Source organism: Phodopus roborovskii, unplaced genomic scaffold (assembly GCF_943737965.1).
Source record: "Phodopus roborovskii unplaced genomic scaffold, PHOROB, whole genome shotgun sequence".
Taxonomy (NCBI): Eukaryota; Metazoa; Chordata; class Mammalia; order Rodentia; family Cricetidae; genus Phodopus; species Phodopus roborovskii.
This window is the reverse complement of record NW_026126485.1, coordinates 11,292,828-11,437,006: the sequence shown is the minus strand read 5'-3', so window position 1 is coordinate 11,437,006 and position 144,179 is coordinate 11,292,828. Positions and strand designations below refer to the sequence as shown.

At 40.0% G+C, this 144,179-nt stretch overlaps 3 protein-coding genes across 7 annotated transcripts; 2 read left to right on the top strand and 1 right to left on the bottom strand.

The window, feature by feature from the left end:
* The first annotated feature begins 30,544 nt into the window (after positions 1-30,544).
* On the top strand, positions 30,545-58,760 carry Gdi2 (GDP dissociation inhibitor 2). The gene is made up of 11 exons (XM_051194813.1): positions 30,545-30,777; positions 43,861-43,968; positions 46,077-46,176; positions 48,830-48,964; positions 49,635-49,833; positions 50,241-50,372; positions 53,249-53,348; positions 55,172-55,343; positions 57,336-57,480; positions 57,673-57,727; positions 57,814-58,760. The coding sequence occupies exons 1-11, from the start codon at positions 30,733-30,735 to the stop codon at positions 57,958-57,960; spliced, it is 1,338 nt and encodes a 445-aa protein (XP_051050770.1). The 5' UTR covers positions 30,545-30,732; the 3' UTR covers positions 57,961-58,760.
* A 248-nt stretch (positions 58,761-59,008) lies between these two features.
* On the bottom strand, positions 59,009-98,184 carry Tasor2 (transcription activation suppressor family member 2). Of its 5 annotated transcripts, XM_051194811.1 has the most exons (21): positions 97,887-98,175; positions 89,216-89,352; positions 88,955-89,074; positions 88,855-88,874; positions 88,663-88,762; positions 86,153-86,253; positions 84,490-84,593; positions 83,715-83,787; positions 83,557-83,619; positions 79,371-80,087; positions 77,047-77,289; positions 74,325-75,198; positions 72,269-72,424; positions 72,004-72,124; positions 67,623-71,387; positions 64,666-64,791; positions 63,804-63,957; positions 62,907-63,012; positions 60,367-60,548; positions 59,831-59,945; positions 59,009-59,676 (listed from the first exon to the last, which is right to left on the bottom strand). In XM_051194811.1, the coding sequence occupies exons 3-21, from the start codon at positions 88,978-88,980 to the stop codon at positions 59,673-59,675; spliced, it is 7,050 nt and encodes a 2,349-aa protein (XP_051050768.1). In that variant the 5' UTR covers positions 88,981-89,074; positions 89,216-89,352; positions 97,887-98,175; the 3' UTR covers positions 59,009-59,672. The 5 variants fall into 5 exon arrangements, with proteins under 5 accessions (XP_051050768.1, XP_051050766.1, XP_051050764.1 ...); XM_051194809.1 differs by having other exon boundaries at positions 72,004-72,424; positions 98,061-98,184; XM_051194807.1 differs by having other exon boundaries at positions 72,004-72,424.
* A 13,751-nt stretch (positions 98,185-111,935) lies between these two features.
* On the top strand, positions 111,936-133,562 carry Asb13 (ankyrin repeat and SOCS box containing 13). The gene is made up of 6 exons (XM_051194801.1): positions 111,936-112,040; positions 122,892-123,079; positions 124,185-124,335; positions 126,179-126,313; positions 131,244-131,435; positions 132,502-133,562. Exons 1-6 carry the CDS (start codon positions 111,998-112,000, stop codon positions 132,627-132,629), a joined length of 837 nt encoding a protein of 278 aa, XP_051050758.1. The 5' UTR covers positions 111,936-111,997; the 3' UTR covers positions 132,630-133,562.
* Positions 133,563-144,179: the final 10,617 nt, after the last annotated feature.

Here is a 144,179-nt window from a genome sequence, read left to right as displayed (position 1 = left end):
GATCTTTATCACTCACTGGAGGGTCAGTGCTGGCTGATTTTTAATCAGACCAAGGAAGGTAAGCACTTGAAAATGAGTTCCAGGTAGCTGGAGATTATCCAGTCAAGTGCTTGAAATTTGTCTGCTTTTAAAATCCTTACCTACTGGGCTATTGCTGACAATCATGTCAGTGTCTCAGAGGAAAGTCATGCATTGTCTCAGCTGGTACCTGGGAAGCCTGTTCCCATTCTTTCTTCCTAGGCTACCTTTAGTATCCTTGATGTGTGCCAGCTTTGGTATCAGTGCTCATCTCTGTTACAAGTAGTTTTCCCACAGCCTGGTCCCACAGCCACATCAGCCCCAAATAACACACAGAGATGCTGTATCAGATATAAAGCTGTTGGCCTATTACTAGCATTTCTTATTGGCTAGCTCTGTCTTAAATGTTAACCCATTTCTAAGTATTTCCACATGGTATTATCTTACTGGGAGAGAGCCAGGTGTTCTATTCTCTTCATCCTTCATATTGAATCTCCTCCTACCTCTCCCCGAATCCTCCTTGTCTCCTAGCCCTGCCTATCTTGCTTTCCTATTTGCCAACAGTGCTTTATTCATTAACCACTAAGAGAAACATATTTACAGAATGACATCTCCCATCAATCCTCCTCACTGTTTCTCAATTCCTCCCTTTCTCCCTTCCTCTTTCTCCTACCTCCCCGCTCCCCCATGCTCACAATTTACTCAGGAGATCTTGTCCTTTTCCTCTTCTTGGGATCTATGTATGTCTGTCTTAGGGTCCTCCTTGATGAATCTTATTCTTTCATGAGGAAAAATGTTAATGTTAAGATATTAAATTGTTTCTATATAAGGTACATAACCTTTACTTATAAACTTAAAAGATATTAAACATAATTGTAATGTTTATTAAAATGTTTATAAAGCCAGGTATGGTGGTATACATCTTTAATCCCAGCACTCAGGAGGCAGAGGTAGTTGGCCAGCTTGGTCATACAGAATGAGTTCCAAGACAGCCAGGGCTACACAATGAAATCCTGTCTCAAAATACAAAAACAAAACAACAAAAAGAGAAAGTCTAAGAAAGCATTAAAATATTTGACATCAGTCAAAATTCAAGTTGTTAAATTTAATATGAATGAAGAGGAATTATAGCAGGGGTATAGGGCATGTATGAAACTTTGAAAAATTATTTACTATTTAAATTTTTTTAGTGTGTGTATGAGTGGACATGCATAGAGTCTGTTCTGTCCTTCCACCATGTGCATTCTGGGAAAGGAACTCAGGTCCTCAGGCTTAGCGGCAAGCACCGCCCTTTACCCACTGAGCCATCTTGCCAACCCTATTATTATCTTAAGCTTTTGCATTTTTATTACATTTTGTTTTTTATTGGGGGGCACAGGTGTGTCACAGCACGTGTGTGGAAGTGAGAGGACAACCCATAGGAGTTGGTTCTCTTTCTCCTTTATGTGGGATTGAAATCAGATTATCAGGCTTTGTGACAAGCACCTTCATCTACAGAGCCATCTCACCAGCCCTGACATTTTATTATTGTATGATGTGTGCATGCATCCCAAAGAAAGCATGTGGACGTCAGCGACAACTCTGTGGAGTTGTTCCCTCTTCTACCTTTACACTGTTTTGGGGGTGGAGCATGGCCTATGAGGCTTGTGAAGCAGCTCTTTGCTGGCTGAGCCATCTTGTCAACCCCACACTTCCATTTAATAACATCTTGATTAAGATGTAACTCATCTGTCACACAGAAGAATGAAATTGAGCTGGGTGAGCTAGTTTGTGCTTGTAAATCCAGCACAGGGGAGGTGAGTGGGTTCTAGACCAGTCTAGAAAATCCCAGGCCCACATGGCCTACCTAGTGAGGCCTTGTCTCAGAAAACAAAACAGAGCAGTCCATAAAGATACAATTCAGTGATTATTTTTAGTACATTCACAGATATTTGCAATCTTCTTCAAATCAATTTTACATTTTCTTCACTTCAAAGAACATTCACGTTCTTGTAGTTACCCTCCCCCCCCACACACACACCCACCCAGTACCTCCCTCTTTGCCTAGCTATGATTTGTATTTTGTGCTTAGATTTGCATATCCTAAGCATTTCATATAATTAGGCTTAAAACATGATCTTTGAGCCTGGTCTGTTTGAATTGAGCGTATTTTCAAGATTGACCCAGTCACTGCCTTATTCTTTTTATTCTACTTATTGACAAACAAATGATAATCTATTTTATGGATGCATTGTGTTTTGTTTATTCATCCATCAGCTGACTGCATATGGGATTTGTTTTAAGATAGGGTCTTGCTAAGTAGCCCTGGCTGGCCTGAATTTACTATGTAAACCAAAATAGCCTGACATTTAAAAGCAATTTCTCTGCCTCTACTTCTCAAGCACTGAGATTATAGGCATATACTAGGATATATGGCAGGAGCTGTTTCTGTTTTTTATTTTGTTGTTAAAATATTTTTAACCTTTATTTTTACGTGTATGGGTGTTTTGCCTGCATATGTGTCTATGCACCATGAATATTCAATGCCTGTAGGGGTCAGAAGAGGGTGGCTCATCCACCTGGCACTGGAGTTATAGACCATTGTGAGCCATCATAGGGTGCTGGGGCTTGAACTGGGGTCCTCTGGAAGCCAGCAGTTAGTGCTCTTAAACACTAAGCCATGTCAGGTCTTGCTATGTAGCCCAAGTAGCCTTTAATTCACAATCCTCCTGCCTTAGCCTCCTAAGCTCTGGAACTGTACACCATTACTCCTGACTTGCTTTTGGCTGTTGCTTCTACTGTTAAACATTCTTTCAGGTGCTTGTTTAATCATTTAAGAATCTGCCAGGCTGTTTTCCAAAGTGATTGCACCATTTTCCATTTCTGCCGATACCCACAGTATGTAAGGGATCCAGTTTATCCACAGCCTCTCCACCCTAATCTAACTTGTGTAACTAGCTTCTTAGTAACTGTGAAGCAGCAGTCCATGTAGGCTTCACTGCTGTTTCTGTAGAGATGACGCTTAGGGCTCACTTGCATGTAATGTTGGAGTCTTTGCCCAGGTTCTAGCTTGTTATCATTTTATTACTTAGTTGTATGCCTTCTGTTATAATTCCTTCCCTCTGCTTCCACATATCCACTCTCTTTGTTTTTTGTTTTTCCAGACATGGTTTCTTTGTGTAGCTCTGGATGTCATAGAACTCTCTCTGTAGACCAGGCTATCTGCAAGCACAGAGCTCCTCACTGCCTCTGCCTCCTGAGTGCTGTTACTAAAGGTGGCACCACCACTGCCCAGCCACTTTTTCTTTCTTCACATTTCTATTTCTTTATTTTGTGTGTGTGTGTGTGCGCGCGCGCGCGTGCGTGTGTGTTTTGTGTGTGTAGGTACACACACCACAGCATGTGTGTGATAGTCAGAAGATAACTTTCCTAAGTGGCTTACACCACTGCTTACCACAAACTCACTGACCTGCAAACTTCTAGTGGATTCTCCTGTCTCTATTTTGATCTTACCACAAGAGTGTGAGCCATCTTCCCTGACTGAAAGAGCCCTGGAGAAAATAATATATCACTTACTTTTGCAAAGCTGTGAGCAAAATACCCAAGAGAACTAAAGGGGGGAAAGAGTTTCCTTTGTTCACCATTGCAGAGCCTCAGGTAGACAGGCTTGTATAGCAAGCCCCTTTACCTCCTGTGCTATCCCCATAGCTCCTAAGGGCTGTTTACCCTGGCCATATCTCAATCTCTCTGAGTCAGTTTCCTTTAGGTAGTAATTATTAGGATTAAATAAAGCAACAAGTGTCAGATACCTATCTAGGGCTTGCCTAAAATAGTGGGAATTTGTGCTAGAGAACTTTATCCAAAAACAACTCTGGACTATGAACCATGTGACACTGTATTAATGAAGAATGCTGCTAGGGAAAGCTGGTGTTTATTAAAGGACTTAAGAATGGGGGTGGGGCTTCCAGAAAGTGAGCAATGACAGAAGTAAAAGGAGGGTTTGAGGGCTTCATAAGCCTGGGTGGCTCCCAATTGGGGATAGTCATTAGCTGGCCCCTCACTGGGCTAAGGTCTTGTCAAGCCAACTGCTATGAGCAAGATTTTCTGGGGACTCATGGCACTGCCTCTGGGAAGACCACATTCTATCATGCCTTGTCTTATTCTCTCTTCCAGTCACCAAAGAGTTTCCAGGAGAGTGTTTGGGGTAAGGCTTGTATTAATTGGATAAGCCTATTGAAGACCCTTGAGCCTCCCCATCTCCCTGCTTTCTGTACCAAGCAGCCTTTGACTTGAGTGAGCACTGTTGCCCACAGACCCCACTTAAGTGCTCTGAAGGATGAAAATAAATTGTTCTGCCTCATAGTGCCAGCAAAGAAAAAAATCTGCTTTCTAACTGCTTGGTGCGCACAACAATGGTACCTTTGTTCCCCATCAGTAAACTTGTAGCCTCCAGGGATGCTGTGCAGGCCTGCAGTGATCAGGCAGAGAACATGCAGTCCTTTGATAATAGCTCTTTATGCCAGTATCTAAATCAAAGTAACAAGCATGCTGATGATGACTCCAGCAAGCACAACCCATACTTTGAGGTCTGACCCTGAAATGAAGACCCACCTCCGGGGGAGAAGCACGTGCCATCTTGGTGCACTCAGAGAAACAGGAGCTTTGAGTCCCATGCACAGCTGTACTTGCCTGAAGAGCTGAGACAAAATCTGTTGCCAGGGGAAATGTGGGCTATGCAGACAGTTTTTCATAACTCCCATAGAAAGTGATAAGCACTCATTCTCTGGTCTGCCTTTGTCCAGGCTTTACATAGCTCAACAACTTCCTAAGCTTTTTTGTTTTTTATTGGAGTGCAATTCACATAACAAAAATAATAATCTAAATGAAACATTCAGTGGCATGATGGAAAGCTGACTGAGGAGGGATGAAGGAAAGTTGTCATTCATGCAGGGGTGAGTTTTCAGTGATACTGCTGTCTTGGGGAAGGGTCAGCCATGCTTCCCTAAGTCACCAGTGCTCCTGTAAACAAACCCAATAATGTCATGATCAGTTCACCACACTAGACTCGGGAGGGATTGTTCTTTGCTCCATGGTTGATGCCATGTCTGGGATGAATAGACATATGTTCATGTCTGTCCAGGAAACAGTCACACATAAGTTCCTTACCCCAGCATAGAATCCCGTGTGTCTTACCTATCCTCCTCCACTCTCATCCCTGTCAGCCCTCATAAAAACCAATCTACTGGATAGTTCCTTTTAATGGAATCACATTATATGTGAGCTTTGTCCTAGCTTCATTCATTTGTTAATATACCATTACATGTTATAGCCTTATCAAGATCCATTCCCTTTTATGCTGAATAGGTGTGTGTGTGTGTGTGTGTGTGTGTGTGTTAGAGAGAGGGGGGAGGGAGAGAGAGACAGAGAGAGAGAAAGAGAATATGTGTGGTGTGTTTTTACATGGGGGACGAATGTGCTAATGCATGGAAGCCAGAGGAAGATGGTATGGGTGTCCTGTTATGTCACACTCCACCTTATTTCTTTGAGACAGAGTCTGTCGTGGGCTGGATGTATCTCTTCTCCTCCCTCACATTGCTGGAATTACAGGCATGGGCAGCCACACCTTGCTTTTTTACATGGGTGCTGGAGACTTGGACTCCAGTTTTCACACTTGTACAGCAAGTACTCTTAACCACTGAGAATCTCTCAAGCCCCAACTTTCAATTTCTTACATTGTCCTTCTCTGTTAGATATACTGCCCCTTGTGAACAGGGACTATATACTAAAAATAAGAGCCTCAGTTCCAGGACCCAGAACAGTGCCTGGATGTGGGTAGTTTAGTTAATCTGCATGAGAGATGAGCAAATAGCAGTTGTTAGATGGGCTTATGAAAATGGGATTCATTCTTAGCATCCACCATATTCCCTCTCGTGTGCACAAGTAATTAGATACTTTGAGTTCTGGGGAGTAGCAGAGCAGACATACCAGAAAGGGAGTGTGATATGCTGTATAATGGCTCACAGCCATTGTGGGCTTGTTCATTGGCCTGCTCAACTTTCCTTCCCCTTCTAGAGATAGGAGCCCTTTTCCTTGAACAGACCTAATTCTTTGAGATGTGGGTGGGGGTGCTACTGCTGCCCACCATTCACAGGACAGGTCTGTGTGAACTGAAGTTTCTGAAGACATATCTATGTCAATCCTGCATCCTGGTTGACTGAGTAGAACTTCATGATTATGGGAAGATGGAATATTATAGATCAAGACCCAAAAAATTATGTTAAGCTATCTTCAGTGGCTATGATAACCATTGACTACCAACCTCTAAATCTGATCTAAGAACCTCATGACTCCTAGGCAAAACTTTTGAAATCCACTGTTAATATTAGAAGACCACTAGCTAAAAATGTTACAATATCTGAAACCTATAGAGGATATTTCCTAACTCTACTGAAACGTAAATATGCAATGCCTCACCAATGTGTTTTGTTTCTCCATCAATTTGGGCTTTCTTATATTCTACTACTGTAAAAATTCATGTAACCTTTTCCATGGTAGATCATTTCATTCAAGAATTGATGCTCCCAGCCACAGCCACTCTTGTTTAATTCAGATGGACTTCTCTTACTCCTTTGGAAGTAAGAATTATGTTGTTGTTGTTGTTGTGTGTGTGTGTGTGTTTTGTCCCCCCCCCCACTTTGGTTTTCAAGACATGGTTTCTCTGTGTAGCAGCCCTAGCTATCCTGGAATTCACTCTGTAGACCAGGCTGGCCTCGAACTCAGAGATCTGCCTGCCAAGTACTGGGATTAAAAGCCTGTTATTGAATGTAAGAAGGACAATTTTATACCATAATTGAAGCTTAGGGTTGCTGAGAAAGTTTCTGCTAATGTTTATTCACCAAAATTTACCTCCTACGGGCTCTATAACCATAACAAAAGAAGATAAGCCTGATTAACAATTAGCCATTAAGGCCACTCTCATATCAAAGAACATGACTCTAAGGGGCAGCTTAAGTGGGCAGTGCAGAGTGACAGCCATCATTAATTCCTGGGCTGCCACTAAGTCTCTGTGCTTTTCTCAAGAAAAGCAGAATTCTGCCAGGTGGGCAAGGTGAGCCTGGGTAACAAGCATCCAAAAAAGAACAGCACAGGTGTTCTAAAGATATAATTCTGACAATACATTTGTGCTGTGAATCTCCCTTGTGTCTAAATGGCTAGACTTGCAGTATCCTGTCTTTGTTTAAATTGTTCAAAGTGTGACCTTGGGCCAGGACCTAAGATACGAGAATGACACTGTATGTGGAAAGTATAAGCCTAAGGTGTATGTAAATTAGTGAAAGCTACTATCAGCTCTTCTTTGGGAATTAGCCAGAGCTAGCTACACCTGTGCTATATTAAAGTGCTTTTTCATTTATGAATTATTCATCTCTTAAGTGTGTGGAGTGACTTATCGGTGGGAAGGCATATTAAGGCTGTAACAATATAATCCAAACAAGAGCAATGAAAGCCTTTACCAGTTTCCCTTGGAAGAAACTTTGTAGTGGGAGAAGTAGCCTGCTCAGAAGCTGTGGTGATCATACGAGTGTCACCCCAAGAGGCTGTCCAGTATTTGAAGAGGACATAGAGAGTCTCAGCACTAATATTTCAGCTGTTGGATTTAGCCATGCATAGTGAGTAAACACCTGAATGAAGTTCTGAGCCCCTGAACTTCCTAGTAAGATGGTCTTACCAGGTGGTGGTGGCACACACCTTTAATGCAACACCCAGGAGGCAGAGGCAGGTGGATCTTTGTGAGTCCGAGGCTGGTTTGGTCTACAGAGTGAGTTCTAGGACAGGCTCCAAAAGCTACAGAGAAATCCTATCTAGAAAAACAAAACAAACAAACAACAACAAAAAGATGTTCTGAGTTGGATTTCTGTAAAGAAAACATTGACTTCGGGACAGAGCCCCCACCATATAGATGTGACTGACCTTGAACTGGCTGTGTATTTAGGCTATCACTTATGATTCTCCTGCCTCTGCATCCCAAGTGCTGAGATTATAGGCATGTATCACAAAACCTAAGCAATTTTTAAAGTAAATTTTGACAAAAATAGAAAAGAACTCATATTTTGGTGTCAAACAGACCCTTGTATCCCAGCTCTGCCACTTACTGGTAGTATGGCCTTGGGTGAGGTCATCTAACACCCACAAGTTCCAGTTTCTTCATCTCTAGAATAGAGATGAAGTCCATCTATATCAGAGCATCATAGATAGTCAAGGCATCCATTGAAGCTATTAGTGTGACCCCTCTCCTCTCCTGTGACATGCTTTCCTCTCTTCTCTCCTCCCCTTCTGTCCTCCCTGCCTTCTTTCTCTCCTTTCTCTTCCTCTCCCATCTCCTTCTCCCAGTCTCCTCCTTTCCTTATCCTTCTCCTTTTCCCTCTTCCCCCCTCTCCCCTCCCCTCCCATCCCCTCTTCTCTTCCCTCCTCTTCTGCCTTTTCACACCCTACTCCTGTCCTGTGGAACAAGGGTCCCATTTCTTCTTGTCTATGATGCTAGACCCTCATAAGAACAAGAACTACATACAATAGCCATGTTCACTGCTCTGCGGCCTATCCTTATCACAACATCTGGTATGTTGTTGATTTGTAGTATCTATTGAATGATTAACTTTTTTCATTAGTTGATTGAATGAGCATAGAAAATTACTTTCTTCCACTTGAATCAAATTCTCTGATGAAACCATATGCCTATAAGGGTATCTTATAGTGTCTAAAATGTAATTATCTATTTTTTTTCCTGCATCTTGACACCATAAACATTTACCAGCTAATATTGCAGTTCTGCAATAGTCATGATTTCCCCAAAATTTTCCTGGAAGAATGAAAAAAATGTCATTTGCATTTTAGATGTGCATAATGTCTACATTTTCGCTCCTAGAGCATCTCCTGAAGAGACTCTCAAGGGTTGCTGACCTATTATCTAGTTACCGCCCATATAGCTAGGTACTCACAGTGGAGCCATACAGGGACTGGAGAGGGAGGCTATATATGTAAGTGACCTCCAAACTCAGAGCTCAGCCATACATTTTGCAGATACTCAATGCAGATTGTCACCCTTTAGTCTTCAGTGGAGGTTGCCTCTAGGATAAAGGCAGGTCCCTCAGGTTTCTAGAGTATTTGCCAAGTGCAGTCCCTGCAGAAGTCTGGAATGCTTTCCTTAGAATTTAATCTCTTAGATTTAAGGCATTGATCTCTATCAAGATGCCAACGCCCAAGAAAATGTTTGCCTCTCTGTCAGTCATGTATATTCAAATACTCAAGGAGGATTCTTTTTGGATACTGGCTGGAGGGCACTATTAACTTTCATCTGATTCCATCCAGACAAAACATATGGGGACAAATCACTCAGGGAAATCAGGTTCTGCACACCCAGGTTTATGGACATCAGTCCCAGAGACCCATGCTGCCTTGCCAGCAGTGCCTCTTCTCTCTGTGTACCTGTGCTCTTGGCCCCTGAACTTCCAGTTAAACCCAGCCATGACACTGCTACTCACCCATCTGAGCACCTGCTGAATCACCGACCACCTTGGAGATTTGATTCCAAATTTGCTTGCTTTTTGTGGGTCAAGCTCTTGGTCCTGGCTCATGATACAGGACAGTGAGACAATGAGGGCAGTGGACGATGACCCAGGAATTCAGGAGGCATCTGCCCTGTCCACATGTACATGACTTTCTGGTCAGGAGGCTGGTCAGGAGAGGGGAGGAAGCAACATCTAGATCTCCTTTGATAGTCTTTTGGCATTATGAATTTGATTTGATTCTTTTGTTTTTGTCTTTCATTTGTTTGTTTTGTTTTTGAGACAGGATCTCACTGTGTGGACTTGGCTAGCCTAGAACTTGCTATGTAGATCAGGTTGGCTCCTAACCAATAAAGACTTTCTTACCTCTGTCTCCCAAGTGCTGGGAATTGAAGAACTGTGCCGCCATTCTGCCCAGCTGATTTTGTTGTTGTTGTTGTTTTTCAAGACAAGGTTTCTCTGTGTAACAGCTCTGGCTGTCCTGGAACTAGCTCTGTAGACAAAGCTGGCCTCAAACTCACAAAGATCCACCTTCCTCTGTCTCTTTGGTGCTGGGATTAAAGTCGTGTACCACTACCACTCATATATGAGTCTTATAATGTTACAGGTTTTTAAATTTGCCTCAGTCTGAACTGGGAGGCTGGGTTAGTTTTTTTGTTTTGTTTTAGTTTGGTTTTTGATGCAGAGTCTCGTATATCCTGATCTTCCTATCTCTAGGTGTATGTTGCCCATGTCTGCTTTATGGAGTTCAAGAGATAGAACTCCAGGCTTTATCCATGTTAGGCAAACACTTGACCAACTGGACTGTATCTGTAACCTTGGAAATCCCTGGAAGTCCTCTAGGAGCCTCTTCATTCATTAGTTCATCAACCAACACTGTATCTACCTTTGACCCAGTGTGGGATGCAGTTTACAGTGTATAGACACTGACCTCAAGGAGCTTCATCTCTGTGAGGAATCAGATGTCAGTACTACCTGCAGCAAAGTCTTTAGACTCTTCTGTTTATCCCTGGAGGCCTTAGGTGAGGCTCTAGAGGAATGAGCTATCTGAATAAAAATGGAAAGAGTTGAAGAAAAGAGTGTCAGGCAGCTCACAGACCCAGGCACCCTGTATCTCTGCACTCTCTCCTGCTTCATGTTGACTAGTTGTAATCCCTCCAGCTTTCAAACAAATGGCCACTGGATGGTATGAACAGTGGTTACTCCATGATCTGGAGCTAGGTCAGACCCAAACTAGGCCAATCGGAGCTCTTCTTAGCATAATGCCCTGGGCACAGAGACAGAGTGAGGTCTGGTTTCTCTGGTGGTGGAGGCCATGACCTTCAGTATAAGACAGCTCAGGGTAGGCCTTCTGACTCAGAGCTCCCGAGGCTGACTGTGTCATTGTCTTGGTTATAGAATCCAGTGGATCCTGTATGAGGACAAGAATAGCCATTGGCACTAACAGGTTAAATCAACTTTGTTGGCTAGGGTTTTGTTGTTGTTTTCCTGAGACAGGGTTTCTTTGTGTACCCTTGGCTATCTTGGAACTCTGTAGACTAGGTTGGCCTCAAACTCACTGAGATCTGCCTGCCCTTGTCTCCTGAGTGCTGGGACTAAAGGCATGCACCACCTTGCCCAGCTGCTGGCTTGTTTTTATGTTAACTTGACACAGGAGTCATCTGAGATGGGGGAACCTCAATTGGGAAATTGCCTTCATAAGACTAGGCTGTAGAAGAGCCTGTAGGGCATTTTCTCAACTAGTGGCTGATGTGGGAGGGTTCAGCCCATTGTGGGTGGCACTACCTCCCACTTCTGGGAGGTGTTTCTGGCTCCCACTTCTGCCTCTAGGCTCCCACCTAGTTTGAGTTACTGTCTTGGTTTCCCTCAGTGGACCGTGATTCAGGATATTTAAGCCAAATAAACTCTTTCCTCCTCAGATTGCTTTTGGTCATGGCATTTCATCTCAGCATTAGTAACCCTAATTAAAACAGACACCACCAGTATTAGCCTGGCCAGTCCTGTGGGAGATTTATCAGAGCACAAGATTCCTGAGCGAGCAGTGGGAGCAAGAACATTGGCTCTGTGCTCTGTGGCTATCAGTCTTTAGAGCTATCAGTCACTGCACACAGCCCATGGGAAGGACATGGCCTTGGGCAAATGCCTTTCTTTAGCTGTGTATCTGTGAGCATTTAGGTAAAAAGTTTCTTATTAACAGAGGGAGATCTGGGTGGTGTACATCCATCATACCTTTCCTTTTCCTAAGCTATTCTGTTTGGCATAGTGGTAACAAAAGGGTCCTAGCCCCTTTAGAATCTCTACATGTATCTAAGGTTCAATGTAGTTCTCCATTTTGAAAAAGTTAATAATTTTGTCAGCTTGAGGGTTTCGTTACTAACCTCTTTCACTCTTGTTCTCTCTGGTGGAGATTGAGTTTGCATGCTAGGCAAGGGCTCTACTACTGAAGTTGACCTTTGTCTTCTGCAAAAGTATACAGTATACAGTGTTCTTAACCAATGAGCAATCTCTCCAGCCCCGCCACCTTTTACATTAGTATTTATATATATACACTATAACCCCAAATGTTTTTAATATGTACTGTAGTCGTAGTTGCTACGCAGCTGTTAAAGAATAAGATCTTACACTTTTGATTATAAGCCTAGCCTTTAATGGCTGAATGTGATCTTAAAGGCTAAACTTACAACCAAAAATACTGAAGGAATGAGATCTACATGAAATGATCTATCAAATATATTAAGTGAAAAAGGATAAAGTTATTCCACTCATTAAGTTAATATATATGTATATGTGTACATATGTGTATATGTGTATACACATATGTACACATATATGTATATATACACATAAACTTTGCTAGTGTATGTATAGTATATTTCTGAAATGACACAAGAAACCATAAAATTAGTAGCAAGGAGAAGGACTAGAGTCCTCACTATAAGGAATAAACACATCTTATTTCTCTCTTTGGGTCTGTTATAATTTGATCGTAAAATGATCCCCACCCCCAGGCTTGTATGTTTCAACACTTGGTCTCCGGGTGGTTGTGTTGTTTGGAGGTTGTGGAACCTTTGGGCCCTGAGGCCTAGCTAGCAGGTGTAGGGCAGATGTATGGTTATGGCCTTAGTTCTTCCTGACTATGCAGGTGGTCCCAACAATGCCCTCATTATTCCCTCTGTCACAGTCGTGAACTGCTCTTGACACTGTGCTTTCCTACCTGATGTAGTATATCCTCCTATAGCATGGGATCCCAGGTACTTTCTACAGAACAATGAACGCAAAGTGACCCAGATATGCAAATCGAGCTGGTCAGGCAAGATTCTGCTCTTCACTACAGTGTTCCCAGGTAGCACTGGGATATTGAGTTGAATGAAGGCTTGACTTCTATATAGGAAGGCGAGCCTCTCAAAGCACATCCTGGGACTCTTTTACTCATACACTGATCAGATCAGTTAGCACCAGGGTATGCAAACCAATTGGAATAAGGGTTATGAGAAACCCACCACTTGATGAACAGCAGGAACACAGAGCTGTATCAACTGAAGGCCAGGCAGCTGATGGCACACCAAGCAAGCGGAAGGTTGGCTCTTCATCTTCCAAACCAATGCCTTCTCATTCCAGCAGGTTAGGAAGCACCAAAGACAACTCAGTTGATAGGGCCCATGGGAAAATGACCTAAGACCTAAGTAAAACTTTCTAGGACTGACAGAAGTGGGAGGAGGAGAAGGGGAGAGTGCAGAGGTGTGTATGAAAATACACTACTGTATCAAGCTGGGTGTGCTGGCACAAGCCTTTAGCCTCAACACTCAGGCTGGCCTCGAACTCACAGAGCTCTGCCTGCCTCTGCCTCCCAAGTGCTTGGATTAAAGGCATGAGCTGCCACCACCACCTGGCTTTCTTTTTTAGTTGTAATATAAAATCAACCAAGACAAATAGTGACCTGTGGGCCTGTTGGACATTTCTCCTTCCAGTTACTGCCACTTAAACACTTAGGTGAGAAGTGAAAATTGACCTAAAAGGAGAGAATTGCAGGTCCTGTGTGTAGCCAAGTGACCCTTGGCCAGCATACTTGAGTCGCTGGGCTTGAGCCCCAGCACCAAAACCATCCAAACAAAAGCTATTGCATGGAAGTACATTCTTGTTTTTAAGATAAAGCCTCCATACTGTAGGTAGCCCAGGCTGGCCATTATTCATGATGATCTTCCCATGCTGAACTTCCCAATGCTATGCTGGGACTATAGGCATGCACCACCACACCCAGCTTAGAACCGAAACTTTAATGCCCATATTTAACTTCTGTCTTCTTACTGTGTCAACCAGTAAGACAAGGAAGCACACCAGCTAGTCACGCCTGTCAGTCTAGCCTGGCCGCCCTCACACAAACAAAGCCCAAGGACAGCTTTTCAGTGTCAATAGTTTCTTTGAAGCGATAGGACTCAAAATTGAAGAATTCTCCTGACCTAGATTGCAGCCTTTAAAGCACAGCCAGCGTACTCTGTCTCCCAGCTGGCCTGCCACACCCTCCCCTAAGTGATAGAATGATACCCCTAGAGAGCTCTCCTGGCCAGTCAAATTGTTTAGATCAAAAAGTGTCAGACATTTTTTTACTAACTATGGATTTTACACTCAATCTCAAACCTATAGATCCATTGTGTTTTATGAGTCCAGTTGACTTTCTGTACATTCATACAACTATTGCCCTGGTAGTGATCCAAACTGTCATCTTTCCAGAACTCTCTGGTCAGTTCATGCTTATGTGCATTAGTCTCCATACTGTGTCCAGAGGGCACAGTCTCTATCCCCCCCCCCTTACAACAAATACAAGGACTTTAACAAAAGCCTGAAATAGTCTTCATTTACATGCCCTAGATATGTCTCAAGTCCAGGCACTGGGATGTAGCTCAGTTGGTAGAGTGCTCATCTGACATTCAAGAGGCCCTTGGTTTTATCCCCAGCACCACATAAATGAGGCATGATGGTGCATGTCTATAATCAGTTCTGCAGAAATAGTGACAGAAAAGGCAGGAGTTCAAGTTCAGGACCAACCTGAACGATGTCAGATCCTGCCCTTAAGTCCATCTTTTGCCATTCTATGTTTTTGCCACTCTTTTTAGAACATGTAAGAACATTTCTATGATGCCTGGCATGCTGGCATGTTGGAACTTGGTCCAAAATGGAGTCATTTGAGGAGACTTCTGAGTGCTTGTGAGAAAACTCCAAGAAACCAAGGCAAGAGTCTTATGACAGTTTCTTCAAAAACATGGAATTTTTCTTAGATTATGCTTTCATTCTTCTTCCAGGTGTAATGGATAGAAGTGCGTTTTCTTCAGGTTATTCTTTATGACTGGTTATTGTTATTTGTTTATGTGTCTCCATGGGAGTATGTTGTTTTTCATCCAATTCAGTGGCTACCCCTAAAGCAAGGACCACAGCTGATGGGAATTCTGTCACTCATGCACCGGCTCTCTCCAAGCCACCAAGGGAAATTTTATCTAGATCTCTATCCCTCTACAGAACTTAGGATTCAGATGTTGAGGTGAAATTCTTCTCATTCAGAGGGGCTGAATAGCAAGTAGCTAACCTTCCCCGCTTTCTCCTGTCTTCCCCAAACCCCCAAGACCTTCCACCCAGCTCCCACTTGAGAATGCTCTCTATACCTGGGTCCTCCCTACTAATTACTGTCGGCTAGTTGATGACCCAACCTCCAGACCACAGGTTAATTTTATTTAATCAAACAAATGGAACATGTTTTTTCATTGTAAACAAAAGCAGTAGGAAGAAATGTAACACCCCTTAAAATAATATTCCATATCAGAAAAACGTGTTTCTGCTGTGATCAGCTTGTCTGCCATGTTCTGCTTGCCCTTGTGATTGTACACTTTATAAATGTGACTCCTCTTAACCCTCAGAGTATAAACTGTCTGATTCTCTGAATAAAGTTGGCTATTGTATGAGACTTTAGTTCACCTCATTTCTAGGCTTCATTCTCTTAAGTCCCACTGGCCTCTAGAGCAGTGATGGTGGCACATGCTTTTATGCCAGCACTGGGGAGCAGAGGCAGGAAGATCTCTGTGAGTTTGAGGCCAGCCCTGGTCTACATTTGGAGTTCCAGAACTATGTAGAGGGACCTTATCTCAAACAAAGAAAGAAAAATAACATTTATACTAATATGAATTTTAGTTTTCTAAAATTCCTTATTACTTTTTGGAGCCTTTTAAAAATTAAAAAAAATTAGCATAAAATCAAGCTTCCCCAAACCATACATTTGGACAGGATTCCAACAAAAAAGCAATTTAAATATCATTGACTGAGAGAAAAGAGTTAATGACAGGAGTTATTTAAAACTTTCTTAGCTATGGGTTTCCTCCCCCACAAACAAGAAGAGCCTGTAGGATCTGTTTTTACAGAACCCAATTATCCTGGCTCCCCAAGATACAGTCTGACACCTGGCAAAGAGGAGGACAATCAATCAGTAAACGAAGAAGAAGCCAGGTGGTAATGGCACACATCTTTAATCCCAGCATTCGGGAGGCAGAGGCAGGCAGATCTCTGAGTTCGAGGCCAGCCTGGTCTACAGAGCAAGTGTCAGTACAGGCTCCAAAGCTACAGAGAAACAGAGAAACCCTGTCTCAAAAAGCCAAAAAAACAAAACAAAAAAGCAGAAGAAATAAAATTAAAACTCAGATATTTTATATAAAACCATTGTAATGAAGATCTGGGGTCCATTTTTTGTTTTCATTTTTTTTGAGGTGCCAGGAATTAAATCAGCATGCCAGGCAAATGCTTTACCATTGAGCTTCCCCAGCTTTTGATTTAAAAAAAAAAAAAAAAGATATGAAGATAGCTTAAATCTATCTCTGGAAATTGTGTACCCAAGAGTCAGGACACACAAAGTTGGGCTTGAAAACCTAATGTCTGTGATTAAGGAAATCAGCCACCGCTCTCTTTGAGGAACTGGCTTATCCTCCCACAGGTGTAGACTACTGGTAGCCATATCTCTGCCATGTGATCCTATCTCCTGGTCAAAGTAGGCAATCTAAATACTCTTCTGGAAAACTGATAAAGAATTTGAAATGCTAGTTTGAGAGTTTGAAATGCCAGTGAGTCTCAACGGAGGTGAATTTTGCCTGAAGGGACACCGGCAGAATCTGTAAACATTGGGGTTTGTTTTTGTTTTTTGAGACATGGTTTCTATGTGTAATGTCTCTGGCTGTCCTATAACTTCTTTGTAGATCAAGCTGGCCTCAAACTCACAAAAATCCACCTGTCTCTGCCTCCAGAGTGCTAGGATTAAAGCCATGTACCACCACGCCAAGCATCTGTAGATATTTTGTTAAAAGTCAGTGGGGTCATAGGGGTGGCTGGTACAGACATCCAGCATAGGCCCACAGCAGAGAATGATCTTATCTAATGCATCACTAGGTTTTGATAATGTTAATCCAGTTGGTGGGAATTCCTGGCCCTCATCACACATGCAGGAGAGGCAGGCAAAGTCAACCACAGAGAAGTTAAGATGTGTAGAGAGGAGCTGAACTTAGACAATGTTCTGATTCCTCCTGCTTTTTCTCCATCAGGGAATTCAATCTAGAGCCTCGAGCATATCAAGGGAACACTCTACTATTGAGCCACTGTCCCAGCAAGTTTTTTTAAGTCCCAACTTCAAGTTTTTCTGCATGTTTTTTCTTTTTTCCCTATCAATAATGAACAATGCAGCATTCTACTCTTGCTGTGAAGAGATACCACTACAATGGTAACTCTTCTAAAGAAAACATTTCATTGAGGACAGCTTGCTTATAGTTTCAGAGGTTCAGTTCATTATGATCATGAAGGGGCACAAGTATGGCAGTATACAGGCAGATGTGGTGCTGGAGTGAGACTGCTACATCTTGCAGGCAGCAGCAAGTTGACTGATTGTTACACTGAGGGAAGCTTGAGCAAAAGAGACCTCAGAGTCCACCCCCACAACAAGAGTCCTCTACCAAGCCACACCTCCTAACAGCGCCACTCTCTTTGGGGGTCATTTTCTTTCAAACCACCACAAATATGGAGCAGAAAAACCCAGTTAGAAGCCAGGGTGTATCAGTCATGGCACACCTGTAGTTCCAGCACTTGGAAAGTGGAGATAGGGAGTTGAGAATTCAAGTCCAGACTCAGCTCCAGAGAAAGTTTGAGGCTAACTTGGGATACATGAGAGACCCTCTCTAAAAATAAAGCAAAACAATAAGCCAAACCAGGGTGATGAGTACTAAGAGAAGGATAGTACAGAGTATTTGAGACCCCAGGATAATGGAATTTCACTGAGCTGGGAGAGGTAAGGAAAGAGCCCTACAAGATGTGACATCTATACTGAGAACTCAAGCAAGAAGGAGGAAAGCATTGCCAAGTAGGAAGCCAAGTATGTGAGTATTCATTTAGACAGAAGAACAAATGTCCATAAGGGACACAGAATGGCAAGGGGCTGGGATGCAAAAATGTTTGGTGTAGCAGTGCCAGTAGTCTGTCTGTTGGCTCTCAACTGCAGTTCTGCTTTTCTCTGCATTGCAGGGTATAAAAAGCCAACAAGTTACATTTCCCTGATCTCTTTGCCAAGTGGCTATTGGCCAGGTTCTGCCATGGAAAGCAGTGGAGGAAGATGGCGATGGGTGTTTTGTGTGTGTAGGCTGTGTTCTTCCACATTGCTGGCATCTCTACTAGTGGCAGCAGCAGCAGCCAGTGAGTGAATCCCCCTGGGTTCACCAGCAACCATGGCAGGGTCACTACATCAGCTTCACTGGCAGTGGTGGTATTGATGGCAGATGCTTCTGCATTCTGTTCAATAGCACAACAATTTTCACACTTCTCCAGCCTAGGTTCATGCAGCTCTAAATCTCTGGGGGAGCATATCGTTTTATTCTTCTAATTAAAAAAAAAACACTTCCATTTATCACATTGTCTGTGTTTAAAATACCTCCTGACTGGACCCTAAAATAGCAGCTGAGTCAGAAAATAAGATAGGGTGGAGGAGGGCTGTGGTGAGGGATTTGGTTCAATAGGTAATTCAACAGCAGGTGGTTCATGCTGTGTTAGGAAATGATCAGACAATGGGGCTTTATCTTTAAAGCAGTGGAGACCCACAGAAGACTTAAATACATACTAAAGATTGAACATGGGGTCTTCCCCATGCTTGTACACACAAATGCTGGATCACTGAACTACACACTCAGTGCAAGGGTTTAAATAGATATATACTTTATAAATCCTTATCTTCAAGATCTTGTGAAATAGTATTTTAGTATCCTTTTTTTTTAAGAAAACAAAACAAACAAGCACAACACCTACATTTCAAAACCCCCAGAAGAGCTGTGAGTAAATTCGTCCCTCCCTTCCTCCATCTCTCCCTCCCTCCCTCCTTTCTTTCTTTCTTCTTTTCCAAGATAGAGTTTCTTTGTGTAGCCCTGGGTGTCCTGGAACTTGCTCTGTAGACCAGGCTGGCCTCGAACTTACAGAGATCACCTGTCTTGACCTCTTGTGTGCTAGAATTAGAGGCATGCGCCACCACCACCACTTGGTTTGTTTTTGTTTTTGAGACAGGGTCTCACTATATATAGTCTAGGCTGGCCTCAGACTCATAGAGAATCCCCTGTCCTTTGCTTCCTGAGTGCTGGGATTAGAGACACACACCAATATTCCTTCTGTTCTCTTCTTCCTTCCTTTTTTTCAGTATTAGGGATTAAATGCAGGGTGCACTTCACTACTGAACTATATCCTCACCGCCTTATTCTGTTGCATTCAGTCCTAGCTGGTCATGGCAGCATGCCCAAGTATCCTGTTTGTTCATCAAGTATTTGATGACTTCTCTTGTGCTCAGCTCTTTTCAGCATGTTGGAAGCATAGTTGTAGACAAGGCAGATAATACCCTTACCTTCTTGGACTTTGACATTTTAGTTGGCAGGCAAAGAACAAGTGAAGAAGATAATTTGCAAACTGATAAAACAATTAAGCAGAATACTGATAGAATATTGGTTGAGGGGAAGTGGGGAGGGCTAGCTGTGTGAAAATGCTCAGGGAGGAAGTGGAGGTTGAACATTGTGGAACCAAGAAGGGTACAAAAGTGTAAGTGGTTAAAGGCCAGATTCTAGGACTTGAAAAATGAATGCATTTGGATTGTACCAATCAAGAAGCAAAGGCCCAGCACAATACAACTTGGAGGGCCTGCAGAGGCTAGATGAAGCAATCTCCTGGGAGCTATAACCAGCCTGGCGTTTTTTCCTAAACACAAAATATATGCAGAGCCATGGACATGATCAGATTTGGTTTTTAGAAGACAATGGATAGAACACAGAAGGTAAGACTGTCGGGAAAGCCCATTGAGAAATCCATCACATTGGCCCAGAAGGGAGAAAACTAGCTTGGAGTAAGGCTCACTCACGCTTCTTCCTTCAACTCAGTTTCCTCCTTTTTAGAGTGAGGATAGAGGCTTAGTAATAACAAATCATCAAACACTTGTTCCCAGGCACTGAGATATAAAAAAGACTCCAATGTGCTGTAATGTGTCAAGACTTCAAATACATTTAAGATTGATGCACTTTCTACCATTCTCTACCAACCAACCTACTTCCTCTTTCTGATGTTTCACTCCAGCAGGAACTAAGAACAGCTGTGGCCTTGTAACTCACTGAACCAAGTAGTGGCTTTAAAGTCACTTCACTGTGGATAGTTTTTGTTGCTGAACTAACTTTATCAACTGGGATAGGTAGTGATGCAAGAACCAAGAATGGCTGCAGAGTTGTGGTTGGGCTCAGTCTGGAAGGGTTTGCTCAGTTCAGGTGTTTGGTTTTGCTTCTTGTCCTTCCTGCAGGGCTATCGGACCTATACTGCCAACGATAAACTTCAGTGTAAAGGGTCCTCGCTAGCCTTAAATTCAGTTCTTGTGTCCCAGTGCCTTTATGCCTCTTGATAACTGTATCATTTTCATTCAAAATAACATGGTATAATTCAGCTGATAAACTTAAAAGCTTCTTTAATATCTGTACTGGCTTGACACAGGCTACAGTCATCAGGGAGGAAAGAGTCTCAGTTGAGGAAATGCCTCCAAGAGATCCAGCATTTCTCAATTAGTTATCAATGGGGGGTATCACCCATGGTAGGTGATACCCAGGCTGGTATTTTATGCATTTTACGAGAAAGCAGGCTGAGGGAGCCAGGGGAAGCAATCCAGGAAGCAGTACCCCTCTCTAGACTCTGCATCAGCTCCTGCCTCTAGGATCCTGCCCTGTTTGAAATTTTGTCCTTGACTTCGTTCAGTGATGAACAGCAATGTTGTAAGCCATATAAACCTTTTCCTCCCCAACTTGCTCTTTGGTTATAGTGCTTTGTCACAACAATGGAAACCATAAGACAAGTTGGTACCAGCATAGTGGGGTATTGTGACAGACCTGACTATGCTTTAGGGAAGCTTGCGGAAGGACTTTGGAACTTGGGGCTATAACAGACATTGGGTGTTAAGAGCTCAGTGGGATGTTCTTTAGGAGCTTGGAAGATAATGTTGAGAGCAGGCTGGACAGTGGTGATGCACACCTTTAATCTCACCACTTGGGAACAGAGGCAGGCAGATCTCCGTGAGTTTGAGGTCAACCTCATCTACAGAGTGAGTCCAAGGACAACCAAGGCTACACAGAGAAACCCTGTCTTAAAAGAACAAACAAACAAAAATGTTGAAAGCAGTGCAGAGTATGGAGTTTTGGGTTGTGAAGTTTCAGAGGGAAGTTTAAAGACTTTGTCAGGGCCATTTGTTATCTTGAATTAAGATTCTGTGGTTCTGGTTAGCTGAGGCTGAACGAACAATCAGCTGTGATTAACAAGATACCAGAACTACTAAAGCAAAACCCGATTTGCTGGAATACTTGATGTTGGTTGGTTGGAGCTAAGAAATTGGTGGTGATTAAGAGGAGACCAGCACCACTGAGGTAAAATCTGGGAAGTGCTTCCTGAAAGCACAGACAAGCTGTGTTCTAGAGGTAGCCAAGGTTGTATCTCCTGCTGGAGTCACCATGGTGGTATTGGTTTTGAAAACATGAAGGGGTCATGGACAGCACCTAAGGCTTGACACTGTGAGAGGTCAGGAAAGCCCATCAATGAAGGTGCAACCTCAATGACAATTGAAGGCCCAGGATTGGGCCATGCAAAGAAGTTGAAGCTTGGCACCATGAAGAGACCTCTTGGGAGAGAGACTATTGTTGAAAGTGCAACCCAGTTGCAGCGGAAGACCCTATGTTTTGCAGGTGTCAGTACCATAGGATGCAGTGGAGTTGGTGCCAGCTAGAAGACAAGCTCTGGTGACGCAGAGGGAGGAGTCAAAAGAGACACACATGCCCATTGGAGGAGTCGGGAAGATTGTGAGGGGATCCCAGGCCATTGGAAAGTTGGGATTTGGTTTTGCTTTGATTGTCAATGTGCTCTGATTTTTTTTTTCCTCTTGAAGTGAGAAAGAAACTCTAAGACAATATCCAAAGACTGGTGGCAACTACAAATAAAGCTCTTTATTTATATTATTATTCTTCACTTTAAAACTGGCTATTACATTTCAGTTCAAAAATGAATTCATCATGGCCCTGATGCCTACAAAACAGTATGTACTTAAGGCATCAGCTGTTTTGCCAAGAAAAGGTCAGTTATGTTCACCGTTAAACAGTTAGTTCAGAATCTCTTTTTTGTTGTTGTTTTGAGACAGGATTTCTCTGTGTAGCTATCCAAAACTTGCTCTGTAGGCCAGGCTGGCTTAGAACTCACAGAAATTTGCCTGCTTCTGCCTTCTGAGTGCTGGGATTAAAGGTGTGGACCACCACTGCCTGGCCAGAATCTCATAATTTTGCATTTCTTATAAGAATTCATTTGGCCTTGAACATGTATATCAACTTAAGATTCTATGTGGTTTTATTTACTTAAACATACTCTTATGTGTATATGTATGTGCATTCTCCTTGTTCTATGAGAAAGAGTCTCTCCCTGTCCTGGGACTTACAAAGTATACTAGACTTGCCCAGCCCAGGGATAGAATCTTCTGCTGTCATCTGTTTAGTATTGGATAACAAGTGTGAGTCACCATTTCTGGCCTTTTCACATGGGTTCTGAGGATCAAACTTGGCAATTACTTTACCAACTGAACTATTACCCTACTGTTGTATATAGTTTTAAATTGCTATCTTCTCCCCTCCCAGAAAGGTCTGCTGTTCAAAATCATACTTCCTTTGTGGGGTGAGGAAATGTAAAAAGTAAATAAGTGAAATAAAGCTCACAATTGTTACAGTTTCTGGATAGTTTCCTGTGCTTGAAATTCTAGCCTTTGGAAGGTTGAGGCTGGAAGATAGACACCTGAAGGCCAACCGGGACTTTGTAGCATGATCCTGATTCAAAAAATTCATAAAAGGATACATTCTTTAATCTCAATTATTATAATACCTATGAGGAAAGAAATTTTTACCAAGATTTGCTTTGAGTAGCTACTGTCCAGCTATATTTGAGAGTAAAACTTGAGTGAAATAATAAAGATTTATCAATTCTATTGGCTTCGCAACTCACATGCAGGAAGCACCAGTTCTTAAGCAGCCAATGACCATAAGAAAAACATGTATTTAGGCCACAGTGTCTTAAACTATGGGTTGTGACTCCATGTGGGGTTGCGTAACCAAATGTAGCAGTTGTAGGCAATTTGGCAAAAGTAAAAAATTCCTGAATACAAAATGATCAAAAATCAATTTAAAATCATGCACACAGTATGATGAATGGAGGTGTTTCAGGCAGTCTTGCCCCTAGAATTATGTAGCATCAATGCAGCCTTGTTTTTGGAGACAGACAAGGTCTCTCTATGTAGTCCTGGCTGTCTAGGAACTTACTATGTAGACAAGGTTGGCCTCAAACTCACATATGCTGGGATTAAAACATGCACCACTATGCACAGCCAGCCTTGTTTGTTTGAACATAGTATGTTCATTCTTCCTGGTACATGCCAAACGAGTACTGTCCAAACACTTTGGTTCAGACTGAGGACTACTGAGGACTACTGTGTGTTACAAACTGCAGCGTCTTAACTGTGCACACCAAATTAACTGCTGTTGTAAAAATCATGCTTTAATTATGGAAAACAGACTCAACATCCTTTTCACAATTCATCATTAAGTATCAAGTTAGTGTATCTTTGGACTGTATTGTTAGAATGTTTGATTTGAAAATTTAGGAACTAAGCCACTCCTGAGGCAGAGACAGGGGGATATTTGTGAGTTCTAGGCCATCCTGGTCTACAATGTGAGTTCCAGGACAGTGTGGGCTACACAGAGAAACCCTGACTCAGAAATCTAAACAAACAAAATTTTAGGGACTGAGTTATAGATTTGAATTTAATTACCAAACGTTGAGTGGACTTTAACATGGATTAGGACAGAATTTCCAACAATTTTGGAATAGTCTGATATACATCTACCATTTAATATATGGGAGGCAATGCTGTCAGCAATGTTGATTATAAAATAAAAAATATCAAATCAACTCTGAAAAACATTGAAGATGCTCTAAATACTGTAATTTTAAAATCTAGCATGTCAGTGTCATTAGTATGCAGATTTATTTTAATCATTTAATAAATGGTGTTTTAGGTGTTCTATTGCTGTGAAAAGACTCCATGACCATGACAACTCTTATAAAGGGAAACATTTAATTGGCAGCTGGCTTACAGTTCAGAGGTTTAGTCCATTGACATCAGAAGAGGAAGCAATGTGGCATGCAGACAGACATGGTGCTAGAGAAATAACTAAGAGTTCTTACAATTGGATCCAAAGGCAGGAAAGGTGAGCCACTGGGCCAGGCTTGAGCTTCTGAATCCTCAAAGCCCACACACTTCTTCCAACAAGGCCACACCCACTCCAACAAGACCACACCTCCTAATAATGCCAATCCCTATGAATCTATAGGGGCCATTTTTCTTTTGTTCAAGCCACCATAAATGGCAAAATTACACGTATACCAAAAATCGTTATAAAATAATCATCTACAAATGATTTTTACACCTATTTTATATACTTTTATACCTACAGTTGTATAAAACTTTATCAGATTAAAAGAAGGGCTACTACTTGCTAATCTCAGCATTCAGGAGGCAGAGACACGTGGATCTCTCTGAGTTTGAGGCCAGCCTGATCTACAAAGCAAGTTCCAGGACATCTGGGGCTGTTCCACAGAGAAACACTGCCTATGAATGAATGAATGAATGAATGAACGAATGAACGAATGAATGAATGAATGGTTACTAGTGGGGGAAATTTAAAAAGCCCTGGTCTAGCCAGGTCTGGTAGTATCTGGTGGTAGAACGGTAGAACTCTGTAAACTTGTGGCCAGCCTGGTCTATAAAGCCAGTTCCAGGCCAGCCGGGGCTACAAGGTGAGACATTGCCTCAAAAAACAAAGAACTCCCCCCCCCCCCCCCGCCAAAGCCAGAAGCAATCTTTCTCAAGGCCCACCCCCTTAGATTGACAGGTTTACATGTCTTTTCAGGAAAAGAGATTCTAGGAACAGTGAAAGAAAAGGGGGCTTGGCAGGAAGGAGTGGTGAGCACCAAGGAGTCTCCTTGCTCCAGGTTTAACCCTTTTCATCCACTAATCAGTTGTCATGTTTGTACCTGATTAGTTATATATGTCTCAGCAGGTAAAGATCTGCTTCCAAACTGAATGTGGTCTTCTGGTTTACTTACACTCCAGGTAAACTTTTCACAGTAAAAGGTGATCTGCATGTATCATGTCTGAGACCAGCACCATCAGGTGTATCCTTCACTCTCAGAAACTTCAGGACTAGGCTGGGACCCCCACCTCCATTCAAATTGTATCATTCTTCAAGTTTGAATGTGATACATTGTTTGGGGTTGCTGTTGATTCATTTGCAACAATAAGTAACCCAAAATAAGTCCTGAAGACATTTAAGGCATCTGTGACATCAATGGAAAGATCCTAGCTTAAAGATTTCTTCCAATTTGCTGCCATTTATCCTATTATGAGCTGGCTCAACCAACTGTCACGTGTTAGACCACTTTATGGAATACAAACTCCCAGTCTCAGAGGAAGGGTTGATTGAGCAGATGCAGGTGGTCCCTAGCTATGCCCAAAGGACTAGTACTGTTTCAGACAATGGCCTGGGTGCTACAATTTCCCTTTATTCTGTTCCCAGTGAAATTTCTGCCTTCCTGAAAGCTTTAAAAATGACAGATTAAGTAACAGTAGTGTGCAATCCAATAGTCTGTGGTTCCAGAATTATGCCTTTGAAGGCTACAATTGTATAGGATTATTCTCTGAGCCAAACAGACACCATCTCCCGGAGTTCAGCTGTGCTCACTTGCCAGAAATCATCCTAACTGGGTTTGTTGGCTGTGTACATACACTACAGAGGAGTCACTGAGCCCTTGTCTTATCCAGCCACTTTCAAAACCCTGTTGCACATGGCCTAAGGGAGGGGCTAGAGAATAGACCAGGGAAGATTGGGGAGAGGGCCTCTATCTGTACAGCTATGGAAAAGCACCATTCCTGCTAAGTAAAGACTTTCTGGTGTGGCCTTTTGGGGCAGGAGCCCTCGAACCCTATAGGTAACCCTTCACCTATGCCCAGTAAACTCATTGGCTCCCCAGAGTGAATGTTGGTGAACTCATGCCCCAGTTTGTTGTTGGGACCTTAGTGGGAGGGGTAAATGTTATATGTCTCCCCTGGGAAGGAATTTTAGCACCAGCTACTGCAAGCAACTGAATGAAAAGAACACCCTCCAAACCTTAATGTTTTTGTCTTCCTGGGGGACACTGGGGACAAGTTTAGCATTTTCTGTGGTTGCCATTGCATCAATTGGTGTGGGTAATTGGCATGGGTCCAAGCAATTAACTGAAAAAGTGGTTTGTGAGTGTTTGCTTTGCCAAACCTATAGTCCCCTAAAAGGGAAGGTGATAGAAACTGTTGGTGATACATCCCATCTGATGAACCCTTGGTACACTTAGAGATGTGCAGTTTTAACCTTAAATAGGTTCCAGTGTGCACTTGTAAGTTTGTATGTTTTCAGGATGGAAGCTTTCTCAGGTAGGAAAATGATTAGCTTAAAAATTCTATAAAATGTTTAAATCAGGTACTATGAGCATCATCATTGCCATTTTCCCTGTCACTGAATTCTTCTGGGCTATTCAAGATGAATGAGATTTTGAAATTGGAACCTGAAAGGGAGGCTGAAGCAAGAGGATTGAAAATCTTAGGCTAGTCTTGACACCATAATGAGTTTGGGATCAAGCTTAGACTCAGATATGTATGTGTGTTTCTAAATAATAAAATTGAAATTGGCAGTTAGCTGAATGAATTTATGGTGTTGATATTACTGTTGTTTTGAATGGCAAGCAGATTAGCATCCACTGTAAACAGTTTGATCTCTGATAGTTTGGGAATGTCCATACCTTTAATAGAGTCTCATGCATTTCCCACTCTCCCAAATTCTGATATAAAAGCATTTAAGTTTTTTTCCTAATTTACTGATTTTTATTTCATGTGCATTCATGTTTTGACTGCATGTATGTATGTCTGTGTGAATATGTCAGATTTCCTGAAACTGGAGTTACAGGCAGAAGCTGCCATGTAGGTTCTGGGAATTGAACCAGGGTCCTCAGGGAGAGCAGTCAGTGCTCTTAACTGCTAAGCCATCTCTCCAGCCTTGCATTATGAGGTTTTAATGCATTATGCCAGAATCTGTTTTCATCAGGTAAAACTATTTTAGAATCTGATGTCAGGAAAAGACATCAGAGAAAGGCTACATTTCTATCTGATTGGGAAAGAACCTGCCAAGTTCTTTTCAAAGACAGGGTCTCATGTAGCCCATGCTGGCCTGGATCTTGCTATATAGCAAAGACATTTAACTCCTAATCTTCATGCCTCAACCTACAAAGTGCTAGGACAGGTGTGAACCACCACAGACAGCCTGATTCCAAGTTCTTGTGTATGTATGTATTTATGTATCTGGCTGCATACACAGCAGGTACCATGGAAGCCGGAGTTCAAACTGCAAGTGCCATTCCTCAGGAGCAATCTATCTTATTCTCCAAGACACAGTCTAACTGGGACCAGGGGATTATGAATTAGTAGACAGACTAGCCAGCAAACCTCAGGGACCTCCCTGTCTCCACCTCCCCAGTCCTAGAATTATACTCCTAAAATACAAAATATGGCTTTTGATGCAAGTTCTGGGGATTAACTCACTTTACTGATTGAATCATCTCCTCAGTCCTGAACACTACTTATGATTTGCATTGCAGCTGTCTCAAAGCCTCAAATTTTGTGCTCAAATCTTTCAACTCACAAGGGCCCCTCAAGACACTTAGAACAATACCCTGCTGAAGACTTTAAGTTAAGGCTAAAACAATCCTTCAGAAGCAGACAGGATCTAAATGACTGTATAGAACCATCCTGCAAGCTAAACTGCCACTATCTTCAGGGGTTTAGCTGGGCCTGCTTGCCAAAAATCACTGGTGTGCTTATTGACTGCTGGCACTTTCTCTTGGAGGGAGGAGGTGGGGAGGGCCATAGGACCCTTCCCAACCAGATGTATGCAAGTCTATGTAATTGCACATAATGGGGGTGGGGTGGGGGTGTGTTGTGTGTCTTCTGGGAAGGACTAGAGTATATAGGTGGGGAAGGGACTCCATTTACACAGCTAAAGTGTGGGGGTTTGTGATCTTCATGAGTGCTGGGTGTAGACATTTCATTATTCCCCAAACCCCTCACCCACTGTTCTGTGGGTTAGCCTAATAAACACAATGATTCACCAGGGCAAACTATAGTGGAAGTATACTTTGGTTTGTCCTTAGGGCTATGTGAGTGGATAGAAGGTGTTTACACCTCCTCATGGGAAGGGATTTTAGCAACACTCAGTAAATGTTTGAAGGTATTCTCTTAGATTTTGAAATTCTCCTGGATGACTGAGCGCTCCACCTCATAGCACAGAAAAAAAGCTGTTACGCATGTAGGGTTAGTTGGTGAGAGGTTTTATTGTGTAAGGGAGAAGATAGCTGCCTGTTGGTAGAAACAGAGTATGCAGATAAAGTTAAAGTACAGTCCTGAGTCTGCTGCTCAGACGTTTGTCTTTCCAAAGAAAATTTTAAGGAAGCAACTTTCGATTCTTCTTTCAATATGCACTTGTTACTATTGTAAGCACATGTGTATGACACTGCATGTGTGGTATGTGTGGAGGCCACAGAATAACTCAGTTCTTTCCTTCCACCTTGGTGGGTTCTGGGGAGTAAAGTCGGAATGTCACACTTTTGTAACAAGCACTTTTACACACCTTATCTGCTCACATGTTCTGACTCTTTTAGATCCTTAGACATCCTAATTGAAAATATAACCTATTGCTTAGGCAGGGAACTTAAAAAAATTCTTTTTTTGTGATGCTAGCCATGAAACTGGCATTCAAACCAGCCGGGCTAGGCCTTGTGCATGCTGGGCAGCCACTTTCCTAAGATACATCCCTCTCATTTCCCAGGTTTGTTGACTTTGTTTTCTTTTCAAGTATGTCTTGAAAACAGTTCTCTCCAACCCAAAACCTTTCCCATTGTGGCAACTGCATTTCCAAGCAGTTTGTTTAGATTACACATATTTTGGGCTCATGACTTTAATATATGAACTTTAGTTGGAGTTCCAGAAAGTAAAGTCCTGGACTTCTTGAACTGGAAAGAGCTTTTGTAAAATAATGATCTCTTCTCAAATAAAGAGTTTAAAATAATATCTGCTCAAGGCCGTTAAATTGATTCAGTCCTCTCTTAACTGTACCAATGTGACTCTTAACATAGTTCTGATTCTAACCCACCCAGTCAGCAGATGAGACCACTTAACTGACCCAGTTTAGTAAAATGTGGGGGTAAGGGAAAGATGATAAAAGTTGGTAAAAGTTGGGTGAGAATAAGTATGTTGAGTTTATAGCCAGTGGAACTTGAGATCCAAGGAGCCTGCATATGTTGCTTTAATGGGTACTGGGGATTAGGGATTACTGGAAGGTCTAGTTTAGATCCTGACATCTCTGCCTGTCAAAAAAAAAAAAAAAAAAAAAAAAAAAAAAAAAAAAAAAAAAAACCTGAAATTATAAATTTAACAAAGTTTTACAAAGAACAGGGTCTAGAACCAGGTAGCATCCCAAAGATGGTTCAGAACGTGCATCTCTATTGTGATTAACTGTACTTAGAGGTAGAAACACAGAAAACATACAAAATTACCTCAATGGTGCAATTCGGGATTTGCCTTTTATGGGTATACTTTGGCAGCCTTCAGTCTGGGACTGGCTGAGGTCATCTGCTTAGTTACCAGAGTATATACTTCGTAACCCGCTTTGCATCTCAAGCTAGAATGCAGACCATTATACAGGAAGGCCACTCTGCACCAAATTTTACCTACAGTATGGCAACCAGATTAGAACACATTTGTTCGAACAGAACCGTAGAAGCTTAAAACAGGGTACACAAGAATTCTAAGCTCTTCCCAGCCCCGCGGGCAGGGGCAGGAGCCAAGCTGCAGAGGCAACGAGGTTGCCAGCCTTCCGAGAGGGTGTTCTCACGGCTCGGCCCCTCAGGGCACCAGGCGGTGCACACCCCACTCAGAGTCCCGAGGGCCGAGTTCGGGCTCCCGGGACCGAGGACTGGCGAGCTCCCGCTCACGCCACACCGCGGGAGTCAGGCACATGGTGGCCTCGCCGCAGTTTCCGCCCCGTCCCTCCTATTCAACTACAGCCAAGGCCTCGCGTGTCGCCGCCTAAGCCGCTGTGCCACAAGACGGGTGGGAAAACCGGAAGCCAAGATGGCAGCTTCCCGCCCTTCTCTCGCGATAGGAGCGAAGACGGGAAGGTCGGGCGAACAGGAAATGCACCAATGAGGGGACAGGACATACGTGACTGACGGCTCCGGCGGCCTCTCGCACGCCCCGCCCTGGCTGCGGCGCTCGTTCTCCGCTCCCGGCGCTCTCCCCGCCTCCCCTTCCCTCCCCGCCCGGCTCTTCTCTTCCCGTTGAGGTGGCTGCCCGCCTCGCCTCCTAGTCAGCTCGGCTTTTCATCTCCTCGGGTCTTCCCTTTTTCCTGGAGCCGAGAGCGGCCGGACTTCTCGCTTCTTTCTCTACGGTGGCCCCAGAGCCCTTGCGTGCGCTCCTTCTGCCGCCATGAATGAGGAATACGATGTGATCGTGCTGGGCACCGGCCTGACGGTGAGCTGCGGTGGACGGCGGCGGAGAGGGGTCGGTCCGGCCTCTCCCCGGCCCGGGGGGCGAGGGCGGGTCACTTGGCTGTACACTGAGCTCGCCCCGCCCGCGCCCAACAGCCGGTGTCTGCACTCCCTTGGGGACCGTCCACCCTCGTCCGTGTTGGGTCTAGGGAGGGAGATCGTGGCTTGTTGGGATGCACTGATTTGAAGGCGCCCCAGTGTTAAGGAAAACCAGGATGTGGAACTTGGGCCGGGTGTCTGGGAAGCTAGCCCATTGGGAAGTTGAGGACGGAATCGCCCAGCAGCTGGAGATGAACAGCTTCGTCCTTCTGCAGGAAGGAAGAAGAAAGGGAAAACAGCTTGTGCTCCTTCCACTTCCCCTTTGGGTGGATGACCTCTCCCGATTGGAAGCAGGCAAGCCCTGAACAGAGCAGGAGGGAGTCGCTGCTGGCGCTTGCATTTCCTAAGTGGCGAGCAGCAGCGGTTGCTTAGCTAGTCAGTTGGCTGGGAAAGCCAGGCAGAACAATAATCGCTGATGGGTAATTGTCCTAGAGTTTGGCTAGCAGAAGTTTCTAGAGAAAATAATGAAATGGGTTCTTTAAAAACAAAAAACCAACCAAACAAAAACTCTTCTCTTTTCTAATAAGCCTTAAGCATTCCTTTACCTTTATCATCCTCTCACTTAGAATGGGAAATTAATTGTCTATTAAATACTTTAACCCCTGGCCCTTGCTATGTTTCCCTTTTGTTTGGTTTATTGCATGCCACCACTGTTTCTTAGTGTTTTCCCTTAAGAAATGGATTGAGGAGGGGAGGCTAATTTCTCTGTACTACACTTCAGGTAGGTTAGAAAATAAATGTGCAGCATGAGTGTACTGGTAATATATAAATATAAGGCGGTACTTAATGCTGTGGTACATTTATTGTCGTGGGTATCTATCTGCATAGAGAAGTTTAGATGATCTGCAAAAAATATAGACGAGTTTTTATATTTATTTCCTGGCTTGTTTAAGAAAAGAGCTGATAATTTGCCCAAGAAATTGGAGAGAGAACCAATCATTTTGACTATCTATTTGGGTGTGTGTATGAAATTATGACTGCATTATTTCATCAGGAACATTGATGTATGCATCCCATACAGTATCACTTCAAATGCCCGAGTCATTTAATATAAGCCATGGCTTTCTAATTTGTTGAAATGCATTAATCTTTTGATCAAATTAATAATATTCTTTTAAATAAAATATTCTGAAATAGCTGTTTTAGAGAAAAGCTTCAAGATTTTTATATCACTGCTTTTTAAATTTAGGAAAAGCTTATTTTTCTCTTTACAGTGATTAGTGATGATTGCTAAAGAAGATATTTTATTTTGTCATGGTCTCACTAGCCTTGGTTGACTGGAACTCAGAGCTCTGCCTATCCCTGCCTGTCCCTGCCTCCTGGGTTCTGCTCAAGGTTCAATAGACATGTGACTGACTGCCCAGAGAGTGGACTGTCAAATAGACTCCATTTCTTATCTGGAGAGCCATTTACTTATTTCTGCCTCCATATATTCCTGCACACCAGAAGAGGGCCATCTTGTGGTTGATGGGAATCAAACTCAGGACCTATAGAAGAGCAGCCAGTGCTCTTAACCTCTGAGCCATCTCTCCAGCCCCCACTTAATTCCATTTATTTATTTATTCTTATTTTACATATCGATCCCAGTTCCCTCTCCCTCCGAAGTCCCCTGGTCCCCCCTCCTGTCTTTACCATTCCCCCGCCACTCCACAGGGAGGGTGATGCCTTCCAGGAAGGATCATCAAAATCTGTCAAACATTTGGAGTAGGGTCTAGGCCCTCCCTCCTGTCACTAGATTAAGGGAGTATCCATCCATGGGGAATGTGCTCCCAAAGTCTTTTCGTGGGATACATCCTGTTCCACTGTCAGAGGTCCCTTAGACTGCCCAGGCCTTCTAACTGAGATCCATGTTCAGGGAGTCTGAGTTGGTCTAATGCTAGTTTCCCAGCTATTAGTCTGGTGGTCCATGAGATTCCCCCTTGTTCAGGTCAGCTGTCTCAATTCCTTTTTGTGATGCAAGGTATTTCTGTGTTGTCTTGGCTGTCCTGGAACTCCCTATGTAGATCAGGCTAGCTCTAACTCAAAGAGATCTTACCCCCTCTGCCTTCCCAGTGCTGGGATTAAAAGATAGGCACCATCACACCCAATGATTGAATTTTTTTGGTTGTGAGTTGGGAAGATTTGGATGCCAAAGTGAATCACTACCCAGAGGAGGCCACAGGTTCTGATCTTTTTCAAGTGTCTAATTGGGGCTTCAAGTAGTTTGTGGTAGACTTTGCTCTCTCAGTGGGTCCTGTGACTGCCAATATATTCCAAGAGCCAGTTACTTCCATTTTGTATTGTCATTGCTATTATTTCATATTTGCCCCTTGATAAGGTCAGTTGACTATAGATAATGGAGTGCAGAGCCATCCTGCAAGTTTCCACATGTCTTTTTCAGAAGCATCACTATATCAAAGATAGCACAACCTGTTTAGCAAAATAACACCCTTTATTTAAATTTTCATTTGAATTGTGAATTTCTTGATGAATAGTAGATACTGGGTCTTACAGCTATGCTAACTTTCTTTCTCAGTGGGCCGTAAAGACGTATACCAGGAGATGTTCTTTTAGAATTGTATCAGCACAGGGTGGTAACTTTAGGACCATTATTGATAGAAGCAATAATAGCGGGATGATGTTGACAATAAGAAATAAGATTAGAGCCAGGTGGTGGTGGCCTTTACCCAGCACTCAGGAGGCAGAGGCAGGCAGATCTTTGAGTTTGAAGCCAGCCTGGTCTACAAAGGGAGTTCCCAGACTATCAGGACTGTTACACAGAGAAACCCTGTTTTGAAAAACAACAACAATAAAAAAGAAATGAAATTAGTAGGACTTAGGTGAAATATTGAATTAGGTTAAATCTTGAAGAAACCTTCAGTCAATGTTAAAAAACTCAAATTAGAAGTAGTAGCTTTAATATCTGAGTGGACATAACATTTGATGTTCTTAATCTTTGGTTTTGGATATTTAGTGATGAAGATTTAAGAACCTAATTAAAGAATGGGTACCAAATGCTGTATAATATTGGTGTGTCAAGGAATTTGCAGGGAACTTGTTACTTTTAAATAAGTATTGAGTTTTCTGTGTCCCTTGGTGTTGGCAGTGTTTTCTTTTGGTTACACTGATACTAATCCACAAGTATTAAAAATAACTTTAGTAAAGACATTTAATTCTGTCTGAGAAATGGCAGATTCTGTATAACTCTCTAACACTGAAAGTTGTCATTTTTAAAGAACTGTAATTTGGTTGCCCTACTGTGGCACATACCTCTAATCCTAGCATCATAGGTGTGTGTGGGTATGGGTGTGTGTGTGTGTGTGTGTCTGTCTGTCTGTCTGTTTGTCTGCATGTGTTTGTGTGAGTTCGTAAAGGCCATCTCTGAGTTAGAGACCAGCTTGGTCTGCAGAGTTCCAGGATAACGGGCTAAACAGAAAACCCTTGTCTTGGGAGAAAAAAAAAACCAATTTTCTTGGTAACTAGTATTTTAAAAGAACTAATTTTTGTGCTGGAACATAATGAAGGCATTAAGATCTAGCAAGCTGTATGGGGGAGGGGAGCTTAGACCCCCTTTAATTAGTCTCAGGCTACTTTGCCTTTTGAATTATTCCGTCTCATTTTTGCCTCCCACTCCTTTGTTGGTTGGCTGGCAACTTCTGCATTTCTATGCTTTGAGCATGTGTAAGCAGACTTTGATCACATAATTGGCACACAACTCATATGGGCTTGGTGATAAATCAATGAGCTGTGCTAGAATTAGTTTATTTGAAAAGACAAGCCAGATCCATGTGTGCTTTCCAAAGGCTTTTTTATTTATACACAGTAAGTCTAGAAATTATGAATAGAAACATAACATGTGCTTTGATATTTAAATAAAACAACTCATTCTCAGCATTATTTGTTTTAAAATTATTTTATATCCCAGAACACTCCCCCTACCATTTCTCTTTATTAAAACATGATTATCAAATATGGGCTTTTGCACTTGATTTGAAAATCCTAAACTAATTTAAATTTACTCAGACTTAAGATTTGATCTTGAGAACCTCTACCATAGTTGTGAGAGTTTTGTGAACAAAAGACTTTGTATTCCCTGTAGTAGTGGTCATAGGATCAATGTTTTCAAATGCTTTTTTTTTTTTTGAGTTGAATATTCCTAGCTTAAAATGTTTAATTTGGCTGGGCAGTGGCAGTGCTTGCCTTTAATATTGGCACTTGGGAGGCAGAGGCAGGTGGATCTCTGTGAGTTTGAGGCCCCTCTGGTCTTCAAAGCCAGTTCCAGGATAGCCAAGGCTTTTAAATAGAGAATCCCTATCTGGAAAAACAAAAACAAAACAAAAAGTTAGAGGTGCCTTGTGAATCTTTTGGAGCTCCAATGCAATACCACAAATGGAAAATTCCATCCTTGATATCATGTAGTTGGGTGGTTGTCAAGATGTAGATTCACAAAAATTACTGTATTAAGATATTTTCAGGCCATATATAATCTTAGCATAAGTAAAATTTATATTTAGGTTTGTATCCCATTCCCAAGAAACCTTGTTAAGGCTTGGTGACACTTGCTTTTAATCCTAGCATTTGGCCTATTGAGGAGGCTAAATGAGACAGATCTGAATTTGAAACCATTTTGGTCTACCTAGAGAGTTCTAGGCCAGCCAAGGTAACATAGTGAGACCTTGTCTCAAAAAAATTAAAGCAACAAAAACTTATATATGCAAATATTCTAAGTTGGGAGAAAGGCAGAAATTTGAAAAACCTGTTCCCAGGTATTTCCAATCAGGTTTTACAGCTTGCGTTAGCCTTAGAAGACATGAGCATTTCGAGCACTCTGTGTTTTACATTTATATACTGTAAAGTCAGGCGTTTGTCTGATTTGTCTCATTTCATGTCACTTTTGATTGGAAAGGCTACTCTGGGTTAATGTTTTAACTTACATACACAATAAGCTGCCATTATCTCTCTCCTTGTACCTGATTGAAGACTCAAATTAAGGATAACTTTTTGTCCTGTTCAGTTACTTAAACTATCTGTGACTAATGCAATCTGTTATGAGAAGTGAAAAGGAAAACTTAGAAGCTTCCTGTATTTTAAGTAAGTAGTTTATTTTCCTATGGAGGAGTAACTATAAAAAGAATAAATGTAGGAGCTTAGTGGTCTGGTCGATGCATATAATCTCAGTACTGAGGAGCCAGAGGCAGGAGATTTGAGTTTGAAGCTATTTGGGCTACATAGTGAGACCTTGTCTGAATAAAAAAAGAAAAAGGAAGCATGAGAAGTTCAGATAGACTCCCCCCAAACAAATAAATGTATTAAGAAAAAAAAATTCCCAGAAACTTCTTAAAAGGTTAACTGATTTTAAAAAGTATTGGTAAGCCTGGTATGACAGTACATTTCTTAATCCTCCAAGCACTGGGGAGTTCAAGGCCAACCTGGTCTACATAGTGAATTCTAGGATAGCCAGGACTACATAGAGAGACCCTATCTCAAAACAAACTAATAAAAAGTATTGGTAAGCTTTGAGTCGCAGGAGGGATTTATAAAAAGAATGAGATGTTAGTGGTTAAAATGGCTTAGTGAGTAAAGGCTTGTTGACAAGCCTTATGACTTGAGCAGTGTGATCTTGGGACCCACAGGTGTGGGAGTCAGTTCTGTGCTTTCAAGTTTTCCTCTGACTTCCACATTTGCCCCATGGTGTATATGTGCACACATACATAAGTGTCAAGAATAAAAACGTGTGCAGGGCTATGGAAATACTTGTGTAAAAAATGAGGTCCTGGTTCCATCTCCAGAACCCACATTAAGAAACAAAACAAAGCAACAAACAAGCAAACAAACCAAGGTATAGAGGTATTTGTTCTAAATGATACCCTGAAGGCAATTACACATTTTGCTGTTTGACACATTTTTAAATTATTAGGCCCTTTATTTTGGTTCTCAGCCTTTATGCTTTAGGGTCATGGTCCAATGAGCCATGCTTATTGTAGAAGTATGAAAAGTTAGGTGTAGAAGTTATACAGCCAAGTTTGCTGTTATTTTGTCTTATAAATTGAACTCTGAGGGCTACTTTCATTAAGTGAAAAAAATGAATTTTTTGGTTATTCTCTATTTTTTATTCAAGAACATGATAAATGTTACTCTATTTTCAAATACTGTGTTGAACAATATATTCTAATGTGTTACTAAAAGAAACAAGGGGAGCTGAACATAGTGATGTACTCCTTTAATTCCAGCCCTTGGAGGCAGAGGCAGGCAGATATCTGAGTTAGAGGCCAGCCTGGTCTACATGATGAATTCCAGGGCAGCCAGAGCTACATAGTAAGTAAGGCCCTGTCTCTTAAAAATTTAAAAGTGAGAGAGGAAGAAATAAAGGAATTGCTTTTAAACAATATTAGAACTGGGTTTTGTATTTATAAAATACTTCCAGTTCTGTTTATCAAGGTAACATTACAAAAGTGAAGAGGTAGTTACAGAATGGAAAATGTTTTGCAGTACATGTAACCTGTAGAGGACTTCACATCTCTAAAATTATAAAGCCCTTTTATAAAGTGGTACAAAAAAGACACAACATCCCATTTAAGAAAATGAGTCAGGGCTTGGCAGGTGGGTCAGCAGTTAAGAGCACTTGTTACTCTTGTAGATGACCTAGGTTTGATTCCCAGTACCCACATTGTGGCTCACAACTATCTGTAATCCCAGTTGCTGGGATGCATATACATACATGCCAGCAAAACACTCAAAAAATTTAAAATAGAAAATGAGACAGTGACTCTGGAGCAGTGGTTCAGACATCGAGCGCTCGCTGTTCTTGTTGGGGACCAGGTTTTGGTTCCTAGCTTTATAGTCACTTACCTGTCTAGCTACTGGGGAGCTGATGCTCTCTTCCTGTCTCTAGGCATGTGCACATATCTACACACAGACATGCATAAATGCACAATTAAGACTTAAATATTTCAAACAAGAAAAAAAGGCTAAACATTTGAGCTAATTCTTTCTGACAGGTGATACCATCATTAATTAATTATAACATGTTCTCAGCCTCATTTCATCAGGAAGCCCTGATAAAACAACATCTTGCTCAGAGTACTAAAGGGCTTGCAACAAGGATGTTCATTTACCATTGAAGCAAGTGAGTTACAGTTATAATGGAAAGCAGTTAAGCACAGTTGCTTTTCATGATGCAGCTGTAACAAATGGCGTGCCAGAAAGACCCATGTGAAAGTGGCCACAGCAATACTTAACTAATCAAGACCCAAGAGGAAATTGGATATGTAAAATTTGACATATCCCCTTGGTGTATTAATTCAGTGGAGCCCTCTGTTGTTTTGTTATTGGAAGCACAGCTCTATAGACTAGGTGCTGAGAGCTTAGTAGAAACATTAAACACTCAGTCCCTCAGGCAGATATATGAATCTACATTTTCACATGAGCCCCACTTGAGAAATACTATTTGAATAACTGTTCTTCAGAAATCAGTTCTGGGCCAGCTTTATCACAGTCATCTAGGAACTTGTTAGAAATGCAGATTTTCATTTCCCTCCCTTCTCAAGCAGCCTAAAAGATAGGGCACAGTTGTTTTGTTTTATCAAACCTTTAGGAGCTGTGGTTTCAACTTGAGTTTCTGGAGCCTGTTTAGAATGTATATTTCCTGGCAAGGTGACGGATTATGGTGAACTGGAAAACATGCCTTGAGATCTTCCACTTGCAGGATTAGGCAGACTTTCAGGTAGGAAGCAATATTGTAGGTTTTGCAGGTCATGTGGGCTCTGTCACAATTGCTCTGTTACTGAGAAAATAGCTGTCTATATACAAACAAGCATTGTGATATACCTGTAAAATGGTTTACAAAATGAGCCTGTAAGGTAGATTTGACCATGTACCTTAGGAGCCCCTGCTCCAAAGCAAGGAGAGTAGATAAGTGATGTCTTGTAAGACCACACACAAGCAGCATGAACCTTTGACATGAGCACTTGGGAAAAAGATGGAGGTGTATCTCTGAGTTCCATGACAACCAGTCTACATACTGAGTTCAGGCCAGCTAGGGACATACAGTGAGACACTGTTAAGAGACAGAACAACAGAAAACATGAACAAATCTTATTTTGGGGGCATGTACTCACACTGTCAATCCTTAAGCACTGTCCACCTGTTTGGAGATAGGGTCTCTCACTGGCCTGGAACTCACTGAGTATATTAGTTTGGGTAACTGCTGAGGCCCAGACTCACCAGCACTGGGATTACAAGTGTGTGCCACTATGCCTGACTTTTTTTTTCTATGGGTTTAGTACTCTAACTCATGTCCCTGTGCTTGGAAGGATTATGAACCAAGTTGTCTCCTCAGCTCACCTTTTAAACACAGTTATGTTAGACTTAACACAGCTGACAAACTACACAAGGAGTAATTTATTTTGGTTCATCCTTTCACAGGCTCTAATGAAGCAGAGAAGCCCACATGCCGGCAGACAGGAAGCAGAGAGAAAGAATACTTGCACTGGTTGGCTTTCTTCTTTCCTCCCTTTATTTCATATGCACACACCATCCTTCATTGTGATGAAGCTGCCACATGCAGGGCAGGTCTTCCCCCATAATTATTCACCCTCATGATACACCTCGAGGTGTGTTTTGTCAGTACTAAAGGTACTTGTTTTGTTTTTGAGATAGTTTCTCCATGTAGCCCTGGTCATCCTAGAACTTTCTCTGTAGTCGAGCCTGATCTCAAACCCACAAGAGATCCTGTCTCTGCTTCCTGAGTGCTGAGATTAAAGGCATGGGCCACCACTGCCTGCCTCTAGGTGTTTGTTTGTTTGCTTGTTTGTTTGTTTTAATGTGTATTGGTGTTTTCCTGTGTGTATGTATGTGTGGTGTTTTTGAATGCCCTAGAACTGGAGTTACAGACAGTTGTAACTGCCATGTGGGAGTTGAAACCCAGGTCCTTTGGTAGAACAGTCAGTGTTCCTAACTACCGAGCCATATCTCCAGCTCCTATAGGTGATTTTTAATTCAATCAAGTTGACCTTCAAGAAAAACATAATAATGTTGAATAAAATATACCAGATTGAAAACTTTAAACAGATGGACTATTTACAAAGTTCACAAACCATATATACTGTTTGATTGAGAGTGAACCAGAAAGGTGCTCATGACAGGAATGGAACTTGACAGGTATTCTGGAATATCATGTTTTGTTTCTTGAGCTAATAAAATGCAGCCCATTCTTTAGTAAAGTTTGTACCTTATGGCAAGTAATTTAAATCATTTAAGTATGTTAATAATAAATTACAGAGGTAATATTGAAACTTATTTGAGTTGGAAAAAAAAGGAAATGTCAGTTAAAACTGTGAAGGAGATTTAGTTGTGATGTTCAGCTCACTAGGGACTTGTGGATAAACTTGATGAACACTAACAATTGGTACAGGTTTGTGAAATTCCCTTTGTTTTAACTATAAACTGTATATGACTATAACAACCCTAGCATAAGAATATGAATGAGTGTATATCTCATCTGTTTCTTACTGCATTCTTGAATTTTTTTTCTTTTTCCATCTTAATTTGGTGTGTGCGTGTATATTCGTGTGTGTGTGTGTGTGTGTGTGTAGGTTAGGGTTAGTTTAGGGTTGGGGTTAGGGCATATATATTTACCTGAGAGTGATCATTTATAACTTTTCCGTTTATTGAGGTGAGGATTATCTTAGATGCCTCCTCATTTAGGTCTGGTCTTGGGATTTTTTTTATCCCCTTAAAGTTTTTATTTATGTGTGTGCCTGTATATGTCATGGAAGTGCAGTTCATCAAGAAGTTGGAAGAGGGCGCTCTTTAGAATTGGAGTTAGAGGCAATTGTACCACATGGTGCACGGAGCCAGATTTCTTGGAGAGCAGCAGTTCTTAACTGCTGAGCCATCTCCACCCCTTCTTGGGATTTTACAAAATACCCTCTCCCCTCTCCTCTTTAACAACAGTAGGAATTGACCCAGTATATCATCATTCATGCTAAGTGAGCATTTTACATTGGCAACCTCATACTTTAACTATTGTAGAGATGACTCAATGGGACTTGTTCAATCCCCAACACCGATGTAAAAGGCTGAATGTGTGGGTGGGGTCATAGGGAGGGCTATTATCAGGGATCTTGAGGCTTGCTTCCAGGCTGTATAGCTGAATCAAAAACTTTCTCAAAAATTAAGGTAGATAGCAATTGAGGAAGAAACCCAACATAATCTCTGATTTCCATATACACACAGGTGATTGATATATTCCAGTACACTCCTAAAACATTCATATGTAATGCGCGCACACACACACACCCCTGAGGATACCAAATATCTGTTGTTTGTGAAGGTTATAGCTACCAGGCCAGCCTGGTCTATGGAGAAACCCTGTCTCAAAAAGAAAGAAAAAAGGAAAAAAAAAAAATCAACTTAAATAAGGCTAGGAATGAACTCGGTAACAGTGCTTGCCCAGTGTCATAAAGCCCTGGCTGGGTTCCTTCTGCAAACTCTACTAAGAAAAGAAGTTAAGAAAAATCAGCAGAAATAAAAAATATTTATCATATCTTCAAACAAGTACATTATATTTTATCATGAATGGTAACTGTATTAAGTAGACTATATATCATATGTAATTTCTGAAATGAAATTTATAGGGAAAGAATCTTTGTTTTACATTTTTTGCAAATTTCTTTAATGTCTGCCTTGGAAATCAGATTCCTTCTGTCTATGTTCTTGTCTTTGTTTTAGCTGAAGTTTGAATAGAAAAATCAGGTCTCTTACAATTGTGTATTTGGAAAGGGAAAGAGTATTTTAATTGCCTTTCAGATTTTTGGGGTGTGTGTGTAGCAATTTCTTTCATTTACACAAAACTTAAGTCTTTCTTTTTTTTTTTTTTTTTGAGATAGTCTTAGCTGTCTTGGAATTACTTTGTAGACCAGGCTGCCCTCAAACTCACAGAGATTCTCCTCCCTCTGCTTCCCAGGCATTAGGACTAAAGGTGTGTGTCACCACTGCCTTGGCTTAAGTGACAATTTTAAAAAGATTAATTATAATATGAAACCCACACTGTATCTATATTTCTTATTCTGGCCTATTAAAAGCCTTTGCTTTAGGGTTGGAAAAATGGCCTCGTGGCTAAGAGCACTGGCTGCTTGCTCCCCCAGAGGACTCAGGTTCAATTACCAGCACTTATATGGCTGCTCACAACTGTAACTCCAGTTCCAGGGAATCTGAAACCCTCAGACAGATATGCATGTAGGCAAAACATCAATGCGTATAAAATAAATCATTAAAAAAGGTTTTAAAAAATGAAATAAAAATCCTTTGATTCTTTGCTCTTGCTTGTACTTAGAATTCTTCTTTTGTGATTTATAGCATTGTTCTCTAGCCACTTAGGAATGCCTAGCTTACTCTAAGCAATATGGATCTTTGGAGTTTTGGATGTTTCATTTGATGATATGAAAAGTCTAGACTGTCTTGTGGTATTGTGTGTTGGAACATGCCAGCACTGCTGGGTGGGAAGATAGGAGGATCACTAGTTTGCTAGTTCTTGGCTAGCCTGGTATACTACATTGGAGCAAGAACCAATCTTAACATAAAAGAATGAGAAAGAATCAGTTGTTTCTAATAACACTCTAAAAAATCCTGTAAGTATTGGGCCCTGTGATGGTGATGAGTATTCCAAAATTATTTTGCATTCATAAATTGTACTTTATTGATAACAAATGACAGTTTGTCTTTTTATTTTTATTTTTTTTAATGTTTATGGTCTTTTGCTTCTATGTATGTTTGTGTACTGTGTCCTTGCTACTACCCATGGAGGCTAGAAAAATGCAGCCATATTCCTTGAAACTAAAAGTTACAGATGATTGTGAGCTGCCTTGTGAGTGCTGGGGACCAAACCCTGGTCCTCTGGAAAAGCATCTAGTGTTTTTAACCTCTGCACCATCTCTCCAGTCCCCAACTGCTGCATCCTTGTAAGGATGCAGGGATGGATCTGAGTTGGATGGCAAAGGAATGAAGAAAAGACAAATACAGACAAGTGGACTGGGCTTTCTGCTGAAGATGCTTCAGCATCCAGGAAGCTCAGTGTGTGTATTACATAGAGTTGAACAGAGATGGGTTTATTGCATACATCTGAACAGGGATGCTCTTGGTTTTTACATTCAGGAAAACAAGGATGCAGCATTTTCAGTATATTGCCAGACTAAGGAGACAGGTTTAGGAAAGCTTGGCAGTCTCTGTTGGGAAGCAGTGGGTGGTGGTCCTGAAAGCTGTGGTGGACATTTTCTGTACACACTGTACATTTACACTTGGACAAGGAGGGAAGGCCTTGCCATTTCCCTTGTCTGTCTGAGAGAAGTCTGCCATTTTCCAGGAGCATGGCCATGTCAATAATACACTCCCACCGACTCAGGATTCACTCAGGGCTCCCTCCTTTTCCATATTCAACATGAATCAACTTTTAAAAGGTTTGTTTTTGAAATTTTTTTTTATCAAATCTGAGTAATCATAGTCAGTTCTCTCAGATAAAAATGATGACTCATAGAGCACAGTGTCTACATACAGCCTGTAAATGAGTGGCACTAAGGATTTTCCTTGAGCTGGAAGTGCTATCTGGCAGTTCTGTTTTGTCACATGCAGTGTAAAAAAAAAGGTGGGTATTTCAGATGTGCCTTTATTAAGTTAAATTTCAGTGCTTCATTAACGACCTTAATGAATGGTAGAAGACAATAGAGTGGTAGGGTATAGTTGAACGCCTCTGTCTTTGTTCTGTTTGCCTGTGATTTGACATTGCTATAAATGACAGCCCAGTAAAACAGTGATGAATTTTCACCTGGGAACTCACAAGAGCCCAAGAGAGGCTTTAAGCCTGCTGGTTTTGTCATGGTGAGCGAGTGTTTTATTAGCTATGAGACTGCTAGTATGCTTACTTTTAAATAAAGAACCATTTTAACATGTTATATATTTGGATTTTCTTCTAAAAATACATGTTTATCTTTAGGAGTGTATCCTGTCGGGGATAATGTCAGTGAACGGAAAGAAGGTTCTTCACATGGATCAGAACCCGTACTATGGAGGAGAAAGTGCATCGATAACACCACTGGAAGATGTAAGTCTCTGTGATCAGTCTATCTTTATGTGCAGGAATTACTTGTGAGTCTCCACTTTAGTTTTTTGAGATGGTCTCAATTTTGGCTCATTATTACTATTCGGGAGGGGGGGGGATGAACCAGGCTCTCTTTTTCTCTAGCTATCTTGGAACTCATTGTATACACCAGGCTGGCTTCAAGCATACAGAGCTCCTTCCACTGCCTCCACTTCTGAGTACTGGGATTAAGGGTATGGAACACCACACCTGACAGTTCTGGTTTATTAAATATTCGCTTAATAAGTTTTTAGCTTTGTTATTCTTAGGTGCTTCTTGTTTGGGGATTGTAGAGAGTGGGCTAGAATTGGGGGGGGGGGTACCCAGTATGCCAGCAGAGTGCCATCACTTGCCACCTGGCCTTATTTATTGCCTCAGTCTTTTTGTTTGTTTTGCTTTGTGTTTTTGAGACAGGGTTTCTTTGTATAGCCTTGGCTATACGGAAAAAACTCCCTTTGTAGACCAGGCTGGCCTCCGTAGTCTTTTAAAGTCTTGTATACTTTATCCCTGTTTTCCAGATTACAAACTTGTGTTTATAGGGTTAAAAAAATCATAGCTGTGGGCTGGAGAGATGGCTCAGAGCTTAAGACCCAGGTTCAATTCCCAGTACTCACATGGCAGCTCACAACTCTGTAACTCAGTTACAGGGGATCATTCAGACAAAATACCAATGCAAATGAAATAAAAATAAATAAGTATTTTATAAAATCATAGCAGTAATTCCAATCATAATGCTGTTTGCGCCACTATCCTTTTCCCTTTATTTTGGGGATGGGGCAGGGCACATGATTTATTTTGTGAGTTTTTAAAAATCCATTTCTTCATCTGAAACTTGTAAATATTTGCATTTATGAGGATTAACACTTTATGCAATAATGTATGTGTCTTCCATGAGTATTAAAATCACTGCCTAAATATATTGAATATCTATACCAAGAAGTTATTCTTGTGTTTAAGAACACAGAATAATTGAAAGAGTGTTTTATTGCAATGTAGCAAAACTTCCCATCTGAATCCAGTAGTTAACATCTTGTTGTGTTTGATTGGATTTTTGTTATTGACACTGTGTTTTTTTTTTCTTTAAATTTGACAAGGTTTTGTTATGTAGCCCTAGCTGGCCTTGAACTCAAGATTCTCCCCCTTCCCCTGCTCACTTCAGCTTCCAGGGTGCTGGATTATAGGCTTTTTTTTTTTTTTATGGCTTTGAAAAGTTGAAAGTAAAAAAGACATTGTGGTACTTGACCTAAATATTTTGGCTTCCATCTATTAAGGATGACGTTTTCTACACCATCATAATGCCACTACATTTATGAAGATGAACAATATTTAGACTATATTCAGATTTCCTGTAACTCAGAGAGTGATATTTAGCTCTTCAGTAGACTTCTGTTTTTAAAACCAGGATTAACTAAAGATTTGAGCATTGTATGTTCTCTTAATCTACAAGTCCTGGCACCTTTCCCCTTTCTTTTTTTTTTTCTTTGGAAACGTACAGGCTACTAGTTTGAAAGAAATTGTTGATTACATCATACTGTATCATGCTGGGAAACACTCATGGGAGGTAAATGTGTGCTTAGTTTTCTTTGGTGTGAGCTTATGTTCACACTTATCAAAGTGTTTACTTTGTGTATTCAGTTTTTTATACATCAGTTGTATTTCAGTAAAGCCTAAACCCTGCAAGCTAACAAGAACTAGCTTTTACTGTCTTTTCTAGATTTGAAGTCAATAACTTTTTTTTTTTAACTTGTGTAGCTAGAGAAACAAAATTGGGTGGGGGGCGGAGATGAATTTAAATGATTGAACAATAAGTGGGAAAGACTCTTGCAATGCTTATTTATCTTAGCATTCATGGATTACATACTGTATTTAATTACATAATATATTGAGATCTGAAAGTCTGACCTGACTAATAAAAGTTTACTTGACAGATGAAAGTTTTATCTGACTAAAATCGATTTGTACTTTACCTCTTATAGTTATATTATACCTCAGCTTCTTAATCCAAAAATTACTGAAGTTGAAGTAAAAATTACATCTTGTTACATTACTGATATATTTTTTTCTACTTTTAGTTATACAAAAGATTTAAGTTACCAGGACAACCACCAGCATCAATGGGGAGAGGAAGAGACTGGAATGTTGACTTAATTCCCAAGTTCCTTATGGCCAATGGTAAAGAATTCTAATATTATTTATGAAGTGTATGGAATCTGGTTTGGAAGTAGAGAACATTATCCCAGGTCTGAGGCCCTGGGGAATGTTAATGTCAACAGTATGTTTAGTAATGTGTTTCATTAAAAGTATCTGGAGTCAAATTAAGAATAGAGGGAAGGGGTGATAGAAAATAGCTCTGGAAAGAAACAAAACTGTGATGTTGCACATGCATACTAAAATGGGAGATTTTGCAATATATATTAAAGATGTATGTGTAAATTTTGTAAGAAACTATAGACATTTCACACAGAAACGTTTGTTGCAAATCTGGTGTGATGTAGTACAAACCAAAATTCTAAATATAATAACATTGTAAGTGCCTGTGAGAGACTTTCTTCTTAATGCATAGGTGATGACCTAGATGAACCTGAACTTTTATTTATTTGGTTTTGTTTTTTGAGACAGGATTTCTCTGTAGATTTGGAGTTTGTCCTGAAACTCACTCTGTAGACCAGGCTAGCCTTTAGCTCCACCTACCTCCGCCTCGTGAGTGCTGGGATTAAAGGCCTGAGCCACCACCCCTTTTACACCTGAGTCTTAAATGGTCTTTTAAAGATCTTCTAGTGTGTAAGCTGTTGAGATCATCTAATTTCTCAGTATTTTAGAGGACTGATCTATCGTTTAAAATTTCTGTGGTATCTCTATTTTTTATCTAAGATGGTATTCAAAAATGAGCCAAGTGCAGTGGTGTACTGATGGGGAATGTCCTTCTGGATATATTTTTCTTTTATTGGTTGATGAATAAAACTGTTTGGCCAGTTGCTAGGTAGGGAGAATAGGTGGACCTACCAGACCAGGAGAGGGCTGGGGAGAGGAAAGAGAAAAGGGCAGGAGAGACGCCAGCCTGCCCAAGAGTAGTATGCCGATTATGAGTAAGCCACAGCCTGTGGCAATACGTAGATTAGTAGAAATGTGTTAATAATTAAGACAGAGCTAGCCAATAAGAAGTCCTAGCCATCGGCCAACAGTTTCATAATTAATATAGCGTCTGTGTGTTTATTTGAGGCAAAGTGGCTGTGGGACCAGGCAGGACAGAAGCCTCCGTCTTCAATGTACACCTGTAATCCCAGCACTCAAAAAATTGAGGCAGGAGGATTGCTAATAATGTGAGGCCATGTCTGGAAGAATAGAAACTAAAGGAAAAACTAAATTTTTGTTACAAATTTGTTTCCAATAAAATATAGTATGTGTTATTCTTTTGCTTTTTTTTGAGTTATGTTTTATGGTTTGTATTATATTTGTTTAAACGTTCTTTTAAATTTAAATAATTGAATTCTTGTGGGGTAAATTATCAACAAGTTTGTATAGTCTAGGTAACACTAACAGTAAGCAGAAAGGAAATAAAATTTGCATAGTCAGAATCCCACTGTCTGGATTTTCTCTTTGTAGTGCTAGGGATAAAATCACCACTTAGATTTAATTATGCTCAATATTTTGATGTTCAGGATACACATATGTGTATGTGTGTACAGTCCCAGATAAGTAGTTTTCAGCTTGTGTATTAATATGTGTGTTGGGGGTGTAATAAAGAGGGAGGAAAGAGGTATGTGTGAGTTGATGACATAGCATTGTATACTTTTAGGAGAGAATTATGGGTCTTTTTCTAAAGACTTTCTCTGTTTATCAACACATGTGGCTTTTGCCTTTCCCAGTACCTTTATCAGCCAGCCCTTGATAGTATTCATTTTTGTTCTGTCATTGTAAGGTGAAATTTGAATTGATGACATAAATCTATCTTTTAAAGGGTGGCCTGAGTTTTATTTACCAGCTTTCTTGTTTATTGATGACTTGGCATTATTTTCTGTTAAGTTGTGTTCTCCTTGCAATAAACTCCTTACAGATATCACCTTTCTGAAGACATGGGGGCAGCCTTTGTAGACAGGGACTTTGCCGCACAAGTCTATTGCTTGTGTTTTTCTTTATAAAATATTTGTTGGTTTTTTTTTTTTTTTTTTTAAGGTCATGAGCCTTATATTGGGACCAGTTAATAGAATTATTCAGTGTACTTTAATCTCTGCTGCATGCATATCTCTTTATACTTTATTCCTCTAATTTTTTTTTTTTTTTTTGTTCTGGAGTTTGAATACAGGATCTCACATATGCTAAACAAATGTTTAGCCACTTAAGTTATATCCCCCATCCAGCTCTAACTTAAAAAAAGATGTGATTACCCTGTTGTAATTATCCTTTCAAATCAGCTTTAAAATGGTTTGGTCTCACAAAAATTTTATTTGATTTGGACACATGAACCTCCTTGGGCTTATAGGCGGATGGTATTCCTAATTGTAGTCCTTAATCTATTTGATGTTGATATTCTCTAATAAATATAAGTTGGCTTAGAAATTGAAATATTTGAAATTGTCTGTTACCTAGATTCACTACTAGTACATATTTCATGGCCTTTGTTAGTCTACAAGTTGTAATATTAATCTTAAACATATGCTTAAGGTGTGTATTTCTAGTTGCACCATTGAAAATATGGCTTTGGAGGCTTCTTGGTAAGAATTGCTATACAATGTTAGGAAAATTTTGGGAGGTTTAATAACAATATCTGCTAAGTTTAATTGGTAGTAAGGTTTGAGTGACAGCTTGCATTCTGTGACTTTTCTAGGTCAATTGGTGAAGATGCTGCTTTACACAGAGGTTACTCGCTATATGGATTTCAAAGTGATTGAAGGGAGCTTTGTCTACAAGGGGGGGAAAATCTACAAGGTTCCTTCCACTGAAGCAGAAGCCCTGGCATCTAGTAAGTAATTCTCATTTATCAGAATAATGAGATTTTATGGTGAAAAGAAGTCTCAGAAACCCATTTATTTAGTCAACAGATAGTTATTTCCAGTTGTGTGCTAGACACGATTTCAGGCCCTTCGTCATGTAACAGTTAACTTTAATGTTCTGTTCTGTTTAGGAGAGGAGGGGAAAGGATGTAAGCCTTGCTTACAGCTTTTTTTTTTTTTTTTAAGTGTGTAGAGCAGCACACTGATTGTTTAAGATTTCATTAAAGTAAGTGACCCACAGTGTGGTCAGCTTCTAAAGGTAGTTGCTGTTAATTCTTCCTGGTATCTTCCCATTCGGTTTAAGAATGTGCCTTACAGCCAGAAGAGGGGAAAGGAGCAGCATTCATAATTTTGGGAACTGGCAGAGTTACAGTTGTGCATTGTTAGAGGAAAAATAACAGTATAGATGCTTTTGGAACAATGTTTTCAAAGTTTCAACTTCTCCGTAGCTGAATTTGTGTGGTAAAATTGAAGACTTTGAGTGATCTATTTTGTTGTGCCCCTGGAAACCACTTTGTGTAGATCCCATGTTACATGAATTACATTTGTTGAGTCAAGATATTGATGTTTAAAGTGTCTTCTCATTTTTTTCTTCTCATTGTCCTATTGTGAGTATGTGCTTTTTGAAATATTTTTCAGGCTTAATGGGACTGTTTGAAAAACGCCGCTTCAGGAAGTTCCTAGTTTATGTTGCCAACTTTGATGAAAAAGATCCTAGAACTTTTGAGGGAGTTGACCCTAAGAAGACCTCAATGAGAGATGTGTATAAGAAGTTTGATTTGGGTCAAGATGTTATAGACTTTACTGGCCATTCTCTTGCACTGTACAGAACAGATGAGTAAGTAGAGTAATGAATGTCATTGGTGTCTTTGCAAAAGCTGTGAAATGTTTGCCACAGTTGGATTTAGGCAACTTTGCAGTTCCTATCCCATATCATAGACAGTTCCAAACGCCTCATTTTCTAATCAATTTATTTGAAGAGAGCATGAACAACAGAGTGAGGATTCCAGTTAGAAACTTTTGGTTTTGAGATTTAGAGTTTTCTTTAAATGTTCAACTGAATTTCTGATTTTCCAAATGGGAGACTTAGGGCTTATATGCTATTGTGTGGCCCCATGAAGGAGGTGATAGGGCCTTTTAAGAGAAATAAGAGGGTAGTATTTTGAAGTCATTTCAGAAAAAGAGTTTAAAATAAACAAGAAAGAAGAAGTAGTCTTTTTCTAATGTTGTTTTAATTTTCCCCAGCTATTTAGATCAGCCGTGTTGTGATACCATTAATAGAATTAAACTTTACAGCGAATCTTTGGCAAGGTATGGTAAAAGCCCATACCTTTATCCTCTCTATGGCCTTGGAGAATTGCCACAAGGATTTGCAAGGTAAGCGTCTGTTTAACCCATTAGCTGTAGCCCTGCTGATCTTAGACTTCATCCTGACTACTGAAAATGAAAAATGTCTCTGAACAATGAGATGCTATTTGTTTGTTTTATGTTTTTTATATTAATATCATCATTATTGCAATTATTTGGTTTTTTGACACAGGGTTTCTCTGTAGCACTGGCTCTGTAGGAACTTGCTCTATAGACTAGGTTGACGTCCCAAGTGCTGGGATTAAGTAATAGCATGTGCCATCACTGCTGAACTGCTGATGAGATTATTTTACTCATATATATATATATATATATATGAGTATATATATATTTTTTTTTGTTTGTTTGTTTGTTTTTTTCGAGACAGGGCTTTAATCCCTGCACCTGGGAGGTAGAAGCAGGTGGACCTAAGTAAGTTTAAGGCCAGCCTGGTCTACAAAGTGAGTTCCAGGACAGTTAGGACTATTTACACAGAGAAACTGCTCGAAAAGGGGGGTGGGGCGGGTTCCTGGATAGATGGCACAGAGGTTAAGAACACTCACTATCTGCTCTTCAGCAACTGCATGATGGCTCACAACCATCTGTAATGAGATATGGTGCCCTCTTCTGGCCTGCAGGCAGAACATTGTATACATAATCTTTTTAAAAAAGAAGTTTTGCATTTTGATAAAGTTTAGTATATCAAACTTATTTTATATCTGTTGAGTGCATTTTAAGTACTATGAAATATTTGCTTAGCTTAAAGGCCAGAGAAGCTTACAGTTTTGTCTTTATGTAACTGCTATAATTCATCTTGAAAGAATATTGGTTCCTAAGTGAGGTATGGTTTGAGCTTCTGCCCCCTAATCTGTGGTATTTACTTGTTCCATCTGCTTTTACTGTGTGTGTGTGTGTGTGTGTGTGTGTGTGTGTGTGTGTGTGTGTGTGTGCGCGCGCACGCGCGCGCTGTTTGATTTCCCAGTGGTCTTGTAGTGATAGGTCTAGTTTGGAAGCTGTTTTGAATTTGTTTTTCCTATGCCTTTACCACATTTGTCCTGCTTAATAATTCTGCAGATAGGTCTTAAAAGTCAAGTGATGTAACTCTTCCCTATATATCTTCAAAATTTATTTTGGCTATTGTAGGTTCTTTACTGCCTTTTAGAATCAGGCTGTCAGTTTCTAGAAAAACTGACTAGGTTTTTACTGGAAATGGATTGTCTGTACATCAATTTGTGACAATTTCCCAATTGTCTTCTAACCCACACCTGTGTTTAGGTTTGTCGTAGTTTTACATAGAAACTATTTGGAAGTGTTTTATCTTGATACTAATGTTAATTCTTTATTTTGTTGTTCTTTGATGCTAATGTATATAATGTCTAATTAATTTTTCTGTATTAACTTTGCTGTGCTCCTTTTACTAGTTCAGTTATTCTGATAGACTTATTAGAATTTTCCATGTACATAGCTATGCCAGCTATGAGTACAGAGACACTAGATTTTTCTCTTAAAATATGAACGCATTATGTCACCTTTCCACCCTTGCTATTTTTGTACTGGCTAGGACTAGAAAAATGTTGAATTGGCAAGAACAAACATTCTTGTCTTGTTCCCAGTCTTAGAAAAAAAATATTAAATATTTTCTGTTAATTGTTTTATGTTTTTGTTTTTTTTTTAAAGTAGTTTTTTGATGGATTGTTTTGTGAAATTAAATTCTCATCATAGTTTGGGCAACTTTTTATTGTGAGTGGGTTGACATTGAGATAATGGTTCAGCTTGTCTGTATATGCTCTTAATATACTGAATTACATAAAGTCAAATTTTGGTGGCACATGATTGTGCTACATCTCCAGGTTCACTGATGCTTATTTGAAAATATTTTACCTTTTTGAAGGACTTTGTTGGATGTTGTAGCACACTGGAAAAAGCTTTCCCCATGGCTGGCTGGTTTTGGCTTGAATGAGAAAGTGGCTGTCCCTGAGTTCTTTTTTCTGGTATTTTTGAGTTTTTCTCTTTCTGCCGGTGATCTAGGTTTCAGGATTTTCTTCAGTTTTTGACACTCTTGCGTTTTTGAATATTTAGATTACTTTTAAAAGAACCAAATTCAGAATTTTAGGTCATTATTTATCCAGCTATTTGATCACATTTTCCTTCTCTTTTGGAGCACCAGTCTCTTATGTGTTATCCTTGGCATTACACCATTCCCTGTGTTGATGAAATTCTGTTCATCTGTCTGTCTTCTGTAATTTTTTTCTGTGTAGTACTGGGGATTGATATCAGAACTTTACTGTATGTTAAGCAATACTTCTACCATTATGTGTGTGTATGCGCACATGCATGCATGCATGTGTATTTAAATCTTTATTTTTCATATGAAAGAAAAAATGAGGTATTTTACTCTTTTGTCTCCCGTTAATTTCCCTTGTTCTTTGCTTGCCCTTTCAGTCCTCTTCCTCCACATAGACCGACCCCCTTCTACTTTGCCATACATGCATGTGTATATATGTATATATTACATTATATATTATTATATATAATAGTGAATATATTATATATTATATTCACTATATATAATACATATCATATAGTGAATGTTTAGGGAAATATTCAGATCTAAGTTGTGTATTCGAGGGAAAAATGTGATTTGTTTTTTAAGTCTTTGACTAACATGATTTCCGGATCTATTCATTTTTTTTTTTTATAATTGACATAATTTTTATTTTTCTTTTTCCTTTATTCATCCCCTGTTGTGTTCTTTTTATGCCCCTCTCAAACCCTTTCATCCGAACACTTCTCCCTCACACTTTCATGTCTTTTTGTTTGTTTATGTCCCAATACCTTTAATTAGTAGGTACTATAATTCATTTATATTTAAGAAATTATGAATTATAATTGATAATTTTTTTTAGGTTAAGTGCTATATATGGAGGTACCTACATGTTGAATAAACCAATTGAAGAAATCATTGTGCAAAATGGAAAAGTGGTTGGTGTAAAGTCTGAAGGAGAGGTAACTATTCTTTTGAATAAAATGTACTGTCTGCTAAATAATGGTGTGGACATTGATATTACATCCTGGGGAACAAACATCCCCACCCCATTTCATATTGTTTAAAGTTAATAGTTTTTCTTTTTTGTTTGTTTGTTTTCTTAAATCTTCACACAGCTGTGTTCTCAGGAAGCTTCATGGTGTTGATAGGAAACAGAACTGGTTGTGATACATTTGCCATCTTTCCAGTGTTATGCCATATACTGATTATTTACTTTTTACTAGCAACAATAATCTCTTGAGATTAAGAGATTTTAATTACTTCTGAATATCTTGCAACTGCACAAGGAAAACTTACATTGGTTATTGGCAAAACTAGCTTAAATGGTTACCAGTAGTTTAGTAATTCTGAACTTATTAAGTTATGAAGATAATAGATTCAAGAGAATACTTTAAATATAGATGGTAGTGGCTTGGAGATGTTTATTTATTTATTGGTTGTGCTTGGGATGGAATCTAGGACCTTAGACTTTGTAGGCTCATCCCAGTACACTGTTAAAAAACAACAATAAAACTGTAAACACTGAATATTAAATTATAAATCACCTTTTCCCAAATACTTATTTTGAGTGATGCTCTCATGAGGACTGGTATACAAAATAACTATCAGTTCCTTGGTAATACCAAGAGGGTGAAGTGCAGGATTAAGTAGTAATTTTTTTTTTTGGAGAAATTGCCATACTGTGACAGCAGCCATATTGTGTTTCATTCTCATGAGGATTGCACATATCCTGATATCACTTTCTGTTTTGGTGGTCACCATCCTAATAGGGGTCTTGTGGTTTTGATTTGCATATCACTGGTGCTTGGTGATAAATGGTACTTAGCCATTTGTAGAACTCTGGAGAAATCTCTGTTCAAATTCTTTACATACTCTTGTTTTCAAGAGGGTTTCTCTGTAGCCCTAGCTGTCCTGAACCTCTCTGTAGACCAGGCTGGCCTCGAACTCAGAGATCCATCTGCTTCTGCCTCCCGTGTGCTGCCACTGCCTATTTTTTTAAATCAGTCTTTTTGTAAATCGTTGAATTCTAGCAGTTCTTGATATACTTTGGATATCAATTCCCTATCAGATATATTTCTTCTCAGTGTTTCCTTTTGCTTTAAACATTTAATACCTACTGATACAAATTTTAAATTTTCATGAAGTCCATTTTGTGAGTCTTTGGTGGGTTAAAACAAGTTATTACAATAAATGAAGTTTTCTCCTTTACATTTGCATCCTTAAGAATTTTTGTATTTCAGGTCTCAATCTCTAATCTCTTATGTATGGTTTTAGGTAAGTTTTAGCTTTTTAGCCTTTTTTCTTCCATTCTTTTTTTTCAGGTGGGTAGTTTTTAACAATACACTGGCTTGTTTTGAGTCTCATGCAGGTAGCCCTCACTGACCTAAACTATATAGAACAGGTTGGCCTCAAACTTGTGGTCCTATACCTGTATTTCAGTGCTAAGATTACAACAAGTTTTTAAGATATTTCCTTATTCTATAATTGTTTATCAAACTCACTTCAAAGTGTGAAAGTTTATTTCTGGCTTCTCTTCTGTTCCTTTGGCCTCTGTGACTGTCTTTGTGCTAGTACCCGGTACCAGTCTATATTGAGTGCTGTAGTGTTTTAATGGAGTCTGCCGTCTGTATTCTTTTACTTGTTGTTTATTAATGAGTTCACCTTCAAGATTCAGTATTACATTTAGGATTGATTTAGAGAGCTTAGCCTTCTAATACATGAATGAGGGACATGGCCATGTTCCTGTCTTCTGTATAATGTCCCTTTAAATGTTTTGCTACAGATTGCTCGCTGTAAGCAGCTCATCTGTGACCCCAGCTATGTAAAAGATCGGGTTGAAAAAGTGGGCCAGGTAATCAGAGTGATCTGTATCCTTAGCCACCCTATCAAGAACACCAATGATGCCAATTCCTGCCAGATCATCATTCCACAGAACCAAGTCAACCGTAAGTCAGGTGAGTGTTGGAGAACAACCAGTAAGTGAAGGCTTTACTCAATACTAGAGTAAAGAGTCTTTAATATGGGAAGCAGACCTAGGAAGCCAGATGTCCTTGTAGCAGCAGTTCACGGAAGTGGTGTTAGCCTTGTATCATTACATTGATCTTAGCTTCGTATCTAGAATGAATGACTCCACGGATGAACTCTTGCAGGCTTCCAACTTTCATTTATTAAACTGGCGTCACTGTGTTTAAACTGATTGTGTCATTGTGATTTTAATGATTGTATTTGTTTTAGCAACATGCTAGAAAAAGTGTTCATTTCTGTGATTCAAGTCAGGACTTGGTCTAAAATTTCAATTCCAATTTTGATATAACCAGTGGTTTTCAATTGTATTTTGGCTAGAAGCCCCACATCTCAGATTTTACTCATGAGTTTTCGTATTATTTTTTCCCTCTTCCACATAAGAAACTACACCATAGAACATTTTCACTGGAACAAAAAGATAGACACAGTTTTGGTTTTTTGAGAACAAGGTTTCTCTGTATAGCCTTGGCTGTCCTGAAACTCACTCTGTAGGTCAGTCTGTCCTTGAACTCACAGAGATCTGCCTGCCTCTGCCTCCTAGGCATGCGCCATAAATACTTGGCATTAGGCACGTTTTTACCAAGCAGATTCTTAGACTTGTGAAAAACTTAAAAAATTATTTCTATATTTAGAGTAGTGGTTAGTTATAGCAATCTATAAGTATTACTTTTCCAGTAGTAAATGAGGAAATCAGTACTTAATAAAGCCTTTTAACTATTCAAAACCTTTCTAAATGCAGGGTGTAAAAGTAGGAGAAAATCCCTTAAGTTTTTTGTTTGTTTGGAGACAGAGTCTTACTGTCTGCCTTTGAACTTGACATGTATAACACCCCATCCACCTATTAAGAGTTTTATATTTGGTCTTAGCCAAATCTAAAATTTGGTCTGGGGCAGAGTTCATCTCTAGGTTTAGCAGTTCATTCATATACATCCTCAGTCTCTTGAGGTTTTAGTGAGCTTTTCCATGGGTCAAACCACCCTTCTATCTGAGGAAAGATTTATTTTGGCTCATGTTTTCAGTGTGGTCAGCTGACTAGTTGTGTTGAGGGCAAGGCAGAGTATTATGACAATGGGAGGATATGGCAGCAAAATCTCCTTATCTCATAGGAACTAGGAAAGCAGACAGCAAGCAAGAAGGGTCTTGGGCACAAGATAATACACTTTCAGAAAATGCCCAGTGACCAATTTCTTTCTGCTAGAGTGGTTCTCAACCTATGGGTCACAACTGGTCTACCCTTTCAACAAGGATCACATATCAGATATTTACATTACGATTCATAACTAGCCAAATTGTAGTTACGAAGTAGCACAGAAAATTATAGGATACACACATTTAATCCCAACACTCTGGAGGCAGTCAGATTTCTGAGTTCAAGGCCAGCTGGTCTACAAAACAAGTTCCAGGATAGTCAGGACTGTTACAAAGAGACCCTGTATTGGACAAAACCAAAACCAAACCCTCAAAAAACTCAAAACATAATAAATAATAAAAATTTATGGTTGGGGTTCACCACAGTATGTAACTGTATTAAAGGGTCATAGCATTAGAAGGTTAAGAATCACTGTGCTAGATCCTGTTTCCTAATAGCCCATTCAGTTCTGAACTCATCAATGGATTGATGGGACTGGCACTTTCATCTGTTATGATTACCACCAGCATAGAACCAATTCTTTAGAGTATGAATCTATTTTGTGTGACATTTTAAATCCAGACAAACCATAAAATGTGGTTATGAGGAATTTCAGTTAGTAAATATATGTAGCCTACCAAGACTGTTTTTATCTCCATACATAACAAGTTTAGACAACATTGCCTGTTCCAAGTAATTTTAATTTATAATGAAGTGAAACCATGTGATATTTGAGTGCACTTTTTGCCTAAGGTTTATAAACGTCAGGGTGTATGGTGTTACTTGCTTCCAGATATCTATGTTTGCATGATCTCCTTTGCACACAATGTGGCAGCACAGGGCAAATATATTGCCATTGTAAGTACAACTGTGGAGACCAAGGAACCAGAGAAGGAAATCAGACCAGCTTTGGAGCTCTTGGAACCAATTGAACAGAAGTGAGTATTGCTCATTCATGTCAACTAAAACCAAGGTGTTGGTGTCTGCTGCATGGTTGGATAATTCTGAGAGTAAGACAGGCTAGCCTTTGGCTGCTGTGAATCCTTAGAATGCTGTGCCCTGTCAGTCTTATGTTTTTGGCTTAGAAATTAAGTCAAAGCAGTGATGCTGATTTGTTTCTCCCCATATAGATTTGTCAGCATCAGTGACCTCTTTGTACCTAAAGATTTGGGAACAGAGAGCCAGGTGAGTGTGATGATCTGAAAAAGATGTTACTAGTCTTTATTGGGGAGTATCTCTAAATAGTCTGAAATCTGTAATTCTAATTCCAGATCTTTATTTCCCGTGCCTATGATGCAACCACTCACTTTGAGACAACCTGTGATGACATTAAAGATATCTATAAGAGAATGACAGGATCTGAGTTTGACTTTGAAGAAATGAAGCGCAAGAAGAATGACATTTATGGAGAAGACTAATAGCAGTACATATTATGTAATTAGGACAAACTTAAAATTTGGCAAATAATGTATATTGTATGAAATCAATATTGCAAGCCTGCTTTTGTGATCAAAATGGAGATTGAAGAGTGCTATACCAGTGAATACTCCTTCCCTTCACTTTTCTAATATCATGTATGTATTAACTTGTTTTCATGGAATGGCTAGTCAGAGTTGGTTGTTTCTGTTTAGTTTAACCAGACTGCCTTTTTTTTGTTTGTTTTGTTTGTTTTTTTTTTTTTTTTTTTAGTGAAGGAGCTGTTCTAAACAAATATTGATACTGATAGAGAACTTGATACAGTACTTGTATCTTTTAATCAGTGTAGCCTTTGCGATTGTGTTGCCTCTGCTCAAGAGCTAGATCTATACAATTTGTGCCATCCTGTTATTGGGACTCTAAATTGAATCCTTTGGTTTGGGAAACCATTCAAAGTTTTCTCTATTTTGTTATGTCAAGTATTAAAGCAGGGCCCAAATAGTAGCCACATATTTTGTTTATGTGGGTGTAAACTTCTAGCCAAATTTTAGACTTAGGGGGTTGTTTGGAGGAAGCCAGTATGTGGTATTTTAACCTACAACAATTGCTGAGAAGGGGAAAGGAACCTTATGGTAAGCAGATAAAGTTATAGAAGCACCTTTTATCCCAGGTATGGCTTCTTCAATGGACCAAGCTGCAATGCAGTATTGATTTGACAGAGCCTTGATTTCAATGATGTCTGTCTCAAAATGGCTCCAAATGATTTCTGTACTGCAAAAATAAAGCCAAACTCTGGAAAGCACAGTTCTCCATATTGTCTCTCCATGTCCTGCTTGTGAAGACCACACGACTGCTGTGCACTGCCTTCAGGAGAGCTTACCTAATAGATATGGATGGGAGCCATTTCCTGGCTTCTTTATGACTAGTTACATTTTATTCTTAATGTAGTTACCAGGCTGATTGTAGTGGGATTCTTATTAAAGTCATCCTGGTGAGTGGCTTAAACCTGGCTAAGACATTGCACACAGACTGACTCACAGCACAAACAACTGCATTTTAATTGTCTTTATTTAAAAAACAAAAAACAAAAACCCAACCCCAAACTAGGTATAAAAGCCTTTGTTCCAAATAGATAGTATACAAATGGTTTTTTTCTTGTATTTCAAAGACTTTAAGAAAGTTCTAATTATCATAAATAATTTCTTCCCCAGGTTGATTTTTGTAGTGCAGCATAAAAAAAACCAAGTGGAAAAGTATATAAATTTGTCATTTACGGAAAAAAATGTTTCTTTGTAGTGTTTTTTATGCAACAACAAACAAAACCATTACAGATTATACTTTTTTACAATGGTAAAACCCCTAAAACATGCACTTCATAAGCCTCTGACCACACAGAAAAACAGCTATTTGTTAAAATAGACTTTACTTCAGCTACGTAAACATGTGAAGGTCTCAATTTTAATAGTAAGCTTAATAGTTTTGAAGGCATTATGTTTAGATGGAAAATATAACAATATTCAACTTTGGAACCCAGAGCTAATAGCAACTATGATCCATGATGAAATATGACATTCTAACAAAGTATGAAAGATGAAACATGGATTTTTTTTAGATGAGGATTGACTGCTTGTATTTAAGTTTTTCAGACACAGGAAAATACTAATATATTCTTGGTGTCCTTCATGTCTAGTCTCAACTCCAAACTGTAGTTTAATTACCTGTAAGAATACAAAATTGTTAAGACAGAAATAACAAAGAAATATAATCAAAGATCTTACAGTGTATTCCACTTGAATATAAAGAGCATTTTTTGAACAGCTTTCTTTCCCTCAGTGATTCCAGCTTACACGGAGTTTTACAAAAAGTTCTTACCAATAGCTACTCCTAAACGGAGCTGCTATCTTTTGTATATTTTCAGTGAAGTTGTTTACATCAGTAACAAGGATTCCATTATTTTCAAAGACTTCTGTGGACACTGTAGGCTTGTCTGTAAAGAAGAAAAACTGTGAAAAAAAAAGCTAGCATTTCCTACTTTTTCAAGGTAGCAGAATTCATTAGAATAAGAAGAAAAACACAGCAGCATGGGGGAGGGAAGGGACATATTGGTAACAGTATTGGCTTCAGTAAGCCAGGCAGCCCAGCAAAGGCTCACAGAAAATGTGGCAAGAGTAGAAAAATGTACTTGTAGGACCTCACAATGTTAATTAGAAGACTATTAAATAAAGAAACTCAGCACTCCTAGGCAAACCTCCTCAAGACTTACTGGGTATTTGTCAAAATACATGCTGCACAACCAGCTATGGGTAAAAGCCACATATAGCTAAGGCATTTAGTAACTACTTAGGAAGGATATTTCTAGAGCTGTCCTATGTTAGCATTAATGAAGATTAGACTCAGATTAAATTTACCTGTTAGGAAGACAGCAAACCTGGCACTGATATGTTGAACCTGCAGGTTTAGCAAGCATTTCAAAATTTCAGCTTTTGTTGATGATGGAGAGTCACAGTTGTGATAATGAAGCAATTCGATGATATTTACACTCTGATATGATTTCAAAATTAAATTCTTTTTATGTGCAATCGAATCTACCCTGGAAAATAGAAAGAAATTTTAGTTGCTTTTCTTGCTTTCATTAAAAAGAAAAAGAATTTAGATTGTGTATCTATGTGAAAAAAAGTGCATGTTAGTGCAGGTGCCCTCAAAGTCCAGAAGAGAAGGTATCTGATCCCTTGGATCTAGACAGGCAGTTGTAAGCTACCTAATGTAGGTGCTGAGAACTGAACTTGGGTCCTCTCCCAATTACCAAGCCATCTCTCTAGCTCTCTTTGCTTTCATTTTAACTAGTTAAAACACTTGATCAAAGAGCCTGTCCTTTTTTTTTCTTGTTCTTTTTCATGGCATAATGACCATCATGTATGCACTGTCCCTATTAATTGCCTCTAAGCTTTACAACAATGACTCTTTTGAAAATACAGACTAATCTTGGGCCTTATTCTAAGACAGAGACTTAACCCATGTAATTACTACCACTTCAACCACATATGTTGGCAACTAAAAACTAAAGGTCCTACAAAGTTCTCAGGCAGTCACAATTACAACTATGCTTTTTCACTGATCTTAGTAGACTTTTGACTTTTGCACTATGTAAGCCAACAAATCTTTTGTAGGGGTCTTGCTTCATAGTTCAATAATAAAATTACTGGAGCCCAAAGATTTCCCTCTGTTCCTTCCCTTAGTGCTGTTGGATTATATTGTGTGCTACCATGCCTGACAGCAATAGGTCTAACTTATGTCTTGTGGTCAGATTATCAACCTCAGTGAAACTAAGCAGAAGACAGAATTTTATTAATTTCTCATGTCTGTAACCATCTTATTGCTTTTCCTTTTTCATCTCCTATAGGAAAATCTCAAATTCTTTAAATTTATTTACTTATTGGTGTGTACTTAACAGTTTTAATAATACATGGTTATTACTGATGTTAAGCTTTTCCTCTAAAATGCGGGTAGCTGGGGATGTCGAGGTGTCTTAGATGTTAAGAGCATTGGTTTGATCCAGCACAAAAATGGTGGCTAACAACTTTTTGAGGGAATCTGATGCCCTTTTCTGGTTTCTGGGGGCACTGCATGCATGTGGTACATACATGCAGGCAAAAAAAACACCCATACATTTTTTTTAAAAAAGCTGGTAAGATCCTCTGAGTTTCTGGCCACATCCTCCAGTCTGCTTTGCTTCATTCACTATCTCTACCTTGTTGGTGAACCTTCTTTTCTTGGGTAGCTCCTGCACGAAGGAAAACCCGGAAATTTTGTCTTCAAATGTATGTGACTGTGCATCAGTTAAGTGTATGTGTACATGGATATGCAGGTACCCAGAGCCAGACCAGGGCCCAGCCTTACAGATGCTTGTGAGTTACCCAACACAGGCTCTAACCTCCAAACTCTTGATGGAGCAGCATGTGCTGTTAATATCTTTCTCACTCTACTTAAGTTCCTTTCCTACAGTTCCCAGAGAACTTGGGGTCACACTTTGAATGGGCAGAAACTCTCATAGCTCTCTTCAGACAAATAAAAGCAATTTTCTTAAGGAAAAAAAAAATAAGCAAATGAAACTCTGCTGCAGATATGGTGTAGTCAGTAAAGTACTTGCTGGGTAAGTATGAAGACCTGAGTTTAGCCCCCCCCCCCCCCCCGCCCCAAGCATCCACATAAAAAGCCAGGTGTTCTGGTACACATCTGTAAGGCTAACACTAGGGGTGAGGACAGTCTCACTGGCCAACCAACTGTCCTAGTCCAGTCAATGAGTTCCAAATTCAGTGAGACCTCTTAAAAAATAAGGTAGGCAGTGATAGAAGACACCTGACATAGATTGCCAGGCTCCGTGCATACACGTGTGTAACCTATATAAATACATACATATACCACACATGCAAATAATTGCTTTAACTTGATATGCACAGCTGCCTCATATACATAGGAGGCCTGCACTTTTCTGAAGAAAAAGGAGGGGGAGAATGTTAAGGGGGGGGGGAATGAGAGGAGAGGAGGGAAAGTGATTGGGCTTCAAAAAAATTAGTAAGAAAATTAAAACAATAATCACTGCTTTAGATTTAAGGTGACTTGTCTGCTAATTTAAATCCAATACCCTGGCAACTCAAAATATGAATCAGTATCCCAAAAAGCAAGCTCACACTTCACCATATTTCTGTACATGGCAGAACCTGACTTAACTGTGCATGTTTTTAAGCCTGGCACAAAATGTTTCTGTAAATACACTTTTCATTGGATGCCCTACTATAAAAGTCCCCCAAAGCTAACCAGCAGACTTAAATCTTATGAAGGTGATGTCCATTCTGACACTATTCTCGTGGCTGTGGTGCTTGAGTCACACTGGTCTAAAGCACATGGAAAACTGGGACTTGGGGATTTGCACCTTTCTCCACATGTGTACCTGACATGTTCCTTGAAATTTTTATTTTCTCTGTAGTGAAGTAGCCACTTCCATCTTCCATTTTCATTTAGTTTTTCCAGGATTTTGACAATTTCCTTCAGTTGAACTGTAGAATAAGTTCAGCAAGGAAAAAAAAAAAAAAAGTCTTAGTTTCTCTTGTTAGTTCAAGGTCCATTAATTGTAACAGACCCAGTGTCTTCACCCCTTCCATGTCTGGGCAATGTCTAGTCTCATAAATGCATAACCTGTGACTCCTCAAACCAGTTCTACCTAGTCATACTATAATGGGAAATAACTGTAGGTGCAAAAGTTTGACAGTCTCCTGCAGCTAAAGCTCCGAACCAGCCACATGACAGCAGAAGCAAGAGCTCAGTGCAGTAGAAAAGTTACACAAATATTTTTATTAACCTACTTTCATGAAGATGTTGATGTAGGTATACTAATTGAGAAATGATATTCAAATTGATCTGATGTGATCAGAGTTAAAGCAGGTTTAGATTATACCTTATTAAAAAAAAAAAAAAAACAAACACAAAAAACCTGCCAATAGAAGTAAATTCTCATTGCAGTGTTAAAGGTATTAACCAGGATGACTTTTAGAAGCCACTTTTAAAAGAATATTTTTGTTAAGGATTTTAAGTCTTGTGCCATCAGAAATGGAGAACTAACTCATTCTTAAAAAAAAAAAAAAAAAAAAAAAAACTTAAAATGTTGCTGACTTGCCAAGTGTTAAAAATGATTTAGTAAAAGCATTTAGTGCAGCAATTGACACAAAGTAAGCCCTCAATATGTGGTAATCGATTTCTTTAGAGTTGATTTCTTTTTGATTAAACAATATTTGTGTCACTGGGTAAGTAGAAATTGACCTGACGGGAGATTTCAAAGTAAAAGACCAACCTAAAGTTAAACTTTCTAGTATCTCATTATCTGATACCACAAAGCCACCGGAGCGAAAGAGCTCTTGGTAGGTGTCATTCAGAATGTCTTCAGGGCTGTCCACCCCAGCAAAGACGACACTGGGGAAATGCTTTAGCTTCAGCAGGGAAGGAATCTGTTAGACATAAAAGGACTCACATGAAGAAAGGTACATGTAAGCATTATTTAACATTCTCATAGGTTCTAAAGACCATGAGCAGCTGAAAATATCTTCAACCGGGACTATTGACAATTTGCCATACATAAAGAGCAGTTCTTATCTTATTATGAATAGCCATTAGCTCATCAAAATTCATTAAATAGAGGACTCTAGAAACAGTTCATGAAAGAAGAACATGTCTGAAATTCAGGAACCTATAGATAGTTTAAAGTCATACAATCTCATGTTTCCAACACACCTGGTGGTACCAACTCCACTGAGACCTTGTCACTAGCTTGTGTCTACAAGTTGTTCCTTGGGACAAGTAATTATTTCCTATCAGCTAGCAGGTAATATAAGTCCCTTTAAAGCATGATTTTCTTAATAGATATCAAGTAATAAAAAAATTCTTTAAAGTGGGAATATTTAGTACTGGTTCACATTTTTCCATAGTTTCTCCTCAGTTAACATAACAACCTAACGTACAGACAGACCCCTGGGGATTCCAGAGTATATCACACTGTACCCTCCTCCCCCCAGTATCTTCCTACTAAAGATCCAATGGAAATATGTCAGTTATTCCCCTACACAGAATGCACAGAATAGCAGGGATGGGTCACAATACTGCAGAACAATTTCAGGACCTAAAATCTATTTCTTTTTACTGTGAGATCCCAAACTTACTTGATGTAAATGTGATATTATGTCTTCATTTTTGATGATAATTAACAGTGTCTCATTCTCCCTCTGAAAAGCTTGACAGAAATCCAGAAGTTCAATTTCTGAATGGCCTCCTTTCTTTAGAATGCTCTGAAAGATTTACAAACAGCCATTACTAAAAAGGGATACTTGTACAGAACCTTTTTTTTTTTTTTTTTTTTTAATTAAAGACAAGCTTTAAGAGCTCTGGCTGTCCTGGAATGCACTATGTACACCAAGCTGGCCTCAAATTCACAGAAATCCAGCTGTCTCTGCTTCTCAAGTACTGGGATTAAAGGTATATGCCACCATACCTAGGTACAACTTTTATATTAACAAGCTGGATATGGTGGTGCATCCATTCTTGGCATTTGGGAGACTAATGAAGGATCATGAGTTCTAGGCCAGTCTCAGCTATTCAGCAACACATGTTAATATGAAACAAAAGCATGTAACAATACATCAAAAAAGCAAATTCTAATTTACTAGGTGACATAAATAGCTACTGGTCTTATTACTAAATAAATACAAACTACTATGAACCTAATTTAAGTTTTTAGTTATAAAATTGTTAGTGTATATGTATGTAAGTGGGTGCACACACACGCCATGAACTGTATGTGGAGGTCAGGGAATAACTTTCAGGATTTGGTTCTCTGCTACCATGTGGGTCCTGGGTATCAAACTCAGGTTGTCAGACTTGGTGGCAGATGCATTCTCTTACTGACCCATCTCAAGAGCCCAAGAAGTTTATTTTAAAGATAAAGCAGTTTATATCTACAAAATACCAAACAAATTCACATAAATGAAGTTTCACTTTCAAGGGAGTGAAACAGAACAGGGTTGCTGGGTGTTTACATAATTCCATTACTTTTAATATATAGCCAGAACTTTATCAACATACCAGTGAGTTCCTTTACCACTAATGGGAACCAATTTGAAGAATTAATTGTTCCTTGGTGGTCCATATCTGAATAAAAGGGTAACAAACTACTTATTTCTGACTTTGCCTCAGAGTGGCTCCTTGTGAAACCTCACTGGGAAGGTAAATGTGCAGCATTATGAAAGAACTTCCTCAATCCCACCTCTCTTATGACTCTTTGTTTCTTGAGAGTTCCTTTGTATAGCCCTGGCTGTCCTGGAACTCCTCTGCAGATCAGGCTGGCCTTGAACACAGAGAGTTGCCTACCAGTGCCTGCCAAGTGTTGGGATTAAAGGTATGTGCCACCACTGTTGGTCCCTTATGACTCTTTTATGTTTTTTTTTTTTTTTTTTCACTTAGGATTATGGCTTGCCACTATAAACCCCAATTACACCCCAGTCAGTCAGAACATTTATTGTCTTTCTAATGTATTACTTTGCCTTGAATCCTTATCACTCAAAAGGGACAGCATAATTTTTGAAGAAAATCTTTTAGGAAAGTGTCAACTGGAATACTTAAGATTGAGCCATCACTATTTGCTGATCTTCCTCATCTTACAAACAGGTCTGTATCCTATCACCAAAGAATAGTTCAGGACTTACCAGAATTTCTCAGCATATGTTTCCAAGACTTAAAAAATTACTGTACTGTTTTGTTTTCGTGAGACAGGATCTCACTCTGTAGCTTGGCTAGTTTCACAGCTTCTCTGATTCTCCCATCTAAGCCATCCAAATGCTGGGATTATAGGTGTCAGTTACCACACCCACAAGCATTGTGGTCTTGAATGCATGTTACTCATAAGTTTATTTTAAGTATGTGTTCAATTAAAAATTCTATCTTTGTACAAAGTGCTTTTTATTATAAACAGTGGTCACATGGTGAAATACTGTCAACATTTTCAATACATTCACTATACAAACAAGAGGATCCCTATAGACAGTTATGAGTAATGGTGTAGGTGCAAGGAACCAATTCCAGGATCTCTGTAAGAACAGTAGGTATTCTTAACTGCTGCACCATCCCTCCAATCCCTGCTATTTATTTTTTAAAAAACATTATAAATCTTTCCAGTGACCTCAGGATGAAGTCTCAATATAATGTATTTATAGTGAGCCCTTCCCTGGCATTATTTTTTACTGCATTATTTTTTACTGTCTCCAAACTCTTGACAATGAACTGTATGTCCAATGGCATTGACCAAGCTCCGCCCCCCCCCCCACTATGCACTTGTCCCTTCTGGTACCTGTGTCCTGTACCTTGTCTTTTGTCACCCCCATATGGCTTTATCTCTGCAGCACTAAGCTGAATGTGTCTGAATTAGTACAAAGATTACTTTTCACAAAATGTTATATGGTAGACATGCCTTTATTTTGTAAGTTATCATTACCTATTTTCCTTTTTCTCAATGACAGACATTTTGGTGTGTGATTTTTTGTGTTATATATGAACATGGGGGCCAGAGTTGACATCAGGTGTCTTCTATTGATCTTCATCGTTTTGAGACAGGGTATCTCACCAAACCTAGAGCTAACCTATTCAGCTAGAAGGGCTGACCAGAAAGCCTGAGGGATTTGCCAACCTCTGCCTTCCCAGGATTTGGATTACAGGCCACCATCTGCACAGCATTTTGTATGAGTGCTGTGTTCAGGCCTTCCTGAATGTATGGCTAGCACTTTACTGATTGAGCCATCTCCCCTGCCCTGGAATAGTTTTTCTTTAAAAAAAAAAAACTAAGGTAAGGATGTGGTCATTGAAAACACATGTAAACATGTGAAAGCCTGACTTGGGGGATGCCAGCATTTGTCCTGATTCACCATTAGCTTTTCATTTTTGTCCTCTTGGAATTTATGTTCCATTTGAGTTGCTGATAATACCTGCCATGTAAATATACAGACAAAAATCTGAAGATTAATACCTACCACATTTCTATACCTATACCATTTCTTTTTAAGCACAAACTTTATTACTTCTAAAATAAAATTAGAATATAATTAAGTATAAGAGTAAGCTGGTACTTTACCTTTGTTCTTAAAAAGAATGACTTATCTTCTGTTTCAACGAGGTAGAACCAGAAAGGGCTCTTACAAGCCTCCCTCATAACTCCTTTTAGTTTGATATGCAGAGTGGCACATAAGTCTGTGATCACATCTTTGTAGGATACCGACTGTCTTGGCTGACATGTCTCCTGGGACACAGCTTCTGGAGAAGCTACACTTAATTCTTTATCTTGGGAAACAATTTGGTTGCTGTTCATCATAATCTTATTAAACTCAGCATATTCATTTAGAATAAGTGAAATATCATTTCTAGCTTCTTTCAAAGTACTGTTGTATTTCAGTTTATTGAGGTGGACTGGAACAGTCTGACTTCTTTCAGAATTAAGATTTCTACTTTGACTATGTTTCTCCTTCCAAAGAAAGGAAGAACTGTCTAGATTGCTAGGTGAGTGGCCTCTTCGCCAATGGCTCTGCTGCCTGGTGTCTGAGTGTACAACTGTCACCAGAATAGGGCTTCGGTTCTTAAATGGAAGATGTAGAAGGGAGGCATCAGATGTTTGTGTTGAAGGGCATGTTCCAACTGAAATTTGTTTAAGCGACTCCTTAGAGAAACTGTTGGTGATAGGGGAAGACTGCTGAGAATCCTGCTTCTTTATTATTTGTTTTAGTTTATGATCAAAACGCAAGTACTCCAGGTCTAAAGTATTCTGAGTGAGGTCATCTGCCACATGCCAAGTGCTAGTCCAGGAACTAAGAAGGCCGCAGTTTGCAGTGAAATTCTGATGCCTCTTCAGGCTATGCAATGTTCTTGTGGTATCTCTGGACTCCTTTGTTATAGTAAAGTTAGCATAAGTCCTGGGGATACCATGGGAATCTGGGATCTGGACATAGCGTGGCATATTCTTATTTGTTGAGATAGGACACAGTTCTGTGTCCCAGCTTCTGTGTGGAATGTGTGTTTCCAGCTCTGAAATTTTGCTAGAATATACCCAAGTGTTATTATCACTGATGTTTAAGCCTGTGAAAGAGTCATTGCTAACTTTTATAGCATCTTTTTGGTTTGCATGACTACTTCTCAAAGTACACAAATTCTCCATGTTTAATTTGCAGTTTGTATGATCGAGAAAATCCTGATCAGTGTCTTCAGAAAGTGATCCACAGCACATGGAAGCATTTACACTTATCTCTGTATTCTTGCTCAGTGTTTCAGAATCTGCCTTGGTAGTATGTTCTTTGTAGACTCCACAAATAGAGTCAACAGATTCTGGGACAAAGGAAGCAGAAGGCTCTTCATTGATACTTTTACTGATGTCTGCTGTATTTTGGTAATGAGCATTTTGGGGGTAAATGCCATCATTCAAGGGTTTTTTTTCTTCATATTTTGATGTGTTCTGTAGCACATGAATTGTTTTTTGCTCACCTTTTGTCAATGTGGAGTTAGAATGAAGGCCAATAGCACTGAGATCCATCCTTTCTTCATGTAAATCAGTTCCAATATTCTGAAGTAAGCTGGCCATTCTAGCTGTTTGTATTTCCTGTGTTTGAAACCCTGGCTCTACACTTACTGGTTTTGTGTAATCGGTGCACTGAGCATGGCCAGAGGAGGAAACAAAGTTTGAGATCTTTGGGTGCCTGTTGGTCTGTAGAACCTCAGTTTTGTCAATGGAGGCAGAGTTCACTGACACAGCCTGCATATTAATATCACCCTCTGTTTTCAAATCACTGTCACAGATATTTTTATTCTTTTTAGAGGTAGTCTGTTTTAATGACGTGTTCACTACCGCACTTACAGTGGTTACAGAAACCAATGTGTCTGCCAACGACTTATTTTCAACTTTTCTAGGACTAGATGAGGGTATACTGGACTCCAAGGCAAAAGGTTTTATGTCTAGATTTTTGTTCTCCATACAAACTGCCTGCAATGGGTTTCCTGATTTTATCAGTTTTTCAAAAGGCTTGGAGTTACCTCCGTATTTGGGGGGCGAGGTAGGCTTGTTTAATTCTGCATCATAGCAGTGCACCCTTTCTGAGAAGGATAAACTCTCAATGTGTTCACTTGGGGCACTGAACTCAGTTATCTCACCAGGCACAGTTTCTCTGCCTTCTATTCCTGCATTATTTAATATCTGTGGCGTTTCAGCTGAAAGCTGTATTTGTACATGAGTTAACTTATCTTGTCCCATTGAAGTCGTAGGACCAACAAAACCATTTCCCTTTTCTGGTATGGTTAAATCTCCTGACTTGATCTGGGAGAACTTGTTACTTTTCTCAGACTGCGTACCATGAAGTTTTAAACAACATAGAGATGGTTGTGTTTCTTCAGTTTGTACTACGTGATCAGGACTAGAAGCTGGTGACACTTCTTCTATTAGAGGACCAAAGGGAAAGCCTGAGGGAACATTACTTTCCTCTGCAACCTTAGGGGCACAATTTTCTTTAGAAAGCATTAATGTACCTGGTTTCAGATCACTGCTTTGTGGCTCTTTTACTGGTACTCTGGGTTCCACAGGAAACACTGACATAAAGCTAGCTGAACTGAATTCTTTGTTTTTTATGCAGCTCGCCTGTGCTTCTGGTTCAATCATTTCTTCAGTTCTCCTCTGTAGTCCTAAATTTGATACTGGGGCCCTTTGCAACTGTTCAATTTCACCTGCTGCCATTTCCTCCCTGGGGCTTGTACGTGGTGATACAGTTAGAGTTAGGTCAATATCAGAATCTTCCCCTGGCAACTTCATGCTAGCCTCTTCCCTATTCATAGACAGATCAGCTTGTTTGGGAAATAGTGAATTAAATGCTTGCAAAGCCTTTTCTTGGTTCAGACTACTCTTGTCATTATTCCTTACTTCTGAAGAGCCATCTGATATATTACTTATTGCTGGAATACACTTAAGGGACTGCTTGTTTCCCAGAGTAGCAGAGGCTGATGACGATACTTTAACTTGTGATGGCTCTAGGAGGACCTCATCTAAAGACATGTGGAAGCCATTCTGAGTTTGTAGAAAGGCATCTTGTGGGCATTTTGTTTTGTCACTGGCTAATGAATCACTAGAACTTTTAACTAATGACAGTGCCTCTGTTATCAATCCTTTATCAGCTGATGGTGTTGGAGGAGGAATCTCTTTCTGTAATGGACACAGGCTTTCAGGAGGTGTTTCCTTTTTTAGGGAGAAGGGAGAAAGGCACTTACTCTCTTTATATTCTGAAATGGCAAGAGAAGGAATGTCCCTAGTATATTGTGTTTGTGCCTTTTCCAATGTAGACAGAGGATAATGAATACTCAAGGCAGGGGATACTTGTTTAATTGGCTCCGTATTAAAGCCTGTAGGTTTGTCAGCTGTATTTACTTCTTTATGGAGTGGTATATAGGCAGTTTTTTCAAAAGCAAGAGTAACGGGCTCCAGATTAATCATCATATATTCTACACTATCATCTGTCCTTTCCACACAGGGTGTACAGTTATCACTGATGGGACTGCTATGCTGGATAACTTCCTGGACAGCACCTGTTTTTATCAGTAGTGATGGATGGAAAGTATCAACTTTGTTCTCAAGGGTGCTGACCACAGATTGCTGACACATCATTGACTCACTCCTGGCTCCATCAGAAGCTGTGGTCAAGGTGGCTTGTGTGACAGAGTCATTGCAAGAAACCATCTTTGTGCTCTGGAAGGTTTTATCTTCACTGGGAATACAAGATCCATCACTTTGGCCACTTGCAACACCAGAAAGCCCCACATTAGGAGTCTTAGGTATATCTGATAATTCTTGTTTGGCTTTATCTCTAGTTACCTGAAATGACAAAAGTTAAAACAAAAACAAAAAAACCAAACAGTTAAATAGGGTAAGGGAAGTTACATATATGAAAAAAGGGTATGGTTATTTTTAGTTTGTTTTTTGAGTTTTCTTCGTCTATAAGAAATTATCTTATTGGTAAGATAAGCAAACCCACCAAATTAGTTTTTTTTTTTTTTTTTTGTACACAGTACTGAAGTTAGGCCACTCTGCACATCAGGTGAGCATTGTTCCTCTTAGCTATATCCCAGCTCATTGTTTTTCTCCTTCAGAAGACGATGAGGTGTATGTGTGTGTGTGTGTGTGTGTGGGGGGGGTGATAGGAGGGGAAGGCACATGCCTGTTAATTCTAGTACTCAGAAGGCTGATCAGGAAAATATCGAGTTCAAGGCCCCTGGTTATAAAGGAAGGCCTGTATCTTGTTCAGTGAAGATGGTAGACAAAACCTGTCCATGGACAATACAGAGGAACACTTTATGGAAATTATGTTTGGGGCATTAAAATCCTTTACATAGCTGGAAGATCTATTTTTTTTCCTAAATAATATCTTGTTTTGAATGTTTACATATAAAATGAAAAATTATATAAATTAGCATTTATAATAGTACCTCACCTCATTATTACAAGAATAGATGAAATTCTGGCTTTCTGAAGTTTCCAGGTGACATTCTCCTGTAAACATTTCTTTCTGTTCATTCTGTACACAGAATTCCAAGTCTCTGGTGGTTGGTGGACTAATAAAAGGAAGCACGCAGTTAGGTCCAGGAAAGGTCATATTGGTGGCATGTCCTTCCTTAGTCTCCAATAGAGGGTCTACAGAGGATCTTTCCACACTGGAAAACTCCTCTGTTTCACTTTGGTCAAAAGATTCTACAGACCTATTTATGCATACATATTTTGCTGGGTTTCTGTGTTCTACCACCTTTCGAGGTGACCCAATGATTTTGTTCTTTTTGCTGTAGAACAGAGCTACCCACATATGAAGTAAAAGCTTCACATCTTCCATATTTTCAGGCAAGTCCGTGTTCCAGGGTCTGAGATGTTAAAGAACACACAAAACATAATTGAAATGTTATTTGTCATAATTATCATACAAATTAATTGTCACAATAAGTTCCTCTATCAATAAGTATTTGTGTTCATTTTAAAGTATTATATATATGAAGCAGTAAGAGTTGATTTAACACATGATTATGAAGTATAACCCATTCATTCTAAAGAGAAGAAAACCAAGAGTAAGAACATTAAATGACTTATTTCAAATCACAAACATATGGAACAGTTGAGTCTTCTGACTCCTAGCGTACTATCATTTGTCTTTCATACCACACAAACTCACTCTGGAGACAGCCTGTTGATTGTGGGATTAATGGTTCTAGCAACTACCCAAATTCTTATCACTTTAGTTGGGTTGAGAATTGTTAATTCATTTAGCTTTCTTTCTTCTTTCTTCTTTTTTGAGACAGGGTTTCTCTGTGTTACAGTCCTGGCTGTCCTGGAACTTGCTTTGTAGTTAGTTTTCACTTTTATCCCTTATAATAGTTGGAAAAGTATAATGATTAGAATATTCTTTGGGCAATGCAGCAAAATCTATACTACTTTCAGATTACAGTTCTAGATAGACACAAAACAAAAAGACGACAGACGGCTGACGTGGGCTGAACTAGAGTTAGGCTACAGATATAGAGTTAGGCTACAGGTGTCATACTAATTAGGACATCAACTAATTCTCTGTGTGTGTACTCATGCAAGGAAAGAAATCTGGTAAAATGGAATGTCATTTAGTAAATATGAAATGGTTCACAAACAGCTGAATGTCATTTCATGCTGTTAATTCTTCTTGATAATAACAGCTACTACTTAATATAGTGGGCCAGTCACTATGCAAAAGTTTACTAATATTAATGACCTTCAGGATATAGCTTTTGTTAAACCTATACTTAAAAACCTCTCCAGACTGTAATTTACCACTGACAACTGAAATTTGTTAAGAGATGTAGACCCAAAATGCACCAGAAACTGCAGCCCAATGAAATTCCTAAATGGGCTATATACAGAGTAAATTTGAGAATCATTGCCTAGAAGCACATACTTTTTCTAGGTTACCACAGGCTTAACTAGGAAAGCTATTTTTTTTTAAGCCCTAAAACACTATAGGGCTAATAAGTCACTTTAAAAAAATTATTTTTATTTCATTTGCATTGGTATTTTGCCTGCATAGATGTCTGTGTGGCAGTGTCAAATCTTGGGAGTTGGAGAGAGTTGTTAGCTGTCATGTGGGTGCTGGGAACTGAACCCAAGTCCTCTGCAAGAACAGTCAGTGATCTTAACTGCTGAGCCGTCTCTCCAGTGCCCTTGTTTTAATTTTTAAAACAGGGTTTATTTTTGCAGCCCTAGCTGTCTTGAAACTCTATCTGTAGACCACAGAGATCTGCCTGCCTATTCCTCCTGAGTGCTGGGATTAAAGGTGTATGTTAGTTCCATGAATCTTTTTTTAAAAAATTAATTTATTTACTATGTATACAGTGTTTGGCTTGCATGTTTGCTTGCAAGCCAGAAGAAGGCACCAGATCTCATTACAGATGGTTGTGAGCAACAATGTAGCTGCTGGGAATTAAATTCAGGACCCTTGGAAGAGCAGGCAGTGCTCTTAACCACTGACCCATCTCTCTAGTCATCCATGAATCCTTAAGGAAGACTCACAGAACCATTCATTCCACTTAAACTCACTCCCATCAATTTGATGAACAAATAATGCAAATGAAAATCCATCTTTAAAAGTTCTCCATGTGATCAATAACGGTGTAATTTTCATCAAACACACACTTGATACTATATTATGGCTTTACAATATTTGTTCCTTTCCAAAGTCAGGCACGAGTCTCCCATCTTACCATACAGAATTCAACAAAAAGCTGTACCCCTCCTACTTACCCATGTAATGCTCTCACAACAGTTTTCTCCAATGGGTTGCTGGTGTATTTGCTATCTAAGCTGAATGCATACTCTCCTTCACAATTGAAAGTGATCTTAAAGGAGCCATCACAACTAAAAACACTACGAGAGCAAAAAACATCTTTGACGCTGGAAGACACAAAGAGACTTTTACGCTTAGTCAATGAATCTTCAGAAACCTTTTGCAGGGGGGAGGTGTTCTGTAGATGCCGAAATGGCATGACCTTTCCTATAGGCGTTCCAGCTTCAGGGCCTTTTGCCCCATTCTTTGCAAAAGCAGTGCTTGGTAACTTTCTCTGATGCAGCTGTTTCTTGGACTGCTCAGCAAGGAGCAAGGCATAGGAATGTTCCACAGCAACAGAGTTTTGACTTGCATCTGAGGATTCTCGGGCTTCCTCAGGGGGTGCTGGCTGGGCAATAGCAAGAGGCTGAGCACAAGGTACCATGTTTCCTTCTTGGCTAAAAGTTAAGTCTAACTTTGAATCAATCTTCTCATCAGAGGATGGTTTAGGTAGTAGTGTACCTTTTTGACTTTTAACTCCCCTATGATACTCATGGTCAGAGGTGCCAGGCAATGAATTTTCTTTAGAAAGCAAAACATTGTTTTGTGGCAATTCAGAGAAGCAGGGTACGTTCCTAAGCTCACAAGATGGTATGGAAGAAGCAGCAGAGCTTAATGCCAGGTCAGCTAACATATTTAAGGCCTGGGAGTCACAGTTGATAATTGAGTTTTCAGAAAAATCTTTAGAAATCACGGTGATACTTTCTTGTTGAGATGTACTTAGGTTAGTTCCATCTTTTTGACCATCTGATGAAATTTCTGATTGAAGATGTAAAACAATGTCTTTTTCAGCTTCACAATAAAAAACAAAAAGGACAGATATAACATTTTTTTCTTGCATATTCCTATACTTAACTGAAAATCAATGGTCAATGCAGAGTTAAAAAAAAGAGGGTGGGAAAAACAGAACCCAGAGTCCTGCCTTCAGTGTGCTTACATTCTAGTTAAGGTGTAATTTAGAAACATGAAATACGTGTTATATAGTTTGCAACACACTTTCTCAGAAACCATTTCCCAAGAAACAAATTATAATTAGAGATGCTCAGCTTTATAATGATATGCATAAAAGGTCATAAAAGTTGAATATTTGATCAATGAATTTTATACTTAATTATGTATTTAAAAAATTTACTTTTAGCAATAAAGGTACTATTACCTGCAAAATAGGCAATCTCATTGCAATTTTCTTTCTGTAATAATGGACTCTGATCATTTGCCCTTACCAGAAAAATTACATGCTCCAGTGGTTTGCAAGGCATTTGCTGTACACTAATCTTTCTTAAATGCGGTCAACTAAAACTCACAATTATACTATATAACGATTCCCTTTGCAGATGAATGGATGCTTTATTATCACCCACAGCAGGTCTGAAATGAGTCAATAACCTGTCTACAAAAGGCCAGCTTATACATTTAATTATTGCATTTAAGGAGAGGAAAACTCTGGCCTAAGATGTATCATTTGGAATGAGGAGGGTTTGGGAAGGAAAAATTAATCAAACACAGCTTAGTTGTTAACTGACACTGATTTTTGTTTACTTTTGTTATAATAGTTTACATATATTCATCTATTTCTTATATAGAGTATCACTTGTAAGTAATGGTTTCTATGATAATGAATACTGATGACAAGAAAAGTAGTGTATGTATATATAACTTAATTTAAAGCAATATTGACTTGTTACAGATTCTCAATCAATTAAAAATATAATGGGAGCAAGAGATAAAGAAAATGTAAGAACCACAATGACTTTGCCATTTGGAAGAAAAAACATAAGACTAAATATACAGAAGACTTAAAGTAAGAAAAATAGACCTAAGACTGACATGACAACAGTACTTTCTGATAAAGAATTAATGTCTAACAGGTAGAAATACAGTACTAACAACGATCAGCTTTTTGCTTATGTATATGTTTTATCAAAAGTAAAATATTTCAAAATTGCATCACTTTTTAAAGCAAATATATTTTTAATTACTGCTTGTAATTATTTTTAGGCTATTTTACAGCCTTTTCTAATTGGCTTTAGATCAAACAAACACTAGCAGATACTATTTGCAAAAATAGTCATAAATGAGGATGTTTATACTTTAAAGTTAAAGCAGAGGCTACTGTTTGAATCTTACAGGTTTTCTAAGTTATTTAAAGAAAATAATATATAGTTTGCTCAAAACTGCCAATAATCTAAAATAATATATTTGGTTTTAAAGGTAGCAATTTAAAGTTATTTTACTTTTCTACCTTTTAAATAAACAGCATAATTAAGAAATTAAGAGGCTAGTTATGGCTCAGTAGTTCAGAGTACTTATTGCTCTGGTAGAGGATCTGGGTTCAGTTCCTAGCACCTACATGGTAGATCACACACATCCCCTACTCTAGTTCTAGGAGACCAGACTCCTCCCCTTCTGGTCTCCATGAGCACTGCACGCACATGGTGCATAGACATATATGCAGGTAAAACATACATATAAAACAAATCTAAAACTCTTAAGAAAGAAGAAACAAAATTATTGTCATTCATATCTAGACTACATACTATTGATAAATTTCAACTGCTGTTATATATTGCAATGTATTTTCTTACAATCCGTCAGATGTGTAATTGTAGTGTTCATATTTACAGGAAGAGGGTTTCTTACCAGGTTGGGGCTGCTTTCTGGTTCTGGAATTCCGACGGCCTCTTGTTACATTTACTTTCCGTTTGTGTGGGGACTTTTTCACAGGTGGCTTAGGCCGTGAAACAACTCTACCTGGAGATTTCTCTTGTTTCTTTGCTCTTTTAGCATTTGTGGCTACCAGAGAATCTTTAGATACAGAAGCTTCTCGCTTTTTCCTGTCCAGCCTGGTTTTCGGTACAAACTGCGCAGACAGCACTTCTGCACCTTATGCAGGAAAGACAAGACTGGGTGAAGGGTTTGACCCAGACACTTAGCAGCATAACCCCCTTCTCTTAATTTTATGGGGGGGGGGCACTAAGTAATACTAGGAAATACATTACAAAATTCTGGGTATCAGTGGAAGATTTTAAAAATAAAGCAAAACATGGGGAAATGACTACTGATTAAATTACAGGGTCAAACTTAACATTCAGATCTTGGCAACCAGCATATTCTATATGCTTCTTAGGCACCAACATCCCTAATTAAAAATAAAAAACAAAAGCCAGGTAGTGGTGGTGCATGCCTTTGATCGTCACACTAGGTAGGCAGAAACAAGTGGATCTCTGAATTCAAGACCAGGCTAGTCTACAGAGTGAATTCCAGGATAGGCTACAAAGCTGCACAGAGAAATCCTGTCTTGAAAAACTAATACCCGTCCCCCCCCAACCAAAAAAAAAACAAAAAACAAAACAAAACAAACAAACAAAAACCCCAAGAACATTTGTTTGCTTGTCAACATGGACAAGTTCATGAAAACTGGAAAAGTGGTACTGGTCCTGGTGGATGACACTCTGGACACAATGTGAAGAACATTGATGATAGCCCCTCAGACCACTCTTACAGCCATGCCCTGGTAGCTGCAACTGACCACTATCCTTGAAAAGTGACAGCTGCCATGGGCAAGAAGAAAATTGCCAAGAGATCAAAAATCACGTCCTTTGTGAAAGTATATAACTACAATCACCTCACATCCACAAGGTACTCTGTGGACATCCCCTTGGACAAAACTGTCAACAAGGATGTCTTTAGAGACCCAGTCCTGAAACACAAGGCCAGGTGGGAGGCCAAGATCAAATTTGAGGAACAATAAAAGACAGGGAAGAACAAGTGGTCCCCCCCTCCAGAAAGCACACTTTTAGGTATATTTTTGTTACCATCATTAAAAAAGAAGAGGAAGAAGGAGAAAGAGGAAATAAAAGGTTGGTAAACATTTCCCATGAAGAACCAGATCATATGTACTCTCAGCTTTGAAGGTCATATGATCTGTCTTAATTTCCCAACTTTCCCTATATAAAATGACAGAGCCCTGCCTCAATGAGATGATGGGACAGACTTAGTAGACCTAGGGGAGGCCTTACCCTTTCCGAGGAGCAGATGGAAGGTAAGGGGGGAAGCAGAAGGAGAGGCAGGAGGGGGAACTGGAATGTAAAAAATAATAAAGAGCTCCAAAAAAAAAAAAAAAAAAAAAGTGACAGCTAGAGATGATCTATACACGAATGAATGGAAACCTTGGTTACATACTACATTGACCCTTCTGCTTAGGAGGTCCCATAAAAAATACAATTCCCAGTGCTGGAGAAAATACAATAAACATAACTTGAGCAGATGTTATATGAAAAAAGTCATATAGTTGGCTGACAAAAGTATATCCGTATATCTGTCAATAAAATAAATGTTGGAAATGAAGCATTGGCTCAGTGGTAGAGAGAGCATACTGCTTTTCTAGAGGACTAGTGCTGGGTTATCAGTACCTGGGCATCAGGCAGCTCAAAATGGCCCAGAACTCCATCTCCTGGCACTGGGGCTGGTGTGTACATCTGTGTGTGTATGTTTATGTGTGTTTGATGCCCCCTGTAGTTTCTGTGGGCACTGTACTCCCTCAGTAAAAAAAAAAAAAAAAAAAAAACTTTTTTTTTTTTTTCCTTTTATAGTTGCTTAGGCTGTTGGTTAATGGACACTGTTATGGCATATCCATTCTTAGAGGATCTCAGTTTCCTACAACCTGCCAGAGCAATATAGCAATCAGACAGTCATCTTTCTAAGAATGGAACGTAATAAATATGTGAGAGAACCACCTGGAGGTTTACTAGAGAAACAGAAACAGGCTTCTGAGACTTTAATTTTTTTTTTCATTTCTTGGTCTCCAGCTTTTATCTAAGTCGCTTTCATATCCATACAAATCTCAGGGGGAAAATGGCATTTCTAACAAACTTCTAACCCACTGGTAAGCTCTAGTTCATATGAATCCAGTCAAATAATAGGATTTGACGTGAAGTTATAATAATCACATACATTATTCTTACCTCTTTTTCTCTTCTGAGGAAACTGCCCTTTAACTAACTTAAGAGTTGGGTTGCATGATCCGCTGTCTACTTTGGATGTGGTTCTTTTGGAAAGAGGGCGGCCCAGGCTCACCCGTTTATTAGGCAGCATAACAGTCGATGTGCTGGCCTTCCTCTTTGGCTGAACTCTCAGATTTGAAGCTGGAGTCAATAGAGCCATAGCTCTCTTCTTCACTCTCAAAGTTTTCCCAGACTTTTTTGTTGTTTCAGTTTCTTTTCTTAGTTCCATCTCTGAGTCACGAAATTCAGGATCTGGAGTCATAACTAAAGAAAATCCAGCATCGCAAATCCCATCTGAAATGCAAGGACACTGAGGATGCTCTGCTAACAAGTCTAAAGTGGTAGACAGATCCAGAGTATAGCCACTAGGATCAGAAAAATAACTCTTCAACTGAATCAGAGACTCTGAAGGGCACTTTTCAAGTGGGGGAGCCAAGTCAAAAGCATGGGACAGTTTCCCAATAAATTCAGGGTCTTTCATTTCATCTTGAAAAGCCATCAATGAAAGGCTTTTGTCCACCTTATACAGGTCTTGGAAACTATGCTTTACTAAGATGTTTGGAGGAATTCTTTTTTCAGGAAGTGATTTCTTGGCTTCTAGAAGTGCACAACTAAGGGCAGGTAAAATAGGTATCACTTTCAGAGAGATGCCATCTTCAACTTTCAAGTCCCTTGCTCCTAAAACACATATATACATACATTAAGGTATCACACCTGTTTCAGACATACAGGGAAAATGTTATAGATTTCAAAATTACTACCAGGTTATATATGTTACAGTATTGCAAATGCAAACTTAAGTGTCAACTAGTAAAAGTTTAATGAGTTTATATATACCTCCATAGACTTACATCTCACACATACACATCAACACTGAAAAATGATTTGATAAGAAAAATACTGCATTACAATGAGTAAAATAACTGTGCCTCCAACTCCATCTCACCTACAGGGTGTTTAGACAGCACCCAGTGGACCTTATATTAGTAGTACTGTCCAAAGGGCAAGCAGCATGTTTCCCATTTCACTTACTTTCAAATGTAAGTGAAAAAAACAATAGAAGTCTTGTGCAGTAGTGGCACTCGGGAGGCAGAGGTAGAGCTGAGTTTGAAGCCAGCCTGGTCTACAAGTTGAGTTCCAGGACAGCCAGAACTGTGGTACAGAGAAACCCTTTCTTGAAAAACAAAAATAACTGCTACTTTGTCTTCTCTATGAAATTATATTCTACAAAATTAACTGACCTGTCAAATCTGTATTGTACTTCATCTCCCTGGCTCACTCTGATTAATTTTGCTTTTTTATTTTGGGAGATATTTGTCTTTTTTTTTTTTAAAGACAGGGTTTCTCTGTAACTTTGGAGCCTGTCCTGGAACTCACTTTGTAACATAGGCTGGCCTCAAACTCAGAGATTCACCTGGCCCTGCCTCCAGGTGCTGGAATTAAAGGTGTGTGCCACCACCACCTGGCACTTAGCAATAACCTAACAAAGGAGGAAAAAGAAGAATGTCAAATCTCTATGAACTAGTTAACAAAATTCTAAAACATCTCAGTTGCCAGTAATATAAATCTACAAAAACAACTCCAATGCTTATTAAATGGAAACAGAAATTATGAAAATTAAAAAAAAAAGCATCTGCAGAATTATGAAATACTAAATTAGTCCAAGCTAAATATATTAACACTGTACAAATATTGGAAACGGCAAAAGGTCTGTATATATTACTAAAGACAGCTTCATGAAAAAGGAACAGTCCCTAGGCAACTTCACTACTTTCAGAAGCAGCTTGGAAAGGCAGGAGCCCTCTATAGCAACTGGGAAACCCTGTCTCGGAAAAAAAAAAAAAAAAAAAAGAAATGGTAGGTGCTGCCAGGCAGTGATGGTCCACACCTTTAGTTCTAGCTCTTGGGAGGCAGAACCAGGTGAATCTGAGTTCAAGGCCAGTCTGCTCTATAAAGTGATTTCTAGGACAGTCAGCACTGTTACATAGAGAAACCTTGTCTCAAAAAAAAAAAAACAAAAACAAAAACCAGAGAGAGGCAGAGAGGAGAGGGTGAGAGAGGGGAAAGGGAGGGAGGAAAGTGAAAGGAGGGAAGAGGGTGAGAGAGGAGGAAAGGGAAGGGGAGAGAAAGGCCAAGAGTCAACATGCTTTGTAGTATATTTACCACAAAACCTATGAAGACTATTAAGCTGGCTAAACAAAATTTCAAGTGGAAAGAGGCTACTAAAGTTCTGAATGGGCATAAGTAAAACTGTCTCGATGAGGAATACATGAAAAAGTAATCCAACGCTGCTTCAGTCATTCACATAGTATTCCTGCGCTTTTCTTGGGTGCAAGTAATAGTTATTAGACTGGTGGTTTATAATTGAAGGGGAGAATGAAGGCTGGGATGTGGCTCAGTAGAACAGGGTTCAAGAAGCATGCATGAGGCCGAGGATGCAGCAGAAAGGAGAGGAAGTAGAGGAATGGGAACATGGGACGACAAAAAGTGAAGAATGTAACTATAAATCTTTATTTTTTAACATTTTTAAATTTTTGTGTGACGCCCTTGAAGCTTGAGCTACACTGAACTACCTAATGTGGGTGCTGGGAACCAAACTTGGACGCTCTAGAAGAACAGCAAGTGCTCTTAACCACAGAACTATCTCTGCAGTTCCAAAATAAAAAAATCTGAACAGAAATAAGTAGCACAGTATGCTTAGAAGCAGCCCTGGAATAATCAGGTTAATTAGGACAAATCTGTCTTTTTTTAAAATCTTTTAAATAGTTATAAAGAATATTTAAGGATTGCTAAATCAGTTATACTTAGAGAAATACAATAAATGTGAATATACTTTGCCAATCTGTTTGTATAACTGGTTATTTTATTTGTTTCAAAATAACAAAAAGTACTATGTTCTTCTTTGATCGTGTGTGTGTGTGTGTGTGTGTGTGTGTGTGTGTGTGTGTGTATGTGTGTGTGTGTATTTTAAAAAATCAACTTTAAGGGACTGTAGAAATGGCATTTCAATTAAGAGCAGTGACTGCTCTTCCAGAGGACATGAGTTCAGTTCCCAGCACCCATACGGGCCCAAAAACCACCCCAAACTCCAGTTCCTGGGGACCAAATGCCTTCTTCTAGCCTCTCTCTAAGGTCACTACATGTAGACAAAATACTCCTATACATAAAGTAAAATAAATATTTTTTTTAAAAATCAACTTTAAAAATATTTTTATACTGGCTATAAATCTAGAAATATTAAATTTAGCACTTATCTTCAAACACAATATAATTCAAACAACAAAAATTGTTTTGTTACATTCATTTTTTTAGCAAACACTTATTTTTTTTAGATGTCTGACACATATATGCTCTGAAGACACAACAACCAAGGTAGACATTATGCTGGGGATATAGTCCAATGGTGAAATACATGCTCAGATCCAAGCATCACAAACCAAAAACCAAATCAAACACATTAATAGATTTGTATGACAAGCACAGCCAGATGTGGTGGCAAATATCTATAACCCTAGGTGATGCAGTCCTGGATATCAAGTCACTAATACATGATTAAAATTATTTTTTGAGGTCAGATGGTAGTGGCACATATCTTTAAATCACAGTTCTTTGGAGGCAGAAGCAAGAGGATCTCCTTGAGCTCGAGGCTAGTCTAGTACACCGAACAAGTTCCAGGACAGTCAAATCTACATACAGAAATCTTGTCTCAAAAAAACAAAAAGAAAAAATTATTTTTTATCTCTGATAGTCAAATATTTGTCCTCAGGGTTAATACTACCTTGGGAATGCATGGTCCAAAAACAAGGATCCAGTCTAGATATGAAGGGTAGCCATGAGAATCCCAAGTCATAGCTTTTAGACAGACAAGTAAAGAGTATGTTCTAGCTACTATTGAGCAACAAATGAATTCAATTTTGGATATGCTGAATTTAAGGAAGCTTAGGTATCATGCTAGATAGGTTAATAAGTGGAGACACTCTGAAGTTTAGCACTTGCAAAGAAAGTCAATTAGGAAAGTTAAAGGAAGACAGATGCTTAAGGGAAAAAACAGTTAACAAGGGCTCTGTGCTACTGAGATATAAGTAAAATGAGTACTGGAAAGTACCCAACAGGCTGAGTGAATAAGATACCACCACTGTAACCTCACCTGTTGATTGAGGTGAATGGAATAAATGTAAACCATGTAGACCCATCTGCTCATCTCCAAAATCTGTAAGAATAAGAATCAGAAGACAATGTAGGTTGACCTTATGAAACAAATGTAAATACATTAAATTTTTTCTACTGCAAAAAACTTGTTCTTACCTGGTTCTGGTGTTAAGGCTGATGAAGTAAGTAAAATGAAAAATCCCTTATCTTCTAAACATTTGATGATTGCCTAATTAAAAAAGAAAAAAAAAAAAAAAAAAAAAGAAAGAAAGAAAAAGAAAAAAAGGATTCTTCAATCTGTCCACTTCTGGGAGAACTGTTATAAACTGAGTAGGACTAACACTCTCTAGCCCATTTTTAAATGTCTATTTTGGGGGCAGACAAGGCCTGACTTCCTTCATTCCTGTCTAACATTTGCATCATTTTCTTTGTAATACTTAGAAATTACTCATCATAAAAGCTAGCTCAAACACTGGGTCAAGCATCTATTTCTATCCTCACACTTGGAAGGCATGGCATGACAGAATTCTTTGAACCAGTAGCTATTCCTCAGTCTTATTGCCTCTATTATGGAAACAGAAGAAATAACTTTTATAAATCACTGGATAATGGTAAAGGTGGCCTTAACAGAAGCATTTCAGAAATGGCAATGTGACTAACACAAATACACCAGATATCTAAGTAATGTATCAAAAACAAAACAAAGCAAAAGACTGAGGGAAAAAAACTTGTTCTTTTAGTCAGGAATATAAACTGAATAATGAGACACAAAGGTAAGCTGAGATGTAAAAGATGAAAATGTCAGTTAAATTATGTCAGTATATGTAACAGTGAAAAGCCTACCAATAAGTTAAATAATTCATCTAACAATTAGGCACCAATTTCCGAGTTTAAGGAAAAAATAATTATATTTGAAACCAGTGATTCTTACCAATTGCTTATTTTTAATGTATTCAATTAGTTCATCTGTGTTTTCCCCTTGTTTGTTTGACAGTTCTACTTCATATAAATTAAAGCAGAAATCCTGGCAACAGACTGTAGAGGGAATCAAAAACACAGACATTTTACATTTTAATTAAAGAGTATTCTCTGACAATTCTATACATGTGTATTAAGTGTTTTGATAACATACACTTCCACTGCCCTCTAACACATAAACACATGTATGTATGTATGTACATAGTGTCTCACTATGTTTTCCTGGCTGGCTATACAGACCAGGGTGACCTTGAACCCATAGAGACCTGTCTGCCTTTGCTTCCTTAGAATTGGGATTAAAGGCATGTGCTATCACACCTTGCCTCAGAACATTATTTATTTGTTTGTTTGTTTGTGGAGACGGGGTTCCTTGGCATAGCCTTGGCTATCCTAGAGCTAACTCTGTAGACCAGGCTGGCTTTGAACTCACAGAGATCTGCCTGCCTCTGCCTCCTGAGTGCTGGGATTAAATGCCTGCACGACCATCACTGCCCAGCCAGAACTTTTATTTCTAATCTACTTAAAAACAACTTTCACATTCTCAACCGAAAAATGGATAAAGAAAATGAGGTATGTTTATACAATGGAGTATTTACTCAGCTAATAATATCAATGAGATCATGAAATCTGTTGGCAAACAAATGGAACTAGAAAAGATCACCCTGAGTGAGATAACAAAGATTAAGAGAGACAAACAAGGTATATATTCATTCACTCATAAGTGGATATTAGCTATACAGTAAAGGAGAACTATGCTACAATCCACAGACCCAGAGAAGTAACAAGAAGGGCTCAAAGGAGGACATATGAAGCTCACTGAGAAGGGGGAACAGAATGGACACTGGCAGTGAATGTGGAGGCCTGAGAACAGGAGTGATCAGGTCAGGGGGAGGAAGAAGGGAGAGAGTATTTTTTGGACAACAACTTTCAAAATACTGAGTTTTTAATCCTAGAACTAAGTGGTGGTGGTGGGGGGGGGCGGTCAGATCTCTTTGAGTTTGAGGCCAGCCTGGTCTACATAGTGAGTTCTAGGACAGTCAGAATTATACAGTAAGACCCTGTCTCAAACAAAATCAAAATATTTTCTCCTTTATATTGCTATAAAATTAACAAAATAAATACTAGACAAAAATATCAGTGTTCCATGAATTAAAGGACCATTTTTTTTTTTTTCTCATTATTTACTTTTGTCTTTGAGAAAAGGTCTCATGATGTCACCCTGGCTGGCCTGGAACTCCTAGAGTTCCATCCACCTGCCTCTGCCTCCCAATGCTGGTCTCCTATTTGTTTTGATCTTAATAGTACATAAACTAAACATAAAAACTGTTGCACATGAGAGGAATGGGTCTGAGTTTTCAGCTTTTTTTTTTTTTTTAAAGTATATTTGCTCAATTTTCTGAGCATTCTATATCTTTGTCATTTTAGATGAATTTGTCAGGTTCTAACTGGCTTCCAATGAGTGGAGAACATGGAACCCAGGAATATAACTTTCACAGCAGACCATTTTATAAATCATTTAAGATAAAATTTAGATGTGTATGTGAGTGTGTGGAAGACAGTGGACAATAACTGCAGTATGCCCAGGATATGTACTGTGACATTACATTTTGACAGACCTTTCTGCTCCAAATAATTCTGTCTTCTAAAAGCAGCTTCGGGTAGGCTTTCTTTCAGAGAAGACACTTTCATTACATACTTAAAATCTAGTTCTCGTGGCCTAAAATAAATAAATAAATAAAAAAGGCATCAAAGAATGATATAACCTTATCACTTTCTAACTCAAAAGTATAACCATAAAAAAAGTCCTTAAAAGAGTGTACTGCTCTTGCCTAGTTTGGTTCCTAGCACCCACGCTAGGCAGCTTGTGAGTCCCTTTTTTGGCCTCCACTGGTACCTGCACATACATGCTCATCCTACCAAAGGCATACACACACCCCTCCCATAAGACACACATACATACACAATGTTTTAAAGTCCTTAAATCCCAGGTTAGGTTAATTCACATTTTTATAAACAGTGTAGATTCTTACACACATGACCCACAGGAATTATGTACAAACATGCTCACATTTTCTGAATACATGTTATTTCTGGCAGAACCGAAATATCCAGATGTGATAAAGAATTGTGTATTCTGAAACTGAGAGTTTTCAAAAATTATACTAAGTTGAAAAGTCTCTGAAACATTGGCCTATACCATGGAACGCATCATGTGCAGATCTTTATTCTATCACCTCTCCAATATTTTTCTTTCTTCACAGTTTATTCTGAAATGTTACCAGACTTATATAGAAGTTGTAAAAAACAGTACAAAAAATTTCTACACTATATTTTGCTTACATGCTTTTGGTTTTTCTAATTTTTTTTTTTTTTTGAGAGGCATATCTGATGCCCTTTTACCCTTTTACCTCATGTTCTCCCCCAATAACATTTCCTTGTACAACAAATTACCATAAATCAAGAAATTCACAATGATAGATTACCATTACTTAGCTCACACCTTATCCAAATTTTGCTAAGATCCTTCAAAAACCAACTATCACTAACAAAAACAGATTGAGCAAGTTGCATATATAATTGTGTGCACGTGCACACACACAAATAATCAAGAAAAAGGGGCTACCTACTTAAAGAGGGGGACAAGGAAGACGTGAGGGGAGGGAGCTGGGACAGGTTAAAGGAAAGGGAAGGCATAAAGCAATGCAATTCTATTTCAATCAAAAGCACATTTAAAAACAAACAAACAAAAAAGCTAAGTGGTGATGGCTCAAGCCTTTAATCCCAGCACTCTGGGAGGCAGAGGCTAGCCTGATCTTCACAGCAATTTCCAGAATAGCCAGGGCCATACAGAGAAACCATGTCTCAAAAGCAAACAGATCCCCTCCCAAAAAAAGGCAAAACCAACCAACCAAAAAAAATTAAGAAAATTTTTGAGCTAGTCAGTGCATATGCCTTTAATCTCAGCACTTGGTAGAGGTAGGTGGATCTGCTAGCCTGGTCTACAGAGCTAGTTCTAGGACAGCGAGGACTGTTAAAGAAAGAAAACCAAAACAAACAAATAAAGAAGAAAAAAAGAAAATAGATTTTGGTTAGCCAGGCAGTAGTAATGTATGCCTTTAATCCCAGCACTAGGTAGGCAGAGACAGGTGATCTTTTGAGTTCTGAATCCTGAGGTCCAGGACAGCCAGGAACAGAGAAACCCTGTCTTGAAAAACAAAAACAAAACAACAACAACAAAAAGATTTTAAATTATCTCCAGTGAAGAGTCTGCCTTTTTTCATTTGTGATTAATGTAACTTATAGAAAAATATTGAAAATTAAACAAATAATCAAATTTTCACCATCTACTTGAATACTATGTATTATCATTTTTTTTTGTTACATTTAGTAATTACATTCTAAGCAAGAAAGCTTTTCTCTCTTTTAAAACTATTTTTTCACAAAATTCTTACTTTACTATTTATGGGCTATACTATCCCTGTTCTCTATTCTTACAAATGGCAAACAGAAAATTAATTCTGATAGAAATAAGTTCTCATACATAAACTAAATTATGTCTATACTTCAGTGGTATGAACAGACCAAACAAAAATATTTCTTAAGATGTCCTCCACAGTTTCCCAGGAGAGGGGAAAAAAATAAAACCTTCATTATCATGATTCATCACACTAAAAACATATTTAACAGCTGCTATTAGTAACAGATACTGTAAATCTTAATGAAGAATCAATAATAGGATTGAGAGGTTATAATTTGCTGTATTGCTCTCTGAACAAATTTAATTTGTTCTACAGGAGAGGCAAACTTCTAATATAAAATAATTTAGTAAGGCATGGTAACAGATTCACAGAGTCCCAGTTATTCAGGAAGCTGAAGTGGTAGGATCACTTGAGCCTATCAATTCCAAACCAACCTGGGCGATATAGCCAGATCCCATCTTAACTTTCCCTTTAAGGGTTAGAATTTAGGTCACCTGTGTACTTGTGTTCTACATACTCAATCAAATGTATTCTCATATAAAACCAAGTAAAATATATAAAATATGTTTCACATCAATGCTACCTTGAAATGAGTACCCAGCACTGGAAAAACAAAACATGCATTAAGGATGATATAAAATACTTACAGTTGTATTGGAATTAATGTGGCAGAAGTAGACCAAAGAGTTATATCACACAGCAAACAACCCTGAATAATTAATTGCCCTTTCCATGGAGAGATGAGAGCTTTAAGAAATGAGGACAGAAAGAAGCTGATTATTTTGTGAAACATTTACTAAAACAACAACAAAAACTACAAGAATTAATTGACTTCTTACCCTTTTTATTGAGTTCAAGTCTAGAAAGAAACAAAAAGAATATTTTTATTAGAGGAAGAGAAACAAACCAAGTAAGCAATGCATATAGGTAATTACTCACAAGCTTTTATAAGTGGGTGTTGCCATCTTTTAGGTTCCCCGTATTGAAAAGCTATAATTACATAAGGGTCCGTCTGGGTCATTTAATAACAGTGTTGCCTAAATGTTCATAGAGGTAATTCTGAAAGAAGGATAAAAAGGATTATTACTACTATGGAACTGCATATGAATTAAGTTTATCCCAACCCTAGCCAAACCTGAAATTTAGGACATAAGGTTAGGAAATATTTTTTTAGGTATAATTTATTCACAGTGACTATACCTGACTTAGTTCGAAGGCACGAAAATGACTTCTTTTGTAACAAAATGTGTAGGTATCTGCAGCCACATGGCAAACATAGCCAGAAGAAGGCCTAAGGTAGTAACTGTATAATTCTCAGACACAAACTTGATTTTTCCCTAGAATAAAAACATTAAGACTCATCAGATGCTTTCAAATAGCAATAGCCTTAACAGTAGGATTCATTTTTAAAGTAGCCCAATAGGGATGCAGACCAATTATCTTTTTCTTTTTCCCCTGGTTTTTTCCAGACAGGGTTTCTCTGTATAACAGCTCTGGCTGTCCTGGTACTAGCTCTATAGAACAGGCTAGCCGTAAACTCAAGAGATACAACTGCCTCCGCCTACCAAGTTTTGGGACTAAAGGCATGTGCCACCACCACATGGCTAGACCAATTATCTTTAATGAATGGCTATGTAGTGATTGCAAAAAGAATGACAAATAAAATCTAAATTACCAAAAGATGAGTTTCTAAGCCAAAGTATTAATGAACTGTAAATTATTCCAGTGCCCAGAAAGTCCTCAAGGGGAGACATGTAATAAAATGAATCACAGGCAGATGTCCTTGACCACTGAATGATCAACAGTATTTCACCCGATAGACTAAATGAAGAATTAAAAGTCAAATTTACAAGATCTAAGAGTATAAGTAATAGAGTATTTGCCAAAACTAATGCCTAAGGCCTTAGTTTTGATTTCTAGTAAAAAGAAAAAAAAGTCAAGTTTTAACATATGATGAATGTCACAGAATGATTAAGTGTTGGGGGAGGGGTTCACAAGCCTCCACTACTAGCTGAGGAGCTACTGACAGTTGATGGCTTCTGGGGGAGGGAGAGTTCTCTTTAAGGGTATACTCCTAATGTGTCCACCACACTCCAAGTAGGTGACACCACTCTTATGGTTATATATGGGCAGCACAAATTGGATGAAGTAGGTTACTTATTAAAAAAAAAGGACAAAAAGTTGAGAGGGGTTGGGGAAGTAGGAGATGAATCTGAGAGGAGTTAAGAGAAGTAAATATCAAAATACATTATATGAAATCCTCAACAGACTAATAAAAAATATTATATTAAATAAAAGAGCAGGGGTTGGCTCAAATGATTAAGAACACTGGCTACTCCTCTGGGTTTAATTCCCAGGACCCAAACGATGGCTATTAACAGACTGTAACTCTAGTTCCAGGGAATCTGAAACCCTCTTCTGGCCTTCTTCATCACCAGGCACATACACAATATACAGGCACATGTGTAAGAAAACACTCATACATAAAATAAAAACAAATCTGTATACCATATGGCCCAATTTTACATAAATATCTAGAATAGACAGATCCAAAAAGGTGGAAAATAAGACTAGTTGTCTGGGTTGGTGATGTAAAAGGTCTAAGATAATTACAATGATTGTTTCACAAATCTGAATACATGGGAACAAGACACATGCTAGACCATATAGTGAGTACTACTGCACAGGAAATATTACAAAGTACTTTAAAAACCAGAATCACTAGGAATCTAGCCAGCATGCATCTGTTTTAGTCCTCACTGTTATATTTTGTTTCACCTTGCAATGATAAATAGCCTCTTCTGGAGTTCCTGCTGCTTTGGGTTGCAAATACTTCTCCACTTTCCCATTATCTAGTTCCATGAATGTCCCAAACATTTTGGCCATCTACTCCTTCTATATATCCCACATAATGATGTCTTCTTTCAACTAATACCCCAACCCTGGCTTGGGTGGATTCCCTCCTAAACTGCTGTCACTACAAGGCTATATTTCAAAACATGAAAGGCTGAATATTTCTCTAATTCATGAAAGTAGTATCTATCCACTTACTGAGAAATTACAAGTTCCTCGGCTAAGTACTTTAAATGTCATTTAATCTTCACAGTAATCCTACAAAGGTACCTATTTTTCCAAATGAGAAAACAAAGCATAAAACTTTTCATGCTAATCATGTTTTTAACTATTATCTATTTATCTCCCTGAAGTCCTCAGCATCCCTGTCAATCTTTTCTTCTTGCCTCCTTTCTACCACTACAATACGCTTAAAGCATTATATTCTCTCACCCCTAACATTTCACAGCTGTCAAGTTTGCTCAGATCTACTCGTTTTCTATTCTTACGTCATTACAATGGTATAAGATTCTTACCAAAATACCGATCTCTTGGCACTAAAAAATAATGTTTTAGAATCAAAATTCAATTATATTTAAACTTCCAATTGTAGATTATGACCTGTTTAACACTAATGAATCTGGCTTTCATTCAAGCCATCTCAGAGAACTAATTAAACCTCACTTCATTTTGTAGAAGAGGAGATTCACTTTCTTCAGACCTGTATCTGGCTGGACTGCTCAGTGAACAGCACTCAGTCAACACAGAGTACACGCTGACATGCCAATTTTGCTTTTTAACAATGCAACTATTTTGCTTATTATACACCTTAAAATGAAATTAATCTTAAATAATCTATAAAGCAAAATACCATCTGATTACTGTATATTCACAGCTCAAAATAAACTCATGTGGGATAAATTATAATCTACAAATTATGACTTTTTCATCTGACTGCCACTGCTTACATTTGGGTTCAATATTCAACTTTAAAAATGTAAGTCCCCCCCCCCAAAGAAAAGTAAGTTACTTTTATTTTTCAGGTGTATATATGTGGAGGTCAGAGGGTAACTTGAAGGAGCTGGATCTCTCCTCCATCATGTGGGTTTGAGGTCAAACTCAAGACACTCAGGTTTGACAGCAAATGCCTTTACCAACTGAGCTATCTTGCCTCCCTCCTCTTTGATTTTTGATTCAGGATCCTTCTCATTGTGCAGCCCCAGCTGACCTTGAACTTGTAGCAATCTTTCTGTCTCAGCCTCCTAAGTACATTCAACTTTTGAGGACTGTTTTTACTATTTTCAAAATTTGATCTACAAAATTTTTTTGACATGATGTACAAAAGGTAAATAAATTTTGATTAAAAATAGCTTAAAATGTTAAGAGGTGTGTGTATTCTCTTACTCTCTTTTGTGATAGTGGAAAATCCAACATGCTAAATGCTCTATTACTGAGCCATACCCTCAAGTCTTTTATGGTGATATCCAAATAAACCTATTGACCAATGTTCTAACTCATCAAATAGGGTTTATGAATTTGTGCTTTAGCATTAAGCTATTAATGAAATTTTGCACCAAACTCATTGTTATGTTGAGTACCTTCCAAAAAGATATTAAGTGGTTTTTCTCTTAGAAGAAAATCTTTTAAAAACTGAAAATACTAATTTTTTCTGTGACAATTACATTAAAAAATACATCTTTCATTCTCTCAATAATGTTAACTTACAAAGAAAGTGGCAGAACTAAGTAATTTTTTAAGTTGCTTTCACCATTTGATATATTCACCCCAAATGCTATGAGCACAAAGTAGGGGATTTCCACAGAGATGAAATAGATTCTGTACCAAATGAACTAAGTCTTAAGAACTGAGGTGAAATATTTCTTTTCCTAATGAGGGAGCAGCTGTAGATTAAAGGGTGTATTTCATCAAGCAATAATGTACTGACTATTAACAAGGGATTTAGTCCTCCAATTAAATGGTATTTATTTCTTATTAAGGGAAAACAGAAAGTTTACCCTAGGCACATTTCTTATGACAAAAGTAGTAATTAAAACAGAAACCAATTTAAAACAACAAAAAAGAAAAGCTTATGACTAGATGAGAATATTTACCATGCAGATAATGGAAGATAGTAACATATTACACAGCAGAATAAAAAAAAAGGAAAATCACATTTCAAGAGCCATTTAATAGCCAATAAGCATTAAAAAACACTTTCAATTTACAAACTTAAAAAAAAAATCATTTCCTACAAGATAAGACCACATTATAATGACACAGTAGAATGCTGAAGACAAAAATATATGTATATATAATACATATATGTATATATAATGAAGTCAGAGGAAAAGAAACCCAAAGACTGACAGGTGAATTAGTAGCAGTAATGGAAGCCAAAGACAGAAATGAAGCTACCTGAGAAGTATTCAAAACTAACATCCTAAAACACAATTATCAAAGTACAATGTTTATATTCAGCAAAAACATTTTCCAAGAATGACAGTGAACCTAAAAGTTTATCATCATCATCAAAAAAACCAAACCAAAAAAAAAAAAAAAAAACAAACAAAAAAACCTTTTAATAAAAGCATCTACAAAGGAAGGAACTTTAACCACAAGATAGCTCCAGTTTGAAAAAACACAGTAATGAGTGGAAGGGTGGAAGCATAGTAGTAATGTGGGAAATAATAAGAACTGGCTACAAAACCCAACAATTCTAAAACAGGCTTCCAGCTAACTGCTAATAATTTTTAAAGAAGTTCTATTACATGACAAAAATAGTATATAAATCATGAAGAGAGTAAATGAAGTAAGCAATTCTAAGATAAAGATGTTAGTAAATTTAATTTTGAAAACCCAAGAACACAGAATTCTAGGAAAATATGTAACTTCCATACAAGTAGATTTAAAAAAATAGATTAGAAGATCTTAAATCAATATAAAAATGAAAAGACTAGAAACATAAGACAGGGCAAGCAAAATACAAAGAACAACTATATTAAATGCAAATAAATTATAATGTTCTGCCCCTAAAGATATTTAAAACTGCTTTTAAAAACAAAATTTCAGCCAGAAGAGAGATGATTCAGTGGTTAAGAGTACACATTGCTCTTGAAGAGGCCCTGAGTTCAGTTCCCAGCATCCACATTGGGTGACTCTCAGCCTCCTGTAGCTCCAGAACCAGAATCCAACACCCTCTTCTGACCTTCACTGCCAGCTCTCAAGTGCACACACCTTTACACAGACACACAAAATAAAAAAAACGAAGTCTTAAAAAAAAAAAAAAAAAAATTCCAGCCAGGGAGATCATAGGTATAAGAGCAGCCTAAACTACATTAAAGGAAACGGGGAAAGGAGGGAGGGAAGGAGAGATGAAGGAAGAGAAAGAGGAAATTCTAACAGATACTCTTTTACTTACTAGTGGTGCTGTGAATTAAATCTAGGTAGCACATACACGAGGCATATGTTCCATAGAACCCTTCCATATACCCTTTTAAGTGTTTACTTGAGATATAAAAGTATAGGGCTGGGGATATTGCTCAGTTGTAGCTTGGTCTGTATTAAGCTTTGGATTCAATTCTAATACCACAAAATAAATGAATAAACAAAATATACAAGTGTATATACCACCTAGCTACTTCAAAATAGTGAGATATTTAAATAAACGTATTTTTCACTGATTAACTTAGAAGATGAAGCAAAACCAGTTGGTCAGTAAGGAGAGATAGTCAATATTAAAATTAAAAAAGGAAATGTAAAAAAGTAAGACATTTCAATAGTAAGAGGGTACCTGTAATAACTCTGATGACAAATACTAAAACAAAGTCATAGAAAAATCTAATTTGCCAAATATGGCACCCTGAATTAAAACAAAAACAAACAAACAAACAACAACAAAAAAAAATTAAGTAGCCCTTAACCACTAAAGAGATTAAACCACTAGCCTAACATCTGCCACCAGCAAAACTGTAGGCTCAAGCGAATTCAGTGACACTTATCTTGGGCAGTGGAGTAGTTCAATGATGGGAGATGTGATGAACAGAACATATTCTTACAATAAGCTGTATCTTGAAGAAAATTAATTATAAGCAAAGGCTTTCAAAGTGGTAATACTTATGCTAATTAATGTGATTTCTCTCTCACACACACACATGCACGCATGCTCACACACAGTAACACTTGTCATCATTTGGAAGACCAGTACAATTTAGGGAACCAGTATTTTCCTGAATGAAAGCACTTCAAAGTGCAAACTAGATAAATGCATTTCAATAAGTTCATTCAAAAGGTTTCAAATTTACACTGTAGGAAACTTTTAAGAAACTATTATCAAATTGATGAATACCAAAGAAAACACAACTATCTGAAAATATTGCTAAAATATTCCTCCTTTTTCAAACACTTAGCTAGCCAATGCCAGACTATTTTGCCATATACTTCAACTAAAATAATCTATTACAACAGACTAAGTGTAGAAGTAATACTTGAGCATTTAAAGGTGACATGAAGGCTATTTGCAAAATCATAATACAACACCACTCTTATCACTAATATTTTTTGGAAGGAAAATAGTTATTTTTCATTAAAAATAAGTCAAGATGTAATTGGTTTAGTTTTTTAAAGATACCAAATGTATGTCTGAAAGTAATCAGTTTAACATTCAATGTAGTAATTATCAACAGATATAACTGGAGTGTGAAATAGTTTTAGAACTGTAAAAGAGTTGACTAGTACCTGTCTAGAATACACAAGGCCCTGCCTCAATCCCTAGCACTGCTTAAATCCAAAGTCCAACGTGGCAGTGTGTCTGTGATCCCAGCATTTAAGAGAAGGCAGTCAGCCAAAAGATCAAGAGCTCAAATCCAGCCTTTGCTACATATCAAGTTCAAAGCTAGCCTAGGCTATAGTTATGGAAAAAAAAAAAAAGTGTAAAAGAGCATGGACATATGATATAACATAAATCTTGGAACATAAGTATGAATCTCTTTAAGTTCAAAACAGGTAAATATTTGTTGGTTAATCAAATAAAGACCACTGTGACAGTTCAAGGAATATTTTCCTTCTAGAACAGATACAAACCATTTCTAAGGTACCTGTAGGGTTCTACTAAGCAAGGTGTAGAGATAGCTTGCTTGCTTTTTTTGTAAATACATTTTCACACATAATAAAAATCTTAGAAGGGAAAAAAATCAAAACAATTGACTTTTCTTAAATGAATCTACAAATGTAATAAATAAGCTATTCAATGCAAACACAAGTATTCCAATGAGACTTTCTATAGAAATTGAGAAGATTCACCTGGAAGGGAAAAAAAAAAAAAAAAAAAAAAAAAGAATTCAGAGCTTCCCCTGACTCCCCAAAAGAAAGTACCAATGTATATTATAAAGCTAGCATAATTTAAACAGTATGGTAACTGCTAAATAGGTCAATGAGTGTTCAGATCCAAGGTCATTCATAAACAAGGGATAATGGATTGTCCTGTCCCAAATGTCTGACTTTCTTACTCACTAGGGATGATTAAAAATTAAAATGAGATTTAAAAAAAAAACTATTAGATGGATTAAGATGTTCAGAAAACACTGTTACCATCCAGTGCTGTCTAGCAGTAATGAAAATCACACTTAAGAGAAAATGAGAATTTAAAAATACAATCACCCCAGGGCATTTAACAGACTGCCTAGCATTCTCATAAGAATTTGATTCTACAGATTCTACAGAAACGTTATCAGGAGCACCCAAAGCCTGTTTGTAATAGTTGTGTGTGGGGGGGGGGGGCATGGATCACAGCTTTACAGTATTGTTATAAGAAAATCTTTAAATGTTCCCTGATGAGACACAAAGGATAAAAACATGTCTAATAAATAGATATGCTATGGGAAACAAATAATCAGGCAAGTTTCCTGGCAGCTTTCAAATTTAATTTATTTAAACAAATGTTTGGGCTAGAAAAGATGCCTGTCATTTATCTGTTTAAAAGAATATAATAGTTAGGAAATGTATTGGCAACGTATTTCAAACATCATCTTCCTTAAAATAATAATTACAAACATTTGGTTATCTTTTATTTTTTCTAACTTGGACTCACTAGGTATGGATATACAGGTGACAATGGAGCTATGCTTTACTACAAGACCATTTTCCAATAGAAAATCATTCTTTCACAATATCAGGTTTACGTGTTTTGTACTAAACACCTTAGGTAGGATTTCCAACAGTCTCAGATTCTATACTACTATCACATATACAGCCCTTATGGTCTTTTTTTTTTTTTTTTTTTTTTTTTTTTTGCTTTCTCAGGGGGAACGCTATGAGTCCTCAGGTCATTTGTATTATACAAGTTCAGGAAAGGATTTCATTAACTTTTTGACCTTCAGAGAAAATACAGGTTAGAGATGCTTAAAGTTAGGCATTCCAAATCACTAAATCCCGATTAAGAGAAACTCGAAAACTTTCAACCTCCGATTTTGAAGTTCAGCCACGTCTTCCTACCAAATGGCTGGTACTGTCTTCTAACCAACTTCGGGACCAACCTACTGCTGTATTCCTTTAACGTTACTTCAGCCGGCTGCTGGCTTCCATATGGGTAGCCCATTTACACCTAATAAATGAGTAATGCCACGGGTGGCCTCGGATTCTACAGAACTCACAAACTTGAGTTGAGGGTTTCCCTAAGGAACCGCGGGGAATGAGCTAGTCCATCGCGAATAAAGGGAAAACTCCAGGGTAGACTTCATCGCATCCTTGATCACGGAGCTGACCTGTGACAGGCGACACCAACAAAACGCTCTACAGCCTTTCTGCCCCAAAGTGCAGGGACGAATTCCGAAGCCCTCCACGGGCTCGCACCGTGACTACCTAATCCAAGTTGGAGCAAATGAGTGTGACTCCCTCCCCGTCCCGGGCTACCGAGGCATCTGCCCGGTGGCCCCCGAGCGACGCCCACCCCACCCGCTAGCCCTCGCTCGCCGCGCGCACCCTTCCCCACGGCTGTCTATGGAAGTCCTCGCCCGAGGCGCCCCAACACCCAAGGGAGCGTTACCTGTCCCCGGCGCGGCCGCCTTTCCTGAGGAGGTGCGCTCAGCGCTCAGTGTCCTTCCCATGCTTTTCCAGCCCGTCCCTTTCGCCTCCCGGCCCCTCGTCCTGCCGCGTCTCCCGATCTTCCCTTCACAAACCGGGCCTCCCGGCGGCGCGCGCCCCAGCCCCTCAGCCTCACAGGCGGCTAGCAGCCTCGGAACAATCCCGGCGCCGGGAACGTGTCGCCTCTCCAGACCCGGGCACCAGCAACCGGAAGTGAAACCTCGTGGCCCTAGGGAAAGGGGAGGGGTTAGAAAGACAGAAAGTGAAAACTGAAGCTCCGTGGTCTCGTAAGAGACGGGAGCCAATCACAAGGAGGGCGCCGAGGCGCAGGCGCGACCGCCGCCGGCGTCCACGTTGCGCTTGCTTTTCTTCTATGCGCAGGCGCGGGGGCCAAAGCTCGCTTGGCATTGGACGACCAAGCCAGTTGCGTGGCTTCTCGGGATGTAAGCAGCCGGATATAGAAGGCGTGTACAGGAAGCGAGGATCCTGTCAGTGTGTCTCGTGGGTTGCCAATGTCCGATTTCCGTTGTTTCGTGTACCAGGTGCAAGATAGTACAGAGACTCTTCTCTTCTTGTGTTCTTGTTGAGGCCATTTCAGGGTTAATTAGAATCCGATCTCCTTGATGAAGAATCTTGTGGGAAACTACCCAACTCTGTTCTAGGACTGTAGGCAAAGATGCCCCAGCTAACTTCTGTTTAACTGCTTGCTTGTACAAAGCTCCCCCTCTCCCCGCTTCAACTGCAGGATGTAGTTTTGGCTTTAAAAATCCCTTGGTGTAAATGTTTGGGGCTACACTAAGGTCCAATTGAGTATAGTCCCAGCCAGCTGGAGTAAAGACTATCAATTGGCCATAAACTGAGTGATCATCTGCGGAGATTCTGGTGATACTTGGTTGGTCTGGCCCAAGTGCGACATTTCAGAAATCTTACTGCTGTATGAATTTGCTGAACATTAAATCCATAAAACAAAACAACAGAACAAAAAAACTTAAGTTCATTGTGGGTATTCCCCAGACCTACTTGAAGTCATTGTCCATGTGGAAAGGGCTGACGCAACCATTAGTAACAATGCAGGTCTGTCCTCACTAGCGATAAGCATTCTGAAAGAAATCCAGCAGTACGAGACCATGGACTGTGTGCCATGGTTTGAGTATTTGTTACAATGAGATTGATATTCAGCAGGATAATATACTTGTGCCAAGTGCTATATTACAAGATTATGGTCATGAACAAGGTAAAGAAGAACCCTATTCACAATTGAGTTCATTGTAGAGGTGAATTAAATTATAAGATACACACGATTACTTCAGGTAAGTGCTAGTAAATGGAGTTGGGGGTTGGAGACTGGAACAGCAGACAATTAAGAAGCAACTAAAGGGGGGTGCTTGAAGTTAAAACCCAAAGATGAAAGTGACCAAATGAATTCTGGGAGGTAGAGCTTTATAAGCAGAAAGGAAAACAATGTAAAGTCCCCCACCCCTAAGGTGAAAATACATGTTCAAAGTGAAAAAAAAACGAAGACATTCACAGTGCCTTCAGCTAAGAGGGCAGTCAGGGAAGTGCCTACCACACAAGCATGAAGACCTGAGTTCTATCCCTAGAACTCATATAAGGGAGATGGGTGGCCCAGTAAATAATCCCAGCACTGAGGAAGGGGAAGCAGGTAACTGTTGTCAAGTTTACTTGTGAATCCAAGGCCAATGAGAGACCCTGTCTTAAAAAAACAATATGGACAGATGCTGAGGAATAACACCTGAGGTTGACTTCTGATCCCCACACATATTGCACACATGTACCATGCACAAATATGCACCGGCACAATCTACATACAGGCAGAATAAAAGTACATAAAACCTGGGCTAAGGATGTAGCTCAGCTGATAGTTTGTCCAGTATGTAAGAAGCTCTGGATTTACGCCCCAATAATGCATAAATTGGGTATGCTGATGCAGGCGTATAATTTCAGAAGGTGGAAGTAAGAAGATCAGGAATTCAAAGTCATTTTCATTTATACAGCAAGTTTGAGTCCAGGCTGAACCACAAGAGAACCTGTCAAAAACTGCACAGACTGTACACTTTAATGGTTTGTGTTAAACCTGTCAGGTCAAGAAATAGCCCATTGCTGAGTTTCTGGTGTGTCAAATGTAGGATCTGATGAGATCTGTGTTTTGGAAATACTCTAATACTCTAATACATACTGGGTTTGGAGGTGTGGGTGTGAGGCAGAGGAAGAAACTAGAATACACTTAGCTTTGGGATCATAGTTTCCATTACTTTCCCATCCCCTATGATACCTTGTGTTGTAATTTAAGGAAAGTGGCTCAGGAGAGAAAAAGATGTCATGGCACAGGATTCAAGTAGAGGTTTTTTTTTTGGGGGGGGTCATAAAAAGGGGAAAGGGTAGGGGGGATACCAGCCTCTGGTGACTGGAGCAGCAGGAGAGAGGAGGCAGAGGGACGTAATCTGAGTTTCTATCACCTGGTTCCACAGCTGTTTAGCCCCAAATAAACACACAGAGGCTTATAATAATTATAAACTGTTTGGTTGACAGCTTAGGCTTCTTACTGGCTAGCTCTCTCTTAATTATTAACTCGTAACTATTACTCTATGTATTTCTACATGGCCTTATCTTACCGCAGAAGGCCCAGAGTCCTATCTTCCCAGTAGCTACATGGCATCCCTCTCTCTGTCTCTGTCTCTCTCTCTTCCTCTCTCTCTCAGCTCACCCTCCAAGTTCTCTCCCAAGAATTCCCATCTATACTTCCTGCCTGGCTACAGTGTTTTATTCACCAACCAATAATAGAATATACAGGACATTCCCCCTGGGAATATGAGAGAGAGAGAGAGAGAGAGAGAGAGAGAGAGAGAGAGAGAGAGAGAGAAGAATGGAAGGTGGACAGGACCCTTTGAAAAGAGACACACATAGTGAATATGCACAGGTGGTACTCTTAGTAGCTGCAGCTAAGGGCATATCCTGTCAGGACCCCAAGGACAGGCCAGTACAGATGCCTGAATACCAACACCTTATATAAAATTTTACTCAAACACAACTCAGTAAGTAAATACCAAGTTATAGAGTATGTTTCATTGCAGTAGAAAGAGGAAAGAACTAGTGGTGGTAGAAAACAAAAACAATGCTGTTATGAGTAGGTTTTTTTCCCCCCCAGCTGGTCTGGTCCCACTGCCATGCCAGCACCAGATAACACATAGAGGCCCTGTATTAGATATAATTCTGTTGGCCAGTTACTAGCATTTCTTATTGGCTATCTCTGACTTAAATATTAACTCATTTCTATTAATCTAAGTATTTCCATGTGGTCTTATCTTACTGGAGAGAGGGGCTGGCATTCTTCTCTGGCATGGTGGGGGGAAACCTACTCATTGCATAATGGCGCCCATGTGGCAAATAAGACCTTCCACTTAAAACTTAAGAAAAGCTTAAGGAAGGGCTTTGGAAACAAAATAACAGAGATAAGGAAGGCTTCTTAATAACAGCATTTTTATAAGTTGGACTCTGTTTTGCTAGAGACAAACAGAAATGTGTGCGGCTCCTTTAAGGGAGGTTTCCTGACTCAGCATAAGCATCAAAAAACTGCATGGCTTTTAAGAAGTGCTACTAACAATTCATTGGTGTGTACGAGAGCTGGCAATGGCAGTGACCACATCTCCAAGCCAGCACCATGCTGCTGGATGGCAGTGTACACCAAGGCAGTGAGCACAGCTCTCAGTTCTGGCAGAAAAAGTTCCTGCCACCATCTTTGATAGACCACAGCTGAAACAACTGTGGCTTTCATTTTAGCAGTGTTGTTGTTTACCAGAGAAAACACTCGTGGCCAGAAATAAAGATTTACAGTAAAGACAGATCCAGATTAAGAACAACCACTAAAGGTTTACAATGTGTTTTAAAATATACATAATCGTGAAAGAGAAAAAGTAACAGGATAAAATGGTTTTAAAAACAATAATAAAAAGACAGAGTAGCTGGGTGTGGTGGCACACACCTTTAATTCCAGCACTCGGGAGACAGAGGCAAGCAGATCTCTGTGATTTCAAAGTAAACCTGGTATGCAGAGTGAATTCCAGGACAGATAAAAGTTACACAGAGAAACCCTGTCTCAAAATATGAAAAAAATAGAAGTAGAAGAGAATAATAAAAAAAGCCACATAAAGATGGAAAGCACAGATAAACTGTGGATACTATATGCTGTCCTGTTATCTTTAAATTGTTTGACTGCTGAGGAAATAGCAACAACTGCTTCTGCATTAATTCAATTTATATACTTTAAAAATGATTTAACTTCAAAATTTAAGTTCAAGGACAGGTTACTGGGGAAAAGGATTTCTATTTTTGTTTCCACAGAAAATGAAAAGCTGTGGATTCCTTCCAGACTAATGTGGTTTGATCAAGCCAGACCCCCTGAAACAGTATCCCAGATGATCCAACATTTAAGACAGTTGGAACAAGGCAGCCTTACAGACTACAGCCAAGATTTTTGCCTCTTCTTAGGATCCCCATGACAGTGCCCCCAACCAGCAGGAAGCAGTTTGGAAAGAACGACGCCCAAATTTCCAAATATTGTTTATAAATGTTTGTTTTCATTTAAATGGGGTTGGTTATAAATGGTTAATGACCACAACCAATATCTTTAAAGTTAAAAAAGGGGATTATGGTGTAAATATAAATACTTTGTTTTCATTTATTGATAAAAATTTACGGTCAATTTTGTGATATGTATATTTCTCCTCTTGTTTAGATATTGTGTTTGCATAGCTCATTTAGAAATGTAATGTATAATTTAGTACAGATTAAAGATAGTTACTTATGATAATTAAAACTTATAGTTAGGTGAGTTAGGTTTTCTAGATATATAGAGATGTATTGGAGATGAATAGGCATTCTTCAAACCTTTCAAAGACCTACAGAATATGGTATTTTAAACGGTTTAGTGTATTTCTTGACAGTGAGACATAAATGTTCCTGGCAACACCACCTGCATCAGAAAGGGAGATGGATATCGAAGAAACAAGTTATAAAGTTTACTTTAAATATGGCAAGACTAGTCATTTGGGTAAGATACTGCTCTTGTCTGAACTGTTTGACTTTATGCTGTATAAACTGGACATGCAGGACCCACAGAAAAGTGACTGCTGATACAAGATGGACATTGCTACAGGGTTCCTGCTTCATGGAAGAGTCTGCCAGACTTTTTGCAGGACACAGAGAAAAGTGACTGACAAATTGTCAACACAGATAGACAGTTTAAAGTGTCCTGCTTTGCTGAGGAGTCTGCCAGACACATTATGACCTATATATAGGCTGAAGATGGAACATTACAGAAGAACTTGGGGTGACTGACCAGGCAGTAAGTTGTCTCTGTTATTCTAGAGTTTATATATTATCCTTCTGTGGTCTTTAAGGGAATTGAAGACAGATAGTTATGGTTATAGTTTTCCTTAGTTAAGATTAAAGATAAGTTACATATCGGACTTTAGACTCAGAAAGAAAAATAAGATGGAATATTTTCTTTAAGTCTTACAAAATGTTAATGAACTAAATATTGTTAACTATGATTCTTATTTGATAATGTTGTGTGATATATTTTGCTATGCTAAGGTTAAAAGCCTTCTTTTTATTTTAGATCAGAAAAGAGGAGATAATGGGAGATGTCATTCTGTAAATATGGTTAATGAATAAAGCACTGTTGGCCATTAGGAAAGCAAGATAGATGGGACTAGGAGATGAGGAGAAGAGAGGAAGTAGGAGGGAGGAGTTCCAAGATGGAGACGGAGAGTAGAACACTAGCCCCTCTCTCCGGTAAGATAAGACCGGATTAATAAGATTAATAGAAATGGTTTAATATTTAAGACAGAGCTAGCTGATAAGAAACTAGTAACTGGCCAACAGCCTTATATCAAATACAATGTCTCAGTGTGTTATTTGTGGCTGGCGCGGCTCTTGGACCAGGTAGACTGGAGGAAAAACTACTCTAGCACAATGCATGCAAAGAACCAGAGCATACTGAATTCATTCATTCCACTGCTTTTGAGGGAAAAGCCCTGTAAAATTAGTCCAATAATGATTTATGTTACTTCATGAGTTCATTATCCCCTAATACTAAGACCAGCAAAACATAACAGGAAAGTTACAGACCACATTTCTTATCAATAAAGATGCAGGGCTGGCAGTGGTGGCGCATGCCTTTAATCCCAGTACTCAGGAGGCAGAGGCAGGCAGATCTCTGTGAGTTTGTCTACAAAGCAAGTTCAAGGACAGCCAGGACTACATAGTGAGGCCTTGTCTCAAACTAACTAATTAATTAACTATGCAAAAACTCCTAAAATTGGCAACTTGAAGCTAGCATGACATGGAAAACTAAAAAGATCAAACAGCATAACAGGATAATCACAGCATGGTGGTACATGTTCAAAATCTTAAAATCCCCAGAATGCACATGTGCACAACCACAATTAGAATTAATAAATGAATTCACTAAGATTGTAGAATTGATCAATATTTTTAAAATCCATTACCAATCATTTTTTCTATATTTATACTGAAGAATACTAAATTTAAGAAAAGCATTTCCAGTATTACAAAAAAGATATTTAGAAATAGATTTCACAAAAGAATTCGAGACAGTATACAGAAAGCTACAAAACAATTTTGAAAGTAAGACAGAAATAAATGAACAGTCAATGTTTTGAACATAGAATACTATTAAGAAGACAGCCCCCTAGCCTCGCACCCCCTGACGCCCCCTGACTTGGGGTTGACTCAGCTGCGATGGGGTCCCGGGGCAGCCACCGCCTGAGCCCCAGGCTGCCTGCCTTGGACACCCCAGCGCGGGCCGAGTGAGCTCAATGCTGAGTTGTGCTAGAGGCCAGGTCACAGCTTTCTTTCTCTCCCAGATCTCATACACACACACCTCAGGCCCAGAAGATGGGGAACTGCCTCAAATCCCTGACCTCAGATGACATTTCCCTGCTTCAGGCTCAGTCCGACCAACAGGCTAGCTCTGGCGAGGGACAGAGCCAGATCAGGAACAAGTTCCCTTTCCCATTTATCATCCAACCTAGCAACTCAGCTTACTGAAGAGGAACAAATTAGAATAGCTCAAAGAACAGGCCTTATACAGCATCTGCCTAAAGAACGCTGAAGAGATGGATCAGAAAAAAAGATCCGAGAGAGAGTGTGATCTGTATGATGGGCTTTGTTTACGAATTGTTTACCCAATTCGATTTCTGCCGTCCATGCATATCTATCTCCTGGACTGTATAGACGACTGGCTGATGAGATCCTTCCCATGCCCCTCCTGCACGGAGCAGTTGATGCAACACTGCTTTCATCCTATGAGACTAACAGCCTGGTCGACTTGAAGTGAACCATCACTTCGGGTGATTTTGATCTTTTGCCACTGAGCCCAAAGAGCCAGGGATTAGGAATTAAGATTATGCACAAAGTTTCCTAAAAATTTCTGGATGGCTGCAGATGTTGAGGAAAGTAAGTGATATTTTAGAAATTTACAGGAGAAGTAGGATGGGTGGTATTTTTATGTAAAGCCTTAAGCCAGTGTTTAAAATATAATTGTTATTAGATCTTGGGGTGGGGGAGACAGGCCTCCCCACTGACCTATAGGTTAAATGCATTCTTCATCAAAATTCTAATATTTTTCTGTTGGCAGAAATAGGCAGTCTGATCTCATAATTCAGGTGAACACAACACTTTAATATAGCTGGGAGAACGTTATGAAAGGACGAAGTTGAATCACATTTCCTGATTTCTGAATTTATTACCAAGTTTTAGTAGAGGAGAAATTAAGAAAGGAAAGACAGAAGGAAGGATGGAAAGAGGCAGGAGGAAGGGATAGAGAGAGGGAGGGGAGGTGGGAGATGAGTGAAACAGAGGGAGCTAGAACAAGGATTATTACATCATTAAAGGATCATTACATCTACAAGTTAAAACATGGAATTTCATAAAAGATTTCCAGCAGATTCATGAAAGTATGACAGGTGGAGTAAAAGATAAGATTCTATATTAGCTTAAAAGGGCACAGGGGTGTTCTAGATTTATACAACTTTTTATCCTTGATGTTGTTGAATGCAAAAAGAAGACCCTGAACTTAGTAGAACAATTTTGGACATTTTACATATTTCAGAGACTTTGTGATCCTACATTAATGCCTGAGTGATAGGTATTTCCATTTTACAGGGGAAACGTTCAATAAGATAATTCTCTAATCATTAAAAAGATACAATACACTCTCATTTGCCTAAAGCCTGCTAATACCTTCCTTCCATGGCAGGTAGAATGAAATACAACTTCTTTTTAAAACCACATTTATTTTCCTTTACCTGTGGGAAATGTTCCTGTCTACAGTGACAAGCAGGGATTTTTACCATTAGACTAAAGAACTGTTGTCCCATTCTGAATGGCCCTTTTGAAAGAACTTGTTGAATAAATGGTCAATTAGATGTTAAATTTCCAGTCACTTTTTTCCTTTCTGACAGCAGGAAGTCAGTCATGATGCTGATAAAGGAAAGACTTAAAGCTACTATGGAGTGGAAGATTTTCTAGAATGACATCCTGGGGACCAATCTGGGAACCAATCTGACTCAGCTTTGTGAAAGTGGTTAGACCAATTTTCTCTTCCACTAGTCACATATAGAATTAATTCTTCATCAGGTATGATGGCACATGCCTTTAATCCCAGCACTCTGGAGGCAGAGGCAGGTGGATCTCTGTGAGTTTGAGACCAGCCTGGTCCACAAAGCTAGTTCTAGTACAGTCAGGGCTGTTACACAGAAAAACTCTGTCTTGAAAAACAAAAACAAACAGATAAAAAAATGAATCAGTTCTTCTTGTCCTTGTTATGTCTTGTTATTGTCAAACATTAACATTTGTACCAAGTAAACAGGCATAAAATGGCATCTCATCTGCAAACTGTAGAGATATATTAATGATTTATTAAAGCTTGCCTGAGGATTCAGAAAGCAAAGCCAGCCACAAGCTATAGAGGTTAGGTAGTAGTGATATACACCTTTAATCCCAGTACTGGGGAGGCGGAAACAGGCAGATCTCAGTGAGTTTGAGACCAGTCTGGTCTACAAAGTGAATTTCAGGACAGCCAGGACTATTAACACAGAGAAACCCTGTTTCAAAAAACAAAACAAAACAAACAAGCAAACAACAACAACAAAAAGGAAGAGGATGGAACTCCCACAAAGACAATTCCACTAGGACTATGACAACATCATTAAGCTGACCAACACCAACTAAGGATCAGCTTTTGGCTACAAACTGCCCAGGACAATTTTGAGGAGGCCAGCTGAGATGATCCAGCCTCACAGACACTGCTCAGAACAATTTCGAGATGGCTAGCTGAAATGATCTAGCCTTACAAACTACTCTAGCCAGGACTTGAAACAAACTCTGCACTTTCCCATTATGCAGAGACTAGAAAACAAATGATACACCTTGGCAATTTTTTTTCAGTATCCCTTAAAGATGCTGTTGCCCCAGACAGCAGGAAGTAACTTTAAGAAAACAATGTCCACATTCACAAAAGGTGGGGTAGGTGACTTTTAGTCACTCATTAGGTTAGGGAAATTTGCCATTGTTTAGGGTATTGGTTACAAAAATGTTGTTGGTTACAGACAGGAAGGAAGTTGAAGGGAATTAGATTCTAGGTTTTTGTTTTGAAGAAAAAAAAAGGAATACAGATATGATAGGATAAAAAGGGTAGATTATTGAATCTACTCTGAAAAGAAAAGGAGGATATAGATATGATAAAATAAAAAGGTAGATTATTGAATCTACTTTTAAAAAGCAACTACTAGTTTTAAAAAGTTTACATTGGATTGGACTTCTATATATTGTATACAATATTGTATATTGACAAAAATTTGAGATTAATTTTGTTAAAATATATTGTACACATGTTTCTAATGTTGTTTAATGTATTGTACCTGTACAGCTCATTTTACAATATAATGCAAATTTCTAATCCTTGAAAATTACAATAGTAACTTACCAACTATATAAGATAATAAGGAAATGTAGGTTACTAATTAGTCACCTATTACAATCAAACTTGTAGTCACATTAGGTGTGTTTTCAAGGTCAAATAGAGATATATTTTAGAAAGTCAGGTCATGTTCAAAGACTTCAGAGGTGTACAAAATATGGTATTTAAGATGTTTTAATAACATAGGTTTTTATTTTTTCTGGCAGCACCAATCTACTTCAGAGAAAATGATAGGCATCAAAAACACTCCACATGGAGTTTACTTTCTTTGTGGCAAAAGTTAAGACACTGGGTAAGAAAGTGCCTTACCTGAACTGCTGACAGTATGCTGTCCAAATTGGACAAGCAGGACATCAAAAAGAGTGACTGCAAACCTATCCAAGAGAAGGTTGGATAGTCCTTCAAAAACCCTGCTTCACAGAAAGGTCTGTCAAATATATTAGGCCTACAGGCTGAAGATGAATGCCCTAACATTGTAGAGGAACCTTGTGTGACTGTCTAGGCAGCCAGCTGTTTGTATCATTTCTCTCATTTTTTTTTTTTTGGAAATTGCATGCTCTAACTCCCAGCTTACTCAGTTAATATTTCCTTCTTGGGTCTCTGAGGGAGTTGAAGACTAGACAGTATAGTTATAATTTTCATTGTTTACCAGACTCAGAAAAGAAACTCACTAATGATATGTAAAGTGTAAAAGGTTTGGAAGATATTAAAAGATAATTTAATAATGCAAATTAAAATAGAAGGTAAATTAGGTACAAGATTTTGGACTCACCAAGATAGAATAGATAATGGAGTATTCTCTCTGAATGTCGACATTGTTGATGTAATTATTGCCTGTGTATATTGTATATACTTATTGTAATTATTGTATATAGTTTTTCTTATGTTAGTTGCCTTCTTTTTGTATTAGACAAAAAGGGGAATTATAGAGATATATTATTTATGATTTATTAAAGCTTGTCTGAGGATTCAGAAAGCAAAGCCAGCCACAAGCTATAGAGGTCAGGCAGTGGTGATACACACCTTTAATCCCAGCAGCCATACTAATCTAGCCAGGGAATGGTAGCACACATCTTTAATCCAAGGACTCAGGAGACAGGCAGATGGATCTCTTTGAGTTCAAGGCCACCCTGGCCTATACAAGGGTGAAAAGTAACAAAGCTCATGCCTTTGATCCCAGCAGTTGGGATCACACACCTTTAATACCAGCACTAGAGAGATGGAGACATGAGTGATATTGCTGGATGGAGAAAGGAGTATAAGGAGGAGGAGACAAGAAGTGCCTCTGAGTATTCATGGAGACAGGATTGCTGTTCCAGCTTGTTAGAGGTAAGATATACTGGCCTGGCTGTTTTGCTCCTCTAATCTTCAGTTTGAAGCTCAAACCCCAATATCTGTCTGTGGGTCTTTTATTTTTCATGTTACAGCAAACCAAACCTTATTTCTTTCTCTGTGAATTTCCCATTCATATGTTTTGACTAACAGTTTTCCCCTGTTGTTTTGTTCTTTTCTTACTGTTCTGGAGAACTTAGGTTGTACCAGGGATCAATCTGCTGCTAACTTCTTGGCTGCAGCTGCCTTCTTTCTGTGGGTTATGTTCTTACCATATTTACAGGTGTCTTTTGTCCTTCAAGACCTTTTGATTTTAGTGTAGTCAAATTGACCTATAATTCCCTTTCTGCCTTTCAGTGTTTGTGTCTTGTATAAGCAATTATTATGATGCCAAAGTACTTCTCTCTTGTAGTCACACTTTTCTTTTTTAAAAAAGGATTCAGATCCCCTACACACACTTGGCTTCACTCCTCTGGAACTAAATTTGTGATGTAAAATAATTTCCATCTTTTTCCATATAGAATAACATTGAATTCATTAGAATTTATTGACTGAATCTTCTTTTCTTTACTTGTTCTTCTTTTATTTACTTGTTAAATATTTTCTGTTAAACAAGTTCTTCCATGTAAATTAACCCATTTCTTGAATTCTATCGCTAATATTTCATATTATCAGTGTTTCAGTGTCTGCATTTCATGGAAGATTTTGTGCTCTAATAGGCAACTTATCTTTTCAAGTTATCTCAAATCTGGCCAGACTAGGACACACCTGTGTAATCCTTGATATGTGTGAGGTAAGGAAGGAGGAGTGTGGGTGTGAGTCTAGCCTGGCACAACATAGTGATATACTGCCTGAACACATAAAAGAAAATAGAGCAACAATCCCCCAAACACCAAACCTTAGTTCCCGACGTGTGGGAGTCTCTAAATATAGTACTTTCCAATGAGCTGCTAACATCTTTTCAAAGTCTTACCACAAAAGTATGATTTCTAAAATTCACATTTATCAAAAATAACAGGTATGTTGTATTGTTTTAGCTTTCTATATCTGTGACAATAGTTGAGAGAACTTAAATGGAGAATACTTTGTTTCATGGATTCAATCCATGGCCTGTTGGCTCCATTACCTTGAGCCATTACCTTATGACTATGGGGGAACAGTATGGAGGAGGAGGTTGATCACTTCATAGGAAGAAGAGAGACAAAACTTGGAAGGGTCCAGGGCAAGATGGGTCCCCAAGGAGTTCCCTGTGTCTTACTTCTGCTAAGCTCTAGTCCTTTCAGATAAGTCAAACCCGTGGACTTAGAGCTGCATGCAGACAAAGATAGCTGTGAATGTGATCCAACACAAAATAATTAACTTGTACAAAACATTATGCATTTGTCCCTAGTGTACAAAACATTATGAACTTTTTTTTTTTTTTTTGAGACTTAGCTGCACAGTTCTAGAACATGAATTCCAGATGACACCGGGCTCTTTGGAATCTCGCAGGCCTGACATTTGCAGGGATGAACTGGTGACCCTGTCTCAGACAAAGTGGAAGGCAAGGATGATGAGGGTATCCTATGACCTGCACACACGTGCCCTGCATCACTCATATATGAACAGGTGCGCTCACATACACATCACACAAAACAAAGCAACTACAAGAGCCACCATTTAGTAGACAAATGCCCAAAACGATGTGGTAAACACATTAGTAAAAGGCTTCCCCAGGAGTTTAGATCTTCAACTGGTAGCCTTCAAGGACTCTTAAATAAATACAGTCAGTACCTATGGTCCAACATGCAGTGCAGATACAGTTTAGGGTCATCTAAGCATCCTTACCTCAGAGATGGCTTCTAGTGCTGTTTCCAAAGATCCTGACGTTTTCATGTTTAGCTCAGAATGTATTTTTACACTGAGTCTCAGTACAGGTTAAGGTGAGAGAATATCCCAAGAGACTGCAGTTAACTTTGGTAAGATTAAGACTTCCGAAGAAAGAAAATAAAGAAAAACCATAATAGAGCACAATGCAGCTCACTCACTGGTTGTCTTGGAATCCCCTTGGAAGCTGGTTTCTCATTTCTGCCAGGCTGCTGATGGCACTCTAGCTTCCTCCTGCTAAAACGGTTAGCGAGACACTAGATTAAAACTGTCCACCAAGAAACGTAATTTTCGTCAATGAATTTCAACTATTTGAAAATTATATTTTATTTTGGAAAGTGGAAGAATCAGGCATTTTGATCACAGCTTCACTGGAAGGCAATTCTTTAAGGCATGAAGGGACTGGATACTTTGCTCAGCGGGAACATTGTAAACTTCAGGAGGCCAGTTTTGGCAGTTAGGCACGTTTTACGTGTTTTGGGAACTAAACATTTTGCACACGGACGCATCTTTTACATAAGAATACAGGTATCAAGGCTTTTCATCTAAATACAGGATCTGTGCAAGGAGTCAACACGGGAGCACATTTTGCACACTTCAGTTTGCATATGCAAGTATACAGGGGAAAAGGGTCAGCCAAAGAAACACGGTGCGTGGGACGTACGAGTGGAGAACTGAGAATCAATAGAAACTACAACTCCCAGAGGTGGCCACGGAAGCAGTAAGGCCCCGCCCAGCGGCCTGAGATCCTGGGTAGGTCCCAGCTCAGGTCCCGGCTTAAGTCCGGGCTCAGGTCCCAGCGTCTGCAATTGCAAGGCCGGTAGGCAGGGCCCCCCCAGCCGGCGAGCTGCATGGAGCCCCGCGCCGGGGACGGCTGCTTTCTGGGAGATGTGGGTAAGTGCTTCGCTCCGCAGACGCCAAGGGTACCTCACAGGGGCTGGAGCAAAGACCAGGAGATAGTTCTTGGGGACAGAGTAAGCTCATGGATGTCCTTTATCCCGGAGATGGGCAGCGCGACCCGTTCTGAGTTGGCGAGGTGGGATGTAGTGACTCGAGCAGGGTCTGGGTGATCCTAAGCATCTCCGATCGGCTTTTAATGTCTGTCACCTTGTTCCAGGCCGGTGCACTGCGGGGTTGGTCATCCTGGTGTTGCACAGGTGTGGGATTCAGAAATCTAAGTTCATCCGAGCACCGCACACTTTGGGGATCACACGGGGTCATTGCCCAAGTTCAGCGGCAGAGCCTGGGAAATGTGTGTGCACTGGGCACACTGGTTGGCCACTTCAGCAGGAGCCAACTGTGGGTGCCGCACCACCTCCGGGCGCTTGATGCGTGCAGGGTCACAGTGTGTCGCCTGCAGTGTTCCACTATTCTACCCATACTCCAGCTGTGACCAGGGAGTATGTTCCAGAATGAGGACATGGCCCAACAGTGTTGCATGTCTGGTGCTAAAGCAGTGTTCTCTGTACCCTTAGGGCAATCTTAGAGTGAAATGGATTTGAAGGCTAAAGAGCATTCTTTGGAGAAGTAATTTTTTTTTTCTTGCTTACAACATAATAGGATAGATGAAAATTGAAAGCTTGGAAAGCACACAAACAAAACAAAAACAAAGCTAACCATACCAAAACGCCCACCCCGCCCCAGCATTTTTTGCACTAATAAAAACAGTAAATAATAATAAAAAAATTCTTAAGAGTTAATTTAGCTGGGTAGAAAATTGTAGTCATAACAAGGCAGATAAATATTTTAATTGATTTTTGGAAGACAAACACCTTCAGAATGACCAAAGACCATTTATTTAATGAGAATCTGTTTTTCTTGGCACCCTCGGCTGGGCTAAGACTTTGACCCTGGTAGCGTGGTCAGTATTTGATTCAAGTGAGTATGCAATGGATGGCTAACCGTGGAAGCCTGTTAAGCATACATTTTATTTTGTCCAGGTAAAGGACAGTATGGCATCAGAGCCAGATGTGGTGGCAATCACTTGTAATCCTAGCAGTTGGAAAGCAGAGGAAGTTGGGGCATGAGTTCCAGGCAAACCAGCCTGCATGGAAACACCTTGTCTCTAAATAAATAAATAAATAAATAAATAAATACTTTTAATAACATCACTCCTAAGTATATTTTCTGCATAGCTTGTAGAGAAGAAAATCACATTCTCAATGAGTGGGTGCATACATGTTGGGGTTCTTGATTTTTTTTTTTTTTTCCTCCGAGACAGGGATTCTTTGCATGGACCTAGCTGTCCTGGAACTCATTCTGTGGACCAGGCTGGCCTGGAACTCAGAGATCCACCCGCCTCTGCTTCCCTAGTGCTGGGATTAAAGGTGTGCACCATCAATGCCCAGCTTTCACCACTACTGCCATGAGTATTTTTGACATTATCATTTAAAGATTTTAGTATGCTTCTCCAAAAATATGTCTTGTGGATATTTGTATTTCCAGCCTAAATAAACTGAATGTGTTGGATATAAAACAGCGTCACTGTTCCAGGAAAAGTGGAGCCATAGGAATTTGACCTGGGTACCATTCTGACCTGTGAGTCTATGTCCTGTTGTACTGCAACCATGCATACCATGGTTGGTTTTGTTTGCTTATGAAGATGCATTCCTCCTCTCTCAATTTAATGAGGCCTTCAGAGAGAAGGGACAGAAAAGGTCTTCCAGGTATCATTGGGAACCACCAGCCTCATTATTATTTTTTCCTGTGACCACCCTGCTTTAGCAAGCATTCAGGATGTTTTCCAAGGCATAGAGTGATACTTTGAAGGGTTAGAATGGAAAACTTATCCTAAAATGGGAATTCAAAGAGAGGTTGTTGACAAACAAGCAAGGAAAGCATACTGGAGGCAAAAAAAAAAAAAAAAGTTTAAAAGGAAATTATAGTAAGTAATAAATACACTTTAAATGAGCAAAACAGCACACTTCCTTATCTTTTCTCCATTATGTAGCCCTGTGAAAAATTACATCCTTTACAAGAAAACTAAGGCTGCTGATTTCAAATGAAAACCTTTTCAAAAGTTCTTCAACAAAAATGAAGATAATTAGCCAAGGCATGGAGGTTCGAGATCTTGTAATCTCAGCTGCTCAGACAGGAGGGACAGGAGGATTGTGAGTTCTACCAAAAAAATAAAAACAAAAAAAGACAGATTGAGTGGCACATGTCTTTAATCCCAGTACTCACTCCAGAGGCAGAGGCAGGTGGATCTCTGTGAGTTCCAGACACAGCCTGGGCTACAAGAGCTAGATCCAGGACAGGCTCCAAAACTACAGAGAAACCCTGTCTTGAAAAACAAACAAACAAAAACAAACAAACAAAAAAGAATAGAGAAAAGACAGAATGGGAGCATAGGCAGGCCCTTGTGAGATGAAGCCCAGGCTCACTGTGTTTTGTGGCTGGGACTTGGGAACTAAGGGAGAGTACCCTCAGGTATTAAGTATCTTAGGATGGTGAACAGTGGGGAAGAAGATGATGTGAATGGGAAGGAAAGGATGATGGAGTGTGCTGTTTTCAGCATTGTGCAGTGGGAGGGGACTCCTGTGGCTCATTATGCATCAACTTCCTGATTCTTTCACCTTTCACTTTCTTTCACTTTCTTTTCCTTTGTCTTTTCAAGTTGCAACTCCTTAGTCCCTCTATGGAGGCAAACATTTTTTTTTTTTTAAATATCATTGTATGATATACATACATACATACATATAGAGAGAGATTATTTTCCTTTTTAAAAAATACTAAATGCATTTAAAGTCACATTGATTGCCATTTACATTATGTTTCATTGTCAAAGAATATTTGGAGACTCCAAACTCCTAATTAAAACCTTTAAAAAGAACAGATGAGGAATAACGTAAACACAAAAAGCAGCTCAAATTTTAAAGTAAAGGTTTCTACAAATAAAGAGAGAGGCACCTTGACTTCCAAAACAAAATAGAAGTCACTGGAAGACTGTGATCAGGTCCCAAATGAGCGCCTTATTTGACTACATGAGGAGGAGGGGAGATGGGAGCAGATGGGAGCAGATTGGTAATGGAGACCAATTTTATAACAAGGATCTAATCTAAGACTGGGCTCCAGCCCCTTCCCCCCCCCCTTCGCCCCCGAGGGAACTTGCCAAAAAACATTGCAGGGTTTCAGATTTCCAATGTAACACTACCCCCAGGATATGATATTGAGAGTCAGGAATGGGGTCTTGGCACTGGGTTGGACCAGCCTGTAGTGAAGCCTGACCAGCCAGTTTCCTAATTGATTGTATTTTCTGCATTTACTCATCAGGAATGCATTTAAAAGGTTCTAACATACAAGCTGTCCTTCCCCTTACTTCCCCCCCCCCCTTGGTGCTTGCTACTTGTCTTGATGAAGGGAATGCTTTATTCCTCCCTAATTTGTAACCCTAGAGGAGTCATCCAGTGGCCAGGAGTGTCAGATGCACCCTAGGTGACTAATGCCCCTCCCTGCTTTAATGCTGTCTTTTGTGATGTCATTGAGCAGATGGCAGCTCTTTCCAGGCTCAGGTTCTTCTCTGGCTTTTAGTTTCTGTAAGGGCTACTATTTCTTGTTAGCTTAATTGGACTTGGAATAACATGGGAGATACACTTCTGGGTATTTCTGTGAGAGCCTTTCCAGAGAGGTACAATTAAGACCCAAAGGAATGTGGGTGGCTCAAGTCATGGGCTGGGGTCCTAGATGGACTAAAAGGAAAAAGGGGAAAGTAAGCTGAGCACTAGCATTCATCTCTCTCTGCTTCCTGATTGTGAACACAATGTGTGAGCTGCCTCATTCCTCTGCTGCTATGTCTTTCCCACTGTGATGGATTTTGCCCTGAGCCAAAATAAACTCTTCTTGCCTTAAGTTGCATTTGTCAGGTATTTTGTCATAGTAGTGAGAAAAGTAACTAATATAGTTACTCTTAAAAATTTTATAACATTTTATGTGTGTGGGTATTTGGCTTGCATACATGTATTCAGTGCCATCAGAAGCCAGAATACAGTACTGGATCCTCCAGGGCTGGAGTTACAAATGGTTATGAACCATCATGTAGGTGCTAGGAATTGAGTTCAAGTCCCATGAAAGAGCAGCCAGTGCTCTTAACAGCTGATCCATCTCTCCAGCCCCCTTCTAAACATTTGGATTGTGGTAAAGAGCATTTAACAAAAAGTTACCATTGTAACCTTTTGAGATGTAGATTTCAGTGGCATTAAGAGCACTGCGTATTTAGCACAACAGTCACTATCCTTCACCCACAGAACTCTTTTTATCCAGCAAGATATATACCTATTAGACAATAATTCTTCATCTCCTCAGTTCCATTAGGCTGCTTTCTGTCTCTACAATTTTGTTTACTTTAGGTACCTTATATGAGTGGAATCATTACAGCATATGGCCTTATTTCACTTAACATAGTATATGCTTTTTTTTTCATATTTTCTTCCTATGTAAAGCTAATGTGTGCATACCACATTTTGCTTATCAATTCATCTCTTGATGAACACTTGTATTCTTTCTATCTTTGTTGTGTTTACTTACAAGAGTATGGGTGAGTTTGTTGTGTTTACTTACAGGAGTGTGGGTGAGGATCAGAGATAACTCAAAGATAGCTGCACCACCAAATGCAGCATGGATGATGATAGCACATGAAAGCTGGAAACCTGGAGTTCACTGCACAACTTGTAAGCAGCTCCACACTGGAGAGTGTCATTTATGGGTAGCTCAGTTGGTTTGAGCCTCTGCAGCACCTGCACTACAATCTGTTCCATGAATTGGGCGAAGGCCTAGAAATTGAAATAAAGAGACAAGACAGGGGATCATTCATTCAATGGCAATGTCAAAACGCAGAATGCTGAATGCCGTTTATCGAGGGGATGGAACGGGCTTAAATACTGACAGTACAGTGGAAAATAGGATTTTTAGGCTTAGCTCCTCCCCATAAGGTGTGTGTGTTATAGAAACAAGGAAGAGTACCAATAACAGCTCTGGGGCAAGGAGTACTGGCCAACAGCTTCAAGCTTGCTCAATGTGCCTCGGGGGTCCATGCAGGGCCCTACAGGTCCCCCTTTCTTTTAATATAAACTAACACCTGTCTTAGGTGGCAGAGGACGTCAGCATAACTCCTTACTAGTCATTGGAGAGGTCACCCAGACCTATAACCCTCCTGTCTTAGGTTGGATATTTGCCCCTTCTGCCTTACCTGTCTCTGGTGAATAATTTGTCTTGTCAGCCACACATGGACAGAGGCGTTTTCTCTTGAGCCAAAGACAGTAGAATATGTCTTGTTTGAAAGTTGGCCTGGGCCTGTCTAATGCTGTGGTGAAGTAGCACCAAGTTTAAGGGCTACAAATCCCAGTGAGAGAGCTTGCCCAATCTCTAAATAATCTGCCTGCAAGTTGAAATCCTTATAAAAGGTCTTCTGCACTGGCAGGTGGTACTCAGGTTTCATTGATGTTAATGATCTATATGACTAAAGCATGTGTATAATTTAAAAACTGATCACTCCAGGATCCCTGGAGAAAAATGATGCATTAATACAGATATGTGTGAAAGAGTTGAAATTCTGACAAGTCTAAGCAGGGCCACTATCAGTTTTTAATTGTCTGGGCATTCCCATATAAGCAAAGGCTTGCAAACAATGGCTCTTAACATCCTTAAGCCTTTCAACAGTATGGGCAGAGGCAAATATGAGATGAGAATGGGTATCCACAGATACATGAACAACTTGTAGTTAGCCAAAGGAAGGAACATGGGTAACATCCATCAGCCAGATATCATTAGGTGTGGCACCCTGAGGGTTAACTCCAAGGTGTGGAACATAGGAAATGTGCCCAATCCTTATCAAACTGTTGAAGCCATTGTATCTGTTGTTGAATAATATAGGGGGTGACAGTTATATCCAAGATCTTGCCAAAAACTTGAAAATTCATTTTGTATGCCTTTTGAATAATGGAAAGCATTGCCTGGGGATAAGATCTAACTGTTTTTCCTGGGGATGCATGTTCATGCACCCATAATATAGAACCAGTTTGCTAAAACACCACAGTAGGGGAGTATGCTGAAGCAAAAACTAATAACATCAAGTTTTGAATATAGTCAATATAATTTAAGTGTGCAGATTGGAGGCATTTTTGCACAAATTGTATGCGTTCTTGAGAAGCAGGTGTTAAGGTGCATGGAGAAGTGGGATCAGAATCTCCTTGTAAAATATCAAATAAGGGTGGAAGCTGTCCAGTGGTCAACTAGATTGAACCCAATTTATATCTCCCAATAATTATTGAAAATCATTAAGGGTGGTCAGTCTGTTCAGCCTTAAAGTAATATTTTAAGGATGGATACCAGAATATAATAATTGATTGCCCAGGTATTGATAGGGAAATTCTTGTTGTACCTTTTCTAGGGTTATTCTTAAGCCAGCTAGTTGAAGATTATGATGCAATTCCCAAAAAGCCTCATTCACTTCCTTAGGACCTGGGCTGGCTAAAAGAATATCATCCATATAATGTTTAATATACAGGGATTGAAATTTCTCCCTAATGGGGGCAATGGCCAAAGATACATACATTTGACAAATAGTGGGACTATTGGCCATTCCTTGAGGCAATATCACCCATTGATATCTCTTATAGTACTCTTTAAAATTAATGGAAGGAATGCTAAATGCAAATCGCTCACTATCCTGAGGATGCAAGGAAATGGTAAAGAAGCAATTTTTTAGGTCTATAACTAATAAATGATAGCCTTGAGGAATACCTACAGAGCCAGGTTGTGTGGCTCCCATAATTTGCATACAATCATTAACAACAAAAATTGGCATATTCCATAGAGAAGTAGAAGTAACAATATGTCCTGCCTCTAATTGTTCCTGTACAAGTTGATGTGCAGCCTGTAATTTCTCAATAGATAAGGGCCATTGCTTCACCCAGACTGGGTTATCAGTTTTCCAGATAATAGGAATGGGAAGAGGCTGCCTAGCAATAGCCCCTAAGGAAAATTTCCCAACCCAGAGTGATCTCCGGCTCTTTTGATAATTAAATTTTTGGATGCAACAGACTTAGGGTCACCTTGGAGGAATTTACCCAGTCCTCTTACTTGTACATAATCTTGGTCAGCCAGCATATTTTTAACAGGCTCAGTAGTAAGGGCCGCTCCCATGGCCTGAAGCACTTCTCTTCCCCAAAGATTAACAGGGATATGAATTAACACAAAAGGTTGAAAAAGGCCTGTATGCCCTTCAATGTCTGCTCATTTAAAAAGCTGAATACTACATTCTGGAGTCACAGCAGTACACACTATGCTAAAGGCTATCGAAATATCCATACAGATTCCTTTGGCTTTTAGGCCAGGCAGGCTTTGTCCATTTCCCACCAACCCACTCTGGAGGCCAGCTGTGGGAGGCGCAAATTGCCAACCCTGTCAGTTAAGACACTGACCTGATTTTTTTTTTTTCTTCTGTATCCCAAGCAATTCAAATAGTACCTTTTATTAGGATTCACACATTCATAATCACACTTCATACACGCGTTTGTGTGGCCATGAAAGACCTGCAGAGTGTGGACCTTCACGCTCCCATTCTGGAAAGGCGACACCCCAAATCACTCACTTGATGCAAATAGCATGAGGAGTTTTTATTCCAAGTGCACTGGGGTCCACAGTCATATGCCACGCAGGGGTAGAGGACTGAGGACCTCGAGGGCAGAATTGAGATAGTTTTTATAGGATTTACATCAAAGCTAACAAGGCCAGTTTCAAAGCTAGCCTGTTCACTAGGCCTAAAAGCAAGGTCATGGGACAGTTCAAAACTTGGATGGTTACAGAGATTTCATAGAGTACACAGTTTTTACAAGGGGGGATTGTTTAGCACACCTGCAAGGTTAGTGGGTTTTTCTTTCTCTAGGATCAGCAGGCTCAGTGGCCTTGTCATTGAGCAGCTGGGAGAATGTACTCTCCAGACAGGGAATTATCTATATCTATTGGCAGAGGCACTTGTTCTTTCTAGTTTTCCCTTCTTGCCATGAGTCCCGTCTCTTTTAGTTATTAATTTTCTTTGTAGACAGCATGACCCATAACAATTCCCAGACTGTTGTTGTGGATAACAACAGTCTTCAGAAACTAGGTGGTTATGAATAATAATAATAATTTCCAGAAACCAGTCATCGTGACCAAACTATTTCATGTGCTTTTCTTTTTCCTGAGCTTTGCATGTAGGGTGATTTTTAAATGCATGCTGGTGGATATTTTTAAACTTCTAACTTTTAGTGGTCATTAGAGATTTAGGCTGTATTTTTATCCTTTCAGCCACACCATATATACAGAACATGCAAACAAGATGGCATTTGTGCTCATAAACTTCAGACATTCTTTGTCTTAATTGTTCAAATTCTGTGTCTGTAAGGATGGAAAAATACAGCCTAACTCTTCAATGACCCCAGGAAGCTAGAAGTTTAAAAATAGGCGAAAGGTCACACTCCTTGCCACCTGCTTTGACTTTGTAAACTGCTTGTGAAAACCCCGCCCCAGTGACCTAACCTAACTGCCATTTGTCACCCCACATAGGAGCCCACACAAATGCAGACTTCCAGGGCTAAAGAAAACCGATTGGTCTATAAAGCGCAGGCTTGAATGGTTTAAATTGATCAGCCCGCACCGAGCAGGCTCCTGATGCTATGAGACGATTGGTTTACGAAGTTCGGGCTTTGTTGAACTCCTATAAAAGCTGTCTCAATTCGTACTCGGGGTCCTTAGTACTTTACCCTGCGTGGTGCATGACTGTGGACCCCAGTGCACTTGGAATATAAAAGACCCCATGCTTTTGCATCAAGACCGCTTCTCCAGAGTGATTAGGGTGTCGCCTTTCCTGAGTGGGAGCGTGAAGGTCCACATTCTGCGGGTCTTTCACTTCCAAAGTATCTTCTTCATCAGTTACAGTAGAACTATCATCTCCTAGTTGAGATCCCTCTTGTTTTGGTAGATTTCACAGATTCTAAATCTTGTACTTCCTCAGAAGTCCTAACCATCTCTGTCATTTTTTCTTTTACTTTATGGTAATGAATTCTTTAGCTGTCTTGTTTTAATGCCAGTGCCCTGTCTTTTCAATGGGACCACTATTTGCCCATTGAGCATTTCCTTAGAGTTCCTGGCACCCATCCTTCAATACACCCTCATTCACTTACTTTGTCGCCGGCCTCTGAGGGTGATCTCTTAAGTGATCCTTTCTTCCTGATCTGGGTGGGACCTCCACTTGTAGTGCCCGAGCTACGATCTGTTCCACGAATCAGGTGAAGGCCTAGAGATTGAAATAAAGAGACAAGACGGGGTCATTTGTTCAATGGCAATGTCGGAACATTGAATGTAGAATGCTGTTTATTGAGGGGATGGAATGGGCTTAAATACTGACTTACAGCACAGTGGAAAATAAAAGGATTTTTAGGCTTAGCTCCTCCCCATGAGGTGTGTGTTATCAAAACGGGTAGAATACCAATAACAGCTCTGGGGCAAGGAGTTCCGGCCAACAGCTTCAGGCTTGCTGAAGATGCCTCGGGGATCCATGCAGGGCCCTACAAGCCTCTTCTAAGCTTGGTTTGTTTGAGAGTATCTCTTAGCAGTCATTATTTTTCTCTGTCTGGAGAGTAAGAGACCTTGTGAATCTGGTCAGTTTCAGAAACTTCCTGATGCAATTGAGTTGTTTGCTTCCTGGGTTTTAAGAAGAATGGAATGTTTCACCTCCAGAGTATCAAGAGTCTTAATGAACCTCTCTCCAGGGTTGAATGTTTTATCTCTGAAAAAACTGCTATGTAACAAATGAATAAGAAGTAGTATCCCCTTCCCTCCCCCTCTCTTCTCCTCTCCTCTCCTCTCCTCTTCCTCCTCCTCTTCCTCTCTTCTCCTCCTCACCACCCCAACACAAATCTAAGGCTTACCTGATTGCCCTCTTCCTTCTAAAGTTGTGTGCAACTTCCCTTAGTTTGGGGTTTTTCTCTCCTGCATTGACTTCAAATTGTTAACTAGCCACTTCTCATTATCCCCTCAACTTGTATATTGTTACTTAAGAGGTACATCCCTCTCGATAAGGTACATGTGTGGAACTGTTGGGCACAGCAGTAAGCTATAGCTGTATCTGTATGGGGCCAGGGGTGGGAGATGGGATCATAGTGTGAGCCAGAGCCTAGCACAGACACCCTTATATGCCATGGCAAGGACTTTGAACTCTCACCATTAGCTAGTTGAGATTGCTTTTATTTATTTTTTAATTATTTTAGGGCTGGAGAGATGGCTCAGTGGTTAAGAGCACTGGCTGCTCTTCCAGAGGTTTGGGGTTCAGTTCCCAGCAACCATATGATGTCTCACAACCATCTGTAATGAGATTAGGTGCCCTCTTCTGGCCTGTAGGTATATATATATATGCAGGTAGAACACTGTATACATAATAAATAAATCTTTAAAAAAATTATCATTTCATATGCATTGGTGTTTGCCAGCATAAATATATCTGTTTGAAGATGTTGGATTCCATGTACCTAGAGTTATAGACAGCTGTGAGCTGTTATGTAGGTACTGGGAATTGAACCCAAGTCCTCTGGAATGGCAGTATGTGCTTGTAACCACTGAGCCATCTTTCCAGCCCTGCTTATGGATTTTAATAGGAGCACTGGGACCAATTGCATGGTGTCTTGGCTACCAATGGGCCCTGGAGCCTCATGTGTATTCCTTTGTCCTGATGGCAGTAGGAGGGTCTCAGTAAAGGTTCTGTTTCCTCTTCAGGTTTCTGGGTGGAACGTACCCCTGTGCATGAGGCAGCTCAGCGGGGTGAGAGCCTACAGCTTCAGCAGCTGATTGAGAGTGGAGCATGTGTGAATCAGGTCACCGTGGACTCCATCACACCCCTCCATGCGGCAAGTCTGCAGGGCCAGGCCCAGTGTGTGCAACTGCTGCTGGCAGCTGGTGCCCAGGTGGGTGACTGTGTGGGACTGACAGCTGTCTAATTGCAGCTGTGGGAGTGGATGGGACAGACTCAGGAGAACGCTAGGGAGAAGATTAAGGCTGTGTAAACAAGTGGATAGATAGGGTGCTCCAGTGAAACTGCTTAGGGTGCTGAAAGCCATGGGAGGAGTTGGGATAGTTGCTGTGGACCAGTTTTAGCGCAGTGGTTTAGCATAACTCTGCTCTGAGATGGTCAGGGCAGAGTAGGGCTGCCATGAACTAGGCACAGACTCTGGGAGCAGCTGGGCTTGGGCTGGACAGTTGGTGTGTAGGTTTAACCAACGGAGTTCTTGATTCCAGGATATACAAGTGAGACACTGGCAAAACAACTCAGGGGCGGTGGGGGAACAGAAGTAACAGAACTAACTTCTGACCCGGTTGCCTTCGCTAGTATGCGAAGTTTTAGCTGCCAGTGGTTTCCATTCTGCAGGCTATCAGCCTGTTTAGCAGAGCTGTTAGGATCTGCATCACCCCCTATGCTGGTGCTTATAAAGAATATTGGGTCTCGGAGCTCACCAGAGCAGAGTGAAGGCAATGCACCATTTACACTTCCCCAAAGCTTGGAATGGAACAAGTTCCACAGTTTTCAGTGTGTACCTATGTGGAAGCCAAACTTTGGTAAATTCTAAGTGTATTTTCCCTGTCTAGGGAGTTGCCTTATGATTTTCACACAAGATGAAACATGCTAAACAATCTGGAGCACTTTTTTTTTCTCCCCCAAAGTGCAAGTTAAAACCCATCTTGATACCTGTTTCTTCAGCTTGCAACCTCAGGCTTTTCTTTTCTGCCCTATGCCTGTTATTTGCCCAGGGTATTAGTGAGGGTGAAGCTGAGTTTTATCCTGTCCTGGGAGGGAGGGGAGAACCTTTGATGAAGGACTTCTATACAAGAGAAGCATTCCTGCCTCCAATCCATGTATCTTCCTCTTTGAACTCCCTTGCCTGGCTTGATGTATAGTAGCAAACTGGTAATTTTAAAATCTTATCTTTGCAAAGATGAGTTTGCATAAAGGCTACAAGCATCATCACATTCGTTTACCTCACCCTTTGACATTTGTTTCTTCTGATGTTTGAGGTGGATGCACGCAACATTGATGGCAGTACCCCTCTTTGTGATGCCTGTGCCTCAGGCAGCATCGAGTGTGTGAAGCTCTTGCTGTCCTATGGGGCGAAGGTCAACCCTCCTTTGTACACAGCATCTCCGCTACATGAGGCCTGTATGAGCGGTGAGTCAGTGTGTTAGGGACCATTGAAATGGCCCAAGTACTTAGAACCCAAAGCCTGTATGGAAGCGGGGTGGGGGGTGGGGGACCAGTAGGATCTCTCAGTTCTTGTCTTCTTGAAGAGAAGAATTCAGTCAAGAGACATAGTTTAAGCAGAAGTTTATTTATCAAAGCTCAGCAAAGCAAACACTCCACAGAAAGATTGGAATGAGCCATCTCAAGGTGTGAGCAGCCCAGAGAAGTCTGAGTTGTGGATCAATAAATAAGTTTTTTGTTCATTTGTTTGTTTTAATTTTTTGAGACAGGATTTCTCTGTGTAAAAGTCCTGGCTGTCCTGGAACTCGCTCTGTAAATCAGGTTGACCTCAGACTTACAGAGCTCTACCTGCCTCTGCCTCCTGAGTGTTGGGTCTAAAGGCATGTTCCACCACACCAGGCCATAAAGAAGTTTTTATGAATATTTGTGAGATAGGTGGCATGTTCTCCTCCTAAGTTATGGTGAACCAGACTTTCTATTTTAGGGGATTTCTTTTTATGATACTTTAAGAAAACAAAAGCCATAAAAGGAGAGGTGTGTGTCATCAATTTCAATGCCAGTGATATTATAATGATGTCAGGTTGTTTGGGAATGTGGACCCGTCTTTAATGTGCATTGTGTGGGGAAAGGCCTTGGTGCCTTACTCTCTGATACGCTGGGAACAACCAAACTGAAGCTTCAATGATGTCTATCCACAAGGGATATTTGACCATCAGGAGACACAGCTGCTAAAATGTAGCTACATTGTTCCTTGGTTATCTCACCTCTAACTCCTTGCTACTAATATCAAGTAGGATTTGGTCTGAGGGAAAGGTGCAAAAATAAGATAAAAAGTGACTCAGGCTAAGCAGGGAGCAATGGCATGGACTGAAAAGGATTCATCTAGGAGCAGGGACCTCTGGGAAAGGGGACTATGTGGTGGTTGTAATGTTAGGATGAGCTTGGCTAGCAGTGGGTGTGAGGCTACATTTTAGGGATGGGGATGGTTCCTGGGTAGCTATCAACAACAAGGAGGTAATTAAGTGATATGAGAAGATGGATGCCAGATGCCTTTCATCCCAGCACATGGGAGGCAGAGTCAGGTGTATTTCGGTGTCTGAGGACAGCCTGGTCTACAGAGCAAGTTCCAAGACAGCAAAGGCTACATAGAGAAACCCTGCCTCGAAAATGAATAATAAATAAATGCAACAACAGCAATAAACAAATGAAGGTGAGGTCGAAAGAAAGAAAGAAAAAGAAAGAAAGAGATCAAGAGAGAGGGAGGGAGGGAAGGAGGGAAGGAGGAAAGTTGGAGTCTGTGGCAGAGTCTTCCTGGAAAGGAGAGAAGTAGACCCTCAATCCAAACCTGCCCTGAAGACAGAAGGAAGAGCAGGGAAGAGGCCATAGAGGTGCTAGAGAAAGCCAGAGAAAGAAAGGTTCCTTCATCCTGGAGACTGGCAGAATGCCAGCTATGTGCACTTGCTGAAGGTTGGATACTCCCCAGCCACTGCGAGGGGGAACTTGAGGGTGAGGAACAGGGTAGACTTTTATCCCTGTGTCCATGTGGCTTCCCATGTCTTCAGTTGTCAGTAGGGAAGTGCCTGTGACCCTTTCCTTTTACTTCCAGGTGTGCTGAGAACTCCTGAGGGGAGAGGAGAGATGCCTTTGTATTCTTCTAGGGCCATGCAGAGTTACCAGCTGCTTTGTATGTTGAGATATAAGCTGCTTACCCTCTATTGATTGCAGGGCCACCTTTTCCACTGCTGTTTGTTATGATTACCATTTCCAGTGTACAAATTCATGCACATTTCCATCTTTCCCCATTTTTAAGGGAGTTCTGAATGTGTGAGGCTTCTCATTGACGTTGGGGCCAATCTGGAAGCTCACGATTGCCATTTCGGGACCCCTCTACACGTTGCCTGTGCACGAGAGCATTTGGACTGTGTCAAAGTTTTACTCAATGCAGGTATGCTGCTGTTTACCCAAGCTAGTATTTACCTGAGTGGACGACTTACCTGCGCCGTGCTAGCAGAGGGCTGGGTAGTGGAAGCAGACAGAAAAGGGTTTGAAATTGGTTCTTCCGCTACTCAGAGAAATGTTGGTCTTAGCATCTGTATTTATGGAACTAGAAAAATGAAACCTATTTTTCCAGGTGGTGGCAATATTCTCAATAATGTTTCCATATTGCCTGGTATGCAGTCAACACTTAGTAAATGTGTGCAACTACTATATTGTGTGTGTGTGTGTGTGTGTGTGTGTGTGTGTGTGTGTGTGTGTGTGTGTGGTACATGCACCAGAGGGGGATGTCAGGTGTCCTGCTTTACCACTCTCTGCTCTGCCTTACTCCTTTTAGATAGGGTCTCTCTCTGAACTTAGAGCTAGGCTCGCAGCCAGCAAGCCTCAGTGGTTTCTCCTCTCTCTCCCCCTCACAGGAGATGGTTACAGGCCACAGGGCCATGCCCAGCTTTATTACATACTAATCCATGTTCTCCCTCTCTCCCTCTCCCACTCCCCCACTTTCCCCTTACCACACCCCACTTTTGCTCCTCAGAGAGGGTAAGGCCTCTATACTTTTATAGGATAAGGGGAGTTAACAAATGAAGTCTGTCCCATCACCACATTGAGGCAGGACCAAGGCCCTCCCCACAGTGCCTAGGCTGAGCAAGGTATTTCTCCATGCCCAGCTTTTTATATGGGTCCTAGAGATTTGAACTCATGTCCTCTTGTTTGCACAGTAAGTACTCCTACCTGATCAGCCATCTCCTCAGGCCCATGAATGGTTATTTTTTAAAGAACACAGGCATAATGTTCATAATGTCTGTCTGATGAGGTTTGATATATGAATCTGAGTCAGAGGTATAATGGGAAAGGGGTTGGCAGCATATAAGAGCATGTATAACCTGGTTTGTGTCGGGTATTTGGAAAAGGCTCCCTGCAGAGAGATCCCTAAAGTCTGGGATCAATGAAATCTGTTTTTTTTTTTTTTAATACTTAAATCTTTGGCTACTTGACTCCATGAATACAGAACCCAACAGAACCTAGGTGGATGTAGGAATAAGGACGCCAGTTACAACTGAGTGAACAATGGAAGTCATTTCTTGGTTCATGTGACAAAACATGAGAAACGTAGCAGAAGTATAGTCATTTTAGTCTCATGGCTCAAGAGTGTCACTATGCCTTTGAATTTAGAAATCTGCTTTTTTTTTCTTTTCCTTCTTCTTCTTCTTCTTCTTCTTTTTTGTTTGTTTTTTGAGGGTTTCTCTGTGTAGCTTTGGAGTCTATCCTGGCACTTGCTCTTATAGACCAGGTTTGGTTTCGAACTCTCAGAGATCCACCTGCATCTGCATCTTAAGTGCTGGAATTAAAGGCATCTGTCACCACTGCCTGGCCAAAATCTGCTTTTCTTTCTTTTTATTTATTTATTTTTTGTTTTGTTTTGTTTTTCAAGACAGGGCTTCTCTGTATTGCTTTGGAGCCCGTCTTGGAACTAGTTCTGTAGACCAGGCTGGCCTCAGACTCACTGAGATCCGCCTGCCTCTGTTTCCCGAGTGCTGGGACTAAAGGTGTGCGCCACCAATACCTGGTGAAATTTGCTTTTCTTATGTTAGCTACCTGCTATGATAGTAGGTAAATGGATACAGCTGATTCCCTCTCTCTCTCTCTCTCTCTCTGTGTGTGTGTGTGTGTGTGAGTGTGTATATGTGTGGTGACATGTATGTGGGTGCCTGCAGAGACCAGAAGATATCAAATCCCTGGAGCTGGAGTTACAGGCAGTTATGACTAGCATCTCTCAATCCTTCAGCACTTTACATTCTAAGGCTCTCTTGTAGCTTGTCCAGAAGAGTGGAGAGTCTACTTTTCTGGTGTCACTAGTGTACCTCTGCTAATGCTCTATTGGTTTAAACTAGGTCTTGTGTCCAAAATGATTCCTGTAGTCCAGCTTTATCAAATTTTGACTGGGTGACTTGAACCCATTATTATGGTAGAGGGAAAGGAATTGTACCAGACAGAGCTTACCCTGGAGATAAGGGTCTGTCTGCTTACCATACCCAACTCCCAATAGTTTTTAAAGGGAAATTTCTTTATATCCAGGAAATTCAAGATGAGTAGAATTTGGGGTAGGGGGCATCTTCTTTCTCCAAGGAGGCAATTAAGCATTAAGAAAAGATGCAGTCTGGGGCAGAATGTACTAGAAAAGAGGGTTCCAAACCTTGATCCAAACAAGAACTGAAGATAGGAGTAGTCAGGAAGGGGTAGACCTGATGCCACTTTAATTTCTCATGGGCTCCCTCAACAGGATTGTCTTTTACACTTTTCCCTTTTGTTATTGTGAAGTATTTGCAGTCTACATAGAAGCAGAGTGAGGTGCCATAGTCCTAGGTGCTAACCCATGGAGTCTTACAAAAGCAATGAGACTTTGTATGCGGAGGCTGAGTCATGGGCCTGCTGGAGAACCTAAGGAGAGCCACATTCCACAACTCTAGAAAACAGGCAGTAGGTGCTTCTGTAGTGACATCAAAGGCCCTGACTCCACTGGAAGAGCTGAGCCATATATGGAGTGGTCACACTGTACTCCATGGATGAACAAAGAGACGGTTGCTCCTTTTCTAAGCTAAGGAACTAGATTCTGTTTGCAAAGGGAGCTGGTGAGAATCAAAGTCCGTTCTTTGTGGTTAAGCAATTTTTCATCTGATCACTAACAGTAAATATTTAACTCTTCTGGAAGCAGCCAGAAGTGAGTAGTTAAGGATTAGTTGCACTTACATCTCCTTAGCAGAGCCCATGTTACTGTGTATTGAGTCATTTGTGCTGATGTCTCAGGATTGTGGCTGTTTTCAGATGTGTGCTAGAGTGTGTTAGGGCAACCCTAGCCTCATTGGTTTCTGTTTTAATTCAAATCACATTAATCCTATTTTGTTCTGAAGTTAGAATTTTGGTAATGAGCCAGCTTTGACCCCTTTCTCTGAGGCATGACATTGACAGTTCTTAATGGCTAGACAAAGGTGCTTTACCACCTCCCCCACTTGGCCAAGACATAATATGTCCATTGTGCCACAAAGTCACTCCCTTCTGACATTCTTCCCTCCTTCCTTTTGTTCCTGCTACAGCTTTCTAATAAAAATCTGCTGGCATTGGTCATATCTCACCATTTCTGCTTTCATCCAGCCCATACTACTGTGCTCACTTGATCTGATGTTTCCGGTCAGCTTCCTTCCTTTACCCTACTTGCTTTCTACCCAATCAAAGGATGCCAAGCACACATTATGGAAAAGTTTTATTGTTTACTTTGGGAAGGCCACTTTGAAAGAGTCACTCATGGTCCAAGGCCTTATCTCAGGAGCCAAGGTAGCAAACAGCAAGGAAGGAGGAGTGTATGTTTCAGATCTTTCCTGCTACCTCTTTTTCTCCAACCTTGAGGACATTATGCTTCCTTGTGTCTTTTTCTCCATCGTTAAAATTGAGATAATTAATTCCTTCCTAGTTGGCAAGAACATTCCAAGGATCAGTAAGAGAAAGCCACTTGGATGATAGATTCTGTGATCTTTACAATTTTCATTTTCATTACAAATTGTGTGTCTATTATTAAAATTTACTTTTGCATAATGATTGCATAGTCTTTACTTCCTTTCCATACCATTTTGTAACTCCTATGTGTGATTCAAGCCTTTTCACTTGAGTGAGCAGTCAATCCTGAGCTTTCTGGGTTTTTGCCAGGGGGAATGGGAAAGGTGTTTCCAGGATCACACCGTGACCATTGTGATAAATGCAGCTCTTAAATCCAGAGGATTAAACAGAGTTTAAAGCCGAAAGCAGTGTTTTCCCAACAATGTTTCAAGTAGTGCAAACAGCACTGAAAATGACTTCCAAACAGTGGCATGTTGTTGGCATAGCTGTGATTTTAAGACTGTGGTTTGAAACTGTCATTTGCGGAATTTATCAATGTTAAAACACTTGCTTGGTTCCTTTAAAATACTTTAGCCTTTTCTTAGTCGTTGTTAGCTATTAATTCTTTACTGGTTCAGGAGGAGACTTCAAAGAAGTTGCCGTCGTCTTTCAAACAAATTCTGAGGCCTTAGGAAATCCATTATATAGAACCAGTGATTGTTATGTGTCATGGAGGACATTTCACAGAAATCATTTTGTGATAAAAATTTTTAACTTTTAAATATTTGCCATAAGTTTTTATTGATTGTGACTGTTTGTGTGTGAGTTCAGATGTGCAAGCCATAGTACACTCGTGTGATCAGAGGGCAGCTTTGTGGAGCTGGTTCTTCCCTCTTTTTGGCAGTTCTGGGGATTGAGTTCAGTTCACGAGGCTTGTGCTGAGCTATCTTGCCGGCCTCAAAGTCTTTATTTTTTAATGTATTTTAAAATTAGCTACGAATTCTTTGAATCTTTCTGTATGCCCCCAGAAAGATAAGGGTGGAGCTGAGTTCACAGCTCACCTTCAAGCACATTATCTGTTTCCTTTTATCTCTCCAAATGTATAAAAGAATATAATTAAGGAGTATTCATTTTATTATCCAACCCATTACTTTTTGAGTTCATGATGCCTGTGGTAGAGGGGCTGTGTTACCTGGAATGCCTGTGTCCAAGTACAGGCTGTAGCATTTGGGTGACTCGGGATGAACCTCTAGAAATCTAGGGGCCTATGAGGATAGACTATAGGGCACCTATATGATACCTAAACAGACATTTGACCTGAAAGAAGACTTTTTTGCTTTTTTAAAAATTATTGCTGCCCTCACTTTCATTATTACTCTTAGATTTTGAGAAAGTACATTTTGGACGGTGATTGCTTTTGCACTCTGCTGAAGGGTGCTATGTAGGTCAGTCTTCCTCTTGGTTCTACGTTTTCACTTTGGTGACCTCCATTCTCTGTTCTAACGCTCCAGGGGCCAATGTAAATGCAGCTAAACTTCATGAGACCGCCCTTCATCATGCAGCCAAGGTAAAGAATGTCGACCTCATCGAGATGCTCATAGAGTTTGGAGGCAACATCTACGCCCGGGACAACCGAGGGAAGAAGCCCTCGGACTACACGTGGAGCAGCAGCGCCCCAGCCAAGTGTTTTGAGTACTATGAAAGTGAGCCACGCTCTGTTGTGCAAATACTCCCATATTCCAGTGTCTTAGTTAGGGTTTCTATTGCTGCAATGGAACGCTATGACCAAAAAGCAATTTGGGGAAAAAAGGGTTTATTTGGCTTATACTTCTATATTGCTGTTCATCATCAAAGGAAGTCAGGACAGGAACTCAAACAGGGAAAGATCCCAGAGGCAGGAGCTCATGCAGAGGTTATGGATGGGAGGGGAGGTTCTTTTTGGTTTTCTACCCCAGGCTTGCTCAGCCTGCTTTCTTATAGAGGTCAGGACCAGTCCAGGGATAACACCACCCACCTTGGACTGGGCACTCCTTCACTGCCCAGTAATCGAAAAAAAATGCCTTACAGCTGGATCTCATGGATGCATGTCCTCAACTGAGTCTCCTTCCTCTCTGATGATTCTAACTCGTGCCAGGTTGACACAAAACCAGCCATACACCCGGGCTGTCAGGAACCACCATCATTCATCTTGGGTCTCCAGTTTGCTAGTTCTTGAATTTATGCTGACTGCTTTGAGTTGAGTTTTGTGCTCCTGTCCTTGGTCACTGGATGTACTAGGATTACTTCTGTCTCTGGGGGCCATGTTGTACTGAAGCACCAGTTCTTGCTGTATTCCTGTGACCTCTGAGGAAAGAAGCCTATAGTAGCACGAGCAGGCTGCTAGCACCTTCCCCTGCCATAAACCCTTCACTCCTGCCTCATTTGGCTGGATGTGTGACACATGAGCCCTTTAGCCACAAATTAGTTCTTTGCTGATAAGTCTATTTTGCCAAATAGTGTCAAACAAACCAACAACTCCCCCCAACAAAATGGAAGACCCCTGTCTCAACACTCAAGCTCACAAGATGAATCCCAATGGATACCACCTGAACCTTTATTGCCTGGCTTTATTCCTCTGGTCCCTGGCTATGTGACCTCCCAGAGGTGACATTTGATCCATCCACATTCTAGGGGAAAGGGAGGTTCTTCCAGTTCTGCCTTAGCATTAGGCTGCAGGATGTGCTTCTTCTAGAAATTATCCTCATATATTTCCTTGATTTTTTTCCCCAGAGACACCTCTTACCCTCTCACAGCTCTGCAGGGTGAGCTTGAGGAAGGCCACCGGCGTTCGAGGGCTAGAGAAAGTCGCCAAGTTAAACATCCCTCCACGGCTCATCGACTACCTTTCCTACAACTGAGTTGCAGGCAGGGGCCTGGAAAGGCTGGCGACTTGCCTGGCTATCACCTTGTTGTGCTTAGCCTTGGGCCCTAAAGAATTCTGCCCATTTCTCTGAAACACCATTGTTGCTGTAGATAGATCGACGCTCCTCCATTTCCTTTTGGTTGTCCTTTTTGATGCCTTCTTCTGAACCTTGGAGAAGATCTCAGAAGCAGCTGGTGGCCAGTGTCTGACATCACAGTTGTGGATATAACCCTTGCTAGTCTTCTGGAACTAATGCAGTCATTTTAGGCTGGGTTCAGTTCTCCAGGTTTCTTCTTGTCACCAACTTCCCTCTAAGGCACTGAAGACAGACAGTTGAAGGTACACAGGAAATACTGGGGACTCAGGACACTGATGCTGATTTTCCTGTATCTGGGTGTCATGCCACAGAACGTCAGGTTCTAAGCACCTGACCCTGTGGCCTGGGATGACCATGCTGATGGTATCTTGCCACTCAGGCAGACTTTCTTGGGCAGCGGCTGGCACTTTTCCATGGTCTACCTGCACTTTCCAAGGTCTACCTGCACCCAGGTTTATCACTCAGGGGCTTTACAGATCTGAGTGGGGAAGGCAGGCTTTGTACCCCACATCTACCAGTATGTCTTGGAATGATTGTCTCCATTATTAGGACTCAACTCTTTTAAAAAGTTTATGTTTGCAGTTAGAGAGATATCTCAGAACCAGAGTTCAGTTTCCAGCACCCACATCAGGCAGCTCACAAGGGCCTGTTACTTCAGGGGACCCGACACCCTCTTCTGTTCTTCTCAAGTACTCACACATATATATGTATACAAACAGACAAACACACACACACACACACACAGAGGTATACATAAATAAAAATAAAATCTTTTTTAAAAGTTTATGTTGGAGAAGCTTTAGAATTTATACATATATGTGTGTATCTCTCTATATATATGTATATATATGTACATATATATATATATATATACAGTAACAAGATTTGTAATGAGACATGTAAACAATGTAAATAATAGGTAATATGGAGGCCTGGTGGCATATATTCCCATGGATAGTTATTTCCAATGGAAGGGGCTGTTAGAAGACTTTTTTTGTGAGACAGGGTCTCACCATGTGATGCTGGCTGGCCTGAAATCTTGCTATATAGATCAGGCTGGCCTTGGACTCATAGAGCTCCACCTGCCTCTGCTCCCTGAGTGTGTGATTAAAGGTGTACACCGCCTTGCCCAGCTTTTTGAAAACTCTTTCTGGATTGATTTTGTTTCTCTATTTGTCAAATGGAATCTTTACCCACCCATTTGAGCTAATTCCTTAAAGCTACAAGACTAGTAAAATACAATGGCAACCCCCAGCACTCATGAAATTCATTTTTCTTGTAGATGCCTCTGGAATATGCATAAGACATCAGTGCAAGACTTGAATAAGATGGGAATATGATTCATCAGCCAAGGCAGGAAAAGAAAGTGGGCACATCCTTTCTATAGTAATGAAAATGAGTCCTACATTGTGGGTGAAATATTAAGTCTTGCATTTAGACTGAATTTTCCTGATTAACATTCTGTATCTTAATAATATTGATAATACCCCACATACAACAACTAAAGAATATTCCACAGTCATTCTATACCAAGAAAAGCCACCTTCAGTTATAGTCTTAGGTACAAGTTCTAAATTAACCCATGTTTCTGCATGAAATAATAACAATCATTTTAAAGACTATTGGATTCTGCCTCTCTCATGTAACAGAATCTTGCATCTATCAATAAAACCCAAAAGCAGCTCCACCCAGCATATCTTTTGGTATAGAATAAGGTCCCTTTACAGTTATTGCCCAATAAAAGTGGCTGAAGAAAGTTTGTCCTGTGTCTTATTTTCATGGACAGATATGCCAAGGTGGGCTTCATCCTGTGGAAGTGGAGGGACCACTCCCTGTCCTAGAGACCTGAGGACTAGCATTTTGGGTCCTTGTCCATTCTTTCTTTTTTCAAGACAGGCCATCACTATGTAGTCCTGGCTATCCTGGAACTCACTCTGTAGATCAGGCTGGCCTCAAACTCACAGAGATCCACCTGCTTCTGCCTCCCAAGCGCTGGAATTAAAAGTGTGCACCACCACACCTGGCTCCTTGTCCACTATTAAGCAGGGCTGTGATGATAAAAATGTTTCCTTCTCTAGGTCTGAATTGTCTCAACTATAAAGTTGGGATAACAGGTCAGGCTTGGACCATAAAGATGGCCTTAACTAATCACTGATGGATCTCTTTACCCTGAAAGTGAGGAAGTGAGACCCATTTTCTTCATAGGTTTTTGTGGGGCTGACGCTAGGTGACTGAAGGATGCTTTGATAAGCCTAAAATGCTCCTTGGTGTGAAAGGTACATGGCTATGACTGACCTCTGGTTTTGCTGATATTTGTAGATCTTATACCTATCTAAATCATTCTCTTCTGACTTTGGGGGCATGCCATATCTTTTAGGGGGTATTGTTGACATTTTGAAACTCTTATGTTCAGTTGAAAGTTTGGAAGATATTTGTAATGTATAAAATAAGTAACAATAAAAAATGTGAAACTAGCTGAGCATGATAGTATGTAGTTATTTAAGTATGTAGAGTTTGAAGCCAGTAGTAAGTTCCAGGTCAGCCAAGGCTACATAGTGAGATCTTGTCTCAACACACACACACACACACACACACACAGGTCAGCCAAGGCTACATAATAAGATCCTGTCTCAACACACACACACACACACACACACACACACGAGAGAGAGAGAGAGAGAGAGAGAGACAGACAGAGAGAGTTGGGGGAGGGAGAGATTACCAATGAGTTTTAGTGTTTTTTCTTTATTATTATTTTTAACTTTTATTTTTTATTGTATGTGTATGAATACGTTGCCTACATATATGTCTGTGCACTTTGTGTTTGCATGGTACCAGTGGAGGCTAGAAGAGGGTGTCAGAGTTCTTGGAACTGGAGTTACAGATGGTTGTGAGCCACCATATGGATGCTGGGAATTGAACTTAAGTCCTCTGGAACAGGATCCACTCCACTTCCACAGGATGAAGCCCATCTTGGCATATCTGTCCATGAAAGTAAGACACAGGACAAACTTTCTTCAGCCACTTTTATTGGGCAATAACTGTAAAGGAACCTTATTCTATACAAAAAGATATGCTGGGTGGAGCTGCTTTTGGGTTTTATTGATAGATGCAAGATTTTCCAACTCCTCTTCTGAAAAAGCCAATGCATAAAGAAGCATCATCAACAGGCAAAATCATCTTTTTTTTTTTTTTTTTTAAGAAATTAAAGGAGAGAACTGTATGATTCTTATTAAACTGTGCTGCAAAACAGTGGTTTGGGTTGTGTGATCTCCGTTCCTGTGTAGGCATTGACTCTTATTGTGGACCTACTCTTAGATAAGCTAAACCTTGCAGCTGTGGCTATGCTGCTTGGCTTACATAAAGATTTGCTCTCATTTCCTTTGAAGGAAAGCACTGGATAAAATACCAATCAGGGTTCAGCCCTGCTGCTCCTAGATGGCTTACACCTTAGATGGTGACAAGCTTTATATTTTAGAGGTGCTATGGACAAAGTCCCCAGCTTCAAGCCCTGCCTTTGGACAGATGAAAAATAGTGCTAAGTAAGGGACTTTCTGCAGCTGTATCATCTGTCCCAGCTTGATCTGTGCATGTTATTGGACAACTCTGTCGCTGAGTGCCTCCTGGCCTCTGCTGATGGATCCAAGAAAATATCTATAACTGGGTGCCTTATAGTCTTCCAGGTAAGGAGTTGAGCTTTATCTCTTCCTGTACCCCCCCCCCCAAATGCTACCTACAATAATCCAACTTCTAGGTAAGTCTTTAGAGAGTTTGGAAATCATTTGTGACCCCCTCCCCCCCCCCAAAAAAAGAAAACCTTTGCATGCTTGGTTCTTCTCCTTCTCCCAGTTACTTAGTTAAGTAAGCTTTCTTCTGGGATGACACCCTCCCCTTCTATAGTGAAGTTGCTGTGTTTACCAAAGAGGGCATAAAAATGGGTCTGAGAACAAAGTCCTCCAGCTCACTCATATTGCTAGCAGCTGAGCTGTCACTGAGGCTAAGGCAGTCCCACAAAGGCAAGCTAGGGACTGTGCCTGCCCTCTGGGAATCCCCATGATTTTAGAAAGGCCTAGAAATTATTCCCAGTCCCTAGAGTCTTTGCCTCTTTTCCCACCATGATACAAGGCCTTGATAGCCAGGCTTCAGTTACACCATCAGGGAAGTCTTGTATTATTCTGGCAATTGGAATGAAAACATGTTTTCCTGTTGGTCCAGTCTAAACAGTGTCTCTGAAAAGCCGAACATTTCCAAACTGAATAAATGAAGAGATTCATATTCGCTCTGGCTCTCATTTATTTGTTTAAATGGGACTTTACTTCCCTGCAGCTGGTCTCCAGGTGTACACTTCTAGTGATCGTATCCTTTGAAACTGGGGAGAATTTGCTCCTAAGCTCCAAGCCAGGACATTTCCCTTGGCTATGAGTCTGCAAGCCAAGGGCTCAGCAAAGGCAGCTCCCACGGCTTCTGGGTATTAACCTAAGCCCTGAGATTCATCCTGCTCCATGAGGGACACAGCAGTGAGGCAATGCAGGAAGGGACAGTCACTCATTTCTTGGCCCCCTTTTTCCATCTATCCCCTTAGCTTTCCTTTTATTCCACCGTTACCAGCGCTAATGATGTGAAAGGAAACAGAACCAGGTCTGTTTTCCAGGGAAGAGACACAGGAGTGAATACTGTGTGCAGTGTGTGGCAATGGCCTAGTTTCACAAGTTGGAACCTTCTCTCCCAGTGGGATGGAATTGGGATGTGAAGCCTTTGGAGGAATGAGGCTGGAGGGTGGAGCCTTTATGATGAGAGCCTTAATAAGAAAGCCACGTTCTTGTGGTGACAAAAACACCTGGCAGAAGCAACTTAAAGGTGAAGGGGTTTATTTTGGCTCACAGTCCATCATGGTAGAGAGGCCCGAGTGAAGGTTGTGAAATGGCTCCACATCTGGGACCATCAGAAAGCAGAGAGAGCACAGACCAGAACCTGGACTGGATTATAACTCTCAAGGCTAGCCATCCTCCAGTGATGCAGTTCCTCCAGTAAGGCCCTGTCTCCTAAAGTTTCATAACCTCCCAAAACAGTGCCACCAGCTGGGGACCACATATTCAAACCCATGAGCCTGTTTGGGTGGGGGGCATTTTCACACCCAAGCTGTAGTCGTGCCCTTATAAAAGAGTCGCTAGTGAGTTGCCTTGTCCTTTCCATCATATGAGGATGCAGTGAGAAGTGCCACGCACGAACCAGAACACAGTTCTTTACAGAAGCAAACATTTTAGGTGATTCCTGTCTCCTCAGCCGGCCAATAACAGCACGTTTTTGCATTCTACTAGCAGTTAATTAGTATGATTGACTGACTGTGACAGAACTTAGGTTTGGCTACATCCTGTCAGGTAATAAAGGAGAACAAGCCATCAAAGGAACTGTTCTGCCTAGGGCTGTGTGGAAGACATCATGGGAGTGTGTCTCATAAGCTATGTGTGGTAGTGTGTGCTTGTAATCCCAGTGACGGGGAGTAGAGACAGGTGGACCCATGTTCATACTCTTCCTATACTCTCCTGAGAAAACAGTCCTGACACTGGGTAGTTGCTTTCCTCAGCATTTTCATCTGGTAACATGCAACTAGCCCACAGACATTTCCCAAAGGTCCAGAGGTTCCAGTTCCTGTAAAAGGATATCCTAAGAAAATAGCCTTCAGTCAACAGCTCATTCCAGAATGTTTCCCTCCCTCCCACTCCCTAAGGAAAGAAACTGTCCCCATGCTGCTGTCACTTGTCTGGAAGCAGTGGCTTCCTGACACCCAGAGCCTTTACGTTGTGGGGTTAGCAGTGACATGTGAGTCTCTGTCTGCAGGTCACCATCTGGTGAGTAGGACATTTGCTTTGAGTTCGTGTTTCCATGTGGAAAATAGAAGTAGGCTGCTCAAAGCAAAAACTTTATAGAGGTCTTTGATCTACTTGGAAAAATACAACACACAAAAGAAATGCAGTTCAAGGTTGCTTGTCCTTATTTTCCACACAGTAGAGATTTGGCAAAGATATTTGGATTTCTTCCGTTCATTAATCATTTACTACAGTGTTCTCAGCACGAGGAAAAAAGTAATGAGTCACACCTGTTCTGAGGTAACCATCAGTTGTCTGTGAGCACAAAGTACATAACAGTTACTGTGTTCACTTATGCAATCTCAAATGCTTGCTTGAATCTGGAAGTCTAACAGAGGGCAGCAGATGGCAAAGAGAAACCCAGATTTAAGAGCTGAGAAGCATGTTTCCTGGTTAGGGGATAGTTCTGCAGGAAGTAGGAAGCAGAGGTCACAGTTAAAAGGGGCCTTAGCTGTGGCCTAGCCCTCTAATCCCATCGGATTTGAATAGCAGGCACTCTAAAGCACTAGTAGACTGTACAGAGCATCAGGTAAACAGTGGTTAGAAGCTAAAGGGAAAGGATGGGATGGAGGAAAATGCAATTGGTTGGAACAGTGGTTCTCCTAGAATAGTTCCTCCACACACCCCACCAGCATCTCTGCAAACCTATTAAACAGCTAACTAACCCCTGGACCCATCTGAGACTTGCTTGAAACTCAAATGGTAAGAAAGCCAAAGAACTTGCATTTTAAAGTGTTTTTTTATTATTATTTTTTTATTTTTTGAGATAGGTTTCTCTGTGTAGCCCTGGCTGTCCTGGAATTTGATCTGTACACCAGGCTAGCCTCAAATGTACAGAGATCTGCCTGCCTTTGCCTCCCAAATGCTGGGATCAAAGGCATGCACCACCACTGCTGACCTAAGAATTTGCATTTTAACAAGATCTTCTGGCTACTCTGATGAATGCTACAAGTTAAGAAATAAAAATTCTTGCCTAGCATGCTCTCAATCCCAGTAATGCATAAGCCAGGTGTGATAACACATTTCTGCAGTCCCAGTGTTCAGGAGGCAAAGGGAGGAGGATCAGAAGTTCCAAATCATCTTACTGAGTTCCTTGTCAGCTGGAGGAGGAGGAGGGGGAGGAGGAGGAGCAGGAGTAGCAGGAGGGGAGTCTAGCAGTAAGAATGAGAGGAGAAAAAGGAAGGGAGAGAAGGAGGAAGAAAAGAGGAAGGCCTGTGGTGTGAACAAAGACTTCTGGGGTTATAGAGGGCTGCGTCTAGCTTCCTGGCTATGATCCTTGTCCTAACCAAGGGAATTTGGCCTTTCTCATTTCTTCCTGCTGCCATAGCTGTGTAAACTTTAAAGAGTAAATATTAAACTAATCACAAGGAATCTCCTGCCTTAAAGCAGATTTTCTTTCTTTTCCTTTCTTTCTTTTTTCTTTTTCTTTATTTGCAGAACAGGTCTGAGGGTGGCAGGCTGTGCACCTTTGGTTTACTACAGAGGCTGGCATTTTTTGTTTTTGTTTTTTTTTTTTTTTTCCTGTCAAGGCTCACATAGTAAATATTTTTAGCTCTGTAGTCCACATAATCTCTCTTTGTCATTTTGGACAAGATCAGCCTTAGACAAGTGAGCATGAAGCTGTGTTTCAATAAAACCTTATTTACAAAGCTTTGGTATATAAGCTTAACTATATACAAGGGAAACATTTTTATTCTTGTCTTAACCTTTCTTTCATAGCTTCTAGTGACTGTCATGTCTCCAGTCAACATCACCCACATTTTAGACAGGAAGAAGAAGGGAAAAGGGGGACTAAAGGGGTGTTTGCTTGCGCAGGACACCTTGTTACAGCATTGTTTTATTGTTGTTTGCTTGTTTGGTACATAGACGTTCACAAAATACAAGGTTCTCTTATTAAGAGAGGCTAGGAAGCAAGCAGATCATAGCTCCAGCAGCTGCCAGCACAGCTCCCTTTAAATCTTCTAAGTCTTAGAAAAGCACTGTGCAAAGCACGGTGCAGGGAGTCAGTCTGTAAAGACTCCCTAGTTTCTTGTTTCTGGTCTTACCTAACTTCACTCCATCATTCAGTTCTTAGAGAAAAAGGTAACCTCCCTGTCCGTTTTACAAAAAAGGTGACTTAATATTTCCAATCCTTGTTTAAAAAGCGCAAACCACTCCATACACTTCCATACCCCCTTTCATGTTACGTGGAGTCCCAGGTGGAGAACAAAAGACAGGAAGAAGTGGGCAAGGCAGGAAAGAGAACATTAAGCATTGCTCGCGGTGCGACAGTAATAGTTAGCAGCTTTAGGAGAGTGGAGTGGTGAGCTCAAAGCAGCTATAGGCTATGATTGATGGTGTGTGATGGGTACCAGGAATGATCTGCCCTGCTCATTAAAAAAGCTGGAGTAGTAGTTTCCATGATGCCACTTAATCACTGATTTCAACGCTATGCAAAGGCATGTCATGCAAAGACAGGTCTTCTACTCAAAACCCAGGCATTGCTACATTTTCCACAGTCTTTCTAACAGAGATGAGACAAGACCATGACTATCCTCCCCCTGTGTATCCCCTCCCCCACCCGTGTGTGTGTGTGTGTGTGTGTGTGTGTGTGTGTGTGTGTGTATGTGCATGCACGAGTGCATGTGGGCACAATCACACATTGAACCTTAGCCTTGTGCATGCTAAGCAAGCACTCAACCACTGAGCTACATGCCCAGTCCTCTATCAATCTTTTATGCCATCTGGTGTAACGGAAAGTCCCTCATCTTCCAGACCCAGGGACAGTGCATTACTCAGGGGCCTCCAATATAACAGTTTCTCTAGCTTTGTTCCTTCTCATCACATCTTCCCCAGTTTCTCAGAATGCTTCTTTTTAGTGAAAACAAGATAGAGTGAGAACATCAAGTGCCCAAGTCAGCAATGAATCAAATAGAGCTATCAGAAAAAAGAGGACCGGCCGTGCCCCTCAAGCTTTCCCCTGTGACTTAGAGCTGCTCTAGATAGTGGTGTATATTCCCTGTTATTACACAAATTCAACAACTCACTCTGACACTGAAATTGGTCATGGCCCCTTCCTTTCCAATTCCCCACTGGCCTTGTCACTTCAGTGTCGCATGATGTGTTTACTCCTTAATTATTATTATTTGGGACAAGGTCTTACTATGTAGTCCAGGCTGACCTTGAACTTGAGATCCTCCTCTCTTAACCTTTCAAGTGCTGGGCTTGGGCACCATCGTGCTCATTCCAGCTTTGCATGTTTTTTGTTTCCTTTCTAGGAGTGCCTGGTGTAGATTAACTTTGTCTCTCTCCAAAATTTATACTCAGAAGTTCTACTTTCTCAGATGGTTGTAGGAGAAACCTTGAAGGAGAAGACTAAGGCTAAATGAAGTCCCAACAGTGGGCTCTGGTCTGATAGAACTGCTCCGTACAAGAAGAGAGAGATCTGTTTCTTTGCTCCAAATCAATGTGAGGACACAGAAAGAAGACAGTTGTACATAGGCATGAAGAGGCTTCTCTGGACCTTCACTGTGCTCCTGATCTTGGGATTACTGGCTTTCAGAACTACAAGAAAATAAATGTCTATGTCCAGTTTATGGTGCCTTCTTATGGATGAAGCTGATAACTGTGCCACATCCAAACTGCCCAGAAGTCCCAATAGGCGTGGGTTTAAATGTCGGTCTGGACACCGTGGCTCTAGTGGCTGAAACTGGTAAATGTTGATGTAATCTGAACACTATTCTATTTTTAAAAGAACTTATTTTAACTTTATTTCATGTGCATTGGTGTGATGGTGTCAGATCCTCGGGAACTGGAGTAACAGTTGTGAGCTGCCTGTGGGTGCAGGGAATTGAACCCGGGTCCTCTGGAAAAGCAGCTAGTGCTCTTAAACACTGAGCCATCTTTCTAACCCCCCTGAACACTGTTCTTAGATATCCATGCGAACATAGTGACGGGTAATCTTGATTTTCAACTTGAGTGGATTTAGAGTGGCTTAGGAGATACAGCCTCCCTTAATGTAGGTGGCACTAGTCCATAGATTGGGCTCCCAGACTGAGTGAGAAAGTACAACATGAGCTGAGCATCAGCCTTCATCTCTTCTTGCTTCCTGGCCTACTGCCTCAGATTCCTGTGCCATGCCTTCTCCGCTATTATGGATTGATTCCCTCAGACTGTGAGCCAAAATAAACTTTCTTTCATGGTATTTCTTGTTAGATATTTGGTTGCAGCAATACAAAAGTAACTAATAGAAGTAAAAGGAATATAGGCTTAAGAGAACAACAGATGTCCAGGCAGGCACTGCCTAGCCTGTATCTCACTTTGAAAAGATTTCAGTGGGCACAGAAGTTTCTTAGCTACAGGAAAATCCTTTTCTTTTTCAGGGCTCTGCTGATTGACAACCTGGAACACTTCCTGAGATGACCCCTGAAATGTAGTCAGAGTTTCTCTGTGTCTCAGCAGCTGCTCCCAAATAATCATTCAGAGACTTATTATTAATTATAGATGCTCAGCCAATAGCTTAGGCTTGTCTCCAGCCAGATCGTACAACCTAAATTAACACATTTCTATTAATTTATATGCTGTCTCAAGGCTAGTTTACCCTATCTATGAACTTTCCATGTTGTTTTTCTGAGTCTGGCTTGAGACTCCTCAGACTCTGCCCTTCTTCCCAGTATCCTCTCTGCCCCCCAAATCCTGCCTAGCTATCAGCCAATCAGTTTTTTATTAACAATGAAAGCAACACATTTTCTCAGTGTACAGAGAAGAATCATTCTCTTTCTGGGTCTCCATGGGCATGACTTATAACTGCCCAAGCACCTTGTTTTTAGTTTGCTATGGTAACAGTCACACTCATACTTTTCTAATAATTTCCTAATGAGCTTTTATATGTATTCAAGCATGAAGTGCTTTGAGGATGAGGACCAAGTCCTGTATACTATCACTCCCTAAATCCTATCCCCAATCCATGGCCTGGATGGGAGAATGAGCTCTAGTGTTTGTAAGGGGAGGAGATTAGCAGAACAGTGGTCCTCAGGGGCCCTGGCTACCCCCTGCCTTGTGGGGGGGGGCCTGCTTATCCTCATCAAACTCTGACTTTACTGGATCCTGCAATGCTCTCCATACAGCAAAGGGCCCTAGCATCTCAGCAGTCCCCTTCTCTCATTCTCCAGATAGACCTAGCTTTGATATGGGTGGCCAGTGGAGCCCTGTGGAGATAGATGCTAAGGAGTTCAAAGGCTCCTACTTGGAAAGGGTGTTTCTGGGGTCAACGGGTAAAGGTCTTGATAGTATTTGAAAGGTAGACTCTAAATTTTAGCCACATTATGCAGTTGAAGGGTGAATAAGTAACTGTTTTGATTTGGTTGAAACACAGGGTAACAAGGATGTCTGGCAGAGAGCCCTGGCCTTTATGAACCCAGCATGACTTTATAACAGGGTCAAAGAGGCTAATAGTTCTCTGTCTCAATCCAGGGCCAACAAAGCTCAAATTAGAGCAATGCTTTCACCAGAACTTGGCCACCCAGATCCCTTGTTTCTTCTGCAGGGTTTCACCTGCCATCTTGCTGCCTGTGCAGGTTTCCTCCCATGGCTGTTCATGGTT

Excerpts from the sequence above, each read along its gene's own strand:
- Gdi2 (XM_051194813.1), top strand. The coding sequence starts at position 30,733 with ATGAATGAGGAATACGATGTGATCGTGCTGGGCACCGGCCTGACG. Across the intron at positions 43,969-46,076 it reads CGATAACACCACTGGAAGAT|TTATACAAAAGATTTAAGTT; the intron begins GTAAGTCTCTGT and ends TTCTACTTTTAG. Across the intron at positions 48,965-49,634 it reads AGCAGAAGCCCTGGCATCTA|GCTTAATGGGACTGTTTGAA; the intron begins GTAAGTAATTCT and ends AATATTTTTCAG.
- Tasor2 (XM_051194809.1), bottom strand. The coding sequence starts at position 88,980 with ATGGCAACACCCACTTATAAAAGCTT. Across the intron at positions 64,792-67,622 it reads CATTCTTTTTAAGAACAAAG|AGCATTCTAAAGAAAGGAGG; the intron begins GTAAAGTACCAG and ends TAAATCTTTCAG. Across the intron at positions 63,013-63,803 it reads ACTAGAAAGTTTAACTTTAG|TTCAACTGAAGGAAATTGTC; the intron begins GTTGGTCTTTTA and ends CTTATTCTACAG.
- Asb13 (XM_051194801.1), top strand. The coding sequence starts at position 111,998 with ATGGAGCCCCGCGCCGGGGACGGCTGCTTTCTGGGAGATGTGG. Across the intron at positions 112,041-122,891 it reads CTGCTTTCTGGGAGATGTGG|GTTTCTGGGTGGAACGTACC; the intron begins GTAAGTGCTTCG and ends TTTCCTCTTCAG. Across the intron at positions 131,436-132,501 it reads GTGTTTTGAGTACTATGAAA|AGACACCTCTTACCCTCTCA; the intron begins GTGAGCCACGCT and ends TTTTTTCCCCAG.